General features: G+C 30.3%; 12 protein-coding genes across 28 annotated transcripts; 4 read left to right on the forward strand and 8 right to left on the reverse strand.

Moving 5' to 3' along the window:
* Positions 1–21,408: 21,408 nt before the first annotated feature.
* LOC149057995 (uncharacterized) lies at positions 21,409–23,835 on the forward strand. The gene is made up of 4 exons (XM_089219872.1): positions 21,409–23,102; positions 23,167–23,247; positions 23,313–23,405; positions 23,465–23,835. Exons 1-4 carry the CDS (start codon positions 22,407–22,409, stop codon positions 23,795–23,797), a joined length of 1,203 nt encoding a protein of 400 aa, XP_089075998.1. The 5' UTR covers positions 21,409–22,406; the 3' UTR covers positions 23,798–23,835.
* Positions 23,836–24,099: 264 nt separating this feature from the next.
* On the reverse strand, positions 24,100–25,347 carry LOC149057996 (uncharacterized). The gene has a single exon (XM_089218276.1). It carries the CDS (start codon positions 25,345–25,347, stop codon positions 24,100–24,102), a length of 1,248 nt encoding a protein of 415 aa, XP_089074402.1.
* A 5,817-nt stretch (positions 25,348–31,164) lies between these two features.
* On the reverse strand, positions 31,165–33,013 carry LOC149057997 (uncharacterized). The gene is made up of 6 exons (XM_089221089.1): positions 32,709–33,013; positions 32,514–32,646; positions 32,285–32,461; positions 32,118–32,222; positions 31,535–32,057; positions 31,165–31,473 (listed from the first exon to the last, which is right to left on the reverse strand). The coding sequence occupies exons 1-6, from the start codon at positions 32,994–32,996 to the stop codon at positions 31,377–31,379; spliced, it is 1,323 nt and encodes a 440-aa protein (XP_089077215.1). The 5' UTR covers positions 32,997–33,013; the 3' UTR covers positions 31,165–31,376.
* Positions 33,014–33,056: 43 nt separating this feature from the next.
* Positions 33,057–36,898, reverse strand: LOC149057998 (uncharacterized). Its single transcript, XM_089221090.1, has 3 exons — positions 36,278–36,898; positions 36,002–36,208; positions 33,057–35,496 (listed from the first exon to the last, which is right to left on the reverse strand). Exons 1-3 carry the CDS (start codon positions 36,432–36,434, stop codon positions 33,233–33,235), a joined length of 2,628 nt encoding a protein of 875 aa, XP_089077216.1. The 5' UTR covers positions 36,435–36,898; the 3' UTR covers positions 33,057–33,232.
* A 5,264-nt stretch (positions 36,899–42,162) lies between these two features.
* Positions 42,163–67,895, forward strand: CCAP-R (Crustacean cardioactive peptide receptor). 2 transcript variants are annotated; one of them, XM_089221556.1, is made up of 9 exons: positions 42,163–42,413; positions 50,993–51,128; positions 53,130–53,233; positions 55,740–55,833; positions 55,895–55,990; positions 60,555–60,746; positions 62,170–62,265; positions 63,720–63,900; positions 66,810–67,895. In XM_089221556.1, exons 1-9 carry the CDS (start codon positions 42,309–42,311, stop codon positions 67,021–67,023), a joined length of 1,218 nt encoding a protein of 405 aa, XP_089077682.1. In that variant the 5' UTR covers positions 42,163–42,308; the 3' UTR covers positions 67,024–67,895. The 2 variants fall into 2 exon arrangements, with proteins under 2 accessions (XP_089077682.1, XP_089077683.1); XM_089221557.1 differs by having other exon boundaries at positions 66,904–67,895.
* On the reverse strand, positions 67,524–72,112 carry l(3)87Df (cytochrome c oxidase assembly factor COX20 lethal (3) 87Df). Of its 2 annotated transcripts, none has more exons than XM_089221558.1 (4): positions 71,951–72,112; positions 71,681–71,845; positions 71,282–71,457; positions 67,524–67,894 (listed from the first exon to the last, which is right to left on the reverse strand). In XM_089221558.1, the coding sequence occupies exons 2-4, from the start codon at positions 71,711–71,713 to the stop codon at positions 67,798–67,800; spliced, it is 306 nt and encodes a 101-aa protein (XP_089077684.1). In that variant the 5' UTR covers positions 71,714–71,845; positions 71,951–72,112; the 3' UTR covers positions 67,524–67,797. The 2 variants fall into 2 exon arrangements, with proteins under 2 accessions (XP_089077684.1, XP_089077685.1); XM_089221559.1 differs by having other exon boundaries at positions 71,652–71,845.
* Positions 72,113–72,888: 776 nt separating this feature from the next.
* ATPsynbeta (ATP synthase, beta subunit) lies at positions 72,889–76,447 on the reverse strand. Its single transcript, XM_015514601.2, has 8 exons — positions 76,198–76,447; positions 74,951–75,124; positions 74,731–74,865; positions 74,493–74,654; positions 74,243–74,427; positions 73,890–74,171; positions 73,435–73,827; positions 72,889–73,362 (listed from the first exon to the last, which is right to left on the reverse strand). The coding sequence occupies exons 1-8, from the start codon at positions 76,313–76,315 to the stop codon at positions 73,246–73,248; spliced, it is 1,566 nt and encodes a 521-aa protein (XP_015370087.2). The 5' UTR covers positions 76,316–76,447; the 3' UTR covers positions 72,889–73,245.
* A 2,488-nt stretch (positions 76,448–78,935) lies between these two features.
* Positions 78,936–91,723, reverse strand: LOC107166083 (polyamine-transporting ATPase 13A3-like). 8 transcript variants are annotated; one of them, XM_015514611.2, is made up of 18 exons: positions 91,567–91,723; positions 88,745–89,025; positions 85,525–85,670; positions 85,331–85,437; positions 84,978–85,145; positions 84,830–84,900; positions 83,384–83,505; positions 83,158–83,314; positions 82,875–83,079; positions 82,525–82,741; positions 82,116–82,417; positions 81,845–82,045; positions 81,591–81,782; positions 81,256–81,520; positions 80,945–81,187; positions 80,737–80,882; positions 80,437–80,671; positions 78,936–80,353 (listed from the first exon to the last, which is right to left on the reverse strand). In XM_015514611.2, exons 3-18 carry the CDS (start codon positions 85,550–85,552, stop codon positions 79,329–79,331), a joined length of 3,684 nt encoding a protein of 1,227 aa, XP_015370097.2. In that variant the 5' UTR covers positions 85,553–85,670; positions 88,745–89,025; positions 91,567–91,723; the 3' UTR covers positions 78,936–79,328. The 8 variants fall into 8 exon arrangements, with proteins under 8 accessions (XP_015370097.2, XP_015370098.2, XP_015370100.2 ...); XM_015514612.2 differs by lacking the exon at positions 88,745–89,025 and having other exon boundaries at positions 91,571–91,723; XM_015514614.2 differs by lacking the exon at positions 88,745–89,025 and having other exon boundaries at positions 85,331–85,434.
* LOC149058000 (uncharacterized) lies at positions 90,366–104,141 on the forward strand (the record flags this gene model as incomplete). Its single annotated transcript, XM_089218277.1, has 11 exons — positions 90,366–90,525; positions 92,364–92,600; positions 95,827–96,034; positions 96,120–96,266; positions 97,677–97,758; positions 97,891–98,047; positions 99,431–99,609; positions 100,310–100,558; positions 102,638–102,844; positions 103,135–103,266; positions 103,453–104,141. Coding segments are annotated over 11 exons (1,989 nt in total), but the record flags the coding sequence as incomplete, so codon positions are not given.
* Positions 104,142–111,405: 7,264 nt separating this feature from the next.
* On the reverse strand, positions 111,406–120,976 carry LOC107166077 (uncharacterized). 6 transcript variants are annotated; one of them, XM_015514596.2, is made up of 10 exons: positions 120,332–120,976; positions 120,107–120,224; positions 118,594–118,671; positions 118,200–118,502; positions 117,974–118,030; positions 116,892–117,150; positions 116,706–116,827; positions 115,184–115,453; positions 113,434–114,141; positions 111,406–113,364 (listed from the first exon to the last, which is right to left on the reverse strand). In XM_015514596.2, the coding sequence occupies exons 3-10, from the start codon at positions 118,618–118,620 to the stop codon at positions 113,203–113,205; spliced, it is 1,908 nt and encodes a 635-aa protein (XP_015370082.2). In that variant the 5' UTR covers positions 118,621–118,671; positions 120,107–120,224; positions 120,332–120,976; the 3' UTR covers positions 111,406–113,202. The 6 variants fall into 6 exon arrangements, with proteins under 6 accessions (XP_015370082.2, XP_015370085.2, XP_089075671.1 ...); XM_015514599.2 differs by lacking the exon at positions 118,594–118,671 and having other exon boundaries at positions 120,332–120,970; XM_089219545.1 differs by lacking the exons at positions 120,107–120,224; positions 120,332–120,976 and adding an exon at positions 119,320–120,055.
* Positions 120,977–127,416: 6,440 nt separating this feature from the next.
* LOC107166070 (protein LSM12 homolog A-like) lies at positions 127,417–130,750 on the forward strand. Its single transcript, XM_015514585.2, has 5 exons — positions 127,417–128,095; positions 128,727–128,860; positions 128,937–129,046; positions 129,122–129,257; positions 130,312–130,750. Exons 1-5 carry the CDS (start codon positions 127,945–127,947, stop codon positions 130,417–130,419), a joined length of 639 nt encoding a protein of 212 aa, XP_015370071.1. The 5' UTR covers positions 127,417–127,944; the 3' UTR covers positions 130,420–130,750.
* A 2,168-nt stretch (positions 130,751–132,918) lies between these two features.
* On the reverse strand, positions 132,919–137,046 carry LOC107166072 (putative ATPase N2B). Of its 3 annotated transcripts, none has more exons than XR_016190171.1 (8): positions 136,401–137,046; positions 135,868–136,222; positions 135,383–135,544; positions 135,063–135,304; positions 134,781–134,949; positions 134,585–134,725; positions 134,402–134,499; positions 132,919–133,797 (listed from the first exon to the last, which is right to left on the reverse strand). XR_016190171.1 is itself a non-coding variant. In XM_015514586.2 (8 exons), the coding sequence occupies exons 2-8, from the start codon at positions 136,174–136,176 to the stop codon at positions 133,675–133,677; spliced, it is 1,266 nt and encodes a 421-aa protein (XP_015370072.1). In that variant the 5' UTR covers positions 136,177–136,222; positions 136,401–137,027; the 3' UTR covers positions 132,919–133,674. The 3 variants fall into 3 exon arrangements, 2 of the variants coding, with proteins under 2 accessions (XP_015370072.1, XP_089075064.1); XM_015514586.2 differs by having other exon boundaries at positions 134,402–134,521; positions 136,401–137,027; XM_089218938.1 differs by having other exon boundaries at positions 134,402–134,521; positions 135,868–136,234; positions 136,401–137,027.
* Between the last annotated feature and the right edge of the window lie 3,240 nt (positions 137,047–140,286).

Below are 140,286 nucleotides of genomic sequence, written 5' to 3' on the forward strand. Positions count from 1 at the left end.
ATCCTATACGCGAGCCTCAAAGACATTTTTTCAAAACTTTGCAATTTAAAAAAGGTCTCATCTCACAGGGATTTGTTGGCTCACGAATAACGAAGTGAATATTTTTTTGTTTATATAGAACCACGATTGGTAACAGAAAATAAAATAGTCACAATTGAATAACACCTACCTAGAATTTTGTCAAAACCGTCCAAATTAATGTGTTATTGTTATGACGGTATTGGTAGAATATTTAACAGAGTTTAATACATCGTAAAATGTAAATCTACCTACTGCTATTAATTAATTTGTCAAGGAAAATTATGTGCGGATCAGTTAAAATTAATAGATATGTCTATCTATTATGTATACAACTAAAGGCTTAAAACGACTTTTATGAAAATCCACTGTTTTCGACAACATAAACATTTCGTCAATACATTCAACAAAATTAGTAATGTCATTATGTTATTTACCTATTAATTTATTATCATTTACTCTTTACTTTTAAACATAATATAAATGTTGAAAATATAGGTCCTCGTAGTCCAAATAACTAAATAATAATTGAGATCGGATATAATAATTTTATATTTAAAAAAAAAAAACACCCCGAGTAACAATGATTTCAAGAATCTGGGCAATTTAAATTTAACGGATTTCATGAAAAAGTAAATCCACGGGCATATAATTTTTCACGGGTAACGTCATCGTATAGGATCAGCTGTAATATTGTAATATTTTTTTGTTTTTTTCCCACAAAGACATGAACGATCGATTTCACAACATCTGTGCAGTTAAAATACTACGTCCGCGTAAGTACTTTTCAAATTAAAATATTATGCAAACGAAAAATGATTTCCTAAACTTTTTCGTAATACGCAAAGTATCTTTTTTCATACAATATATTGTTATTATTATTACATGATCATATAATAGCTACCCCGCCAACCGTTCATTACTTCCCCTCTTTCTGCCACCACCTACACCACGAATATCTTCCGTCTCGGTTGGTTATGTCAAATTTCTCGGATGTTATAGGCATACAAACTGAAATCGTGTGCGGTTCGTTTGCCACGCGGCGACGACGGAGAGCTTGTCGTTTTCGCCGATCGTTATTAATAGTCAAATTTGTTTCGTACATAACATATTATAATGTTTAAATTGTTTCTCGTAACTTCACTATTATAAACGTTGTCGTAACAATATAGTTGTAAATATTAAAATAAAATAAATATTCATAGTGCGCCGCGCACCGGCGCATATCGAATTTGGGCCGGTCGTGTTTCCGTATATTGTATATATCTACACACGCGTTTGGTATATGGTATATCGATAAATCTTTGCGGTGTTTTTTTTTTTTGTGTTCTTTAATTATTTTTTAGGACTTAACATGCACTGCTGATGGTTTGTACTGGGTGTCTACGGGCGATCGTAGAACGTGATTTAGTACACGTTGCTTATCAGGAGATGGACGACGAGTCGGTTAAACTTTCACTTACATAAATATTTGAGATATTATCAAAACAATTATTTTGTTAACGCGCGAACGTTAGCAAAAACACGATTCGAAAATAATCGTTTCCACCCGAGATTTCTTTGATAAATAAACTACACATTAATAGGTAATAATACTTACGTGGTCGGTAGTGCGATAATTAATCAACGTGCTTATATTTTAATTCCAGCGATCCCCATCATATAGTAATACCTATAACAGTGCACTATAGAATATTAAATTATCTGTATAATATGACTCAAAACCGCATTCTCGGTGCAATATTTTTTAATGCACATAATAGAACTGCAAAACGGCCAAATTTGCGATTGCCATTTTATATAGACCCATGCACATTTCTATGCAACTAAATAAAATAATTACTTTAAATAATAAGGCTAAATATTGTACTGAAAGAGCTGTACTTAAAAAACTAAAATACTAAACAACTTATCTGACACTCACCTGTTTGATAACGATAAATCGTTATATTTTATAAAGTAACGAGTAACGAATACCTTGAACTGTTAAGAACATGTGTACAGTTTTAAAAAAAAATGCTAAATCGTTAAGTTCAAAACAGAAATATATAATGATGAAGAAGCTACGCTTTTTATTTCATTTTACAACATAGATATATAAGTAATAGATATTCCACAATTTTCACGTTGCTCATAGTAGAACACTAAATTTAGTTGATATCTATACAGTACTGCACATATTGATTACCTAATAGCGTGGTGATCGTTTTTATAGATCGTTTTTTTTTTTTTTTTTGAAAAATCGCACCAGTAAAATATTTCTATTTCAGCGTAGATACGAACTGTTTGCAGTTTATTTACAGTTGCATGCACCACCACTGATAATAGGACAAACATTAAATCTGTTTATGCTCGTGAATTCGTTTAAATGTAATACCGTGTTGCTATAATCTAAGTTTGAGACACGTAATACTTCATAATTTTGGCCATACTTTCAATCATTTTGGTCATAAATCTTAATGGAAATTCTCTGATTATAGCTTCGTCTTTGCGCTATAACCATTGCTGTTATATAGAGACATAACTTTTACCTTTCATCGAGATTATAGTTGTAGGTCAGAATACTTGGGTTGAGATCACTCGTTAACAGAGCCCAATCAGGATTACCCCGAGGTGAGCCTGCTGTTAAAGCATAATAACATTTTCATCTTCTATTTGCACTATCCATTAACGTTATATTGTAAAGATGTTTTAATACGTCGCCGACTTCGTGTTATCGCTAACGATCGATAATTGTTTTCGGCAATACACTCTGTGATGGCGGTCTTTCGGTGCCTGCAGAGTGAATTAGACAGGTCAGTTGTCTGGTCGGACAATTACGTTTTAGTTAAAATGTGGGAAAGTGTCCAGTATGATGTATATAGTGTACTTATAACGACGAAAACCGGTCTCGTTTACTTATTCCATCAATGGCGTTACCTCTGCAGCGTTGTTTTATTCCAAAGAATACGAATTGCAACGCGTCAAGCGTATTTTACTCCCATTTTAAACTATTATATTATCATATTTAAAACAAATTACGTTACCAGGCCAACAGGCCATTAAAATGCTTAGGTATCTGCAGTGAGTAGTTAGCGAGTTTGAACTTTCCACATCCTTAAAAGCTCTTTATTGTTTCATAATCAATTCTGTATTAAATCAGTTTTGTTGGGATCCTTATACCACTTCGTATTAAACTTAATAGGATCTCAAAGAAATTCTTAACTTTTGAAGACTTTATCTCATATATTGATCATCCCCCAACGAGACAATTTTCTAGAAAATACAGTACTTACGTGATATTTAAACAGAACTATGGCTGAAAATAGTTCCAATCTAGATGCAATTAAGATATAATTTAGATATAATTATTTATTATTAATAGAACCAATAGCTTTTTATACTTTATTATTTTATGTTGATTTAAGATTTCCAAACCGTACCTATAGTTATTTTCTTCTATATAATAGCTCATTCAATTAATTATATAATATTTATTTTATACTTGCTGTAACTGAAATTGTCATTTTTTTTAAAAAATTTGATATTTTAGTATACCTGATAAAAGACTCGGTTAGTTCCAGTGTAGATTTATAAAATATCTTACATTATTTGTATTACTTATAACTTATTAGGTATAATATAACACATTCTACGTCTTAATTTATTACGAGAACTTTTGACTATTTCAACAAATTATGCAGACAGAATAATGATATGAAAATGGTTTATTTAAAAAACCAACTATGAAATTAATTGCATAAATACAATATTATTGTGAAGATTATATATTCAATGATACACATCTTTTTATTATAGGCACATGCGTATTTTGTAATCGCATCCGATTTTTATGAGTTGTTAAACAAATGTTACTAATATACAAATGAGGATGTCAATTTCATCATGTACCCTGTTGCAGATGTTGCAGTAATTTTTATTTCTATGATACCGTTTGAAATTTATCTCGAAATGTTAACCCACTGGATGAGTAATACTGTTTATGTATAATTATTATTATTATTATATACGTACACTGTACACCATACACATACTATATACATTCGTACATTTAAACGCACATAAATTGGGTTTATAATCGGTTTGAATCTTATTGCAACACTACTACACTCAAGTGGCTATTGCCCGACTCGATTTCCGGGCGGACACGAATACACGATAATATCGTCGAATAAATCTTATACATTAATGTTGTTTAATAATAATATACATTTAGCGCATAAATGTTGTTCAGCAAATAGATAGATTATATAATCATAACACAGTAGGTAGTTAAGTCTAAAACGGCCGACTGCGGAGGAAATCGTATACCTATATGTATACATATAAAAGCAGACTAAATGCAATTTATAACGAATCTAAATAGTTATTTTTTTCAACCACCAAATCGCATATTTTCCACGTACTAGTAAACAATTTACAGATTGACAGTATCACATGATATGCGTAAATGTAAGCTGTAAAAGTTGGACGGATCTTATAATATAATACAATAATAAGATTATGAGCACAGATTATATTATATTACAGTTTTATATAATCTGTGGTATGAGAATGAGACGATGGAAAATTTTGACGTTTGACTAGCTATTAATATTATGATAATATATTATATCCGAAGTTACGACTGTATAATTTTTTTTTCTTCAACAATTGTACGCAGAACTCTTCTCTCTCTCTAACACTCACCCACCCCTCGCTCACTGTTTCTCGTCGTCGCCATGGAATTTAATAAAAAATAATGACCTAGTGTCGAAAAAAATGATTATACCAATGAATATTCCACACGCGCGACAGCCCAGGTATATAATGATATAATAGGTGTACGCGTCAGCTGCCGATTTCGCGGCTTTTTGTTTAATAGGCGTTCCTGCGTCTTGTTGTGTACGATGAGAACGGTGACGAGGAAGAGGTGGTTAGGTATTGCTTGATTTATTGCGCCGGGAAATTCGCGAAATTCCAAAGACACCACTTTAAAAGCGGGATAGCCGCTTACACACACACACACACACACACACACACATATAACTATAACCTCTAAAACAGCTTTTTTTATTATTGCCCACCGGAATCCACTCCGGGCGCACAGGTATACACTGCACCATTGCAAATCACACTTATAAATCATACTGACAATATTTTGAAATATCGCACCGACACTCTACAATTAAATAAGAGCAGACGGTAAAATAAAAAAAGCGTTTAAAAATCTATATACACGTACGTTTATTATGCACATATATATATATATATATATATATGATACGGCACATAACACGATTATCGCACATGCACGTTTAAATGGGTAGGTATACAATATATACGTATATTTTGTCACACATACACACGCACACGCAATATCATAATAACACAGTGCGTGTATATTAGCCGTAGCTGGTATACTTACGGCGGGTGCAGACTGATAGGTGTAGCGGTTTTTGAAAGGTGTAGGTATATGTATATACCTCTATATACCTGTCTGTATGTAGTTTATCGCCTCCTAATTTATATATATATATATAATACGCTTGTGGTGTTTTCGGGCATTTTCCACCTGACGTGCGTCGTATATGCGCGGGGTACGCATAATATTACCTATTACTTGTAGGTATATAATAATAATGCACACGTAATAATATTATCATAATAACGTTGCGATAATTAACGACGACGACTGGATGACGATTAAAACGCAGTATAAATCATTAGGTTTTCACCGACGGCGGTCGCAGCGCCGTTCTTTCCAACGTAGGTATACATCGTCGCAAAAATGTGTATCGTACGCCGCGCGATAATATATTCCGCTAAACAATTATTATTTTCCGTGCACGTGTTAAATGAGCGTTGGTAATTTATTGTTGCGGTTGTCGAGCTGCAAAAAATGCCAAAAGGTATATAAACGTATACGAAAGACAGACGCTTGAAATGAAAAATTCAAATTAATACAATATATATTATAATATTATGATATATTGTATGTATTATAATGTAGGTACCTATATAGCGGTGGGTACACTGATGCGCAATAGTATATCGCAGTAGATATGAATTATTTTTAATATTAAAATTACAGTATTATATACCTGCCGCCGTTGCCGAAACAAAGGTTCTTTTGTAATCGTTTATATAGCAGTTGTCGTTAAAACATTGCATAATATTCATAGTGCGATTTTATTTTTTTCACCGTATACGTCATTATTACCAGTGAAACAAAAAACAAATATTTTCGTTGGATTAAAAAAAAAAAAAAAACGATTAGACAATGTTTCCAGTAAATCATAATAATTACAGTTAAAACTCGAATTACCAGTGCGCGTAATACGTATTATGCAGTTTTCCTCTATATCATGTTCGTATGTATATATTACCTATACCTTGGCATCCTTTAAAAACCTTTGAGTAGTTATATCAAGAAGTTAGCAGATGTTACGTACGATGGTGTTATTGCGTTGTTGTCCTAGAATATCAATAAAATTGACCCCGGGAAGACTATCGGCCGGGAAAGTTGACGATTTCCCGATATGCCAATCCGTCCATGTGAATTTGCCTTTATACATATATTGTTATCTCGTCGGTCATCGTATGCACGCCGTAGTTTTCAATGCAGGCGGTTCTGCGAAATATTTGACGAGTGGTATAAAATAGAAATCGAGCCTTATACGAAAAAAAAATCCTTAAAGGCGTATAAGTGATAAGGATGAGAGCCATTCGTCGAGAAAATTCTGCACACGATACACGTTCCTAGTTTTGAATTCTATATTTCTATGCGAAACGAACGATTGCTATTGTATTATTCTCCTTTACAGACCACGTAAATCATTTGTATACTTTTCACTTCTCCGGACGTCTGTTCTGATGTATTATAATATAATATTCGATCCCACGCAACTCTCCCCACCATCGACACCAATCAATGGCCGTTGCGGATCTCGACGGGTTCGATAAATTCAAATAGAAGTCCAGCAGCAGTGAACACTAAGTGGTTCGAATTATTGGCAGTGCGTGTATTATATTATCTTCGATATGTCGATCTGATGTGTTGTGTGGCAACGTAGAAGAAGAGGGGAAGATGTAAAACACAGGTGTATGGAATGCAAAATCATTTCTGTATTCAAAAAAGAGTGTCTAACTATAAGTTTGCTAAGAAACAAAATTATGTCACTATTATAATGTACTTACTTAAGTTATAAAACCTAAACATGAATTTATCATCTTAAGATGGATAATACATAGTGTTTATTAATGTTAATATTGTTATAACTTTCCAAATATTTAAAAAAAAAATATCATTTTTGATTATGGTTTACAATATTAAATAACGAAGTAATCGATAAAAACATATTGCATTCGTTCGGATTTCAGATAATTTGTTTCCGTTTTTTATTTTTTTTTAAATTTTAATTGCTTTTAAAATATAAACGATAATAATTGGTTATTTGGATATACAATTTAATTTCTAATATTACATATAATACCCAATACTCTGAAATGATTATGAGAGTTTTTGTAGTTTGAAAACACTAAAAATATAGGGTATTATGTGGTTTGAATTGTTTTAAATAATCGACGATAAAAATAAATAAATGAATTGAAAATGGTATAAATACGATAAAATTACTGAAATAAATGAAATAGAATTTGAAATTTTTGCAAACAACCGTTTGTATACGTTACCTGCCGGCGACGACGAAAAAACAACCTACAGTGTTATATTATTCAAGTGCTTACAAATATATATATATATATTATCCTACCCATATTCTATATAATATACCTATATATATAAGCTTTCCTAATCGTATAGCCATCCTTATTGAAAGCGTTACCATTTGCAATCGCGATCGGTCGCTTGCACGTATACATACCTACCTATATATACCCATAATAATACGTGACGACGCGTGTATATTGTCACCGTGCACTGCAGCTGTGGATCGGTATATATTATGTAAATCGCACTGGAAAAGAAGGTCCGACTATCTACACACATAAAATATATTATATTACGCGTAAAGATGGTATATATATATATATATATATATATATATATATGCAGTATCCTCGTATACAGTTGTGAATTCGATTTACCAGCAAAGTGAGAAAAATCGTCTCCGTATTAAAATGTACATATAATGTACCCATATCCCATACGTAATGCACGCTGCACCTACATAACATATAATGTGTATGTGTGTATGTGTGTGTTTGTGTGTCTGTGTGTAAGTAAATAAAACAGTAGGTACACGAAGTGTTCGTATAAATATCAATCAGACGGACGGACGGACGGACTACTGACAAGACGTCTGGCGGGTTTATAATAAAATATCGTACTAGTGTGTCGTGTGAGAACGAATACAAAAATCTATTAAGTGGATTTCCACCGTCTTTTTCGAATGCGGAGCAGAAAACCTCGAACACAGAGCACACCAAGAATTGTTTCGTGTTCCAATATATTATTATGTGCGTTGTATAATGTATACAAGGTGATTGTTTCCAAGGTAACCATTCATTATTTTCTGGAAAAGTATAAACATTTTTTGGACTTTTTTTTACACGCGTGCTTAATTTTAGGCATAGATTTTACTTGACGATATTTTTTATCGCTATAACTTTTAAGTTTATATGACTTTTGTGGACGATAACTTACATTTTTTATTTTTCATTCCAAAACAGAATGTTTTACGTTCGTGAAATGAATGTTTTTTGGAAAATTTCTGTATGTAATAACAAAATTCAGATCGAACTGTCAAGTAACCGTATAGAGACTTATTTAAAGTTTAAAATAATTGAGTAAAGTGACACAGGAGCAATGTAGATTCCTAGCAATACCTATGCTTATCAGTATACTCAATTATTACTTTAAATAAAAATTTCTAATTATTAATTAATTACCTAGCTAATTGTTTGAAATACGATTTTAATGTTATATAATAATTAAAATCTCAGAAAAATATTCTACTAATATAAAATTAAAAATGTATTCAATCAGTTAAAAAGGTAAAATCTTAGTTAGCAACAAAAATAATAGGCTTATTAATTTGTTGAAAATTTCGTTTTGCATGTGATGAATTCAAATTAAGTGAAAACAATAATTTCAAAAACGTTGATGATAGTTTTCAAGAAAATTACCAATGAGTGTTAACTAATAAAAGTATTCTCTCGACCCTCATATGTATGCCTAATATGTGCATTCATTACGAGAATGTGAAGTATATAAATATATAATATATTCGGATAAGTCACAGAGTATATATGCCACACCTTGAGAAAAACATTTTTAACCGGTCGGAAGATAAAAAATGTTTAGAAATTGTGTGGAAATTGATCGTCGATAGCATTTTATTATGATAACAAAGCGACTTGATAATAATATAATACACGCAATAATATCGTACCTATACACTAGAAGTATTGACTACACGTGCAGTCACAGGTCCTTAGTCGACCCTTTTTCTCCATATATCCTCAACGTTATTATTTTAAATTAGTAATCCACTCGAGTGGGCTCATGCGTGATGTGGTGTTACCCTCGTCTGATCCAAAGTGCAGTAATATAATATATATCTACACTCTAAAGCTTGTATTTAATACCTTTTTTTTCATCACGTGAATTCAAAAATATAATTGAAATCTCATCAGTTTCTCAGCGCTTATCGCTCTCGCTGTAAACCTTACACTAGAAATTCCATAAAAGCGTATCAGCTGCATACTAAAATATGCTATATTATAATAATATTCTTCAGTACGTAACAGTCGTTGCGTGCAGTGAGTAAAAAAATAAATAAATAAAAGAAGAGGCTTAGCGAGAGCAGTGCATAGGTATATATATATGTATAATGTATATATTACACATAACAGCAGATGTATGTCATCTGTTTGTCGTTTATGCATTCCCATAATATATGAAGACCATACAACTTTGGGAAGCTGTTGAGTATACCCCTCGAAGGTTTCCGGCATTTTACATCCTGGCGTATTATAATCTGAACTGGGTTACAACAAAACCAAGGTATATCAATTTGTATTAATTTATCATTATTTTTTTCGGTCGAATGCTAAGTCAGGTTATACAGCTATATTATACATATATCAAAAATCACCGAATGGATATTGTAATCTCCTCCTCTGCAGTTTGGATTAAGTAAATCGACGAAATCGCCACTCGGTATATAACTCTTAAACTTAAGAATTACAAATTATACGCATATGTATGTGCACCTCGTGAGGTTCTATACTCACCTATCCGATAATATACTCCTGGCATAATCACAATAGCTAGTTTACTGTTTTAATGTTGCAGTGTAGCATTAGGTATAACTATTACAATATTTCTGTGTAACATAATAAACTAGGATTGAAATCGAATTAATATAAATCGATTCTGACCACGAATAACCCGTAGGGGCCCCGTTCTCGGATATCAAACAAAATAAATAAACATTGATACACAGGTACATAAGTAACCTGTACCTAATACAATAATTGATAACATCGCGATTCCTATAAAATTCGTTTTGGTCTTAAGAGTATCGTAAATTATTAGAGTGCATGTATATTCAAATCATAAAAATGTATCCTTACAGCAGAATTTTGACAAGCAGATAATTTTTTAAGGGGCGGGAGAAAACTTTAGGTTATATACAGCAACCATAAAATTGCTATATGATATTATTATGTTATACAAATACAGTGGAAAGCGATTTAAAAATAACATAAATCCGGTCGATCGTGTATGATATCAACAAATAATGTAATATTTCGATCAAAAAATCGATAGCGAACGCAACTTACGGCCCGGCCGTTCCACATATTAAAATCAAAACAATAATAACAATAATGATTGGTATATAGTGTAATATTTATGTATGCAACGTATTACTATAACGCCGCGTATAGCTGTCGGCCGGAGATTCGCAGACATAAGCGATAAGCTGTAACAGGTGGATTAGCCAATATCATATATTATTATCATACGATACATCACGGTGAACACTCTCAGTTCGATCTCTTTCGCGTAAACGTAAATAATTACATGCTCGTGAGTACCCTGGGGCCGACTTCTTCTCGTCGCCACAAGATTGGGTCTTGTTCGGCAACAATTTCCCCGGAAAATGTCATATTATATTCGAAAACGCTGGTACGCAATATTATAATATTTAGCCATTTAGGTACGTACATAATAGTAGTATTACCACTCACCCCCACTATATTATCTCTCTCTCTCTCTCGCCCTTATTTTGTTGCATAAAAAATATTATATGACATGTTATCTCTTGTATTATTTTTATAATCACGTTACTATTTCAATTCGAGCTGTGCCGTTTGTATATGTATATAATATATATATATATATATATATTATTATTATATAAGCAAGCGTGGGTGTTTAACTTGAATCAGCGTGACGTTATTATTCTCGTTTCTCCCTGCTGTCGTTTCGTGTGCTCGTAGAATACATTTATTTACGCGATACCTATAGTAATATTATGTTATATATATATATATATTATGTCGATTCGGCGGTACAAAGTATAACGACGGACCGATTAACATGTTAAATAGTTTAAAATCGCAAATACAAACGTCAAATAGTGATTGGTAGTTAATACCCACATAGCCGATAACAACAATTATATTAAGTTATTTACTCCTTAAATATTCTAATTGTTAGTGTTAAACAATAAAATATATAAGACAATCCCTTGAACACGAAACTCTAAAATATAAATGAAATTGTATAAATTCCGTAGAATTTAAAATACACATCACCTGCATATATTTTAATATTCTTTTAGTCTTTTTTATACTTTTGTAAAATATTATATTGACAATAAAGTATTATTATTATTATTTCTACCCACAGTCCACACTAATCATAATAAATCATTATCCAAATTTTCCTTGGTGAAAATTTTTTTTTAAATTTATTAAACTACAACTTCTGAATTTAAAAATCGAATAAGTGGGTAACGCTGTAATACAGTGGTAACGAGTGGGTCACTAAGATGGATAGCATTAAATTTGAATTCAATTATATAAATATCAATATATACGAAAATAGTGAACTTATAACCTATAGTTTATAAAATATTAATTACTTGCTCAGCCTTGTAAATAGGTATTAACGTACCTTTATATTCAGTACTCGTTTATACTAGGCATAAATAGTTAAGAAAAATTGTATTCAATATGTGTCCCCCCTAGAAATGGCTTTTCTTTATTCGTATGGCAACAATAACACAGTAACATTTATACTTATAATACAATAAATAAAATAACATTTATACGTGATATTATTAACAGTAACTACATAGTATTTAGTCAAATCTAGATTTCCATGTCCAAGGCACTTGTCCATTCAAATGCTTCCTTCGTAACTTCATTAATCTCATTAATGCCCGACTCGAACCTTATTTTATTCGGACATTCGTCTGTAATATCTCTCATAATCTGGTTGTCATTCCCAAAATCACATTCTGGACCGTTCTTCAATTTCCACTTGAACATCATATGCCCACGTCTTTCGTGTCCAGTTCTTAATCGGTTAAGCATTACCCATTTTCGCCGTAGAAGTTTGAACCCTTTTAACTGTTTAGTTAACTCTTTGTGTGGGGTCCTTAATCAAATTTTTATGTTATGTCGTATTGCCCATACACTCCTCCTGCCATTTATCAGCACTGCAGAATTGCGACTGGGTTAGCTCTCTGGCCTTGAGCCTTTGACCAATGGTGGTTTCCTTGACTTTAATCGTATATCAGGCACATTTTCTAAGCATTTGTAGAGGATTGAGTTTTTGTAGTCATCGGTCTTGATAAATAGTCTTACTAATGGTTCATTCCTTCAGGGTTTTTGGTAGTGCGATATTTGAAAGAACTGACAGTCATTATAGTATCGGCATTGGTTGTACTACTCCGCTTATTAACGGCATTGCACTGTTTATTATACTGTGTATAGGCTAGGTAACAGGGCCTGCCATTAGAGCAATGGCTAATGGCATAGTTCGCAGTTTCATAAATCAATCACTACTCGAGATACAATGACTTAGAAGTGTTTAAAAGTAAACGATAAAGTTATATATAAAAACAACGAACGGGTGTCGATTAAATCATCCGATTTTTTGATAACTATTGTTATTAGTGATATTTCATTAATCATTTCATTATCACACGTCGATATAATAATTGCAATTATATAATTAATATTATTATTTATTAGATAGTGTTGTAGTCGAAAACTCACCATACAAAAACGATAGGATAATAATTACAAGTTATTCGTGTGGGCGTATTCTAGTATAATACAACAGCACAAAATTTACTAAGTGCTATAATCCTACATGATCGACCGATTGTCTATATAAATAATGGTATTTGCATTAAATCCACAATCGATAAATTGCAATATTGATACTTTAATTGATAAATAATTCAATTATTTTCCATGCCTTATTTGAATTTGACTTTGGTGACGACCAAGCAGATAACCAATACTTTCGTGTTTATACAACGTTATATTATACAATGTGCCGTATGGTAAAAGAAAACACCACAGGACATATTCCTGCACAAAATATATAAGACAAGCACTGGGACTGTATCATTATTAAAATAAAATCCATAGAAAATGAATTTTCTAAAAGAAATACAACTATGCCATTTTATTTCATTTAGTCAAAATACGTAAAATTAATATTTACATTTAAATTATAACGGACATAGCCACCGATGTTTTTCTAATCGATAATAATAATTTATCGCGTAGTTATAAGTTTCCTGTACACTAATATTATGTATAGAATGATCTTGAAACATTATTATTTAAAAGCAATATTACCCCAGCTAACTACGTTTCGAAAGCTTTTTAATACAGTTTAACTACCTAGTATATTCAATTACGATTTCACCGTGACGTTATTCCATAAACTTTTGTCGAATACTTGATAATTATATTATAGGCCCCAATTGAGAGTACCTACCTATAAATTATAATACAGGCTTGATTACCGACGCAGTTGTGAATTTTTTTAATCAAACTCGACGTTATAAATTACCTTTGTATTTTATCAATACGTAATAATTATTATTAATTTCCCATATGATTTTTAGATTAATATTTTATAGTGACGATAATACCGGTAATCACTAATTAGTATACAAAGTATATGATACATTATATAATATATATTTACATGCACTTATGTCGTACCTATACATAGTATGTATTTATTTTACATTTGTACCATCTAGTACGTGTATATAATTCGAATGTGTATTAAATATATTATATCACATCACATACAGTAGTGCATTTATTTTATACCATAATACAGTAAATTTTTTACTTTTTTACTTATTTTTAAATGTACTTACGGTTGTCTTTTTAATCCCTCAACTAGGAAACTACCTTTCATGATGAAACACACACTGAACTATGGGTGTGTTTGACTATTTTAGGGCTCTCCCTAGCGACGACGTGATGGTAGAGGATTTTTATGAGAACTCGTCGAGTGTACAAAATATATATATAAATATAATGTACGTATGTAGATCGGCATAGCCACATAGGCAAGAATAAATAATTTTGACTTGATATATTGCATCTCGCCCACGCTGCGGTCAAAATGGAATAATATATTATTATTATACGTGCATGAGCGACATTAAACCTGTACTAATTTGGGAATTGAGATTATTAATTGCGTGTGCTTCTTAAAATATTTTACAAAGATATATATTACCGATGGGTGACTTCCTGTGTGTCTTCCGTGTCCCGTATAGGTATGATGCATGTATATGTAAATAACCAGTCTATAAAAAAAAATTTTTTAAAAAACTACTGTCAGCAAAAAATACAGTATTTGAATATTTTATTATTGAAACGACATAATGAAAGCTCTTTTATGAATGTAATTTTATTATATATATTTTTTTTTTTGCTAAATAATTAAATAGTTTCTAAAACTATAATATTGATGTAATGTAACTGATATCATAATAATGAAACCAATATTAATTAATTATTATTTGATTGGTAGAGAGCTTTATATTTAAGCAAGATTTAAGAGTAATTTAAGGAGGATAAAAGTATTCCAAAAGTTTTATACAATCCCTTTAAAAATTTAAGTCATTATTTGACAAATGAAACTTTAAAAGTTAAAAATTTGATTATTATTATTTATTTTCATTAAATTTGATATCTAGTTTTTTGAAATATTGACTTGGGTATAATAATATTGCTATTCAAGCCTAATCCTATTTGAACCATACATTTAACATATTTCTATGAATAATGATATATTTCAACCCGTATAGGTGTAACTAAAAAAAACACGTCAATGATGTAATACTACGTATTACTTAAAATGTCTGTGATACGTCTGTTCAATAACAGTGGGATGGTCTATGTTTTATTTTTGGTATATTCAAAGACATTTAAAAAGGGTGCCGAATTAAATGAATTAAAACTACTCGTTGTGTTTTTGTTTGGTAAAAAATAGTGTGAACTACTGCACCACTTTTTTTGAATATTTATCTCGATGAATTCGTCAAGTCAATTCCATACAATACGACTGTTTTTGATTATAAGTTATGACTTACAACCGCAAAAAGACACATATTGCATGGGTACATAATGATAGTTACGTATGTAGATACTTAATGTATTGAGCCAAGTCCCAACTGTAAGCTTGATGGGGCCATTCAACTTTATGTCCTGTGGCTTATTATTAGGTGCCAATACTACACTTGTCTGATTGTATTTCATCTGAGAAAAGCCGAAACCTTTGAGATTTTAAATTTTAAGTTAATTTACAGGATTGTGGTGTATCGTATATAATGGATTATATATGTATTTTTCATTATTTCAAAATTACTTTACACTTCTAACCTCTACATTTTCGAATAGAACATTATATATATACAGGGTGTCCCGTAAGGATTTACCCATTGCGATATCTCCCGAAATAATGGTGATATCGAAATTCTAGTTTTGTAATAAGACTCACAGGGATAAGAGCTACAATTATTTCATATTTTAATTTATTTTAATGTTTTGGTAAAAAAGTTAAAAAATATATTTTTTTATTTAATTATTTCAAAAAAAATTAAAGATAACCATTTTATTGAGTTTATTATTTTTCTGAAAATATTGACGTTTCAAAATATTATTTTCATAAATTTCCTGATTTTTGATATTTTTTTTAGTTTCGAGAAACATTGCGAATTATTTAACACCATAATGTTATCAAATATGGACATGGACCCGCCGCGTCGCGCGCATTCCCATACGGCCGGCTGAATACTTTCCGTGAACCTAATAGTTATACATTTTTAATCATATTTTATTTATTCAAAACTAGAAAAAATATTAAAAATCAGGAAGTTAATGAAAACAAAATTTTGAAACGTCAATATTTTCAGAAAAATTAACTCTACAAAATGGCTATCTTTAATTATTTTGGAAATAATTAAATACAAAAATATATTTTTTAACTTTTTTACCCAAACATTAAAATACATTAAAAAATGAAATAATTGTAGTTCTTATCCCTGTAAATCTTATTATAAAACCAGAATTTTTATATCTCCATTATTTCGTTAGATATTGCAATGGGTAAATCCTCGCGGGACACCCTGTATGATATACGTATATAAATATATATTATATGCGGTTTCAAACAATTATTTCGATATCAATGAGACAATAACTAATATACATATATATATATATTACAATTTAATATGACACATAATACATATTATATTTATAATATAATATAATGTACAATAATAAAAGACAATGTTTGTGTATATGAATGAGTTTATAAGTGCACGCGCATGCTATTCAAAGCCAATAGTCTTGGCACTAGTGATTCTGAAATTCGGTACACAGGTAACTCGGCACAAGGATGATGTGCACCACGAAATAAAATTTTATAATTTTGAACTTTAAAGAGAGACTCGCGCTGGGATTTATCGATTCACAAAAAACGAATACCTATCTTTTTGTTTGTATAGGCGGATGCCGTCGGTTAATGAAAATAAATTAATATAGTGATTTTGATTGGATATAATTATTTTTGATACACAGATTAGGTAAGATGTTTGTCTTGAATTTGGTCGAAACCATTATAATATAACGCTGTGTTAAAAACCCGAGTAGTTTAAATTTTTGACGGAATTTATGAAGCGGGTAAATTCATGATTAGCGTTTAATTTATCACGGGCAACGCATGGATCAGCTGATATACCTATTATGATGTAATTATTATTGCATTACATTATATTACAGTGTACACTGACTAGGTATATCTACCGTAACCATTGGCGCAACTAGGGGGGGGGTTGCAAAAGGGTGTTTATCACCCCTTGATATTTTAGATCTAACTATTATAATTATAATGAAATAACATCAATTTTATGTTTTTAATAGTATAGCATCCCACGTTTTAGAGGTCTAGTTGCGCCTATGACCGTAACTAGTATAATAACGTAGTATAATAAGTCTCATTAGATCACCGGAATGCTTGATGGCGGGGACGACTTAAAACTGCTCGCGTAATTATCACGCGTGACGTTAAGACCACGGATTAGCGTCTCTACTTTTTGAAGGGAAACGTGATACAATCCGCTACAGTAGCTTCACGACATTTACTGCAGCGCATGCCCACACACGCACACAATCACAATTTACGGTAAGTTTGCGTGTGACTTTCGTCGAGTTAAAGCGAAAGTTTCCCGCTAAGAAGTTATATTATCATTATTATTGTCATACAATATATAATATATATATATTATGCACGTGCGGTGAATAAAATATACAATACATATTATAATATAATATAAACAATCCGATACGCGTGTAGCTGCGAACATTACGGATGACTTGTTTCATAACCAATTATTTTCCCGGCGAATAGTTCCGAATTCGATTAAGGGCCGGAAGTAATCGCTGGTGGTCGGGGCGGTGGTATGGACTGATCGTGTGCCTCGGTGATAACACCGCGCTGCCGCCGAAGACTAGCGCAAAAGTTTTCGCAGAGGATGAGCACTCGTATATGCGCCATAAGAATATTTTAACATGGTGCATCGAATGCTTTCGTCAGACAACGGACTTGCGGCGGGTTCGTTCGTGTGATTTTTTTTCGGTTCGGGCGTGTCCGCGAAGAATCGCACTCGTGGCCAAATTATACGTAAAATGATTTACGGTATGATTTATATATTGCAGATATATGCAATACATTATAATACTGCACACGCACACAATAATAATAATAATAATAATAATATAAATAATTGTAAATGACTATACGCCAAATCGTTGTAAAATTATGTATACGGCGCGCGGCCATCGTCGGACCGAAAAAAATGACTTAGAGAAAAAAATCTGTTTAAACGGTACGATTAATTGCTCGCGTCTTTTTTTGGATTTCAACCACGGCGGCGGCAGAGAGCGTGGTAACGCGTGCTCATTAATTATTTATTATATTATCGCATTATATAGACTGTAAAAAAAATTGTACTTATAATATGCGTTATTGACGAGATCCTGACCGTCGTCGTCCGGTAGAATAATATGGATGTACACGCGACTTCCTGTTGTCGGCGTCGTCTTCCCTTACCAGTTGATGACGCCGTAACAAATATTTAATGCACAAATGCGAACGTATATACACACAAATACACAATAGGTAGGGCGGAACTGTGTGCGGCACCGTGAAGACCCTAGAGTGGGCTGCCACGCGCCGATTTCTTTTTAAGGATTTCGTCCACGGTGGTTTTCTGAAATTTTTTAGTATTGGTTTTTGGCACACGTATGAAAAATAAGAGGCCACACGCGATAAAAGAATAAAATAAAATATAGCGGCAAAAATAAAAATAAAAAATAAACGCGTATTATAGTGCGCGCGGGCTCGGGCGAGTGTGACAGAGAAGGAGACGACGAAACGAAAAGTAAAGAATGAATAAATCTCGTTAAAATTCTGCACGTATGTATCTGCTATAATAGGAAAGGTGACTGCGAATAATAATGGCAAAATTACCGACGAAACGAACGGGTCTCTCTTATATTGTATAGAGTAATGTTATATTATTAAAGTGACGCGTTTGCGGCGGCCCATGTTGTGGTGACCGTTTGAATATGATTATGAAAAACAGTGCCGACGGTTCGCATAATATGAGTGATACAGGCATTACACCTGTGTACACTCGTTTTACGATGGAATATAATCTGAGCAGTTACCGGTTTTGAAAATAATTTGGAATTGCGGTCGTATATAAACCAAAACATTTTCTTTATTATTTGTTATAATATTTAGAAGTATATGTGAGTTCCATAAAGCTATAGATTAGTCATGACATCTAACTACTTTAATCGCGACACTTTGCAGTTATCACTCCAAAATCGGAATAAAAACTAAATCATTTTTTTTTTTTTACTGTATGCATTTAATATTATTTGTTGCACTTATACTTCCTACTTACATGTGTCAGGTTTTTCTGAAGTTATATTTCTAGACAATAAATCTATATACGTATAGAGTACCTTAGCTCATTTCCCAAAATCATAAAACTAATAAATAAATACATAATATAAGGTGATGCGTACACTCTTTTATTTTAAAAATTGGATTTTTAATTTTATTATCGGTAGGCGTCGACTAAAAATATTGACATTATATTTATAGTTACTCGAATAAACTTGTCACTATAATATGTATACTCATAGTTCGTACGTCGGTCAAACTTAAATATATTTAAACACGGACGATGATAATGAATCAACGCTCCCATAGAAATTATGAAAATTCGCAAACAATTAATTATTTTTAAAAAAAATAATGCTTTAACCCCTAGACATTTTCGAGGACATACAAAAAATGATTTATAATGGTTATTATACTGTTATCAAAACTGGTTTAATTAATAATTGTTTGATCATTTTCGTACAATATTCAAGATCGTTTCTGGAGGGTACATTGTTTTTAAACATCATAATATCATTTTTTTTTTTATTATTATTATTAAATTGTATGTGTAATAATAGATTTTGATCTAGATATTATGTATTTTAATCGTATATAAGACCTCAATCAAAAACGCTTACGGTTATCCATAATATTTCTTAGCATAAATCAATGACGCAAGAACGACATGCAGGATTTTGTGTAATGACGATGATCAAACAAATCACTGTATTTGTCATACGATTCAGAGCGATTATAAATGTTCTAAAAATATTTTTCTGACATTTTGAAGTATGGCGAAATTGAAACCATGTTAGAATACAGTGTGATAAGAACGAAACATAATTGTTCGATAGATATGAATGAACATTGAACACAATCAAGTCTGCAAGTTCTGTTTTGAAACATTTCTTCCTAGAATAGTACATTAGCTCCTAGACTTACTGTCTACGTATTTACTATACGTATTATACTCAAACAATCAATTTTCTTAATTAGTAACCCATACGTTATAGTGTTATACAATGAAAATGATTTAAGGATTTCGATCTAATATAATATCATAACACTGCAGCAGTGCTCCGCCGTCGACTATTAGTTGAATTCTGAAAACGTATCACTTTGTCGTTTACGCGCCGTCCACGAATCGTTAACAAACGTACTTTCCTCAGTAGGTCGTAACTACCATTATACACCTAGCTGGTAACCCGACGTATTCTTATACATTCGTGGTATACTAACCGTCGTCGGAGACCTAAACCGCGGTATAGTGGAAACATTTTATCTGTACACACAACATCATGTTGTACACGGCATAAAGAATGAGTTCTGCTGTCTTGTAATAGAATTTCGACACTTCAATACGATTACTGCGGTAACCACTGCAGCGGTATTCGACCGGGGGCGATGACGTCTCGAAGATGACTTTCGATCACGAGCTAAACGAAAAAATCCTTCTTCGCATCCGCCGCTCGATTATCGTTTTATTTTTTCAGCTCTCGTTCCGGCGTCGGTTGGTGACCGTTTGTTCGTATTGCCGCGCCGCACATATATAATAATAATAATAATACATAGTTGTTATTATATATACACGAGGATGATGTTTTTGCGAATAACGCAAGAAGAGAAAATTACGCACAGTCTATATTTGTGGCTTGTATAAAAAAAACTTAACTATTTCAGGGTACGTATTGTCGTATTGTACATATATATATACCAAGAGAATAGTTCAATTTTTTTTTTATTCGCTCGCGTGACCTCTTTCGTCGATATTTATAAGTAGTATATAATAGAGCATTCAGAAGGCTGCCCCTTGCAACCCTTGCAACCCTTGCAACCCTCGCAACCCTTGCAACCCTTGCAACCCTCGCAACCCTTGCAACCCTTGCAACCCTTGCAACCCTTGCTGCCCTTGCTGCCTTGCTGCCCTTGCTGCCCTTGCTGCCCCGCTGCCCTTGCTGCCCCTCATCCTCGTCTTTACTCATCCTCGTCGCCGCCCGATCACGCACGTACACGACGTATATTTACCCCACCCCACCTCATACACCTCCTGAACCCGTCTACTCATCACGTGACCGATACATATTTTGTATATTTACCCCCATAACATTACATCATAACATATAATGAAATCACTAGCTTTCACGAAATTTAATTTTAGCTGTTAATGAATAACCGATCTATAATACAAAATATCTTAATCGTTTAACAACAACAAATTAAAATACCTATTAGTGAATAACATGCAATGGAATCACTAGCTTTCACGAAATTTACTCTTACATCGAATAACCGATCTATAATACAAAATATCTTATTCGTTTAACAACAAATTAAAATACCTATTAGTGAATAACATGCAATGGAATCACTAGCTTTCACGAAATTTACTTTTACATGTTTAGTATGATTTAAATAGAATTATTTATTTATATTTTAAATATCATCAACTATAATATTATTATGAAAGTATTAACCAGTATAACACATACTTATCATTTCCATGTTTAATATATCACAAATACAATTATTTAATTATATTTTAAATATCATCAACTATATTATGAAAGTATTATATAGTTAAAATGAAACAATACTATTACTGTAACCAGCTATTAAAGATATTAATACTATAAAGCTACTCTATACAGTATACATAATTATATCATTAAGTATAACACCTACTTATCTTTTACATATTTAGTATAATACGAATACAATTATTTATTAATGTACAATATAATAACCCTTCTCACTTTTTCCATAAGCATATAAGCCACTAAGTGTACCCAAATCGAATCAGTCTGTTCCAGAGAGCTATACTCGTACTTTACCTTACTTCTTTCATACAGTCATTTTTAATTTACTCAACGTTATTTAAAATCATCAGTGTTTTTAATTTTTACAAGTGTTTTTATTTTTCAATATGGCCGGTCCAATTGTTGATATCAAAAAGAAGTCGTATACATACATTCCACCGACACCACCTGCATATCTTATGGAATCTACATCATATACATTAGACTTTACAGCACGTAAGTTTGTGCATATTGGTATCGATCCAACTGATGAATTTCAAACTGTTATACATTTAATCACTTCATCGAGACATATAAAATTAACAACAGATTTCCTAAGACGTATATTTGCTCTTATCGGTAATATATTATCATTTATATTAGAAACACCACGAACAAATAAACGAATAACTTTTCTCGAAACTGATTTATTTCTAATATCGAGTATGGTGTACAAGGGTGAAAACAATCTAGTTGTTGAATGTAAAAATAAAAGCGAATGCAGAGTTTTATTGAATCGTGCAGATTTGATTGAGCTAAATAAATTAGAATGGTGTATTTCAAAAACTATGATTCAAAAATCATTCATCCAAACCATTCTTCTTAATCAAATCGATGAGTATTGCGATTATCTAGAAGAAACTAGTTTACAAGATACCAAACCACCAAATACTGAACATGAAATGGAAGTATTCATAAAGTTGGGTACACCTTTAGAAAACACAACTACATCTCCTAACCTGACCTATCAAATCCAGATGTATGCACCTATGCAGTTACTTAGAATTTGGATAGATCGTAGAAGGGCACGAAACACACCTGAGGTAATGTGAAAAAAATATTATATCACTCATAAAAATATTTATTGTATTTATTATTATTTTATAGTTATTTACCGAATCCGAAATGAGACTCATTTCACCTCCGAGATATTCGAGCTTATCTCCAATAGACCTTTCACAAGCAAGGGTAATTTATAATTTATAAATTAAAAAAAAAAAATTACACAATTAATAATTATAATAATTATTTAGGTGGTTGACGAGGAATGCGGTATCAATGAATTTTTATCACAAATCAATCCTACACAGGGGACATGGACATCAATTCAGAAAACAAAATCAATGGTAATGCTCACATTTAATTTTTATGATAAATATATATTAACAAAATATTATTTGTATAGCATACAGACGTAGACAATCGTTGTAGACGTAATTCGGACAATGATGCACAGTACCCTCCATGGTATACAACACCTCAATACATCGAATCTCGACCAACGCCCCCCGCAGTTGATGAGAACGACGGTCCGACGTCTTTCAACCAACCACCATTTATTCTCGACTTCACAAGCGGCAAAACCGCGAAAAAATTAAACAAGCGGGACGTTAAACGCAAACTGTTAACACCATCGCCATCGTTTTTTGACAAACCCTCAGATACATCAAGTAAACAGGGTGCTCAACACCTCACGCCATTAGACGGAGTAAAACGTAAAGTCTTTAAATATTTATAGAAATTAAAATTATGTGAAATAAAACATGATATATAAAATTTGTATTTTCATTTATTAATATTAAGGTTTACAATAAATATTTATAAAGTTCTTACTTCTCTATTAAGTGGATTATAAGATACAATTCGAATATATATATATATATATATATATATATATATATATATATATAATATTAATCAGTATGATATATAAAATATTTTCATTTATTAATAACTAGGTTTACAATAAATATTTAAAAGGTTAATAAAAATAAAATAAAAATATTAACATTTATAAATAATAAGGTTTACATTAAATATTTATAAGGTTCTTACTTCTCCATTAAATGGATTATAAGTTATAATTTGATCATGTAATATTAAACAATATGCTGAAGTTGAAGCTGGAAACGCTACGTCGGCTTCTATTTCAATCCTGAGATCGACAGTTGACATTTTCACATTGTCGTTTTGTCGGCTCATGTCAACGACTATGATTGGAGCCAGATTTTTGAAATCTGAACGGTTCAATAGAGGTGTCACATCATCATGCCCATAGTAAGATTTTTGGAACTCTGCAAACGCGCGATATAATGTAGCCATCTTATTTTTGGTAAAGTCGTTTTGAAAATCTTCGTAGGGAAATACTTCAGAGTTTAAATAAACCTTTAAGTTTTTAATTTTGCATTGATCGAAATATGACATTGCTTTACTCGAACTATTTTTCCTATCAGTTTGAAATCCGATTATAACATATCGAGGTTTTTCCAACTTGTTGGATGTCTTTACCTTCCATGAATGTGAAGTGTTTTGAGGTAAAAACGGGTATTCACAAAGTTCCCATGATCTGAACGCACATGTCAGAGGTTTTTGATTGTTGACTACTTTCAACAGTCGAATTTTTTCCCGATCGCTAACTCTCACTATAGGCATCCGCCACAATATTTTTGTTATGTTAATTTTAACGTCTTTTAGTTTAAGAGCGTCTGCCACAACTTCATTATTTTTATACTGTTTGATTGCATTTAAATCGATAGACACTCTATTTAATATGAGCTGCTGGTTACAATTTATTAAAATTCGCTTATAATCTTCACAAAAACCAAACAAATCTTTAAGATTAATACATCCATTGAAATTGTCACCATCGATAAAGTCTTTATTCACATTTTTAAAATCATTGTCCCAGCCAGCGTTTTGGTGTGAAGAAATATTTGTTTTATTGTACGAACAATATCCTTTTAATGTGGTCGTTATACCTGGATTGACGAGTTTTTGAATCTGAGTACCGTTTATTTCATATTTCATTTCGGCGAAAAGAAATGCCAGTCCGTTATTTATAAATCTAATCTCATCAGTTATTTCTGCAGGTTTGGTTATTGACCCCTCAATGTAAATATAACTCTCGCACGGTAATGTATAAGACTCTGTGTTATGTAAAGCAATACGCACCTCATCATTATTAGAAAGAGCCGACGTCGAATAAGGTAAAAAAGAATGATAGTCGATTTGAGTTATTTTACAATCGTCGATGTATCCAGCCGTGACATCTAAATATGTGTCGTCCATATTAAATAACGTTTATCGAGCGTAGAAAAGCCAAATTATCAGGTGTTAGACTATGTTTAGTCTGTTTTCGTCTCGAATATTTTTTCTTCTCCGGAGTTGTTACCTTGTTAGTGTTTTTAACACGACTAACGGGTTTTTCATATACAGGTCTATTTATATTATAAAATTGAAGCCCCATCACGAGTCTTGAATTAATAATCGTATTGATACTGGTTCGCCCCGTAGATCGATCAGCTCGTTGTCTTGATTTTTAAAAATTATACTTGCGTGCGTTATAGATGTAGAATTAATGGGGTAAAAAACCAAATGTGTTGGTACCTCTATTATTTTATAGCCTGGAGGTACATTCGGATAAAACTCGTGTATTGTATGGCACTGCTTACCGTTGACGAATGAACCCATAACCAGATTTGAATCGATATATATACAGTTTGTTTTGGTAATATTGACCAACGTATCTGATTCGTGATTGACATTAGCAGCATATTTACGATTTTTAAACCCCATTAACTGTCCTATACTATTAGTCATACTAAAATCTACAGTTTCACTACAAAACATTGTACATTTTAGTGTATTATTATCTGCTCTCAACTCGAATAAAGTATCAGTATTATGTAATAGACGTTTTATAGCTGCTTCAATTTCACTCAACTCATAAGAGCCTGTTGGTATTACATAGGTATCGCTATTCATTTTATTATCATTACTGTATGTGAAACATATTTTATTACACTTTTCGTTTACATTAGGAATAGAATTATTCGTTTGAAAACCTAACAGACAAATTTTTGCATTTTTACTGACTTCTATGGGTGGAAAAAAGTCACATGACAATTCGCTCGAGTTACCGGTTAACGTTATAGTACACATGATAAAAATTTTAAGCACAAGTGCCCACAGTTTGTTGTATTATATTTCTGATATCTATCGTAATTATATTCGATATTGTAGCCGTTGAAATATTTCTGTAACTCCAGCGGAGGGGGTAAGTTTCCGTAGCTGTCGAAATATTTTACTTGTTTTCCGATTTTTTTATACGCTACCCAATGAGTACCTGTTCCGTTTTCGATGTCTAAATTAACTACAGCTGACTCTTGATGTTTTGCACGTCGAGGCAACTTGTCTCTTGCAAATACACCGATGAAATGAGGTATTTTCAACAAGACAGCGTATTTTATAATCTCGTAATCGTACAACGCTCTATCGGGTAACGTGGAAATTAGTTTTTTGACCTGGATTTCTTAACTGAACCACCCTTATACGGTGCTAGGTATAAACCTTTACCTTTTACGATTTTATAAGAGCTGCCCTTGTGAGGAGTAAGATATAATCCTTTGCCTAAATGAATAGGAGTGTTTTTACCAGAATTCAATTCTTTCACGACTTTTACTATATTACCTACTCCACCGGTAAGCGCCCCTAATGCAGATAAACCAGCAAAAATAGGAATTAAAGGTAAAATACCACCCTTTTTAGGTATTAGTATAATTCTTGGTGTTTTAGTTTTCTTATTTTTAGATTTTTTATTTTTAGTTTTTTTCGCAGCTGACAGACATGTTCTTACTAATTTTATAATATTATTTTCGTTCATTTTATTTTTGATTGCTTTTTTAGCTGCCGACACCATTTGTTTAAATCCGTAACCAGCACCCAGCTTACGCTTTGCCTTCATAGCTGTAGTAACTAACCAAGACGCGGCTTTTTCCTTAATACCGGTGTTTTTAGATTTGAAAACCTCCCAAGCCTGATTTTCTAATACTTCGTCTGCTCTATGCCGATCAGTTAGTGAATTACTTTCGTCGTATGCTATATCATGAGCTCTAGCCAACTCGTCAAGTCTGTTTATTCCACGTTCTCCGCGAGCTAATCTTTCTTTTAATTTGGTTCCAGGACCGGCAAATCTAGAAACAAATATATATAATTTATTAGTAGATTTATTATTAATAATATAATGTAGTGACTTACCTATAACCAGGTAAATGTAATTCCACTGGTAAATGATTTATAACAGAGTTAATTAGATCGGAACCCTTATTGTTGTTTCGCTTACGAACAGGAGACATCGTGTGACGCTCTCGCTAACATAGCAGCTGTATTTATAGTGAACAATTTAAAAAATGCGCTTTATTGAACAAGAGAAAAAACTCCGGATTTATAATATTGATTCTCCCGAGACAATTTTGATGAGACACGGTGAACTTTTTCCAAATACGATAAGGTCGTTGATACTTGGCAGCTCGGGGTGTGGCAAAACCAATCTGATGTATTTTCTACTAGTCGATGAAAATGGGTTACGATTTGAAAACGTTTACATATACTCCAAGACGCTGGAACAACCTAAATATAAATTACTGAAACGTATTATTGACGGAATAGACGGTATGAACATTTTTACCTTTTTCGAGAATGATAAAGTAATTCCACCCGAGAAAGTTTTACCAAACTCAATTTTTATCTTGGACGATGTTATTGGTGAACACCAAAACGTTATAAGAGATTATTTTTCTCGAGGTCGTCACAATAAAATAGATATATTTTATCTAGCCCAGAGTTACTCAAAAGTCCCTAAACAGCTTATACGTGATAATGCAAATTTAATAGTATTATTCAAACAGGACGAAACAAATTTAAAACATGTGTATAACGAGCACTGTTCGGGTGATATGTCATATATACAATTTAAACAATTTTGTGCGACGTGCTGGAACCGTGAGAGGTTTACATTTGTTGTTATTTGTAAAGATAGTGAGCGTGATAACGGGCGTTATCGTTTTGGGTTTGATACTTATGTAGTTATATAAGACGCTACAAATAATAAATATTATCATTTAAAACGCAGTCATGACGGAGACAACTACTGTGTTAGATGAGTTAGTTAAAGCTAAGGAAAGTATTAAACGTAAATATATCGCATTAAAAACCGGTTCTGATAATGTTCAACAATTAATGACACAGACATTAAAACCAATTATCGATCCTTTAACTAAAATATCAAATAAACCTCGATTGAACAAAGAAAATACTGACAATAAATCGAAAAACTCGATTTTGGACTACAATCAACAAGAAATTGAAAATTGGTTTCAGTCTACAGACTTGGATAAAATCTATGGTCCGAAAAAACTTCCAAACGGATATATTATCTTGGGTAAAAAAGAAGTAAAATTCTTAGAAAACACTTTACTTATCGACAGTAATGTTTATACCTTAACCTCGGGTCTTATACAGTTATTATTTTTGAAAAATCCACTCGTTTATACCGAAAACGATTTAGATGAGTATAAATCTATATTAACTCAAACATCGGTACATTTATCTACAGTTGGAAATAAAATAAAAAAGGGTGGTACTAAATATTCAACAATTATTAGTAAATTATTCCCCTCGGGTGGCGAGCTGTCTATAAAATTACAGAAAAATAACTTAGTGTATTGGGACAATCCAAACGAGTTGGTCGGCCGATTACGTCTACTTCTCGCGTCAAAAGCAGCTGGCAATACAAGTGTTTCAAACGAAATAATATCGATTTTCGATGAATTACACGAGGCCGGACTAATAAAGCGAATTCCAGATGTCTAAACGGGAAATCGCTAACGAACTTCACAAACCAGCAAGGAAAAATTTCACTAGGCGTCGAGTTAACGTTTATGGAAAAAATGATTTATGGCAAGCTGACTTGGTTGAAATGATACCATATTCAAAGATAAATGGTGGTTACAAGTACATCCTGGTTGTGATTGACTGTTTTACTAAACGAGCCTGGGCGAAACCGTTAAAGTGTAAATCGGGTAAAGAAGTTACTAGCGCGATGGCTACAATATTACTCGATCGTTCACCGAAACTTTTACAACTCGATAACGGAAAAGAATTTTACAACACCACTTTCGACGCTTTGATGATCAAGTATGGCATACATAAATACTCGACCTTCAGTATTCTAAAGGCCAGCATAGCAGAGAGGTTCAATCGTACTTTGAAGGGAAAAATGTATAAGGAGTTCACTGCCCGTGGCTCTCACGAATGGGTTTCAATTTTACCAAAGTTACTTGACGAATACAATAATTCATACCATAGAACTATAGGAATGACACCAATACAAGCAGATTCCAACCCCGCTTCGGTGGTAATAAAACATCGTGAAATTAATACTGTAAAAAATAAGTTTAAAGTTGGCGATAACGTTCGTATCAGTACACAAAAGGGTGTGTTCACAAAAGGTTATTTACCAAACTGGTCTACAGAAATATTCGAGATTATCAAAATAAATAAAACATTACCCGTTACTTATCAACTACAAGATTATATGGGTAAACCTATTGCAGGTTGTTTTTACTCTGAAGAAATAAACAAAACTAATTTCCCAAACGAATATTTAATTGAAAAAATTATACGTAAAAAACAGAATCAAATGTATGTCAAGTGGTTAGGATTCGATAATACACACAATAGTTGGATAAATACACGTGATGTCAAAAAATAGTGTCAATCGTTTTATAACTATGAACGTGTTCGGTAGTTCTCAGGTGAGCGATGCTAAAAGAATTATATCAGATATTCAGTCAAGTAACAAAACGATACTAAATGACGTGAAACTCCAACAAAAAGAAATTGAAACTTTGAAAAGTAATATTGTTAATATACGTGATAAGATACAATTGCTTGAAAATAATATTGAATCAAGTAATAAGTCTTTATTAAATTGTGAAAATCGTATGTCGAAGCTATTTAATGACTGTGCAGAAACTAGTACAGCGATCGCTATCCAGGGACTTGACGTGGCCCAATTAAAAGCTGAAATAAATCGTATAACCGGAATATTTGATGAAAATTCATTACCGAATCATGGAGCATACATTTCAGAATTAAATTCACGTTTGATAATCCTGGAAAGCAAAAATAATACGAAAACTTGATTTTGTTCAGAATAAAATAGTTGGTTAGAGTCATGCGGTATTGAAAAATAATTTCAGTCGAGCTGTATACACCATCGTGTTTGGTAGTCCTATGTCAGTGTTATAAACCTGTAATTATGTCGTCGGCTATCGCAGACATGCAATGCGTTCTTGGAGCAGGCAATAAATATTTTATTAAAGAATTATCTATAGTCGATACAGAAACATGGGCAACTCAACACTGGATTTTTAAAAATTCAAAAACTATACAGGACAATAAGAGTCGAAAAACTAACAAGTGGTTGGAACGTAACTATCACAAACTATCTATAGAATATGGTGATGTTGAGTATGAAGAACTAAGTAGAATATTGAATTCATTAAAGTTCACATGCATTTATGTCAAAGGTGAACAGAAAAAACAACTTCTTATGGAATTTATACCTCAAGTCGCACTCATCAACATCGAAGACCTTGGATGTCCACGTTTGGACCAAATATGTGACGATGAAACTCTACCTTGTTGTATTTTTCATATGGAATTTAATCCTAAACAATGTACATTCTATAAAGTATTTGCTATAAGAAAATGGTTTATAAATAATTCTTAAAAAATTGTGTTGTATACATTTTATTTAATAAACATAATTATATTTTAACATTGTTTTTTTATTTTATATGTTAACATATTTATGTTTTAAGGTTTTTTAATTATACTAATATTGGCTTCCATCTATACCTGAAACAGAAAAACATGATTATAAACATGAAAAAACTTAAATATCTATCAATTATACATTATAAACATAAAAAAACTTAAACATCTAACAATTACACATTATATACATGAAATATACTAATCTAACTTAAAACTAATAAAACATACATATTATTTACAATAATTTCAATTTTATGTGCTGCATTTACAAAAATATATACAAGAAATATACTAATCTAACTTAAAACTAATAAAACATATATATTATTTACAATAATTTCAAGTTTATGTGCTGCATTTACAAAAATATGCACATTAATCTATCTCAAGTTTAATTATATAACATGATAATATTTACAATATATAACAAACTATATATTAATATTTACAATAAAAAAAATATACAATATATAAAATCAGGTTATGTAATGTAGAAGCTCTCTCATTAGTCCTTTCTCTTCCTCGTTCCAGTCCCCTCCATCTTCCTCAAGTTCAGACCATATATCATCTCCTCTGTAAAATTAAGAGAAAATGTTAGTAAAATAATTTAAATATATATTTTATAATAACTTACTCTATACTATAGTGTCCATGTGCTAGTGTATGTATTTTATCAACTAGCACCACCCTCTTGTCATCGTAGCTGTTATATGTTAATTTTTTAGTCTTTATCGTCATGAGTTGATGATTGAATGACCGTATTGAAACATTCTCTGTACATAATTCCACTCCTTCTTCATCAAACAGACACTTTCTATGATCCTCAAGAGTCATGTGGTTTTTAACCACATGACCTCTTATCCCCTTCGCTTTGATTTTTTCACCACCAACTTTATCCTTGTCGTTCTTATCTCTCACCGCATCCTCTTCTCCTGCATATACATTAAAAGCGTAGGACTTTGCCCTCAACGCACAAAACTCTGTAATAGCATTAGCATCCACCTCATCGGAAAAGTATCCCGGGATCTTCTTTCTTTCCGCCACATAGCATGGATGGTCACTGGGCAGGTTAGCGGTGTCCATCCGGTCCAACAAGTTATGGTTGACCGCCAAGTCTATATAAAAGTCATCAGTATAGACATGGTAAATCAGTGAATCTGAAAAAGAATGATATTAATATATTATATACATGAGTATAGTTTTAATATAATATTTACCTGTATCAGTATACATTAGTTTAATCCTGTCTCCATAATGCCTCTGCATGACATCATAATGGTACTCATACATCATTGTTTTTGAAATATCTAGTACAGCGAATCCTGTAAATAATAAATATGTTAATAAATATATGATAAAAGTGTAATTTAAAAAGTATATTTACCAATATATATAGGTTTATCAAATTTTATAATTTTATTTTCAAGCGCTACGGCGTTAAGATTCTCATTATAAGTAGTACAGTGTTTAAATGTACTCTTATTAATGAGTTTCTGTAATCTCCTCTCACACGACACCAACTCCATCTTCATCTCTTTCCTTTTAGACTGCATTGTTTTACCTGTAAAAATAAAATATTAATAAAATATAATAAATAGTATAAAGTAACATACCAAATACAGCGTTGTTCATCAGCTTAAAAAAATCTTTCTCAAACGCGTTTGTAGCTCTTTTCCTCATCTCGGTGTTCAACTCTATATATTTTGCTAACCAGTCCGACTGGTTAAACTGAATAACCCTATGTACCTATAAAAAATAAGAGAAATGTTAAAAATCTGTTTAAAACCATATAAAATACAAATATTTACTCTTTCAACTATCAAACCATTCTTAATGGCCTGCTGTAGGTTTCTATAATGTATGATGTAATTCTCCTTTTTCTCAAATGTCGCCATCAACTTCCTAACCTTCGAGCCTCGAGGCACGCTGTTTTGCGGCAGGAAAGGCAGGTCGTTATGTCCGTTATGCAAGTGTCTTGGGTACGACACATCCACCTCATACACTCGTCCTATGGGTGAAGTGTCGTCTAAATCGTTCAATCCGTTCAATGTAGGTTCAACCCAGTTGAACCCACCGTACGGCATGTACTGGGACATTGCCCACCCGTACAAGTTGTTACCTATACAATTTTAAAAATATTATTTAGTAAGAAAAAAATTAACAAGTTTTGAAAAAAATATACTCACAGTCCTGATATATTATCCACGATTTCTCCTTCGTTTCGTCATACCCCGGGGTCTTTACATTGTTCGCCGTTGCATATCGCTTGCTCGCCTGCACCAATCCTCCACGTATACCTATAACAAATATATAAGATTATTATATATTAATTTTAAAAAAAAATATACTGACCATTTTCGAACATCAACAATATATCGTAATCATGCAATAACTGGAGCTTTTGCCCCGTGAACTTAAGCATCGCATCGAAACTTAAGCCTGGGGCGGTGAAATAATGGGCGGCGTCCAGGTTATAAGCCCTCATGCATACGTCGCGGAAGTTTTCAAAGACGTCCACCAACAACAGCACATCGATCTTCAAATACAAGTCACTGTACTCACCCAACGTCGTACAGCCGAAGTGGTCCCAGACCTCATTCGCGTGTTCAAACTCCTTCTCCTTAATCCCGGTCTCTGTCAATGTACTGTAAAAATCCTTCTTCCTCGGTAGCTTCGTCTCCTCCAGCCGCTCCCAACTATCTGTGTACTCGTACGGGTACACCCCCTTACGAGTCACGAGCGGCATATCTCCGGCGACAAAATGTTTGGCTGTCTCACGGAAGTTCTCATGTTCGGGTGTAACTAAATTTTCAGCCAGGGACGATAAACTCGACGCCATAAATCGGAACGTGTCGATAAACCGAACAGTGAAGGTACTACTTATATATTTCGAGAAAGATATATATTTCTCCTCACTGTTCGGTATAACGTTGATAGTCTGTGTATCATACCCAAGTTCCGTTACTATTAAATGGGCGTCATAGTTGGAAAGGTTATGGAAAAAAACGGGGACAAATTTAGGCTGTTGTAACTCTAAGTTACATCTAGAACACAAGGTCTGCCTAAATTTACCCGTCAGATGATCGTGATCCCTAACCTTATCGTCCCCGACTAATATGCATTTGCATAAATTACACTCTATACACTCTTGGTGTGTTTTTTCTTCACCCTTAGTCATTTTTAAAGGAATATTCGTCTTCATCAGACCTTCGATTTTCAGGGCCACCTCAACTATCGACTCCATGAAATGTCTCGTCACATCCGTCCTGTCTTCGCTACCTCTATAGATTACCGGCCCCGCCGGTATCTCGTGTTGAACCAATAAATCCGCCGGCACGTCATCGCTTGCCTTCACCAAAAACCCGTAGCTCATCGCTTCGTGTTTTTGAATAATCGTGGTACTACACCCTCTTGCCTCCTCCGACTTCACCAAGATCGCCTCAAAATCTGCGTATATAACGAAAGGATGCCGCACTGTCTTTTTCCACGCCCTGAACTCAACACAATCACCCTCCTTCGGCATCTCCGGTAAAATTGGTTTGTGCGCCCCGCAAATCAATTTGTGTTGGTCCAGGGCCTCCTGTCCGCTCAACTTGTATTTTAAATTTTGGTTGTCGAATGACGTGAAGCACCTTTTACAAAAAATGACACTCCCATTGTGTCTCGTTTTCTGCTTGCGAATAAGCCGGGAAAAATTTGAAATGTACACATAGTGCGAGTTGTCACCGTCCGTTACCATCAACAAGTCGAAGTGTTCCTTTTTTTCTTCGTCGACCACACGCAGGGGATACACTTCGTACGTTGGGTACTTACGGGGCGCCTGGAACTTTTTGTCGAGGCCGTATACATTTATGGAGACGTTATTATTATTTTTCTCAAATTTTCCGATATCCGACAGAGGTGTAGGGAACGAAATACCGTCAAAATTGTACTTGCCCTCATGCTGACTATATTTATCTCCCTCCACACGAAATGCCGACGGCCCCGTAACATGTCTCGCTAAAATTGCCCACTTAAAGCACTCCTGGTCTATATTTTGTGGGTTGATGGTGGCCCGCTTCCTGTCGATATATTCAGGTAACTGAATATATGACGATCCACCCATCGGCATATATTTATACACCCCTACTAATAGTCCGTCTATCGACTCTAGGACGAAACCGCTTCCTCTCCCGATGTAATCGTCTTTCTCCTGAACCAACTTCATGTACGCCCTCTCTACAATAGTTCTAAAATCGCTGTCAGGGTAAATTTCAACTGCTACTGTCTTGAACGCCCGGTTCTCCGATGAATTGGGGACGTTGGGCCGGTTGTATATCGCCTCGAGTTTAAGGTTAAATTTTATTGCGTGTTTTTGTATGGAGGTCTTTAATAAATTTATTAGTTCAGGCATGAGGGGTCGAAGAAAGTCTGAATAAATCATTGTATTACCGATATTTTTAGCATAGTACCACACGATTTTACGGCTCGCAGACGACGAAATTTCCACGAATCCGGGGGCCTTCACCATTTCCATACGCGTCTTTTTTACCCTAGCAGCTGAGGTGGTGTTAGCAGTCGAAACACGTTTCCCGTTAACGGCAACGGTGTAAGAATCTTTAAAAATAAAAAATACCTAATATCAATATCTAATAAATAAATCTAATAAAAATCTAATCAACCTGCGAGTGAGAAATAAAATCTATACAGCTTATAAAATAATATATGTCTTTTTAAAATCATGACTGAAAAATAAAATGTATTGACTTATAATTTTTAAAATTAATTTAACTTAGAAATTAATTAAGCTGATAAAATAAATATCATAGAATAAAATCACGCGTTGAAAAAATTAAATCTATCAAACGATCTGACAACTGGTATAATAGTTGGAGTATTCCAACTATTATACCATAGGATGCGACGAGTGAATTGATCGATACAATGCCGGAATACTCCAACTATTATACCATTGATCACTTCACAAACCACTTGATAAGTTTAAAATAATATAGAATTTATATAATAAAATCACGCGTTGAAAAAATAAAAAAAATATAGAATTTATATTTAAAATTTATTTTTAAAAACTATATTCCGTATATATTTTTTTAAAACTAACCTGTATCCTCAAATTCGTCCATGGCTTCCATACACATTTCGTCTTCGGTTAACATGTTCGATCCACCGGCCAGGACATCGGGAACAGATATTTCCGGTGCAATCTGGACTTGAGCTGGAGTAAATTGAATTACGCTTGATCGTGTTGGTTGATCGATGATCGGTGCAGTTGGTAATGGTCTCAAGTGAGTCGGAACGTTGACGATACCTTAGGAAAAATATTAAATTAATATTGTATAAGGTTGAAATAATAAAACTTTATATTATTAATACATACCATGAATGTTCTTCAAATGTCTAATAAGATGTGGGTTGGATGAAAATGTTGAAGGGCATACAGTGCATGGAAAACGTACACCTGCATGTTTATTTTGATGCACGATTAAACTGGATTTACGCACGAACACCGACGGACACTGATCGCAGTTAAACATATTAAGTTAGTAAAGGAATAAACGAAAAATATAATATAATGTTTAAAATTAAACACTGTGAAAAAAACACTTAACGGTAGGTAAATGAAAAATAATAGTAGATAAATGTAAACGGTAAAATAATTGTTTGGAGACTTTAAAAACGTAGAGCGAATATCAGAACAATTTATAAGACTGATAGAAACGTAGAGCAGAATTACAATTGTGTAAGACTGAGAACAGACTGAATGAATGTCGGTTCTTACAGAGCCAATATGTGTGTTGATGAGTCTATTAATTGGTATGAGATACAATATAGAGCTAACGTGTAAGCGATTAAGACATTATTAATAGCTGGTTACAGTAATAGTATTGTTTCATTTAACTATATAATACTTTCATAATATAGTTGATGATATTTAAAATATAAATAAATAATTGTATTTGTGATATATTAAACATGGAAATGATAAGTATGTGTTATACTGGTTAATACTTTCATAATAATATTATAGTTGATGATATTTAAAATATAATTAAATAATTGTATTTAAATCATACTAAACATGTAAAAGTAAATTTCGTGAAAGCTAGTGATTCCATTGCATGTTATTCACTAATAGGTATTTTAATTTGTTGTTGTTAAACGATTAAGATATTTTGTATTATAGATCGGTTATTCATTAACAGTTAAAATTAAATTTCGTGAAAGCTAGTGATTTCATTATATGTTATGATGTAATGTTACGGGGGTAAATATACAAAATATGTATCGGTCACGTGATGAGTAGACGGGTTCAGAAGGTGTATGAGGTGGGGTGGGGTAAATATACGTCGCGTACGTGCGTGATCGGGCGGCGACGAGGACGAGTAAAGACGAGGATGAGGGGCAGCAAGGGCAGCGGGGCAGCAAGGGCAGCAAGGGCAGCGGGGCAGCAAGGTAGCAAGGGCAGCAAGGGTTGCAAGGGTTGCAAGGGTTGCAAGGGTTGCAAGGGTTGCAAGGGTTGCAAGGGGCAGCCTTCTGAATGCTCTATTATATACTACTTTTATATATTTACAGTCACGCAACTGGTTATTCTATAGCAGCCGACAAATTTTGCAAAGAAACTATATATTTTATTATACGTTGATATATAAACAGTCGAGTATATGATATTTTGTGTAAGTGTAGTACGACTAGTACGTATATATCGTTATTATATATACACACAATTTTAGAATACGCGTTTAATGTCTGCCATTCCGCGACTGCTGTGTGTTGATTGTATGTTGTGAGGAAAAAACCACGCTATTACTACTGTTTTTCAAACCAGTACCAGGACATTCATTTCGCATCACCTGCGTGTATAGATCACCTGCGAACACGGCGTAGTAAAGGGGGGGGGGGGGGGGGTCGTGGGGTTCGAACCTCCCCCATGACCTCACTAACCTATGTAGTCTTGTGCGTTCGTGCTTATATATATAATATAACTCACAGGAGCAATTTTCTAAAAAAAAAATTTTTTTTTTAAGGGAAAAAGTTAACAAAATATGTCTATTTTAAATTGTATGTCAACATGCAATATACAACGATTGCATGCATTATCTGTTAAGAACTGTAAGATTAGATAGGTAAGTAAGATAAGTAAAATTAGATCTCTATCAAACATCAATGTTGTTAATCTATCAAAATTTTTAAAAAGAAGGTGACAAAGTCCCAGTGATAAAAAACAAAATGTTCAACCCCCCCCCCCCATTGAAAACTCCTGAGCACGCCTCTGCCTGCGAAGACGCCGACGCATATACGCACTATACTGAATTAAAATATCGAAAATATCAGTTTTCCTGCTTGTCTAGTCGTCTCGAGTGCGTCACGTTGAAGTATAAATCTACAGAGTTGTCCAGTGAGGATATACCTATTAACCGTAGTGGAGGGGAACTCGCCGCCCGGATGAAAACCAGTTTTTTGCCGTTTATCTATAAACTAAAAAAAAAATATTAAAAATCGTGAGATTAATGAAAATAACATTTTAAGAGGCCAAAATTTTCAGCAAAATAAACTCTACGAAAAGGACACGTAGCTTTATTTTTTTACCGAAAAATTAAATAAAATTAAATACATGTAGTCCTTGTTTATGTGACTCTAATAAAAAAAACAAATTTATGATATATTAATGGTCTCAGGAGATATCGCAATGGCTAAATCCTCGCGGGACACCCTTTATAGCCGATCATATATATGATAATTTATATTATTATACTCAGTACTCACTAGCTGTCTTGCCGAATTATGTAATTTTCTACGTACTTTAGTCTTAAACATTTATTTATTAAATTTTTTGTAACCGTTATCTAAAAATTTCACATAAACATGGATTATGAGACTATACAGTATATGTAGAATACATTATGTTTTAAAGGCATCGAATATTTTTATGAACACGGTAATGAAATACTGTCGTTTGAACCTAACTGAAACATTTTTTTTTATTCCAGGAATATTATTCTTTATTAATATTTAAATAAAAATTTTCATATTGTTTACTATTTGTTTGACGTATAAAGATTTCTTTATGATTTCTTTAGTACGTTTTAGTTGATATAATTATCATATTTGCACGTACAACAGATAGCCACTAAAACGCGTAAGAACAATTAATAAAATTATAACATTATATTACATTGGATTATAATTCACAACATAGGAAAATCGAACCATACTTAGGTAATATATAAATTACACATTTAAAAATCCGATTGTCTTTTATTTGTCACACAAATTAATAATTATAAAGCAAAGACAAAAGCATCTATATTATATAATATGGCAGCACATTGTATTTTTCAGCGATACCATTAGTCACACCATCGTTAGTAAACCTACACATACTAATTATCACCGTGTATGTAGCCACCTAGGTCTCCTGCAAGGTGCAGTACTCACTAAACAGGACTAATGATGAGAAATAAAAAATCAATATATTATGTTATAAATTAAAATATCATTAGACATGACGTATTTATAATTTTGTATACCTTGGTAAGTGATGTAGACCATTTTTCGACCACCACAAAAATGTTTAAAATTATACTTCTTCGTATATATTACAGAACATGATATAATTCTGAAATGAAATAAAACTCGATCCATATGACGTAATATGACATTATTTTTAGTTGGCACATATTATGATAATGTATGTGTGTAGAATACAATAGGTTATATAATATAATATTAGAATCACACCCAAACCGAAAACGGAACCGGCGAGAGACTTCTTGTACACGCACACAATATTGTATGTATGAGATATTGTGAAAAAAAAAATATATATATATAGAACAGTGTATGTAGAGCGTATATTCGTCGTAATATGGTCAGTAGGTATGTATAGTGTGCGTATAATATAACGAACATCATAATAGGTATATATTATTATTTTATATACAAAACAAAAAGTCGTCCCTCAGACCGTTTGTTGTCTTTTCGCCATCGTTGTCGAACGCTATTACCTCCACTGCACCATAGTAATATGCCCGTGCAGTGGTTCGTATATTATTATTATTATACTGTAGGCATCGTGGCGCGCTGTCCTCGCTCGCATATACAATAGGCCCTAACCTAATAATCCAACGACGACGTGTCGTACATAGTATACGTGTATATATATATATGATATATATGATATATAAACGTGTACATAGATATATCATGTATTCGTATAGGTATACAAGTATTATGTACAAATATTTCAAGTATAATAACATCGTACTTATATACGCGCCACCGCCGCTATATATATTTCTGCACGCGTTATATTCCTCGACCAGTAGTGCAGAGCCATATCTTTGGCCGTCGCACCCTTTCCTGTCACAGCTGCAGAGATATCTTATATTCCTATACAGTATATACATATATGTATTATGTATGTGATAGAATATTATGTTATTTTAATAGCTTTTGCGTACTATGTACATGCTGAGACTTTTGCACGTCGTCATCGCATATGTGTATTATAATCATATACACCGCAGGTACATGATATAGCGTGTGTATAATTGTATATATTATATATAATTATTTACCTATATTATATCTGTATAATCGCGACTCGAGCCGATAGTAACGATCGTTACGCGACTAGTGCTTTATATAATAATATAATATACATGTTGTACAACTACAGTATTATTTATTATGACGTGCGCGTATAATATTATATTATGTGCAGTATACATAATATATTATTATAATATCTTATAATATGTATAATACAGAATATACGACGGTCGAGGGAAACGCTATGGTGTTATCGTAGGTCGTAACTGATATGTGGTTCCGATAGTGGAAAACGGTTTCTACGCGAGTTACAAATTTACGGTTTCATATAATATATTATATGCAGATATAATATTCAACATTTTAATTCATTCATATATATATATATATATGCATATAGTTTTGCATACGCGCGTGTGTAGTGTAGATATTAAATATAAACAGCGGGGTAATAAATATATTATAAATATTGACAAATATAATCAAATATAATTAATATAATATAGGTATATTAACTTAACACGTAACCTAATCTAACTTACACAGTTAAATTTCATCACGTTTGACAGTAATTTTTAGTTAGCCACGGCCCACGGCGCCACAAACGGTAATATCAACAACTAGCGGCTATTAATTCAATACATCAACCACTAATCAGTACCTAATGAATGACTAAAATTTTACTGTAGGTAATATGTTTATTATGACATATTTAATTTTCAGAGGAGAAAAGTTTCAAAAAGTTTATAATACTTTAGCTCTTAGCTTGAGTTTACGTAAGTAGACTCAAGTTTTTACTTTTAGGTGGGCTTATAGACCGAGCAATAATTTTTTTAACATATTGGCCTGCTGGGGATCGTTATAAGTTTATAACATATTCAGATATTCTATCGTTCATAACCATAGTTTAAGATTTGTAATTTTTGTATTGTTAAATAATCGAACAAGGCTAAATTATAATATATTTTTTTAATACCTATAAAAAATTAAAAATTAATCGTTTATCTGAAAGCTGATTTGGACGGGGTCACAGGGTACATGTACATGCTTCATATAAATTATTTAATTATATCTTATGTTCATACACATATATATACATAATATTACAAATGTAGAATTTAAAAAAAAATTGACACGGGCGAGAGTCAAACAGTGTCTAGTTAATTACATTAAAAAAATGTTTTATACCCAGACAATTGTATTATGTACAAAATGACTGACGTATCGTTCATCTGTAGTTATAGAAATAATTATATATAACTACTATATAAGTATATTATAAACGTGATTTCAAAAGATTTTTTTCGTGATTCTTTGCTTAGACTTACAACCGACAATATCGATAGTACCTACCCATATTATAATATAATATGTGTCGGATAACATGCAATTTGCGTACCACACTTTTCCATTACTATCTATTATAGTTATTTTTATGATGTATTTGCGTATTACACGGCCATATAATTAATATTATATTAAATTATCATGTTATTATTTGTATTCAAAAATGCACCCATTTATTATCTAATAGTTATACAACTATTGACCCTTTAGACGGATTTTTTAACGACTTGTAATTATTTTATTTTCAACTGTTGTCATTTTTTTTTTTTTTTTGTTTTTTTAGAAATGCATCAATCGCTGGGATGCAATGCGAAAAATGGCAGGTGGAGATCGGTCAATCCACACCGTGGACAAACCGATAACTTGTGCCAATCGTCTTAGAAAACGACAGCGACGAGTGACGACGACACAGCCGTGACGATAATATAGAGAACAGTTCTCAGATATTTAGAGAAAAAAGTATATTTACATATTAATCAAAGTCGACAAAACTTTATTGTAAACGCGACATGGAGACCGTCACCGTTACCGAAGAAGAGCTGACCACTATGAAGTACGTCAACGCGACAACCGAGTTTACGGTCGAGGAGATAAACTCATTTTTTTTTTACGAAGTGAGTTGGTGCCGATCAAAATCATCTATTTTATTTAAAATCAAATACAAATATATATTATATATATATATACACAGGGTGTAAAAGAACGACCTGACAAAAACAAAAAAAAAAATGTTAATTCATCGTATGATAAAAATTGTTGATATTATTTGATAAGTAAATAATTTTTAGAAATATACTCATGTCAGAAAATTATCAAAAATCATTATTTTTAAAAAAATTATTACGTTCCAAATAGATTTAACCAAAAAAATTCTAAGAAATAAACTTCTTGACTTACACAAATCTTTTTACCATTACGATTTTTTTAGAATCAGATTCGCAATTATTAGGCTATTTTAAATTTATGCAAACGATTTTTTACAAAATTAAATTTTTTTTTATTTTCAATACTAAAAAATATAATCATAAAAAAATGTATTGACCATGTAGCGATGGGTGACTTAATGAACAAAAAAATAAAAAATATCAATTTGAACAAAAGTTAATCCAAAAGTCAGTTCTATCTGTTACACCTAGTACCTATATTTATTTGTATTTATTTTATTTTTTTATTTATAATAATTAAACGGACAATACATATATAGATTATTACGTTAGGTATTACGCGGGTATCACATTATATTATTTTAGCATTGAGTATATATATATATATATATATATATATATTATAATATATTACTCGATGATTATATTATATACCTGTATCTATAATAATAGGTACCATTATGCGTGTGGGCAGATACGGATAAGAATATTATTATTTATTACTATTGATTCTTATAGCGGCGAGTGCCGCGGCACCGTACGATTTAAAACATTAAATCCTCGTGAGACGCCGCGGTATATTATGTGCATATCTACACAGCTATATAAAATATAAGCATATAATATACAATAAACATCAGAGTGTGTGTCGGATTATTTACAATAAGAATTTTAACAAATAAACGAATAGCGCGTACCTACGGTATTTACGTTAGATTTCTCTAGAGCGTCTTTACACGTGCGCCTTCATATGCCTAACACATTATCGTAGTCGTATTAAGTTCTAAGCGCCGCTAAAACTCCGTTCGACGTACATTACAATATAAATACTACGACGGAAACCGTATCCGTAAGATACACACACACACACATATATATAAGTATACCTCCTTGCTATAACTTGCTGCTGCTTTGGCTGACGCGCACGTCCAAGTATTATACGAGTCCTGCGAGACTGGAAACCGATAAATTTCTATTTTCGATTTCTTCGTTAACCCATCAATTTTTAATCTTTTCGATTTCGATCTCGATTTTTCAACACCGCGGTTTCTGAGAGATTGGAATTTCTATTTTGATTTTGTTTAGTTATCTATATATTACCGGAATCCATCTATACTAATTTACCATAAGCTCTTTAGTTTTTTCCCGGTGACAGTTTTGGTATTGATTACCAATTTTCGTTTTTTAAGGATCGATCTTAAGTTTTTTAATATAGATTAAGGAAATCAGTTTCAAACCATGCTGCCTAATACGACTCATTTTTAGCCTTGCCGCCACTTTCAGTATATGCAGATGCAGTGACGTAAAAATATAGCAGACAGTCGTCAGTCGTATATATTATTATCATATAATAATGCCCAATGTCTTTGGATAATAATAGGCACTTTTCGCATGGATAGTTTTTCCTTCGTGGTTTCAGGGGCGTCCTTGTGGGGCGAAAGGGGCGATCGGCCTCCTCCCCCCGTGAGTTGGATGGAGTATAGTCTTACATAGTAATTATTGGTTAATTTTATAATTTATATTAAATATTAATAAAATATTTGTTTTTTGTTCATGATGCTATCAATTATCATGTTATCTTGTTATGATGTCCGATTCGCAGCAGCTGATGCCGTATGTGCTACAACCAAGGATAAAAAAAATGGTACTACACTCAGTAGTATCTGAATCCCATGTAAATTAATAATATTTTTACTATTTCGCCTCCCCCCCCCCCCCATAGCCAAAGTCTGGAGACGCCCCTGCGTGGTTTAAAATCCGTTGAAATATAAATCGCATTTTTTAAGAAGTATTATAATTTGTCATACGAAGTATTGGCCTTCGTAGACGGACAGTACATCCCTTACAGTTCCGATATAGCCCGCGGGACAATAATATACGACACCGCTGGTACGACCTGGTTTGAATATCTCATAAGCTTTTGTAATATATGTATAGGGTGATTGAATGTTTTGAGAAAATTAATGGTGAATGGTATGAAACATATGGGAGAATCATAGAAATCTGAGTATTTGATAATATTGTCATTGCCATACATGATGTAAGATGCTCAAGTCTTTAAAAATAGGAAAATATGAATAATCGAAGTCAATAATATAAAATACGTGTTAATGTTCAGATACGTTTTAATAAAAATGTTAGTACCTATAGTCGTCAACATATATTATAGTATTTCATATAGATTGCCATTTGATATTTATAAAATAGATGATATTCTCTAACTATGCATATCAGTTATTACTTAATATTTAGTTACCAATATTTCAATAGATAAATAGATTTCAGTGTGAACAATTTTTAATTTGTGTATTATTTATGATCTATACAATAAATTTTCTCTTAACCCCTCATACAAACAAAATATATTCCCTAGCTGATTTCACTATTTTCTAAGAGACATAAACTAAAATAATTAAGTTACTGACAATTACTGAAACTATCGATCAGTAAAAATTAATCCAGTAACTTTCTCATCCTTGATTGTTTATCAAAAAATACAAATGAAAACATTTTTTATGTATCGACTTGGCAGTAAATTTCTGACTATCAGTCGTCACCTGCAAAAAGACAAATAATAGATTTTTCTAAAATAATCAAGTAAATTTCTATAAATGTATACATACAAGTTTCATACCGTACAGTGTAAAGTCCAGGGTGTTGACCATCAATTTAGATACATTTTACAATTTCAGGAAATCCTCAGAAGTTCCGTATATGTATATGCATGTTACGGGTTATTTTAAAACTGTTACATTGTGGACATTAATTCTCATCAAAAATGTCTTCAAATTAATATCGTTATATCATTATAGTCTATATACGACGATAACAAAACATATTGTGGCAATAGTATACCACTGAAATTTAATGTTATAATATTATATTAATTTTGAGAGGAATAACGAAAGTGTGCTAATTTCTTTATATAACTTTAAATTTAATGGCTACAACTTCAGATGATATTAACCGCAGACAATTAAATTTATTTTTGTTGAAAAAAAATATGTTCATCGCACTCTTGGTGGCTATAGAGTAGTACCTAAATGATAATTCGTACCTTGCAAACCCAACCGTCGAAATATATTCAGACGGAAATCACGATTCGCGAGCGCGTATGACAGTTTGACGACGTCATTGCCGTGTGATTCTCCGACTACCGCAGAGCCGACTTAGGCATACATCGCCCACACGTTCGCACGTGCGAACCACCACAGAATACAATTAACGAGTCTCGGACGATCGCCAAATATCATATTAATGATTAATAAAAAATATAAGTAAAACGATAATGATATTATATCGCCGTATACGGGATTCGCATATTATATATTATTTAGGTAGGTTTTATAACATAATAATATTATCGTATACGTGTACGATGATGAGATTTTAATATCATTTGGCACGTACAGCTGTAATTTTTTTTCATTATAAACCATAATTATAATTACGTTTTCGATATACCTATCGTCGAGATACAATATCGTATTGTATTTGCGATGAGTGACGACGATCGATTATAATACAATGGAATTATCATAATAGATCCTATATATATAATATATATATATATATATATATATATATATATATGTAATATGTATATATATATTATAGGCAATAGGCATAAGCAATTCATTCGCGACGACCAACTGTTTAGTGTTTTCTAACACAAAATATGAGCGAAAAGTTTAATCGGAACACTTAAAGTCGCGTAAGACTGGTGTGCTATACCACACATGGCTTTGTCTGACATGGTTTTAAATAAAAGAGACTTCAAACATCGTGTATCTGGACAGACGTAAAATTATTGTTGTTAATTGTTATTATAATAAGTACGACAAATAATAACTGTTATCACTCGAAGTTCTGTAGCATAGCAAACTGCGACATTAGTAGATATTTGACATTGACAAAAAATATTGATCGGACGACATTAATATTTCGATTTCACTTCAAAGTCTGCAGGTCTAATAAATTATGCGAGTAATCGAATAAAAACTGATTTTTAAAAATATATCTCGTAATATAACGTTAGATATTATATAATATTCAGAATTGGTAGAAAATAGAATATAATATTTCACGAGCATAGATTTGACATTAAATTATTATACTATTATTATTATTATTATATTACATACATATATATATATATATTATATAAATCTAGATATTGGCGGGGTAGGGTGCCTGAGAGTGCCCGCGTCCTGCCAAGTTGACATGGACCGAAACCTTGACATGGTCAGATAATGGGATTCGTGGAATTTTCGGGGGTTGGAGGAATAGAGCGCTCTAAATTGTATTATAATTTACGGCGTGTCAACGTACAAAATTCTGTCATATTATGTAATATACGTGTAACATTCATGTACGTAGGATGTAGATTATATTTTATTTGAATTTTAAACGTAAAATGCTTATAAATAAAAAAAAAAAAACTATTCCTTTTTTTATAAAAGCTACCAATATAAAATTATTATAGCTTAACTGTTAAAAGGTAAATAATATACATTAACGAAAACTATTTCTTAAATATCATTAAATAGGTTATATATAAATCAAAATTTGTAAAAAAGTATCCCACTTATTCTAGACATCACAAAATGAAATAATAAATGTACTTTCCGCGGGGGCTAAAATTGTGTGCACTGTGACTAGTACGAGTATAGTATATCACACTTTATGCAATACAAAGTTAAAAAGTGTGTAGTAACCAATGATCGTGAAATTTTATAAATTTAACTGTTATTGCCTATTTTTATTGTTTATAGAAGCCTAGGGTAAGAGCTTTCATGCATTAAAAAATCATCAAATACCTATGCACTTATATGTGTAAAAAATTAAAAAAGTGCAGTTAAATTTCCTATCAATTTTTACATGTATAATATAGCGTGAATAACACAACTCACTGAAAACATAACATAACTCGCTTAAAAATTAAACTATCGTAAAAAAAAAATCATCGTACAAACACAGATAATAGTCTTCCTATCAAGGTTAATTTATATAGATCAATTCACTCTTTATAAACAAAAGAAGCTAAACGTAATCTGCTAAGCGTAAATTTGCTAAACCGCGAACTTGTAGGACGGAGACAATGAATATCTGTGTACAGCATCCTCTCAATCAGAGAAGGTGGGTTTGCTAATGACAGACAAGGGGCACAATAAAAAGGTAAAATAAGAGGGTGAAACGAATAAGGAAATTATATATTATATTAAAAAACTTTGGAATATCTGAATGTACAGGGTGGGACATTATTTCAAAACATCGCATAGCGTTCGTCGTCAAAATAAACACCGCCGTGCACATGCATTTATTTTACTGCAGTGTTTTAATTTTTGATTGATTCGGTACCACCGCTGCATCCGCCTCCTTAATGATATACATTATGTAAACGTATACACTTGTATAGACAACAAGCTGCATGCGCTCGATCATCGTCGAGCCGACCGCGTGAGAATGTGTACCGTCGTATGCCTCCTATATCGTTCCACGAATAAGCTCATTATTATTATTATTATTATTATTATTATACGCATCGAAATAGCAAACGAGCACCGTTAAAAACTGTGTATATAATACGCGCTGAATTGCGATTGCGAGGCTGTAACGCGGTCAACGTCGCGAGCTGTACATATTGTATATATAAAATGTATAAAAAAAAAAAAAAAAAACGGTAGAAAGAAGTGCGATTTGTGTGTGTGTGTGTGTTATACGATAGTCGTTTAAAACGCGGCTGATAGGAGGAAGGAGAAGAAGAAGAAAAAAGATACGCGTATATGTGAGAAATAATAATAGTAATCATTAAAAACGGCACAAAGTCGTACGTGACGCGGAAACCAAAACCGCGGACTCGGCGGGATAACCGGCTTAAAACGGAAGACGTCTACGCGAAAAACTTACTGGGAGCAACAAAAAAAACTAAAATAATACAATATATTACGCACGCAAACTCGTGTGTGTGTGTGAGCTCACGATATAAATTTGTCCTGTCACAACGAGGCGGAGAAATATCGTCGTCGTCGTCGTCGTTAATAGTGAGTGCACGAACGAACTATTTCGGGTCGTGTGGTGGTAATAACAGAGTATAATAATAATATTATTATAATTACAAATATTAAACGTAGTCAGGTCGTCGAACGTATAAAAATCGTACGCCGTCTTCATTATGGGCGGCGAGGTGTTATTCGGAGCACAGATGATATGACATATCATTATATTATTGTGATAGAGATCGATGATAATAATATAGGTGCGTATTATGTATATAAATACTACGCGTATATGTATAGTGCAGTATATGCTGAACATCATCATTATTATGGTTTGTATATTTTATTATACGACTTGACAATATTTATATGTTTAAAATATACTACCTAGCTGTATTTGACCGCAAAAAAAAAAAAAAATAAAAAAATAAACCAACGAACATGAAAATAATACGGTGTGCTATGCATTGTATAGGTATTATATTTATATAGTTGTACATCAGGTCTAATCTCGGTATAGGCACCTCTCTCATCGGTTTGTAAACTAATTTGACGGAGATGAGCAATCCTGGCCCGTGGAGAATTGGATACTATGTAGAATACTTGGTATATTATCGAACGTGGTTAAAACTACTGTATGAACTTCCCTTATATATAAACCTCTGAGAACGAGAATTTAAAATGTTCGGTCAGTCGATCGAGTATAGATTTTGAGTAAAATACGCGAAACCTCGTACAAGCTGCATACTAATAATATGAGCTATACAATCCGTATACATTTATAAATATGAGTAGAAGTACGCATTATTAAATCATATAAAAGTCTACTATTAATATCTTTAACCAACGACAATCTTATACGATTACGTAAACAGAAAAACATTCGAACTTTGTGATCCAAAACAAAATTCGTGTAATTCTTGTGCCACTTTACATGTTATAATATATATTTGGGGGAAAAAACGAAGTTATATGAACACACTTTCTTAGTCTCCGGGAATATGCCTGTGCAACACTTGGCGACAATTGATCCATTGTTTTCCAAGTCCACATAATATGCGCCATACAAACACAATTTTTTTTTTATATACTAATTAAACAAAAAAAATTACAAAATCAACTATGCATACGTATACTACCCACGACACGTACACCATAATAACCGTTATGAGTGTATAATAGATTGGCGCAGCCCATAAATGTTTTAAAAGTGACGCGAGTCCGACTACACGCGCTAGTACGAAATGCATATAAATATAGGCAATTATCGTGTACGTATCGTTATATTTTATAATATGATTATAAAATGTTTGATAACGATTATTGATTACTATGTGGAAGCTGCAGACGCAGTACGTTCGTTTTGTGTGTTTGAGGATTGAGCACATTATTGCATAATGTACACCTACTATACATTTAAAAATATTTCACTTACATGTATTTTTTTTCAAACTTAGATTTAAATTATTCGGTATTATTTAGTAAAAATATTTACTCATTTAAATTCTTGTTTTCTGTAGCTCTTGGCGATGAATAAAAACACCGATAAAATATTTTTTTTTTTTGATCGGTATCAAATACACAGAATGATAATCTACTAAATATAGGGATATACGATGGAATAAAATTGCATAATATATAAATAAATAAGACAGGTTCTCGCGACTGGTATATTTGATACACGTGTCGATGTAATTCAAGACTTTGCATCGGAATTAACCCGAACATGTAACACCCCATGAAAACCCATAAACAAACAAACACTCGAAACCCATATAACCCAAATGATTTTTTTTTTTTCAAAACACAATAACCTACAACCCGAAAAAAATATTACGGTTGACCCGAAACCCGAATTATTGCGTGCAAATATTAGTTCAGTTTTGTAAATACGCAGTTGCTTAAAAATAAATTAAATAGGTATTACGTAATTAACATATACATAAATATGCTGTTATATATTATTTACATACAGTACCCAAAACCCGAATAAATTATACGAGAGTACAATGCTATGATGTTATTAAACATTTGTTTTTTGTTTAATTGAAATTCGCTAAAAATTGTGTTTTTACTTTTTAACAATAAACAACCTTAGTGTAGCTAAATAGCCTATTCAGAACGCCGCGCGATCAAAACATAGTTAATACAATTATTATGAGTTTACATATTGATATAATGTTATAAAAATAAGAATTGTTATTACAATCTAAATCAATTACCTCATTAGAGAGTATATTATAATATACAGTACCTATATACATATTTATAAGTTATAATTGTAGCTTTGTTTCCTATTATTTTTTTCAGACCATTCAGTTTACAGTTTTGTGGATATTGTTCCTGTCGATTGTACTTGGTAACGGAGCCGTTCTGGTGGCCTTGTCGTTCAATAAGGCCCGCAAGAACCGAATGAACTTTTTTATCATGCACCTGGCACTAGCAGGCAAGTATATTTTTTTTTTTTTTTTTTGCGACACTTGCATTATTCAGTTTATTTTTTAAATAAAATATCTGATCATCTCTATTGTACAATAACATTATTTAAAGCATTAAGCAGTGTATTTTTAAGAAAATGTTAATCAATTAATACATATGTATTATATTGTATATAGGTATATATGCATAGAGGACAGCTTTAATTTAAAGTTATTTATGAACAGCTATATTTATAGTTTTATCTGACAATAAAATGTTTATTAGTGAAAAAAAATTATTTGTATTATGAAATTATTAAATTTCAAAATATTTAGATTTATAGTCTAATGTTATTATTCTACACAATATAAAGAAATTTACTAGGTTACAAACATATTATTATTATCAAATAAGAAAAATATATAGTGGCAGTATAACATATAATCTGTGTGAGTGTGTATTTTATAGTAATGCTATAGATAAATTCGAGAAAGAAGGTTATAAATCCTAATCGTAATAATAACGACGATGAGTGTGTTTAACGTCAAATAAAAATCACTCCACGTCGTATTTTAATCTACATGACAATGTGTTTAAATTATTGCGACGATGCATTGGTTTCCGTTTCTACTGCGCAAGTGCAGCTTACAATATGTATATATACATAAATGCATAATATGTTACACATGTTTTGTACAGGTACAAAGTGTACCTACAATGTGGTACACGTAATAGGTATATGTACACTGCTAAGAGTGAGTTATAAACGAATAGGGAAATCATATATCTATATATTGCTTGTCGATTTATTATTATTACATTATGCGGCGGTGGCTGCGTAGTGTCGTTTGTGCATATTGTTACTATTATAGGAATATATAATAATATATACTTATAGCTGTATAAACCAAAGACGAAACGAGCCGTGTGCCACTATCCTAATGTATACAATATATACACTACGCGGCCGACAATCGCTCGTAATATAAACGTATATAACATAAAGGAGGTACTTGTAATGTATTACAATGTATTATATATAGGCGGTACCTACTACCGTGGCCATAATATACATAATATAAATAATTTAAGATGTATACCTATATGTACATTGTGCAATTACTCATAGACGCATGAAATACTTTATTACACGCTCGCACCGCCTGGACGTGCAATGGTTTATTACGACGATGACGATTTTAATTTTTAACGCGCGTTGCATATTATGTATATATACCTACACTCGATTGGTCGTCATTATCATTACCTAGGTATTATAATTGTTGTTACCGTATCATTATTAAATCTCAGCGTGCAGTTACTCGAAAAAATTATTTCACCGAAACCCGAAACGGTTAGCAAGCACCTACCTACCTACCTATACTGCACGCACATAACACAAATATCAATAATCGTATCGAAAAAATATAATTCGCGTGTTTAGGTATATACACGCATGCTATAAATACGTCCGAATACATACAATATAATACGCGTAAATTATACGGTAGCAGTATGCCGTAGATATTAGCAAAACCCGTCGTCGATTAGGTCCATTATTTACAATATTTAAAATTGAATGCTCTAAATAACGTATATTTAAATATTCAAATTACCGCAAACTGTTTTTTTTTTTTTATGTCAATCGTATACTTACATATTTATTCGATTTTTTATTTCAATCCACATGGTATATTATATATATTATATTCGTGTCGTATATCATTGTTCCGTGCGTTATAAACCACATGTTGTTTGCCAAATTTCGAACATTTATTAGAACCGGATCTCGTAAAAATTTAGAGCACTAAATCTTTTAAGATTATTTGTATGAACTTATTGTACACTGTTATTATAACTTCATTCAAACGTGAGTTACAGAGGTTTTGAAAATATTTGCAACACCATCAAGTGCTTAACACACGTGCCAAATATTTTAAAACTTTATTCTACGTAAAACGGCAAATACAGTGTATTATAACTTTTAATAATTATAGTAACATTAACATAGTTGTGTTCCCGAATATAGACTTGTTGGTGGGACTGGTGAGCGTTATGATCGACATGATATGGAGAACAACCGTCACCTGGTCAGCCGGCCCGATTGCTTGTAAAGTCGTCAAATACTTACAGGTAACGCATTTACGTATATTATCTAAATATAATTAAATTTATCTCCGATTGAGACATTGACAAAGAGACGTTTTTGGAAGACTGTGTATATTAAAATAATCATTGGAGACTTTAACGCTCCACAGAGTGCGCATGGCGTCCGTACACTCGTATCACGTAAATAATATTAATAATTTTTATATTATTTGCTTATGAATTTATGATATATTCTTTAGCTTTCAACAAAACTTCAATAAACAATTACACACACATGAGTGTTAATAGTGTTATAGATATACAGCTAACCAAAAATCAACAATACTATTACACTTTTAACTAATTACTTAAATTAAAATTACTTGTGCTTATAAAATCTTTGAACTTATTTATGCGTCTACGTTACAGTAAATCAAACAATTACGATAAGTGGATAATTTTTTTTTTTAATCTCAACCGAAAATATAAAAACAGCTTACTCAATTTTGCTAATATTCAACAACAGAATACTCGGTTACATATTATTATTATACCGTATGTATATACTGTAGAAACACCTTTTACTATACTATAGTGCGGAGTAGGTAACCCTGTTTATCTAAGCTCATATTAAAATATAGTTGATATAATGTACCCATAACTACATGGCTACATTCCTAGTACAACAGAGATATAATTACCTCACTTGCGATCGGTACCACTGCAGAGTATGTGTAAGTGAATTCCCACGGTATTGATCTTTCGAAAATCGCAAACAACGTGTGCGTAATGTGGATTGGGCGAGGAGAGAAAAACAAATTAAATAAACGCGAATACATAATATAAGTATACGTAAACAACCTATAGTGTGTAGAAATTTAATTGATAATAAATTAATATATTACAACAGAACTGCATAATAATATTATGGGAGTTTCGTAAATCCGTCGTGCGCGCGTGTCAATCGTTACCACAACCACCGTAGGTAGCAGATTTATTATTCGTATAAACGTATATGTTGAGATTTTTCCCATCACCAATTACAATCGTTTATATTGTATTTATATTACATAGAAATCGAGTTTTTTTCATTTTTCTGTGTTAGACTGCTATACTTTAATTTGGAAACAGGACGGAGCGTAGAAGTGAAAAAGCAGAATTACTAAAACTATTCACTAAAACGCTGCGTTAACACATAGACTTTTAATGTTTATATTCTATTCTTCAGTCTTCGGGAGAAACTATATGGTTATATTTTAGTGTTTATTGGTCATTAAATTTTACTTTATATGTTATCAAATTAGTTTTATTAGTATAAGTCTTCTATAACTTACGTTTATTAATAATTAACATCATATAGTATTTTAAGATCAGCCCAACTCTCTAGAAAACAGCAAATACTTTATTTAATTTGTTCATAAAACCCGCTACAAAATAAGGACCATTTAAATTTAAATAATTTTACAATTGTATTTTATACCAAAGATACCTAAGTTGATTTATACTATAGTATAGATAAAACAAAGATAAATAAATAAAATTACGTGTTATAGATTTTTGTTTGTTTTTTAAGATTCTACATTGTACACAGTACACACATAGATATAAATATATCATTAATTAATTAATTAATTAATTCGATTGAGGAGATTGTCTTCTGTTGATGCAGCTTGAAAAAAAATATATTAGCTAATTTTATTATTTTGATTTTGATATCATAGTTAGAAAGAGAAGGATGAACCACTTCTACTGCTTAGATTATTTTTGGTATGTTGGTTCCAACTTTATTGCAAAGATCATGAAAGTTTATAATATTTTATGAAGGATTTATGCCATTCAAGATTCACTGTAGATAATATTTAATATTTATTGAAATTATTTAAAATTATTATAGACACTAGCATAAATAATAAAAAAATAAATAAATTTACATTATAAGGTTTAAGCAATAAAATTGAACGACTGAAAGGGTTTATTTCCACAATTTTACCTAAGTGGTCGTACATAATATGTATACAATGTATCACTGGGTTATTATCTATCAGTAATAAGTTTTTATTATAATATTATAACAAGCGTGTTTATTTTAAATATAAATTATAATATTATGTATATTAAAGAATTATACAACTTACTTAACTATATCTAGGTACTCAAAATGAAAACATAAAAATGTTTGTATTCATAACCAACTTTAAGGGATAATTTATCTGAAAAGATGTTATAAAAAAATTTAGTTTAACATATAGGTGAATAATTATTTTAATTTTTAAATGCATCGATAGCAAACGTATGTAATACACGTACCAAAATTTTATACTATATTATTATATAAGCTATAATTTAATTATAATTGTGATAACTACTTATGAAAATAAAATACGGGCGTACGAAATAGTTATAATGGACGAGAATAAACAAAATCGAAAAACGTTCGACGGGACGTTCTAACGTCTAACCACCAGATAACCGCCATGACCGAGCAACCGCAACTATATCCATTTATAAAAGCGTAATCAATGGGTATTATATATTTTAATGTGCGTTTCAGGTGGTCGTCACGTACTCGTCTACGTATGTCCTGGTCGCGCTCAGCATCGACAGATACGACGCCATCACGCACCCGATGAACTTCTCGAGTAGCTGTAAGTAGAGAAAAAACAAAAAACAAAACAAAATTTTTAAATTTTTTCCACACATTTTCAGGGCGTCGGGCCAGAGCATTGATCGGATGCGCTTGGATTTTGAGTTTTGTGTTCGCCGTACCCAGCGTATTTATTAACGAAGAAACAATCATAGAAGGTATATACCGACCCTATCTGTAATTTCCTTTGTAAAAAAAAAAAAAAAACAGGAAATATTTATAATATTTTACTGTAATAATTTTTATGCGATATTAATATTTATCATGCATATATGCATATATACCTACTGTACGTAAGCTTAAGCTTAACTTTTTTGAGCCCCGAATTGTTTATAATATTGTCGGCAGAGGGTTTGTAATATTTTAGTTAGGTTGACAGTGCAGCGGGTTTCACAAATTATACAGTAATTGTTACCGAAAATGTATCAATTATTTGTAGTACTTATGCAAAAAAAATTAATGTTATGTATACGAGTTATGATTGTATATACATAAACGTTTGATACTAAAAATAAATATTATTTAATTAATATTTTATCATCAAATATTTTCATCATTTCATTCTCTGCAAACTTCTACGGTTATTCTTTTTAGCTTGACGCAAAGCTTGTACACAGTTTCCAAAGTTTTCGAGCTTTGCACCTTATAATTAAAATAAATAAAATGGCATGTATACTATATTATTAAATTTACACAGTACATGTTTAAGTATTTATTTACATATTATGTAACTGAACAAGTCAAACCACTCAACCCCTATTTTTTAAATAAAACATGGCGCAAAGTGTATAGTCTTAAATGCAAAGTGTACATTACTGATTAAATAAGTCAGTAAAAGTAAATGAATGTATAACCATAAAAATTAATTGTAATAAAGTTCATTTTTTTACCATAAAACTACAATGGTATAAAAATGTTTTCCCTAGAAGCGAGTTCAAGTAAGAAAAATATATAATGAGGAGTCAAGTATATCGGATCAAATATTTTTTTAAATTAAATATCCTATATTATGTAAAATCAACTATCAATCAATTTGTTTTGTTGGTACTTCGAAAATATATTTTCCAAACTTGTAGAATAAAAATAACGCAACTATACATATTAAACCGCAAATTGATAAAAACAAATTAAAAAGTTTATTATTAAAATAACTTCAATCAATTTTTCTCATTTTAATGATTTGGAATTGGTACAAAGGGGTGTATGAGTGGCACTTCCGCCCTCTCCATCAAACCCCACGGCCCTATGAATTATCTTAATGTACAAAAGATATTGTTTAGTACGAATTTTTATATGAAAAAATTAAAGATAAGGTCTGATGTAAGTGTGAAGTGACGTTAGGTTAGGTTAGGTAAAGACGTTGGTATTGAAATTCAACTTATAGATTTACCATTGTCCAAGTACCTATTTATAAGGTATATATCAATATATATCATAATATGTACTTACTCGGTTTTTATGACACTCCGATGTTAAATAAATAAATAATATTTTTAGACGTATACAGCTCGCATCAGGAGTACAACTATATACACATGTATATAATCGAGGACAAATAAAATTGATTCAAACCCATATAGCACCTCTTTGTAACATAATACAATATAATTATTATGTAATATGTAATATTATTATATATTACTATTTGTAGACTAATTATAATAAGTTCTGTAACGAAATTCGACACAAAGAGCGATTCCGTCGTATGTACTGAAATAGACCTGAGACCGCCATTCGATTCATCATAATATCACCTATATAGAAATTATCGAATATTTGTACAGATACCTATACAATCTTAAGTCCTTCGGATAAAAAAGTTTAACACACATTTGGAAAGTAATTATTAGTATACCTACCAGTAGAGTGCCAATTGTTATGTAAAAAATAATAAATGGTTAAATATTATATTGCTATATTACTATTCCTATTATAATTTTCCGATTTACTCAAAATTAAAAATTAAATATCACTAGGTTTTGTTTTTTTTTTTTTTTTAATGAAATATTAATGAAAATGTTTTAACAGTTGAACTCTATTGCTTTGTATCACTTATATAAGTAGGTACTCTAATAGAGACTTAGGCTTTATATAGTTTAAGCTGGAGATGGGTAAGAAGAGTAGTATTAGTAGTAATCCGGCTGTGTTCGAGGACCAAAAAAGTTAGACCTTAGACACTAATCACTATACATATTACACATATTATTTATTTAAATTAATATCAAAAAGGTCACTACTGGGCCTCAGTGAAAAAACTTATAACTAAACATATATGTAAATTATATAGCATACCATCTTATTATGCGTTATAGTGTATGTTATAAATAGTTATAATATACTTATATACAATAATATACATTATATACTGTCTTTATACAGATTATTTTATCACTGAATCCATTCCATCCGTTGAAACTTATTATTACTAGAACATACAGTCGCCACGACGCCGCCGTCTCTTCTGTAGAAATTGTCACACACCCAATTAGACATTACGAAAAACAAAAAATCACGAATCGTATATAATCGATTACGATTCTCATCTTACCGAACACAATAGTATAATAGTTCGTTTTTTCATTTGCACTTTTAATTTCAAGAACGCTTCGAATCATCAAGGGATGCAAAACGCAGACTTCGGAATCAACCCCCCTCTCTCACCCTGCTCATCGTAGTCATGTTACTTTATTAATCCCAATGTTGTCATGACGTACAATGTTGTAGCTAGTGGTTTCAATATCGTTTCGTATAATATACGCCATCGTCCATTGGCGTAGACAATTCAACTAAACTATATGATATACGTTGACGTCCTAATAGAATTATTTTAAATCGTATTACCTCCTCTCGCAGTTTCTATATTATGATTTTCGCTCACGATGCTATACATAATTGTTGTGAACACTGACGATTGTTAACTTTGAATAGTCTAGAAAATAAAACTGACAAAACAAAAAAAACCCATTTGCAAATGTATTATTTCGTTACTATTATAACGTAATGTTATCTTAGTCTCGTCGTATATTTTGTCCATCGACCAATAATCAGTACAACGATATACACTCCTCTACCCTAAACATTAAGACCATCATAAATATTATAATGCTTAATGGAATTTGATAAATTCCGTTCTTATATTATATTTACATATTATATTATCAGAAGCAAAGCTATGTATATATTATTATAGCTGCCAAAACCTAATAAAAAATAAAAAATATTGACTAGAAAATAAAAGCTCCTTGTGTTAAATAAATATATTTAGCTATAACTTGAAACTAATAGTGTAAAAAATATATAAAGCATCTAATTAATTAACATCTATATCACTTTAAAAATAATAATAAGTTGACCATAAGAAAATGTTTGATATATTATTAAATTATATTTACTATTTGATTAAACAATAGCCCAAAACTATAGTAAGGGTATATTAGGGCAAATGTAAACTGGGCCCGCGATTACCTTTTTTTATGTAAACTCGGCCAGAAAATTTCAGGTAATAAAATATGTAGATTGTAAACTCGGCCCAATATATATTCAGTCATTGCGAAATTAAAAGAAATACAAACAGAAACGTACATTAAAATCAACAGCCTAGATGCACCATTTCAATTTCAGAATACAAAAACCAAAAAAAAATAAGAGAACTCTTAGAAAGAACACTTACGAAATATAAAAATAAGGAAATATCAGTAAGTGAATACGTTAAACACATGGCTTTTAACTTTAAAAAAATAGATTTATACATTATATTTTTACACTTTTTACACCTACAAATTTACATAAATACATTTTATAGTTATATAACGATTTTCATACTATGAATAATAATATGAAAATGAAAAAATTTTTGGAGGATAATGAGAATCGCCTCCTCGTGGTGTCCTCTGGTTAATGCTAAATGGTTCTTAAAAATATTATAAGAAAATTATATAAAAACATTTTTATTCGCGCCGAGTTTACCCCTAAATAATTTTTACCTGTAAAAACCCCGGGCCAAGTTTACACCTAAATAATTTTTACCTGAAAAAAACACAGGCCGAGTTTACAATCGCCCGTATATTAAATTATTTATATTTTATATTGAATGGCAATATATTATAATGTTACTATGTTTTATGTTATTGTTTTTCATCCTTTCCCATCATCCTTTAACGTTCATTTTCAAAATAGATTAAAATTCGTTTGTCATGTCTACTAAATTTTTACGGTCTCTAGAGGAGCGATATTTCATATTGGCTTCCACCTAAAGTTAAAAATTAAAAATACACATGATTAAAATAGGCTCGTATAATAATACGAATAGCCAAAAACTCATGAGTTTCATAACTATACATTTTCAAATACAATAATGCAAAATGATGAAAAATATCGCAGACGCACTTTTCTGCATGTTATAATGTTATAAATATATTATGTGTAGGAAGGTTACATAGAGTAGGTAACTTTATTTTTTGAAAATTTGATAATAACATATAACATTTCACAATTAAGATGAAAAATAAAAAACTGATAATGAATAGAATTTCGGATGGGGATTGTGTAAAAGTAGACATTTCCTTGCTGAAAAATATCAGACCGCAGCTCGCGGCGGGGAGAATATTTTCTGCAAATTGCTGTCTCGCGAGTCATCGACCCTCGTGTTACACGGATATCCTTCTCCTCATAACTCAATATATAATTGTGACGAATTTCAAACAATTTTTCCTTGACCCACAGGTCGCACTCAGTGTTGGATAGAAATGTCGCCTTGGCAATGGAAACTATACATAAGCATAGTGGCGACGACGGTGTTCGTCGTACCGGCAATAGTCATCAGCGGATGTTATGCCATTATCGTGTACACGATTTGGTCCAAAAGCAAACTCCTGTCACCGGCAAAAAACAACACACTTCAACGTGGCACCAAAAGTGAATTATTATACATTATTGATATAGTCATATATGAATTAGCTATATAGACCAATATAGTACTAATCTAACAGATATATGCACGACGCATATATTGTAACCGCTGTTTAGGGCACAAATAGGTAGGTAGATATGTCAAAAAAGAATTTTCAAGAGGGAAAGCTTTGCGGGAAAAGATTCTGAAACAACATTAATCATTATACTTATCCTATTTCTCCCTCCCCCACAAAAAAAAATGTTTTAATACCCTATATTCTTTGATTTGTTTTTTATATACCTTTGTATTTTTATTTTTTTGTATGGACGACTGTGTTATCACACGAACATTGGATGATTCAAATACCTATACCTATATTATTCAAAATATTTATACTTCTAAAAATATAGATCTAATTGCGCCTAACGTGTATTATAGTCTCTGTAGGCTACATTCAAACTCGTAGACATTTTTCCAGAGGGGTGGGCAATGCAAGGATTTGAGTCTGATCTAAAAATAAATTGATTAATCGAATGCAAATAATTTAGGATAATGTTTTTAATATGGTGACCTTAATTCATGAACGCACTTTAAATTTTTTTAACGTTGATTTATCTTAAAACGTTCGATTTGGAAAAAAAACCGAAAAGCCAGGGTTACAAATGTCCCAGCTTTCCCCATCCCGGAGCCTATGTGTACGGTAGTGTAAATGGTTAGTATACTACTAACTATAGAGTACACAGCGTATTTAATATTATTATAAACTCACAATACATATATGATATACAGATTGTATGGATGATATGACTATATGAGGTGACTAAACTAAATTTTTTGGTCAAATTTTATGTTTAAAAAAAATAAAAAAATATTTTTACCGATAGTTGACATATTGAATGGAAAATATAATATTTATACACAACTCTATTGTTACCTATTACAATATTTTATAGTAGTACATTTTTAGATTATTAGGTACATTGTTTTCATCTTACTATCGAAAGCCGAATACTTTTATTGTACGCTGAATTTCAATAAAATACATCAGCCTGACCATTATCAATACCTAACCTTCATAAAGTTAACCGGTAATAAACAACAAAACATGACGTTTAATAATTCATTTAACTTTAATAGAAAATATAGATGTTTAATATCAAATATTGAATAAACAGTTTTTAATATATTAACGTTTAATAAAAAAAACTTTCAGAAAATAATTGTGTAAAAGCATTTTTTTAATTAAATATAGACAGGACATTATTTAAAAAAAAAAAAAAAAAATGAGTTAACAAATAGGTAAATCATAATATCAACGTTATAAGTGAAAAAAAAAACAAAACGACAACGATTGCAAAAGTTCAACACTGTTTGTATTTATAATAATATGAATAATATACCTATTATATAATAATGTCGTTTTGGGACGTTAACCACCCGTTACAGAACCTGAAGAGCACGACATCAGAAGGTCCAGTTCACGGGGCATCATTCCGAAAGCGAAAATCAAGACCGTAAAAATGACATTCGTTATTGTGTTCGGTCAGTATACACACTGCTTACAAATACACCTATTATTATTCGTCTTGCACGCGTATAAATAAATACAATAGTCATTTTATTCGATCGAATAATATTATCGCACAATAAATATAATGGGTACCTAATACCTAACCAATCGATACGATACAAATAGGGTGCCACTCGGTGTTTGTCACAGTACGTGCGTGAATTTGGCTCTCCGACGTTATGTAATTGACTTCGGACCAAAGCCAATATTCTGTACAACTCATTCGTCACTATATTTGTAACACAGCACTTTTCAGAATTTGTAACTATATACTTTAAGCTCTATCAACATTTTTATGACGACTTCACGTAGTCGCCCGACAAATTAGCTCCACACACTATAGTCCCACAGACTGGTATAATTTTATTTTGTAGAAACGGATATTGGTGGAAAAGGGAAAGGTACACTTTTGGTGGAAAAGGGCATCGCCCCCATCCAGATACCATAAGTCCTAACCTAACCTAACCATGATGATCTAAAAAGGTTAGGTAATTAAAAAATTAAAATCAATCTTATATATAGTTGGGTGCGTTACGATTGCGTATGATACGATTCCGTATGGACCTTTTTCATTATTACGATTGCGTACATTCTACCTACCAATACTTCATGCAACGTTGCCGTTGTTCAAAATCGTGAAAATTTGTAATATAACTTATTTTAGGAAACGATTGCTTATATATGATACAATCTCATAAACGTTACCGAGACTATTATTTCTAGGCTATGTATTAAATAATTATATAAATCCAAATTGTATATTTCCAACTAATAAATTGGCTGAAGAACCTTCAATAAATAAAAGCTATCATATTTTTATAAATTATAAGAAAAATTTGGAAGTATTTATATACAATATATCTTTAAAGTTTATATTCTGATACATAAAAATAAAGTCATAAAATATTTAGATTATTATTAATTCCGTAATTTTTACGTACCTATTAAATTTTATTAATTAATAGCTTATGTGTATTATTATTGTATTTTATATACCTAAATATTTTATATTGTTTTTAATTGACTATAATATTATAATAATGATTTTTTTTTAATATTAGTATTTAAGTATTTTTTAAATTTAATTTAATAGTACATGTTGGCAACGTTGCACTCATTTTCGTACGCAATCGTAATGTTTTTTAGGTCTAGGTAGAGAAATCGTACGCAATCGTGAAAACGTACGCAATCGTGTTTTACTAAAAGGGACAATCGTACGCAATCGTATATCACCGATATAGTTTGCAATCTGTTCTTGTTTATATGATGGTACGTAAATACTGTATCCTTAAAAATTGTCAACCTTGAACTCCACGTATGCCAATGGCCATAGACGCCGAGGCTTATTTATTTAAATTAAAAAAAAAAAATACCTTTATAAAACACGAATGGTTTTTCTTTTCGTTGCCTTTTTTTTTTTTTGCAGTTTTCATCCTTTGCTGGAGCCCGTACATAGTGTTCGACTTGCTGCAAGTGTACGGCTACATACCGAAAACGCAATCGTCTGTGGCCCTCGCGACGTTCATACAGAGCCTGGCACCGCTGAATTCCGCCGCTAACCCCATTATATACTGCTTGTTTTCCACTCACATTTGCAGATCTCTCAGGTACAGAGTATAACATGGAATACCACCTATACACGTCTCAACGACCAGTAATGATAACGAAAATAATATTAATATAACATCACGTCGACGGTTCGCGTCGACTCCGAAAGGGGGCGAGGGGGTGACGTCGAATTCATACTTGATATTATAATATGATTCCTACGATCCGCACCAAACCAGTAAATACCACCAAATCCCAATAAATACATGTTATAATAATAGTTTATAATAGATACGTCGTTTACTCGTATCGTATCAATTTATATCCCTAATATTCATAGGCGCATTTTCAATAAAAAAAAAAAAATTATAATACTAAGAATCCTCAAGCTATGCATTTTCTCATTTTAATTTTTTGTCAAGAGAAGTTTTAGATACATAACCATACGAACATTATTCGAGGACTAATTTTAAAATTAGGGTTGCTTTTGCTCGCTAATAATAATATTATAGGTACCTATTAACATATTATCTCGAGTTGCAATCGTGCCAAAAGAAACGTTTTTTTTTTTTTTTTTTTGAATGTAGTTAAATAATTTTGGATAGTATCTGATGGATTGGTCGCCTATTATAGCTGATACGCTGTTTATACTTTAAACTCATATTTTTAAGTTACATATTATTATAAAAAATTAAGTTGAAGAAGTTAATAAAGAAATAAAAATAGGCATGACGAACAATTTTACCTAAAATATGTAACAATATATAAACAATTCGCTGCTTTGGTATTTTATAAGTAAAGAAAATAGAAAAATATTATACAACCTGCTACCAGTAACAAAGTATGGTTTTCTGCACTACCGTCTACCCCTTCGAACCGATTTTATGAGCATAATATTATGAACACAATGGCTGAACTTTTATCACTAATGGAAACAAAATTACTCGCCGTCCCATTGAGAAAATCATAAATACACCATTGGCGCGACTAATGCGTGTCAGCACTCAGCAGTGGGTAATTTCGTCAACACGAGATCCCGAAATCCGAAAACCATATCATTACGAAATATATTATCATATTATATGGCAACAATAACTTGTAGATTAGATACGACCGAAAATCTGAATCTATTTTCTAAGTATACCTATAATATACAATAAAAAAGCGTGATAAAAACTTTTTTCGACATTATTGTCAATAATACATTTTATTATATAAGTCATATAGACATATACCTATTTAATGCATTATAAACGAATACGCTCATCATACTTTTCGTTTATTTATACATCCATATAGCACACACTCAACGACCCGATTTTCGATATTTGGAATTGGAACAATTCCTATTTTTTCCACATTATAAAATAGTGTCACGTAAAAAAAAAACTGATTCATCATCTGTTCTTGAAATTTTCGACAATCGTATCTCTACCACACTGATTATTCGAGATCCGTATAGTTACGTGTACACGATATTTTAATTTTAAAGCATTCAATAAATTAAGTGTCTAAGCATTTTATCTGCTTTTACAAGCTCACCTATTATTTTATTAAAATATCGAAAAAAATCGACAAGAGAACACGATAAAATTCATAATATGAAAACATGACTATTGAACCTTGTGTGTAGTTGTGTTATCCTTAAGTTCTACATTAGGTTAACTCACTTCTGTATTAAAAAAACACAGACCCTTATTGAAAACGAGTATCTAATATTAATATGTCGATGCGTTATGAAATAAAAGACAGAACCAATGATTAAACGATATATGCTCATAAGTTTTTTAGGACGATTGGTGAATAGCATTAGTGTTTTTTTTTTTTTAATATGATTCTAAATTTTTTCTAATAATTAATAATTTAAATGTTCAAAGATTAAAAACGTAGATTTGTCACGTCAAATAAGATAAGTATTAAAATATAAACAACAATTAGTGTGTTACACAAGTTGAAAATTAGTCAAAAATTCTCTGTCCCTCTGACGGTAATTTGAAAAAATAACCATGGAAAAAATACCCGTGAAAATAATATAATAATTTTGTTATAATAAATTATATAAAAGCATAGGTGATAATTTGTATTCAGAAAAATTACATAATATTGGTTTAAAAAAATCAGACTTATATAGAGGTATATCATTATTATATATATAATTATTTACAATTAAAGTCCCAACTCGTAAAAAAAAAAAAATTAAAGTATTATTCAAATAATACACAACCATTAAAAATAATATTATCGGGTCACTTTAAACCTAATGGCCTATGTTGCCGAGGGTATATGTATACAATTAAAAAAAAAATATATAATATATTATCGGAATTCAACTAGCGATAATTGATTACTTACGATAGCATACACGACATATTAGTACTTTTTTTTTAAAATTGATAATAATATTAAAAATTATTAACATTCGTTTATTATTTTATAAAAGTTGCCAAATTATTATTACTTTACTATGACAAATGTTATTTTATACAACGGTATTCATTTTTTTATTATGATATTAATAATTATTATTAACAGATGTATATTATTTTATAAAAGTTGCCGAATTATTATTATATGATTATGATAAATATTATTTGGTGTAACTGTATTCAATTTTTTAATTTACTCAAAACAATATCAAATATGAATATAATATACACTTTATTTAAATTTGTACCTGTTGATATGTTTACAATAATAATAATTTTTTTTTAAAGTATTTATGTCAGATACGGGCATTATTTCCTAGGGTATTTTTTCTATCGGGTATTATTTCCTAAGGTGTTTTTTCTTTCGGGTATTATTATTTCCTAGTGCATATTTTCCGTGGGTATTTCTTCCCCGCGTAATTTTTCCTAAATTCCCCTCTGCCCGGTCTATCCGCGTCATCGCGAACGTTATAGACGCCGCGGTCACGTCCACGACGGGTTAACATTGCTACAACATTTTGCGTTTTTCAAAACATTTTCAGGCAAGTCCCGCCATTCAGATGGTTGTTGTGTTGCCGGAACGGAACACAAGAGCAACTGAGCTACACGGAAACACTAACATCGTCTAATCGACAGGTGAACACGTCTCTGCTGCGGAACGCCACGGTACACGTGCACTCGGTGGTTAGGGCTCCTGTCTTAGACCGGATGGGCATATCGACGGAGAAGAACAGCTACGCCGATTCGCTGCTTTAAGAACGCCGCACGCACTCCACGATGTACTATTATTATTATTATTATTATTATTAACAATAATATAATGATATATATATATTTATATGAGTACATTATAAGAACATATTATTATTATTATTGATATTCTGTCCCCGTCCCTTTATGCGAATGCGTTATTATTACAAACTATACATTTCTATAATTATTAAATCATTATTACATTATGATTATTATTACTACAGTAATTACTATTACTACCTATTATTATTATTATTATTATTATTATTATTATTACTATTATAAGTATTAATTTTAACTATGCGACTTAAAACGTTAAGTAATATTCTGTCGACTGACTTCGTCCCTAAAAATACAATATTATTATGTGTACAAACCTTTGATATATATGATTATTATTATGTATTCCTTATTGTTGCTGGATTCCTATTTGTACTTACGTCTTTAACCAATATTATGTAAATACTTTTTGTTTTAAACCATCGTTAATAAAATACAATAGCTTAATAACCACTTAACATGTATTTGTCTATTACAATAAATTAACAAAAAACAATTTCTACATTAAAATAACTACAGTAAACTCTGTTGTTTTGATGTCCAATCTTCTTTGAATGTTATATTTAATGTAAGTACCTTGTGCAGCCGGCACACAACATCATTTTGGAAGGTGCTGCGTTCCCTGATATTTTAACGTTTACACAAAAAACACTTATATACTGATGGATTTAAGTAGGTATCGGCAAATATGGTTAATTATGATGTGTTTGGTGAAATTCAATCGACATCAGTACCACTTTTCTTAGCTTTGATAATACCCTTCAGCTCATTCAGTCTTTCTTCTGTGTTATCATATTTGTATCTGCATGCAATCCTGTCAACAATTTATAAATAAATTAAATATAATTCTGTACTAGGTTTAATTTATAGACCCTAATAAAAACAGAGGCGGTTTGAGTATACTGTTTTTGGTGCACTGCACCGCCAATGTTAGGGGAATGGGTGGTCTTGGTTGAGCATGTGCTGACCGCAATGTTTAATTTTAATGTTTAATAAATGAAAAAAGTAATAAAGTACCTAATCAATGAAATATGAATATATGATAAATGATAATCGTGGCTGAAACTGTTGAAAGCGTCAAGTTAAGAATATAAGGGCCTTATAATTATAAACTATAAACTTATTAAAAAATATTTATTTGTAATTTATATTATGATGGTGGTGGGGGGGGGGGGGGGGGGTGTGTATATATTGTCTTGCACCACTAAGTATAATACATTCAAACCGCCTCTGAATAGAAATATAGGTGATAAACTAATAAATATAAAATGTTAAACACATTACATTATACATAGTTAATTGGTAGAAATTTATTTCATCTCATTAATATTAATCAAACCATTTTTTGATGACATTTTAACCTTCATTTGTGTCAACAACACTGTTGTATTCCCATTTCTTTTGAGAAAATTATCATAAGTAAAAAGAAGATAACTACAATAATGAATAAGCTGTTTAGTATAACCATTGACATTGGCGTAATTCCATTAAATTTCAGCAGGTGCAAAATTTTATCGGTCCAATAATCGTGATTCATAAATTAAGTCATATTATTCATATTTAAAGCTAATTGCATTGTTTGCGTGTACTATAGGTATATCTTTTTATATTTGATAACAATATAACATAAACAAATATCAAAATCTGTATGTACCTATATATTTTAAATACTATATGTGCTGTGTCTGTACTCAGGGTTGGGCAAGTTACCCAATTTATTGTAACTGGTTATAAGACACAAGTTACTCTAAAACTGTGTAACTAGTTACAAGATACTATAGATACTTTTATGTTGTGTAACTGGATACAAGTTACAGTTATGTAACTAAGTTACATTTAAAGTTAAAAAGTAAAGACTGTACTATTTATGATACGTTATACGTTATACATATAAAAATATAATATTTATATGAAATTAATTAAAGTGATAACAAAATGTTTAAATAAGTTTAAAAAAAAATCAAAAAATCAATGAAATTTAGTTGGTATTGTATTTCAATAGGTATAAAGTTCAGCATCTGCAGGTGCAAAAGCATATCTTTGCACCTGCTACATAATACCAGGGGGTGCAAGTGCACCGTCGTGCATTCCCGGAATTACGCCACTGACTATTATTTAATAATACACATATTATAAGCCATTATAAGTAACGCAAATGGATATGGTGAACTTCACAATTAAATGCAATAAGTGAAAATTGTGAAAATATATATATTAAAAGAAGATTTGGGATTTGATACGAATTTCTGACTTTCTGGGTGGAATTTTCTACAGTTTCCATCACTGGAAATAGTAAATAAATCATTAGAACCTATACTTATAAGTTATTCATAACAAAGTTATACAAGTATAATATTTACTGTGTGGTTTTGAATAAACGTGGATTAAATATTTACATATTTTCTAAGACTAATAAATGATTTTTATTGGTGCAATGTTTAAATTTTGATTGAAAAATATACATAGGTAGTATATAATATACATTATACATAATATAGATAGTGATACATATGCTTACAAGCAATATGCTAATAAAGAAAATACAGATAAAAGTTCAATTTGAAATCACAATATAAAAATGTTTTTGTACTCACATTATGAAACTTGTGGCAAGGCAAAGAGGGTAATCAAAAAGCATCATGAGTTTTTTAAGGAATAATGGGTGAGAAAACTCTGATGGTTAATAATTTAGTATTATTAGTATTAATAAATATTACTATGATAGGTAGCGAAAAATATGACAGTCATATGAACATAAATGTGACTTTATTGGGTTTTGGGAGGGTGTAATATAAGCCTAACCTTTACTAAATATCGAATTAGTCACCCCACTGCCAACAATACTTTATTATTGGCAATAATATAATATGCATTTCGTGTAAATAATTATTAATTATATTTTTGAGAAAAATGTATCAAATGCATATGTATTTGAACATTTTGAACAATATGGTCCACTTAAGAATAAAAAAAAAAAAAATGAAATATTTGATTCAAACAACAAAATGTATTGTAATATTAAGACAAGTATTATTATTGAATACTTAAATAATATAAACTGATTTCTTCAAGTTGTAAATTTATTTATTTATATATTTGATAAACAATTAATAATCATATAATATACTATGTAATCGGCCATACGTGGCTTACACACAGTTTTCTTATGAGACACAAAGATCCTGTTCAATGTTTAACCTACGGCAGTGGCGTAATTATGGGAGGGGGAGTATGGGGATAGATCCCCCCCAGATCCTTTTTTTTTATGTTTAATGCATTGACTTATTATATACTGATATAAGATTATTTGGTTATACAATTAGTAAATTACCCATATTATGTCATAAATTATAATCATGAATATAATCCACTTATCCATCTTATATAGCATCGATTGAATGGATAAACCTTGTTAGCTGTCACAAAAATGTACACATTGACACAGAGGAAATAATTAACGAGTTAGCTAAAAAACCAAGAAAATTGGATCTTATTTTATAAATTATAGTGTTTTCATTTTTTATTTTGAATTACTATTTTTTTTAAATGTAGAAGTATTAAGCACAATATATGTTTTTTAAATTTCTATTGATTATTTTATTTATGGTGGAGTGATAACAAACAAGAATTGTGAGGAGATACTAAATTGTATACAGTGTAGTGTACTGGCGGTAATAAATAAGTACCAATTTAACCGTGTATAGTATTATGTTTAAAAAATGTAAAAAACTGTTAGGGGTTGTGGGGGGGTGAAGCCCCCCACTTTATGTTTAGCCAATAAATTAAATATCCCCCCCCCAGAACAAAATCATAACTACGTCACTGACCTGCGGTGAACCTCTAACCATTAAACACGTCCTTCTACACTGCTGAAATTTTGCTGATACCAGAACCTCCTTAAACTTCTTGAACACCTTTATGAAGCACTTGGACCAGATTATGAAAATTTTAACAATATTTAAAACCTTTCTAAAAATAAACCAAACTGTATAACTTTATATAATTTTATATTTTTTCTTTGTTCTTTTTCCTTTTCTACATTACACATATCAAAAATAATTATATTTTATATTGTTATGTTGTAAAATGTATTGTAAATTGTACCATAATGTAGAATTAATATTTAAATACGTAAGCTAATAACCTTAGTTGATGAGGCTTTAGAGTAAAAAAAATATATATACTATGTAGATATGCTTACCAATAAACAGAAGATATCGTAACAAAAGAACCAAAACCGAAGTGTGTAGATCTCAATGTTCTACTTGTACACAAAAAATAGCCGACTCCCATAGTAAATCCTCCGATTATGCCGTACAGGTAACTGTTACGAAAACACGGAATTTTTGAGACATCTTTACCCAAAAACATCAAAGGCTAAAAAAAAATTTCAAATATAAGATTTTTACTATTAACGAAAGACTAAGATCTACAATATGGTAAGGAATATCTTAGACTATACCACTAACCCATGACAGGCTTATAAATTTATAATACATAATAATATAGAAAATTAGAGACACAATTTTTTCAAACAATTATTATTATTTAATTATTACAAATCAACATACCTACATAAATTAAAATATTGGACTTTTACCTTGTGATCTTCATCACTCGAAATCGACGCCATCTGTGGTTTGGTTTAATATCTTATAGTATTTTCAAATTGGAATTTTTATTTCTGTTACCCAAGTACAAAAATGTAGATATGTACTTTTGCTATTGTACATTTACAGTTTGCTCCTTAAATTCTGCTGGCAATCTACAAGTATTACATGGCAAGTACGAAAACATGATTACTTAAATACTTAGTACTTATTATTTTATTAATAGAGATATTAAATTATTAAATTTAATTTAAAATTACCATGTGATAATATTATAGAATAATATAGAAACTAGAAAGATTTTTAGTACAATGCACCGTGCATAACTCCGTGAACCTGTGGTACAATATGATGGAAATGAAATTGATGAATGATCATTGATCATTGACTATAGAGATAGCACAGAAATACAGAATATTATTGTGATATTATATTATCTATAAACCTTATCTACAGCCATGATCCGTGATAATATTATCAATAATTCTGTGCTCTAACCATGAACAGATTACTCTACGGTTTTAACCACAGGTTTTATCCAGTATCCACGATACCTAGTAATGGGCACGAATTAAAATTTAAAATGTATTTTTATTTTTAATATATTTTAATTCGTGGTAATTTTAGGTTTAAGACCTGAGAGAACAGACTTAACTTAACTAAAATGTTGTCTTTTCCAGATAATGTAAGTCCTGTAACACTTAATATAAATGTATTACTATTAACTTGTAAATTGTAATTGCTAAATAGCAGATAACTTGCACTTTGGTAAGTACCATTTTTTTTTTCTGTAAAACTCTGAATAATGGTAAGATCATAATGAAGATAATATTTTGGCATTATCATATTAACCCACTTTATAATAATATACTCCATTTAAATTCTAAAATATACATTTGTTACCCACTTAAAACAAATGACTAGAATAATTGATAATTTCAGTCTAGATATCCAGTGATATTTGGAATTTGCTCACACATCATTATCGTGATCAATATTTTAGAAACATCAAACACAACTCATATATAAAACTGCATCCAATAGTTACGTTATGCTTGTGTAAAGATACAAATACAACACTACTAAAGTATTAAAATTATTTTAGACAACAAAAACCTATTAGATAATTTATTTCCATAAAACAGATTAACACAGACCTAAAGGATAATTTGAGATAAAAAGTTGAATCCTCAAAGTATAAAATTTTTTATAGTATAATTTTATTACAAATCAGGTAAATGGTTTGCAATAACAACAGTATATTATACAAATAAACTGTAAAATTTGTATTGTAATTGTTACAGAAAAATGATCTAAATGGCGAAAACTGACAGCATTAAAAAAAAAACCGTTTAGATTGTGATACAACATGCTTACATGTCATAAATGATGCGCTAAGTCATTTGATTTTTGATGTTTGCCGTTTAACAAATAGTATTTACATAACTCTACTTAATTTATTCGCTGAAACACGAACAATTATGTTAACTTTTAAAGAATACAAAATGTTTACGAGGACAACTTGTGTGAATGGATTTAGTATCATTTAAATTATTTATGTATTTTTGGCCAAAGTTTCAGCTTTAGCAACTACTTCTTCAATGGGTCCAACCATGTAGAATGCAATTTCTGGCAAATGATCATATTCACCAGCTAAGATTTTTGAGAATCCCTATAATTGAAAGGAAAATAAATGTAATTAAATAACTAATTAAAAACCTTAAACTATTATTATTTTATTTACTTTGATTGTTTCTTCAAGAGGTACCAATTTTCCAGGATGACCAGTAAAGACCTCAGCTACTTGGAAAGGTTGGGACAAGAACCTTTGGATTTTCCTAGCTCTGGCGACTGTCAATTTGTCTTCTTCTGAAAGTTCATCCATACCCAAGATAGCAATGATATCTTGCAGGGATTTGTAGTCTTGTAAAATTTTCTGTACACCACGAGCAACATTGTAATGTTCATCACCAATAACATTGGGGTCCATAATACGAGATGTAGAATCCAATGGATCCACAGCTGGGTAGATACCCAACTCAGCGATAGCACGAGACAATACAGTGGTGGCATCTAAATGGGCAAAAGTGGTAGCTGGAGCAGGATCAGTTAAATCGTCAGCAGGTACGTAGATAGCCTATAAAAAAATTTTATTTTTATTTTTAATTAACAACTTAATTAGAGTACAAAACTATTTACCTGTACTGAGGTAATGGATCCTTTGCTGGTTGTGGTAATTCTCTCTTGCATAGTACCCATGTCAGTGGCCAAAGTTGGTTGATAACCTACAGCAGATGGAATACGACCCAACAAAGCAGATACTTCAGAACCGGCTTGTGTGAAACGGAAAATATTGTCAATGAAAAGCAATACATCTTGTCCTTCTTGATCTCTGAAGTATTCAGCAACGGTAAGACCAGTAAGAGCAACACGGGCACGAGCGCCGGGAGGTTCATTCATTTGACCGTATACCAACGCTACCTGTAATAATACAACCATTTTAATATTTTGTCAAATATCTATTAAACCTTCATAATTAAAAAATAATATACCTTTGAGGTCTTGTCTTTGAGGGAAATTACTCCGGACTCAATCATTTCATGGTACAAGTCATTACCTTCACGTGTTCTTTCACCTACACCAGCAAATACTGAGTAACCACCATGAGCCTTAGCAACATTGTTAATCAGTTCCATAATCAATACAGTTTTTCCTACTCCAGCACCTCCGAACAGACCTATGTACACAGACATATTTATTAATATAATCATTATAAACTTTATAGGGCAACTCATTTATTACCAATTTTTCCTCCCTTTACGTAAGGGGCCAATAAATCTACAACTTTGATTCCAGTGACCAAAATTTCCTGTTCAACACTCATTTCAACAAAAGGAGGTGCTTCAGCATGGATGGGTGCAGTCTTATCAGTATCAATTGGACCTCTCTCATCAATTGGTTCACCTTAAAATATAAGATTAATTAAATGGAAAGAATATAATTTTATTCAATTATAATTAAAAATTAAATAAATATTTACCAATGACGTTTATAATGCGACCTAAAGTTTCAGCACCAACTGGAATTCTAATCGGAGATCCACAGTCGAGTACTTCTTGTCCTCTGACAAGTCCTTCAGTACCATCCATAGCAATAGTTCTGACAGTATTCTCACCTATAATAATAAATAGCAAAGGTTTTAAAAATGGTTTTGTAGAATAATTTTTAGTATTTAATATATAATAATAAAATATAACTACCCAAATGCTGGGCAACTTCAAGTACAAGACGAGGAGACCTGTTTTGTACTTCAAGAGCATTGAGGATGGGGGGTAGTTCTTCATCGAATTGTACATCAACAACAGCACCAATAACAGCAACAATGCGGCCTTGTGATGTACCAGCCATTGGCTTGGCAGCAGCTTTGTTGTTAGCTAAATTTAATAAAACATAATTAACCATGAGTTTCAAAACAAAATAATATGTTCAATAACTTCAAAGATACACAATGAAAATTTAAAATATATAATAGAGGTCAGTAGTATTTTGAAAATGGTAGTCAAGCAATTACATACAGATTAGTAGGTATTTAAAAAAATAAGAAATTTATACGGATCAAAATTGTATTATAAGTAATTACCTACCAAATAAGAACAAAATATTTTATACTATATAATGAAGTAAAAACAATTAAGAATTTGATAAAAGTAATACATGGCAATTTATTATCAAGAAATAATTATCTATAATAATATTTGAGTACTACCTACCAAAAATAACAAATAAGATTCAATCATTTTTTTTTTTATTAGCTCCTGCTTCCTGCATACCAAAAACTTATTAAACATTAAAATATATGGAAATATGGGTATTATATTATTTTTTTAAATAGTTATTTAACCACACAACTATGTATAAATATAAAATAAAAATACAGGTATTATACAAGCATGACTTTATCTGATAAAATTAATTATGTATAAATTGTCGTAGTCTTTGAACATCGTAGTAATCAGAGATCAGTTAAAAGTACACCCGTATTATAATACAACTATGTAATGTTTGTGCAACATAGATGAGTTAATTGGGACGAAAAAAATAAAGGGTCATAAGGCACTTGTATCCCAAAGGAAAACCCTCCAAGGTCAAAAAAAGGTCATTTGTGAAGTTTTAAAGGAAACGGGATTTTGAAATGAAAAACACGACGGGGACTTAACGAAACAGATTTCTGTTTTCAAATTGTATTTTAAGTACAGCAGAATCGCCGATAGATATAATCCCAAAACGATCAAGGCGGCGGCAGCGGCCGTTGGAGCCATTACGGAGAACTATGAACCAACGAGCACACCGAAAACCGAAACTGCCCAGATCGTGTAGACCCTTTAATGGCGAAAAAACGGCCGAAAATGTCCGATGATAAACCAGAAAAATAGACAAGTCAGCCGAGTTCCCCCCGAGAGCCGACCAGTTAGATAAGAGAAAACGCCGCGCGAGACGTCATACTCACAATTTGACGAGGTGGCGACCATGGCTTTTGGTAGCTCATTTTGCACGATTTTCGGACTGAGGTTGCTCTTGCTGGCCTTCAGGGCCCCAATGGCCGCCCTGGATAAAGCGTTCAACATGATTGGGATGCGGTGTCGGTGGAAAAAAATTATATTGCACGGAAACGAGTGGAGCGAACGGCCGAGGTGAAATGTGTCGTGAACAAGACGAGAGGCTACGGGTGAGACCGGACAAAATGGACGACCTACGCCTATGCGGCCCGTGTCCCCCGCGCAACCGTCACGATTGTGGGCGCAGTGTGTTCACCTCTGCGGGACGAGCGCCATCAGCTGTCCGTGGTAGAACATGTGTTTTCCCCTGGTCACTGGATCGCTGGCAACACTGTATTTGGATAAAAAATTGGCGGCAACGACCGGTGCGATGGAAGAATTTCTTTCCTTCTTGGATTTTGATTTATATTCTTGAAATAATTAAATAAAAACTTATTACAGTTTTGGTTTAAAAAATGCTCCCATTAAAAGCAAAAGATAAAAGAAAAAAACTATTATCATTATCACTTTTTTTTTTTTAAATTAATTTTTTTTAATAAATTAAAACATTTTATAAATTCTCTATGTATAATATAAGGTTAGTACAAATATGAAATGTGTTATAAATTTGATGATTTGGTAAAAACAAGAAATGTATTTTATAATATGATCTTATGAACCCCTGTCTGCATTAGTTAGTAAGTTAGTAGTAAGCATCATTTTGTTAATGTAAACAGGCAGACTGGACAAAGACACACGGTCACACGGTCTGAAGGAATTCGCTAAGAGGACGGTTTTGAGCTCGAGCGAGCCTCTGCCGTGTCTCACTGTCCGTGTACGAATCATTGTAGTACCTACTGCCAGAGCATCGGGAAGTGCCTCTGTTGTTTAAATCCGTCTAATTTTGTTAAACCTGAGTTTTCAATTGATTTAATTAATTTATACTAAAGTATAGTGATAACTTAAAACCACGTATTATTAATCATTATACGAGCAATTAGCTGTGGAGACGTCCATAACAATGGTTTATATCTTCTAAATTATGTTCGTAGCTAGTAGCAAATCATTATTTATCGATAAATAAACTACCTAGTCAACTTTTTCAGTTTTTCTATGCCACGTAGGTATTACCTTTGTACCAACGTATAATATTCACATTTTTTGGTAAAATTGAAATAAAATTATACTTAATATATATTTAAATTTTTAAACTATACTGAATGAAAATCTATTTCATAATATAATACAATTTGATTTGCTTTAATTACCTTTCAAATTGTTGGTACCCGTTAAAAAATGTAGGTACCTATATTTGTTAACCGTCGTTATGAATTGCAGTAAAACATATTGACGAATAGGCCTATCGGGAAGCTGTGAACATACCAGTGAAATCTCTTCGTATTTTGGTAGTATGCCCCTTTTTATATAGTTTGATACAGTGCCTCCTTGAAGACTTTTTCAACCAGAGGCCTTTTTTAAATTTCACGGTAAGTCAAAAACGACATATCCACCCTTGATAAGCATAGTTATTAACTAAGTTATCTATTGATCTATGGTTGTAAAACGTATAAGTGTAACATTTAAAGCAACTTTAATTGACATTGGTCCACTCAACCCACCCTGTTATTTCATCATTGGTCTATGTAGGTACCTACCTTATTTTATATCATTATGTTTACTGTTGGTAAATACTAAAATATATTATAAATATTCACTATCTCAATAAAAATAATGTGCGATTTATCATAAATGCCATATAGGTTTACATTTACTAGTTCAAAAGTTTTCCCCCCAATTTATTGTTTTAAAATATATGTGTATTTTAAGAACATTAAATCTATATAGACATTTGAATAATCAAGCATTCGACCAGTATTTGTTAAAAAAAAAAAATTGTTCTACTATTTGTTAAATTATTGAAGTATAATTTCAGAATCAAGAAAATGTATAAATTGATAATTTTGCTTGAGCCAACAAACTACATCACATTAAAATGTTCGATTCATTACACAAAATATTACTTAAATATACACTTAATATCAAGGCAACTTGATTAAAAATTACAAAAATATATTAAGTGAATGAATAAACTATATAAATCAATAACTGTAGAATAATATTTTATATTTATTACAAATATTATTGCATCAAATAACGAACACAAATTAATTGTACCTATTATAAGATTCTAATTGCTGATATAGGTTCGTACATTTTAAAAGTTTTGAAATATTGAACACCGATGTAGTGATATTAGTTAAAAATAAATACATCGATATATCATTATTGTACAACCAATATGTTCGTTATTCTTGTTCCACTCAGAATCTAAAAAAATATGTACCTATCTAACCATAAAATGGAGCACTTTTTTAAATATTATATAGGTACATGCCATCCAAAGTAATTTTCATAGTTTCATATTTTAACTTCCGATCCTGTGAGATCATAGCTAATAATTATCCCGAGAATTGGGACAAAAGAGGAAATATAATTTTGCTGAAGCCTGAGATGCTTATCAATTTAGTCAAATGTAAAACTGTGGTTCAAATAGTAATTTAGTCTAAAGATTTGCCTACTTATCTAATGAGTAATATCATAAGAAGCTATCATTAATGTTTGTTTTAAATACCAACTTAAATTATCATAATTTAGCCAACTACAACAGAAGTCTATAAATAAATAACAGACTAAAAAAATTTACATTAAATATAAATATAAATATAAATATTTTATAATTTAATAGTGTCGCACTTTTATACATTTATAAGACGTTTGAAGCCAACTACCATACACAACAAAATCATTAGCATCATAAATAAACCATTAATATAAAATATCATATTAATTAAGAGTATATTCGTAGTAGTAGTTCAAAAAAAAAAAAAAAAAGAATCGTAACAATTATTTTCTTAAAATTATCTATAAGAAAATTACTTAGTAGTGGTAACTGGTACATCGGACTACAAGTTAAATATAGTGCATTTGTAAACCATGAGAATTGTTATCCGTTGTATATAATACGTAAAAATGTATACTTTAAAGCATTTTATTTCCTTCATCATATCAATCCTAATCTGATGATTGATCATGCCATTACAATTCATAAATGAGTACTCATTGTTTTAACTCGTTCTTGACGTTCAAACTGTTCAGTATCAATTTCAGTCTTGCGCATACATTCTAAAGACGACGATGTAATCATTGGTTGATGTTTGCAAATAGGTGGCCAACCAGGAGAGGAATCTAGTTCAACTTGAACTGAATGATATAAGTGGTCACTACTAGAGTCAGATGATCCCAATTTTAATTTTTTTGTCAGCAAATAATCAACAATAAAATACTCTATACTCAGGCATAAAATACAATCAACTACAGCTAATGTAACCACAATTATTGGGAATTCCATGAATGGAGGGAATTGCAATTGTAATAATTCTTTAATCCAGTCAGCCGGAAACAAAGTTATATATGAACAAACAGCTGTCATCGTCAGTAAACTAGTGAAAAAGACAGTGTTTTTGTAAATTGGTCCTCTGTATGGTTTGCCGTATGAAAATATTAAAGCCAAAATTATGTATTGAAATTGAGAAATAGAATAGACCGCATAATTTTCATAACATTTATACTCTTTTGGATGAGTGTAGTCGAATGGTTTAAACCAAGAAAAATTATGTACCAAGTAAAATGATAAAACTTGTGTCGATACCATTACGAGTAGATTTGTGACCATCGAAAACAAAGGAATAAATGATAATAGTCTTGTTAATGGAGGCTTTTTAAATAGCGATCCCTGAAAGGCTTCATTTCTACCGAAAAAGAACATAAAGTTTACCACTAAACCAATATCAATAAACAAGTACTCAAAATCTGTCAAGTTACTGTCTATGTTGTATAAAATAAACGTTGAAGTAAACTCCAATAAACTATAGAGAACCATAAATTTAAAAATTCCAAATGATGTTACAAGAGCTGCTCGTCCTTCTCGAATGATACGAGGCATACAAGAAATATTTGCTACGTGTGATGTAAATGGTGATGCTACTGACGATTCTGCTTCTGATAATGAAACTCCGACATGTGCCGCTCGTAACGCTCCGCAATCGTTTGCACCATCGCCACACATGGCTAAAAATTACATTTTAAAACTTTTATGACATAAAATTAACTAGGTACTCTATGAAAATATACAATAACATTTTGTATCTCACCGACATGATAACCAACATACTGTAATTCTTGTATTAACTGTTGCTTTTGTTCGGATGTCATTCTAGCAAAAATAGCTCCCTTAACTAATATCCTAGGAAGAAGAACAGGAAATTTATCTCTAATGATAGCCCACGTTCGACCAGTCATCGCGAAGCTGTAATCTCCGTTAACGCGAGCTTCTAGTTCTAAATCGTTTTTATTAGAATAATGGTTTTCGAACATGGATGTAGCTCTCTGTACAAATAAAAATAATGTAAAATAGATATCATTAAAAGTTTTAACATTAATTTAATCTGTACCATAGGTGATGTAATACCACTAGCTGTATAGTATATTTTTGGACTACATCCTTGACTTTCATCAGCTGTTACGTCAACTACTGTCTTTGATGGCAAAACTATTCCACATTCTTTAGCTACACTAACAGCCGTTAGAATGTTATCACCTAGAATAGTTATTTTGAACAATTTATTAAAATAATTTTTTGTAATTTTTAATATACTCTACCTGTAACCATAATGATTTTCATATTCGCCCCTCGAAGTTCTTCAATAACAGGAGTAGTTTGATCTTTTAGACGGTTTTCTAAAATTACTAAGCCAGCAAAAGTTAGATCACACTCGACTTCTTCTCGTCTTAATTTTGGAATTTGTACAAAGTTACAGTTTTGAAGCACTTTATGAGCAAGAGCAATAACTCTATATCCTTCTTCGGTGTACTCCCGTAACACAGTATTAGTCATACTAGGTACTGTGGAATTAAAAAAAAATCTGTTAACGTTACTTGCTTTCTAAAAATATTAAGCTTATTTTTCTCACCAGTACTAGGGATGCATAATGACTGAATCATTTCTGGAGAACCTTTTGTGTAAACAATAAAACGTGGATCACCAATAGTTTTTGTAATCATACTCATTCTTTGCAATGATGACGAGAAATGAAATTGATGTATAAGACCGATTTCTATTTGTTTGCCATCATTTGAAGTAGTTGGATTTCGCACAATTGTGGGTATTAGTACATCGAATTTCGAAGCATCTGAAACTTCTAGTTCTTCAAGACACCAAGCCGTTGACTCAAACATCTGAATAATATTCGTTATTTATCTTATAGGTACATAATATAAATTTAAAAAAAGATTATCAACTGCTTACTTTTATGTCAAGTGGATCTCCTGAAACTGTTGAATTTAATAGTGTCAATGAATGACAAGTTACCATACCCAATTTTAATGAATGATCGTTTGACAATGTTGTTACATCTCTAATCGGTGAACCTAGTTCATGATTATTTTCGACAGGTACTACCCCCCACATGTCCAAGCCATCTTCTGTCAATGTTCCTGTCTGTATTTAAACAAATATTGTAATTTAAATTCATAAATTTGTTTTATAGTGAGAAATCGTACCTTATCAAAACATATGCAATCAATTGATCCACAAACATTTATAACTCTCGTATTCATACAAGAAAGATGATGTTTCTGAAGTCTTCGTAATGCATATAGTCTTCCAACCGTCATTGCAGCTGGAAGTGCTGGTGGAATAACTATTGTAAATAGATCTAAAGACTTAACTAATATGTCAAACACTGTCAACCCTCTAGATGCCTGCACAGTGTACATTAGTAAAAAAAACTTAAGTATAAAGATTTAAACTTAAACATATTATCTTACTTACTTTTGTCACTGCAGTATAAATTGAACCAGAAGTCGCAACAGCGGCCAAAATCCAAATAAAACGATACGTATCCTTATCAAACCTAAAGTCAGCCGGTGGAGGATATAAAATTGATCTTACCAATGATCCTTTAGCTGTCAAATATCCCGTTCTTAAGACTACACCGTGAACCTTTCTATCAGAAAAATATCGTGCTTGCAGAACTTTTGTTCCAGAAAATAAAGTATGGTTTGCGTCTTCGCGTTCATTGTACAAAAGATTTATATTAGGTAATGCAGTCTTGAGCACTGGTACACTTTCACCTAAAAATAAAAAAATTGAAAAATTGAAATTCCTATTAATTTATAAATAATCATCAGCATAATGTCTGAAAATTTTTTCAAATAATAAAATAATAGTTCATGATTACCTGTTAGCATACTTTCATTAACGACACATGTTCCACATAGTAAAGCTATATCACAAGGTACTTCAAATCCAATTCTAGGTATAACAATTATATCACCCGGTACCAAATCTGTGGTGGAAATATCCTCATAAATAGCTTCGGAATTAGGTCCACCCATATCACGGCATACTGTCACTTTATTTAGTGAATTTACTGTTTCTAATAAAGTTCTTTGATTCTAAAACAAAGAAGATACTCATCGTTTTTTCTTTGTTTCCGGCATTATGAATAAGTATTTTTATTAAAATACATTGAGACAAATATTACAATATAATATCATGAATAAATTTATGATAACATCAATTAATTACCGCACGAGTTTGTATAACTGATGATGTTATTCCAAAAACTGACATGATAACTATGGCTCCTAAATAATACACATAACCTTCTGAAAACCATACCACAAGAGAAAAGGCTTGAAAAATGTATAAGGGATTAAGGACTTCTAACCATATCAGTGAGAATATATTTTGAATAGGTACATTGATTTTATTTTCTCCATAAATGCATTTTCTGTAATTCCATAAAATCAACAACAATTTAAATATAAAATTGTTATGAGATATTAAACGCTTTTAAACAATGTAATACCTAATTAATTGCTCTTGTACAGAATAACCTTTGTATGTATGCAGTTGTGCTGTTGTTAAACCTCGATCCAAACCAACAAGTTTTTGGAATTTCCCTTGATTATCGCACCAAACGTAGCAGATCTTTTTTATTTCTACTGCTCTAATTTGACTTACATCTAATACAATAAAAATAACTATTAATATACGTCTTCATTTTTTTTTTTTAATACCAAAGTGAAACTAGCCTTGACATGATCCATCATTTAAATGTATCCTAATAGATTTTATTTCTAATTCTATGTGGTTTTCTCCAATTGCAATAGAATCCAATTTGCTATTGTTATTGGCTAACAACAGTTCTTCTTTGCTAAAATTTAAAATACACAAACGTTTAATTAATTATTTATAAAAATGTTATTCCAACTAATAGATACTAATTAGGGGATACTACCAGACTGAGTACAACATTACAACATTTTTCAAGATAGGATTTATTACTGACAAAATTTAAAGTAAATATTTTTAGTCAATAAAGTAAAATAATATGTTAGTAAAAAAAAAAATGAATTGCCCAAATTATGAATTTATCAATAAAACTTATGTCTTTTGTATGATTAAAAAACTCAATGCATGTATTAAAACTAATGAACTTTTAATGAAAAAATAAAGTGTTACAATTATGATAAGAAGAACTGAAGAAACATATTATACAATATATTACTTTATTTGATAGAGTACTCTGAATCAAACCATTTTAAACTGGATATCTTTATCACTATTTTAACATATTAGTGAATAACTTCGAATTAACAAATAATACAAAAATAACAAAAAAAATTGCATATATATTTTTTATTTTAAATGTTATAATATCAACGTATCTACTAGGAACCTTGAATTACATTAAATACTATTTTTACAAATAGTTAACACATCTTCGTGATAAAGGCTATCTAAGCTATTCTTAGATAGTTACAAAAAAAAACTATATTTTTAAAACCTTATACTAAATTTTATTTTTAAAAAAATGTTATCATATTACATAAATTAATAAAAATTAAATTAAAATACTAAATAATTCCAAATATTTATAAACAACATAGTAAGAGTCAAAATATTTTGAAAATTATATCGTATACCTACTGGCTACTATGGAACACTCTCATAGGTATTACTTAGTAATACTCATCAACATAGGTACTACATACTTCATTTGGAGAATATTTCATGTTAGTAAGGTTAAATATTTCTTTTTGAATGAAAACAAATTTTGTCGAAAACTGTTATTTCGTAAATATTTTTTTTATTATGAATATTTTATAACTAGATCCAATATTCTACAAGAAATCACCCTCAATTATGTAGGCTGAAACATTTTTACTGATCTAAGAAGTGTCCACAAACAAAAACATGCATCATTATGCATAAAACCAATATATTTATTGGTTATTTTCAAAATCATTTAATAAGGTGACATCGTAGGGCAAAGTGTATCCACGTCCTTATAAGTATATCGTACAGTGGGACAACTTATTCTGACGTACCTATCTTAATTTTGTTTTTATTGATTGTGCAATCAATTTTACTGGTATAATACAAGTGTACCCAGTCCCGTTTAATAAAATAAATACTTATAATATATTATGTAGTAAATAGTAATAACTAATAAGGAATTAAATTAACCAACTCACTTGATTTTTTTGATGGACACGTTTTTTACTGGTCTTACAAAATACGATTTGTACATCCCTTCATAACTTTCCTGGAAAATAAAATACAGTTCATTATGGTAGGTATATATTTTTTTAATAAATGGGTAACTTATAAAAAAAAACTTACTACGATGAGAACACGTTCTGCTTTATTAAGGGGACATCTTTTATACATAGCGTACAAAACCCAATGAGGCCACCAATGAAATATTAAACGTATTAATCCCAAAGTCAAAAATATAAGAATCCATATAATGACAGCCATTGGTCCACTTCGTTTGTATCCATAAATCTCCTAGAATTTATAAAAATTGCATGTACCTATAATATTAGAAATTAGTTACAATGTTATTTATATTTTAATGTCTATTTTATATTATAATAAAATAGTATAATAACTTTCATTATTTCAATTTCTTCATTTATTCAAAAATATTAAATGTAAAAACTATAATTATTAAATGTCTACTTTAGACTGACCATTTCATCATCTTCTCCAGCGTTGAGCAATGAATTATCACTAATAATTGTTTCTTTCTTCGGATTTGTATTGAAGCCATTGTGTTTATAAACTGCCCCTGTATCTACTTAGCATTAAAAAATAATTCATTAATTTTTACTTTTCTATCAAATTTTTCTACTTTACTACTTTAATGTAGCTCTCAATAATTTACCCGTAGGGCAGTTTTCATTTGATGCCATAGTCAGGAAATTTTAAAATTCCTAACGATCGTAAAAGTCTGCGATTGTTAACCGTCGAACGTACAGGCATTCACGAGCCGTTCAAAAACCGCCTGAATTTGGCCTACTTGTAAGACCGCTATAATTTAAAAATTGTATATAAATGTCAACAGTAAAGAAACCACTAATTTTGAATACCGAAACAAAAATGTACAAGAGAACTTTCATAAACTTATATTATAATATTACTTATTAAATACCTTATACCTAACCTAACCTATATAGGTAAAAATTCATAATAAATTAATAATTATAAGTGCGATTGTTTACTACATGTTAATATGTTATATATTTATTAATACTCTGAAACTATAAAATAATTTTGTAATCATGCGTTGTTACAATTGCAGGCTTGATAAAACTATACATTTTTGTGTATTTATTCACTAATGTCTCTATTTACAATTATACAATTATACAAAATACAAATATTGCATAGATGGTGTATGATAATGCTAAGTTTCTTCCTACAGATATATATCGACTATATCGTCATGACATATTTCAATAAATGTAGTCTATTGTTTTAAATATTTCATATTTATAAAACACAGATTAAAGTTTAGTATACTTGATCAACTCAAACAATGTAATAATTGTCCAGTTATTTATTTTAGTAGTTCTGAATCACAGTTTCAACCGAAGAGAAGAAATTTAGATTTTCAAACGCCAAAGCGAGTGGCTCGAAAAACACTTAAGGCAATGACAAGATTAAATTATATGTATAATATACATTGTATATATTATATATATATAATATAAAAAATTATAATCAGGCCAGGAAAATGATCTTGGTTTCAGTGGTGTTCAAAAAACTATCCCCCGTTAAATAAATAAATGTATACCTTATAATAGTTGCAGTTCATCAAACAGCTAATACTACACTTTTAACTTTTATACAAAACACTTGTCACGTTTTACATAACAATTGAGTAAAATGGTGAATTAATTAACATGTATATTGAATGCAGTTTACGTACCTACACGTTTATGGTATAAAAGAACAGCAGCTAAATCAATATTCTATCATACTCCAGGTACTCATACGAGTATACTATAGCATTGAAGAGATTTCGAAATTATTATTTTATAACACGTACCTATTTACTAACAATGATAGCTATAAGGTACTTGTCACAATACTTCGAATGAAATCGGCGTTTTTAATTATTATAATATTGGTATTATAAACGGGAGATAGCAGAATGGTTAGTGAAAACCATCCACTCGAATTATAATCCTATCCGATGTGAATACACTCGTCGGTTTATTTATACTTCTATACGTCTTTCTTTTTCATCCTTTCTCTCACACAGTAAAATTTCTTCAAGTAATTATTTGCAGGTGCAGGTAAGGAAATTATAGTTAATATTTTATTAGTTGATACATTATAATATATTACTATACTCACATGTTGGCACATAATTTGTATCAATAAATAAAAATAAAAAATAATTTTTTTTTAAATAGATATAATAGATAAACTGTGTAGTTCTTACTGTACTTTATAGTTGTAATGAGCATTATAAATTTATGCTAACTGCAATTACACTGAAACAAGAGTTTTATACAAATCAATGTTTTATGATATGTTAATAGTTTGGATTATTTTATAATTTTGTCATTAAATCAAAAATATAATAGGTATCGACTTATAGAATTAACGTTCATCGTCCATTATCTTTTACCTACTTAATCCTAATTCTGTCCACGTGTTAATTATTGCATTAAAATAAATAAATATACTTTCAACTAATCATATAGTTCAAACAATGAAAACATAATATTATTACGACGTACATTCGTACAGAGTATACCTATTACTCAAAGTGGTACGAAATATTTATTATTTGGAAATTTTCAATTTTCAAATACTTATTAAAAATTGGATACATTGTAAAATTATTGGGTACATAATTTTTATATTACCATACGTTCTACAGCTATTTTATGGCTAAGCAATTTTAAAGTTAAACAAAAGTCAATTTTTTTTTTAAATTTAGGTAGGTAAATTAAAGTAGGTAAGTATGTAAATAAATACATTAACTATTTAAATTTTTTTCAAGCAATGACATAATTACATAAAGCATCAAAATAGTTTAAAAACAATTATAACTAATATAATAAAATATTTTATACAATATCACATATTATAAATCGTCATTCACCCATGATCTAAGCAAACAAAATAAAAATAAGCTGATAAGTAATAATGACTTTAATTGTTTGAACAAATTGATTAGTTACCTCAGTAGGTACCTATTCTATTGATTATTCAATAATCGATCATTTTTTAATATAAAAAGTGTGATATTAGTGCGATATCAATTGGATGTTTATTAATTTAAATTCTCTAAAATGTATAAATTAATCATAGGTAGGTTAGGTTAGCATCATAATGATTCATATAATTTAATATTTAACGGAATATTTTGATATATATAAAAAAGTAAAAAATGATTTTTAACGAGTATTTATTAGCTATAAACTTATAAGTATTTAAAACTTATATGAGCCGAATAAAATCAAAATATTAATCATCTACTTCCTTGTGTGTTTTGGAATATATTATAATAGGTAGTTAAATATAATATTATGTTGTCATTCAAAAGAATAAAAACTTTAAAACAAAATAATTATGATACCAAATAGAAAAAAGCTTAATATTGTTTTGCAACGAGATAAAATTAAGTTAAAAAATATTTTGAAAAAAATTAAGTTTTTATAATTATGAATGATAATAGTAAACGTATCATTTTGTATGTGTACATTCAATAATATTATATATTATGTATATTCTACAATACTACATAAAAAAATAATTAAAACACTGGAGTAGTGGAGTATATAATGATTATTATTCTGTGCTATTAAAACTATATACTAATAATGCAGCATACAATATTGTGTCCGATTAATATAGTAAGGTACTAAATTATTTATTACGTATATATTGCTTAAATGTTTGCATGTATTGTATAATGAATAACGTAGGGTACAATATAATGTACTGTATATTAATATATGTGTAGATATTAAATATTTTTTTATGAATAACTAAAAAAAATAAGCAGTTTATTAAATCGAAAAAAAAATATTGCAGTTATTACAGTTAAGATTAGTATATGCCAAAGAATTAAAATATTTACTCACGCTTAAGGTAGGAATAGAAAATATCCTAACTGTATGTTCGGATACTTCACTATATATTCGACACTAGGCGGATACTGAACGCAACGTTCCGAGGGTCAGTAGTTTGATATCTTGGTTTGTGTTTCAGTTCAATAAAATTTGCATGCTATTGTACATCTATACTAGGCTTATGCGTAGATGCTCAATGAGTAGTAATTAAAGCTATTAACGATCTTCAGTGGTTGTTTTCTCATCAAGTCAGTCAAATCAAGGGCAAACTTGAAGAGTTTATTTTGACTTACCTTATAAAGAAGACTAGTTTTATATTACAATATTTTTAATTTGTAAAAATTTCATAGCCATTGTAATTTAAAATTTAAAAATGAATGTTTTCAAAACATATATTACGATTTAATGATTTAAATAAATACCCAAGTCACATATACACCAAGCGTACCATTTATTTCGTGTTTAACTCATTTTTAAGTTAATTATTGCGATTTTGAAGAAAAATTGTTTTTGGAGTTAGAAGTAATTTTAATGCAAGCAATGTTTTAAACAATTATTTCTATCATCGTAGCAATTATTTAGGACTTTCATAACAAATATAATATTATGTTACTCAATATATATTTATTATTATTAGGCTTATAATATTATGTCAATAACGCATAATCGTACATTTTTACAAACTGGGGTTTCCAGACAAAGATCCGGAGATGACTTAGGGGCTTAAGCCCCCCCCCCTATTTGAACGTCTCATAATTTATGTATTTATTTTATATATTTTTTCTTTTTAAAAAAAATGTAGCCACATTACACATTTCATCTAGGCACAATTCTATAAATATGCAATATCCACGCAAAGTTAAGTAGTTTAAAAATCGTCATAACTGTTGCTTGTCTTACTTAAGAAGCTTATAAATAAAATTATATTCATTAAATATTTGCTATTTATATACGTCAATATTTTTAGAAAAGTATTCTTTATAATATAAGCGTGAAGTAGTTGTTCACAAGTACAACCTTTAATCTTTATATAAATCATGTTAAGTATTAAATAACTCAACTATAGAATAATAAAATATAATGTCGAAGATAGGAAACTGTATCCATTAAAATTTATATTTTATAGGTAAGTAGATGTTTTTGTTATTATCTAGTGAAATGAATTTCTATAACGCGATTATTTATGTAATATTATAGTCATATATATAATATATAATATAATACTATTAATATGGTTGTAAGTTTTTTATTTGTGCAAACTGCAAAAATAACAATTGTTCACCATAATATCACATAATCATAACAACAGTGGATTTGCCATTCAGCGAATTAATACATTTAAATTATAAATCAGCTGTTGACTATGTTTTTCGTTCAGTATTTGAGTGAAAATTAAAAAAAATTACATGTCCTCAATATTTTTTACACTCACATTCGCGGTAACAAATTAATTGTTAGTAACGTTGATAATTAATACAAATTTACTTGGTGTGTATAACTTTTCATCGTGTAGTGCATTTCATTACTCATGTCATTTAGGCAAAAGTTAAACTGGCAGTTATTAATTATCATCAATTAACCATGGTCGTGACCCTTATAAAACAAGATGGTAAATACTAAATTCTGCATTTAAACTGCAATTAAACAATTGGTTAAAATATATTTAAATTATGTTTATAATCCTCTGTGTCTCACGGTTGTCAATAGTATCCTGCAAATTGAAACAAAAACAAACATTGTTTTCGTATTTTGTACCATTCGATTTTTACCAGACAGAACAGCATTACAAGTAAGTACCTAAACATTTTTATAAAACATAATAAGCACTCGTACATTCAACTGAGGAATAAATTGGGGCCTCGGGGGACACGGGGGTCTCAGCCCCTAACTTCCGACAACCCTTAAAAAAGCACACCCTTTTACATTATGGAAACGATCGAAGTGAAGGTGTATTAAATAATTTGCATCTATCACACTAGGTATATATCAAACGCAACTATTTGGTAGGTATCTCGAAAACTTTTTATATCAAATTTAATCTTTGATAAAATAATATTTATCACTTGGTATATCTATTATAACCGCAGATTTATTGAAATTTTTTTCATAATATGTGTTCACTGTTTAATACTTGATAAGTGATAGCTGATAATTTGTGAAACCATTATCATTCTTCAAATAAAATACTAAATAAGTATACAACGAAAATGTAAATTATTAAAATATTCTTATTCTGTTATATTGTAGTTATTGAGAGTTATCAAATATTATTATTATTTTGAGAAGTATATCAGTAGAAGCAATAATAGTATTAGTAGTAGACAGTAGTTATAGTGGTAGTATAGTAGTAGACGTAGTGTAGTATAGTAATAGTAGTAGTAGTAGTAGTAGTAGTAATAGCGTGAATATATAATAATTATGTTAATTGTATTATTAGTTACAGTATGTAATATTACAATTATTATTATCTTTTACCTAAATATAAAATATTTAAAAAATAAGTGATATTGAACAATTCATACTATACATAATATCATTAAACATAAAAACACGAATACAATATACCTAAGACAAGCATTAATAATCAGTGTCCAGTGATATTACTATAAAAAACTACTATGACATTAAACGCTCAAAACTTTTTAAAAGTCAAGATCCCCCTCGTGATTTTTGCCATTTTCGAGTCTTGTATCCAACAACAAATTCTGGAGGTAACGTTTTTTTTTTTTTTTTTTGGTTTTCAAAATGTCTACGTCCATATTATTATCAACTATCTATAAAGCGAACTATTTTCAAATGACTATTGTTAAAAATTAAAAATAAAAACCACATACCTACGATAATATTATGATGCCGGTACAATATTTTAGTCGTCAATGCCAGATCGATATCGTATAAATATGCGTCCATTTCACGTGTTTGCCGATTAACGATAGTGACTGTCGTCCACGTATTGATATTTAAAAAATATTATTAAAAGAGTTTCTAAAGCGAGCTGAGTATAATACTAAAAAAAAAAAAAAAACCAGTTACACAAAATCTCCTACTACTCGTACGAACCGTAATGTTAATATTATTATTATTATTATGACGCAAACGCGGGTAAGGTAGGTATTATTAATACTTGTGAGTTGAGTCAGCCGCTTGCAATAATTATTTATTGTACCGCGAATCGATAGTTAAATTCACTCACGTGGATTTGCGTTTATACCAAATTAAAGACATTTCTCACTTTAAACATATTATGTGGCTGTATATTAGTATCTAATGCATACGACGTCGCAGTACTGCTGCAGTTTTTCCATGAGCACGATCGAATAATTTTTACCGGATAATTGCTATTGGTATAAATTCCATTTGTTTGGAAATTTGTAATAAAATTGTTGTTTTTTTATCTTCAATTATGGTTAAATTCTTTTATATATTTCCGTGAAATCGTTACTGTATTGTGTTCGTTGAAAGTGTCCATATATATGTATATATATACGATATAATGACATATATTATTATAACGCATATATTTTTTTTCTCGTATACCCGTTTGATAGTGAATTTATTATTATAATCGGCGTTCTATTCAGATTTCACAACTAGTAAAAAAATAATAAAAAAATATTCTAATCATTTTCAGTGGAATCTAATCTGAGTGGCGACACTGCAATGGCAGCTAATGTAGTAATTAGCTGTATCATTTACATGTCGGCTGTTTTTATCGTATCGCTCGTGATTAAACTATCGTTAAGGACGTGCCAAGATAGATTGACGTTCGTTAACCACGCAGACGATGCAAAATATCATCTGACATCGCTGTCCATGGAAATCGTTGAAATCACCGAACAGTATTGTTACACCATGAACATTGGAATAAGTACATAAAAACAAAATAAAAAAAATACCTAAATAATAACCTTGTAAAATAAAAAAGAATAATATTTACCATTAATCGTGAATAAGTCACGCGCGCGCGCGCACCAGTGGCGGGCAAAATATTCATTTATATTTTACTTAAATTAGTTGGATAGGTTCAACAACACCACAATCGTACGTAAAACGTAAAATATTTTTTCGCAGCTCGTAAACTTCACATAAAAAGTATGTTCAAAATGTACCGGGGAAAACTTCACTATATGTAGCTAATATTAAGATATTATGACATCGCTTTAAACAAAGTACAGATATCAATGACTGATTTCAGGTATTCTTTAAAAAGCATATTAAAATACGTTTACAAGAAAAGTTCACCGGCATCGTATAGAGAAATGTCGAATAGGAACCTGATTTTTGCATCACGGCTCATGCAGCGCTGTTAATTCGAGAATAATATATTTTGAGGATAAAAAAAAAATTCTCAACTATCCTGATCTGGATAAGATTTTTTTCTGAAACTGAAACTGAATTCGTCCCTAAATGGAATGCAATTTCCAAATGTAATGGAATCAAAAACAAATACGCAACAAAACTTAAAACCGTAACTTCGGAATGGTACAAAAAATAAAAAATAAATTATTGAACTATTGCGTTTCGGCTGGAAAAGAGTATTTTGAAACAGATATCTTTAAAAATAATTTTTTATCTTCACTTGAAATAAAATCCCGGTGCTTTTTGAATTGCTTGATTTTGAACAAACTTTGTAAAGATACAGAGGCATTACCTATATATAGCGAACAACCTCATGGGCTGATAGGCCTATACCGGGCAGCATATTACAGTATGTTAATATGCTACCGGGCAACCGGGCATTTCCCGGTGCCCCCCCCCCCTCTTCGTATTTCGGTAATAGGACCCTTTAATATCATAGATTATTAAATTCTTTTACATGTGGGGCCCCTTTTTAAAATTTTCCGGTAGTCCAAAAATGGCCTATCCGCCCATGAACAACCTTAATACATTTTTAGACGGATAATACATTATTCATTTGGTAATCGAAAAATATTACATTTTGAGTAGATATATACCTACTATAAAAAATATAGAAATAGTATGTACCTATATATGGACCATATTATAGGCTATGATGTACTATATGTACTATATGCTATCGTATACTCGTTTATCGTATATATTATTTTTTGATTAAAACTAAAACTATTTATGGATAAAACATAGTATAATTACCATTTTGTCGTATCCTTATTAGTTATTATCTTCAAATTTTATCACGCATGATTTTATATTTTAAATCCCGCAAAAAAACAGAAACGATTCCGGAAATTATGTTTCTCGAGTTTTATCTAAAATACTTTCACATAACATATTATAAATATTGGCGTTGACGGTATAAAGTCTTGACACTTTATGATAATAAAACAGTAAATATGATAATTTTGGTTCGCTTAACTATACTATTTCCCGTCTACTACTCAATAATGTACACGCGCGTAACTATATACCTACTATTCACTTATCAAAATATAAACTTCCGATACGGCAACAATATACGTGTAAGTGTATTCATTACGGTATACCGTTGAAAAAAAATCAGTTGTGTACGTGTAATTTTAGGGACAGTGTTTGTACACAAATTTGGTCAATTCGCCTACCCGAATATCTCGATCAAGCATTTTCCATAAAAATATGAACATTGATTTAAACACTAGAAACACAATAGTAAAACAGTCCTACGAGTAAAAACTGTTTGTTTGCTTTAATTCTAATGTGAATTTAATTTTATATTAATAGTTTAATAGTTATAGTATTGTTTCGTTATTTAAAATGGAATTATAAAACATTTTTACACCTTTTTTCCATAACCTTAGCATCCCCTAAGTCAAAATTAGCACCCTGAGAAAGGTTTTTAGACCTTTTTTTATGTTAGGTCCCATTAAGTCAGAAAAAAAACCTGGATCTTAGGCACCCCCTTATTTGTTCAAATGTCTAGTTGCGCCGATGATATGGATAGGACATAACGGTCTTCTTCTTCTTGTGTGATGCCTTCACAACTCTGTAAGAGTTTTGGCTGCCACCGTCACTGATCTCCAAAAATCACGATCCTGAATAGTTTTCTCCTAATCCGTTACTTCTAGCCTCTCTAGATCTTGTTACACTCCATCCATCCATCGTTTCTTGGGTCTTCCTCTGGGTCTTCTGCCTGTTGGCTTGTATCCAATTGCTACTCTAACTGCATTTGTTTCCTCTCGTTTCATTGTGTGTACAAACCATTGAATTCTATGTCCAATAACACATAACAGGACATAACGGTCTTATCAGCGGGAATTATGGGGTACAATTAAGGCCAAATAACTAATAAGTATATCGACTATCAATATATAAAAGTATTGATAAAAAGGCCTCAATTGCCTTTAGGTTATGCCTAGTCGTTTCCTATCTATATATCTTTATTATCTATGGTCGATGCTTACAAATCTTTTCAATACATACTATAAAATATATAAAAATTCTAATGCTTTGATGCCGTTTGATTTACGGCATACGATATAGGTATTAATATTTACGACAAAAAATATTAGTTTTAACTTTCAGCCGACCCTATTAGATCTTAGATGTTACCAATAATTACCTCAATTTTATTACCTCCATAATATAATATAATGTTTTATCCATTAAAAATTTGAATATATACTAAGTGACGCCAAACACGAACTTCAGGTACCCAATTCAATTGAACTGTGGTTCTCATAATTTGGTGGGTGGGTAGCAGATGGGTGCCTGGTAGGTAAAATATAATATAGAGTATACTTCCTAGTCTTGCTGCTATAATTTTACTAAACACAAAATTATTTATGTATAATTTTTTAAGTCTGTTAATAAATCGTTCGAAAGGGTATATAGATGGTGGGTCAATCGAACTCTAATTAGAACCGTTAATTTTTATTACATTCGTCGCCACTGAATGTACTAACTAGTAACTACTCTCGTTGTAAGATATTATTATTAATTATACTTTATTTATTTATTTTAAATAAACAAATACTAAACAATATCTTCAATAATAAGCCTCAATAATTTAAATTGAGCTTATGCATAGAATACTATGACTTATGAAATATAAAATCAGCTCTATATAATCGGTGAAAATAAATGTAAGTCTTGGGCTTATGTAAAAGTAAAAGTAATTTTACTACTTAATTTTTCAGTGCTGAAATCGTATATTTTATCCGGAAAGCTGGCAGTGGTTATATTGTTAAAATTGATTTGTAATCATTTGATAAAACTAACGACAAATTCGTGTGCGTATTACGTTTTTCGTACAAATTTAGTGTTCGTTGTCTATCACGTCAGTCCATCGGCATTGTCTATCGTGACTAAATTGGCCAACTTTATTATTCAACTAGAACATAGTAGGTATATTGTTTAAATATATATAAATTATAAGAAAATGTCAACTCATTGAACAATGTCAATTCATTCGATAACTGATATTGTACAGACGAGGCATATGTACGACGAGTCGTCCAGATACTACCAACAACTACACTAAGTCGTTACGATACACTGTTAAACAAGATTTGTATCAAGGCGTAAACGTCTTAAGAAGTTTAATGGCATTAATCACATCAAGTTACATTAGCAACAGGTAACGTGATATGAATCATACACTTTATCTATATTTATTATTATCTCTGCCACGACCCACGGAAATAATTAAAATTTAGAATGAGTCGACTTCTCATAAAAATTAAAGGTAACATTATAATGGAGGGCTTCTCATAGGCTTTTTATTATATTTTAATTTTATTGCGAATTATGAGTATTTTAAAATTGAAAATTGTTTGTATATTTTAAAATACTCATAACTTAATGTATAAATTAAAATATAAAAAAAGCCTATGAGAAGCGCCCCATTGTGATGTTACCTTTATTTTTTATAAGAGGTCGAATCACTCTGAATTTTAAACTAACGGAACTAAACGTAATCTCCCGAGTGTAAAATTTACTGTGTTATGCACTTGTAAGACGGAGACAACACATGCGGGTGCAGCGTCTTCTTAACTATAAAAGGCTGAATGACAATAAAAAAATTTTATTTTTATTTACCTGGTATAATAATTGGGTGGAGGGGGATGAAGTACCTATATATTATAAAAAAATATAAATATGTATTACACTCTTTATACTATCATGGCGGATGGTCATATTATATGAATAATATTCATTTTCATCGTTTTATTAATTACAACTTGTGAGCAATGTTATTGCCTATCATCATATCATCATAATGCATAACGTGACACTCGCTGCAGTAGCGTCCCTATGCATATATACTAAAATATAGACTATACAAATAATTACAAGGTGTAACTACAGATAGAACTGACTTTTGAACTAACTTTTTTCACATTAATATTTTTTATTTTTTTTTCTGTGTCCATTAAGTGAACCTAGTACCATAAGTATAATACATTTTTTATGTTTTATTTTTTAGTACTGAAAGTAAAAAAAAAAATGTTGGATAAATTCAAAATATAATATTTGTGAATCTGATTATAAAAACAATTTTGATAGTAAATAGATTTATCTAAGTCAAGTAGTTTGGGGAGTAGTAATGTTCACACAGATCCTCCCCTGCTGTCGGTTCAAACGGAAAAAAAAAGTCAAGTAGTTTATTTTTTAGAATTTTTTTAAAATTCAATATTTTTTTGGTTAAATTAATTTGGAACGCAATAACTTTTTAAAAAATATGATTTTTGAGAGTTTGCTGACATAAGTATATTTCTTAAATTATTTCTTTATCATATATAGTATTAAAAATGTTTGTCATACAATGAATTAGCATTATTTTTATTTTTTTTTTGGTCAGGTCTTTCTGTTACACCCTGCAGTATACTATATAGGCCAATTTCAGGCTTATATAGGTAAATTATAACTTACCACAAATTATGACGGTAAACCGCATATTGAGGATGTATATAGCTCCTGCAGCTGTAATAAAATAAAAATACAAAAAAATCGTAAGTGAATGAACCGTTTTGGCGTCACGTTTTAGGTGCACTTTGGCGCTGTGGTCCGTGAACGTGCTGGACACGAAGACGTCGTTCCTCAAGACCAGGTGCGCTAGGAATTTGAAAGTGAATGGCGCGGACGAATTCCGCATAATATATTATTATTAAAAATGTATATTATACGTATGCGCGTGTTCCGACGATAGTAATATAATTTTATTAAACGCTTTGTTTTTCTCGTGTTTTCCGCACCATAAGCGTACAGACCCGTTATTATTGGACGCGGCCATCAGGGAAGCCGTCATCACTTTCGCGTACTTGGCCATGCAGTTGGGTTTGAGGGAGGCTTGCAAGTGCTTGCGAATGTCCAAAAATCTGTTGACGTCGTTTGCATTGATGTACATAAATATGACCGGTAAATGCACAAGTCTTATTATAATATTGTATTGTTGACAGTGCACAGTGTTGTTATCATTACATCCGCAATGTATTTCGCGGCAATGATGTGTTATCGGAGAATAACGTGGAAAACAATAATATGACTTTTGCTCGACATATATTTAACTACCGAAAACTATAAGTGTTATAGACGCCTTATAATGATGTATAGTTGTAACGTGAAAGAGTGGAAGCATTCCCACGTTTTGACGAAATCGATTTCGATTATTGATACAACATTTATCATTGTCCGTTGTAAATCGTTGAAAATAATAATATTTGAGAACAAAACATAGCTATATAATACATTATCATTTATCAAACTGAATATATTATTATTATTTGCTCCTTAACTTCTATAAATAGTTTATACATATTATAATTTTCTTCAGCGTTTTTGTTCAGATTTTGTTTGGTACAATTGTAAATTTTAGTTTCCACGAAAACAAATACATTTATATCACTTCACGAAATTCCACTATATTCAAATTACAAGAGTAGGTAAAATATACTTCTCAATTTAAAAACCTGACGATCCAACAATTTGTTCATTATTATTCAAAAAAAATATATAATACCTACACCTAAACATACCTACAAGATGTATTCATTTCAATTTTTTTCTAGAACCATTACACTATACTCCAAAATACATTTGATTTACAATGTCAAATTTCTGGTTAAAAATAAAAATTTATAAGTACGCACACAAATAGTGGTTAGTAATACACCTAGTGTCCTTTTGTACAATTTGTGTGATCTCTGATTACAGGCAGATCAATAATTATTACTTGAGCTTAGGACATTATTCTGGTACTCAAAAGCCTTAAAATATGTATGCATAGTACACATTGCACATATATACATCAAAAATAAATAATATACACTTAAAATATGCATTAAAAAAATGTTATATTATATATAAGATATGAAAACTGTAATAAATTATAATAGTGTAGGTATGAAAAAAAAATTTAAATTTCAATAAATTGATAAAAACTTGAAAAATTAATTGCATACCAATTTTATATGCTAACCTATAATAAACATTTTTCAAAATTTTACCTGTATAATATATGCTTTTAACTATAACTTATCTAATACCTAGATGTCTAATACTTAAATAACTAAAATATGCAATAACAAAAAAATATGCAAAAATACAATTTTAAATGTACCTATAGCTTTTTTGAGTTATACATCACTCGCATTGCTCTGCGACCTATCTAGAAAAAATGCTAAAATAATAGAACTCTGACCTAATTATTAAATTGCACACATTGCACATTATGCAATTATCGTATAATATATTATATACATATATAATATACTGACGTTTGATGTTTATTGAATGAAATAGTGTTCCGATACACCGGCGTGATGATGAATCCGACCTACGCGATGGCTTTGACGTATGGTTGTCCCGGACAACTCAATAGGGGCCATTTCATCGTTTTTTGGATCGGACCAATCGTTGGTGCACTAGTCTTCAAAGACGTCGTCAAAATAGCACAAATTATGTTTGATATGATGTTTTGGGTTCGCTAGTGGTGTATAATGGTGTACATGAAAATAGGTAATCTAATATATACCCAAGATTCAACTATTTATATTTATATAATATTATAAATTGGTTGGTAATAGCTTTTATCCCAACCAATTAGCAATCTCCATAAACTATACAGCATACAACTACCTATATACTTATTAGTACCTACAGTGAAATACGTGCAATAAAATATCGATTATACATACTTGCACCTCTTATATATATTGTGTGAGTACAATAAAACCATGTTTGTTGCTAAGACAAAAATTACGTTTGTTTTCTATGTAGGGATAATATAATATAATATATATATATACTACTACAATGTATATCATATCATATATTATATTAGGAATATATACTGTGGCATGCGATAAAACAAAACTTTTATTGATAACAAACGCATAATTTGTTAATGCGTTTTATTGTGTATTTTTAATATTTAAGTATAATAAACGTATAAGAAACCTATTTATCTTAATAATTATAATATCAAAAAGTATAAATGTTCGGTACATGCAAAATAAAATGGAAGTAAATGAAAATCCAGACAAGTTAAACTCCGCTTCGATAATCCAAGAAAACAAGCTGTTATCGGAAATTTTTGAAAAAGCATTACTCGAAATCTCTATATTGGATTCACTCTACGGTAGTAGTAACATAAGTGAATATGTTAAAGATGTTTTTCAGGTGTCTATTGACGACTTGCATAATTTTGGAGCGTTAAAAACCTTGCACGCTATAGTCGAGGACGATAAACGTGAACAAGATGAAAGCGAACAAAAGGATCAAAAACAACTACGATTCCGGTTACAAAAATATGAAAGAAAACCAATCAACGACGAACAATTTACACAAGAATACGTATCGTTGGAAAAAAATATACAAATGTACAAACAAAAAGAAGAAGAAATTGATTCGATGATCGAGAAATGTACGGTAAGTAGGATTGTTGTACCGAACCAAAACTATTTTGATTGATTATGCCCAAATTAAAATATAGACACATAAGACTTTTCATCAGAATATCTTTAAGACTTCCAGACAAATTAACAACTATAAGCTAAGTTCTAACTGCTAACATACTTCCGTTAGTTGCAGTGTGAGTTTTTTTTGTAACAATTTATGTCAATATCGTAAAGTTTTATAAATTAATAATAATATATCATACATGATTATATCATACATCACAAAAAAAAAACCATTTAAAAATTGAAATAAATAAATATTAACCAGCACGTAAAATTATTTTAATTTTCAAAATATGTTCCATAAGCATTTGAAAAGTTAATTTTTTTTTTTGTAAATGATAAATGGTCAAAACTTAATATAAAATTAAAATACCTATTTAAAAAAAAGCCCAAGAAGACCATAAATAACATATTTTGTACCTTTAAATTTGTTAAAATACTTAGGTTAATTAAGTTCTCTCAAATATCAAGACTTACAGTCTTTTTTTTAAATAAATATAAGATATAAATTTGATGACAGAGATATAGAAAAAGTACATAAATCACGAAGTGGATAATTTAACCCTAAGATAAACTCCAAAAAAATTATTATTCTGAACGATAATATTGCTACACCTATGTTGTGTAAGTAACATGGAGATTGGAGACATTATGTCAAGCATATAAAGTGCATATTATTTTGATTAAAAAAAAACTTTAAAACTTATAAATTATAATACTCATATTCATAATACACAATAATCTTTAATCAGCATCAAAGAATTAATCCTTACTTTATTAGATGAACCGTGTTGTAATTGTATATACGCATAATATGAAGTAGGAAAAACTAAAAAAAATTCAAAATGTCAATAAATTTTTTTCAAATATAAGCTAATACGGAAGTTTATGTAAATAATATTTGGTAATCTTGTAATAGGAACTGTATAATGAATTTAATGTTACGAAAAAACCGCAATCTAATATATATTATGAAAATACCTTGACCTAGACATTCAATTCACTTAATCATTAATTTGTATTTTGTTACTTACATATTTGTCACTTCTAACTTTCAAGAGACCATAAATAGCAATGCATTGTTTCATATTATGATTACCACGAACTATGATGAGTGATTACTAATAATGCATATAAGGACTGGTGTTTGAGATCGCTTGGTATGAGGTAATAGCCATTCAGCCGTTCACAAAGTTAAGTTTGAGTGTATGACTATAGAATTTAAAAACCATTAAAATGTTAAGAAAAAAGTAGTGATAGGTATACTTTTAAATTTGAATAATTTAATCGATTTCAGAAAATATCAGACCAGTGACAAGAATATCACATTTATACATTAAAAATCTATACATTCATTTATTATGTATTTTATTTTCATTTGTCAGTATAATAAATTATAACTTAAGTTTCAAAACATAACATTTAAAACCTAATAATATAACAATTTTTTTATTTTTTATATTTAAAAATAATAAATATAAAAAAAACTAGCTGAACCCATGCATTTTGTAGCCCGTAAAAATCATACCTTTTTTATGTCTCAAGCTGTTTTTTGAATTCGTTTCCTGTGATTTTGCTAGCAGTTTACTTTTAATAATATCTAATAGCAGATAGATAACGGTTAAAATATACTAAGTACCTAATAATCTTTCAACGAGATTCAATTTAGTTTATCATTATGTAATTTTATTCGTTTTATCGAGAACAGTTTGACAATTCAAATATTCAATTGAATAATATTTGGGCCTATCACTTTTAATTTATAGCCTATCTTCTGTCCATAGGGTTAATATAATATCTCTGTACCAAATTTCATTGCAATCGGTCCAGCCGTTTAGAAAAATGCATAAAGACAAGCACTAAGCAGACAAACAAAAATCCATTTATATATATATAGATTATTTATTATAAATTTCTTGTGTACTAGTGACCCCTTAGGTCAAATGAGCCAGAAAAGGCAAAATGCAAACCTACCAACCGGGATTGGGCAGTAATAAAAATTCAACTTAAAATGTTATTTATGTATTTAAATTATATTCATAATTAGGCCGATGGAGAACATATAGCAATGCGAAGAGAAACGGAAAAAAATTATGTAGACAAATGGGAAAAGGCTAGAATAGAAAATTTCAAATTTCAATTTCAATCTGAAGAACTAGAATTACAGAAATATATGGCAGACTTACAGGCCAGAATGAAAACAGACGAAATCGTAGCCGAAGAGAACGTAAAATTTTTAGACTATACTATAAAGGTAAGTAAACATACTCGTATAACTGTATGGTTAAAAAAAATTTTGTGGGGGGGGGGGGTGTATTCCATGTCTGGACACCCCTGACTTTAAAAAAAGGCCTAAATATTAGTATTATCGTTTATCTTAAAATTTACAATTTTTATTTTAGTATAATATGTAGGTAATATATGTGTATTTATTAAATGTTGGACACCCCCCGAGAAATCACCTTAAATACGTCAATGGTATTAAGTACAATCAATACTTTCGAAAAAAATTTAAATCAACAAACAAATATTTTGTTTTCAAAGGAATTAGAAAAACAAATCGAGTATTGGGAATGTAAATATAAGACTGATACTAAGGACATTGACGAAAAACTAGAAAACCTTATTATAACATTGGAAGAAAAAACCAAAGAAATAGAAAGTTTAAAAAAAACAGTAAGAGCAATTTTTTATACTTCGCATGTGTTCATACTTTTGTAAGCAATAGAGGCGGTAAACGTATAGTGACGTTGGCGTTCAATTAGATTTTAACAGTTATCCATTATTTAATGTCATATAATATAACACATATACCTACCAATTTCTAAATTTCTTATACAATTGAAATATGAAATATTATAGTTCGACGAGAGGCAAACTATTATCGAGGAGCACGCCAAAGATAAGCAAAGAGTGGAAGAAGAGAAAAAACTTAACGATCATATGGAAAAAATGGCCACAAAAATTCAAGCATGGTGGAGAGGTACAATGGTCAGGCGTCGCCTAGGCCCATACAAACACCTGTCGGGGCCTAGAAAGAAGAGTATCAAGAAACCGTTAGCAAATAAAGGGAAAAAAACGAAGGGCAAATAATATATTATTTAAAAATTAATACCTAATAGTTAGAGTTGTAATAATGTTATAATATAGTAGTAACTCTCCCGGATAACCCTCCCCGTCGACTAAAACGAAATTGGCCTCGTGATTTACTTCGCTAAATAAAAAAATAAAAAACAGTTTGAAGTAGTGGACGCACCCTTCACTCAAGCCTCCAAACCTTGTAAAAAAAATCTCAAATTTACTTATTGTTTTATTATGTTACAGATTGTGAATAAATTTATTTATAAAAATAAATAAATATAGTGGTCACTGATTAGTTTATCTGTATGTTACACGTCCACATCGTGGCTATAAAAATAATTATTGGATATTATCAGATATTGAAAATAGGTATTAAGACTTAAGAGTTCCTACGTAACAGTGGTCAGTGGTATTTGTTGTCTCCGTCTTACCAGTGCGTAATATAACAAATTTACGTTCAGCAGAACACTTGTAGCTCCTTAAGTTTAAAAATTACAGTGAATCGACCTATTATGCAAGTGTATGGTAAGTACATTATCTGTGTTTGTGCGTTGTTTTTTTTACAATAATTTGATTTTTAAGTGAGTTATGAGCATTTTTAATGTTCTGTATATTATATGCTCATAACTCACTTAAAAATTGAATTATCGTAAAAAACCAACGTACAAACACAGATAATTTACTTACCATACACTTTCATAATAGGTCGATTCACTGTAATTTTTAAACTAAAGGAGCTACAAGTGTTCTGCCGAGCGTAAATTTGCTATATTACGCACTGCAGGTAAGACGGAGACAACAAATTCCATTGTTACGTACTCTTAAGTTACCTTGAATTATCAATATGAGTTTTAAACAGTATCTAAACCAAAATCTGAAATTGATTTCAACAGGTATTAATATATTTTGTAAAAAGTTTATAAACGATTTTTTTACTATTGTTAAATAACACGGAGATTGATCAAGGTTTTACTGTTTTAGCAATAAAAATAAACTCGAGTATATTATGCGTGTATAATAGTTATTATATAAGAAAACTATATATTTTCAAAATCGTGTGTTCACCGCCCCCCTGCCCACACACATACACACCAAAAATATAAGTAAAAGTAAAAATGAAAAAAATATTTAAAAAACGCCGGTTTGTCGATTGCGTTGATGATTTGACTACCCTCAGGAGACTATCAAAATCATAATATACTTGACCACCGACTATACTAAGGACTAACATTTTGTGCAGTATGAAATTAAAAAGGTCTGTGCCTACCTATTGTATAGCATTAATGATATAATAATAAATAATAATAACCTAATTATTATATATTTAAATATTATTAGCTATATTGTAATACTACCGATAGATCGTAATAATTTAAAAATATTATTATAATCAATACCAGACATAATATGGTACATTCGCACCTACCTACCTAGATAATAAATTATTAATGAATTGATTTCGTTTTGAATTGGGTTGGTGGTACCAAGCCCGGATTAAGACATTTTGAGGCCCTGGGGCCAAAATTTTAAATGAGGCCCTGTATGAAAAAAAAAAATAATGTATGTTTTATGTAGGTACTTAGCTATTATAATAAATATATATAAGTTCATAGTAATAAATAATGAATAATGTATCAGTATCACTTTATTTAAAAATTAATAATTAAACAAGAGTCAAAACACTCAAAACGAATAAAGATAACAGAATACGACACATTTGTTTTTAACGTGTTGTGTTGTTGTGTACTGGTGTACAAAAATAGCTTTTGCTCGTTCGATAGATGGGTGATGGCCGACGGGTGACGGCAAGCGATTACTGAAAATGTGTGTAGCAATATGCGGGTAGGTGTTATACACATTATACACTTTGGTAGTAAACTGTATATTATTATTATTATAAATTATTATAAGAGGTTTACTTGACATAGGTAGTGGATTATACGTCAGCAGATATTATATTATCATCGATTTTTTTTTATGTGATTTATGCATTAAAAAGCCTCCTATAACGAAAAAAGTAATGGACAAATATGAGGCCCCTAAATAAACTCCAACGATTGAGGCCCGGGGGCCATGGCCCCCCCCCTGGCCCCCCCCTTAATCCGGGCTTGGGTGGTACACTATAGAGATTAAAATGTTAATCTATTTCGATGTTTGGAACCAACTGAACCATCAACCAAGTTACACAAAATAAACAATTAATCTACATAAAATTATATTGAGTATACAATAAAATTACCTTCAATTCTAAATTCTATCGTGGAATTTGGTGGTAATTTCAACGATGAATAATGATGAACATAATATGTTGTAAATAATAAAAAACATAAATCCTTTTAATTTTTTTCTTCTAAATTTAGTATGGGTAGGTTCGTTTTCACATTAAATTTTTTATTCTATAGATTGTGATCTGCAAGAAACTACAATTAATAATATAAATAAATATTAAGATGGTGGATATTGGATAAGTTTTCGATAAACAAAAAAGAAAATTTTAGTGGACAAAGTGCTGATGCAGTTATGCACAATTTTTGAATTTATTTTTATTCTTGTTTTGAGGAGTCTTTTCAGAAATGTCTAAAAATCCTCTACATGGTCCTTCTACGGCAAAAATCTTATTTCCTGATTTACGCATACAGCCCTTTTCCGACAAAACCAAAAAATATTTTTTGTTTCTGTCAAAATGTATTATTGTAAAAATATGTTTCTGTAAAAAAATATTATTTGGGGTCCGGGTGCAAGCGAAACGTTACAATCGTATTCTGTGTATCTACTATGCGTGCACTAAAGATAAGAAAATGTTATAATCATCAAAATTTAATTGCATATCACATATTAGTATATTACACTACACTTATTTATTTAAATAAGTACGCAATTAATAACATAGGTACCAACTAGGCGAAATTAAATTATAATTTAAAAAAAATCACATAATGATAATAGTTTCACCAGTTGAGTCAAAGTGTGATTATATAGTAGTTACGATTAAAGATATATATTAAATCGTAGTTTATAAGTATAGCGGCTATAGCCAGTATAGGTATATATAAATACCTCCAAAATGTATAAAATATATAGCCTGTAGGCACTAGCGTACGCAGGATTTTAGTTCGGTTAGGGTTTTACAAGAGTAAATAATTAAAATAATTTGCCGACAGTTTTTCTATAATTAGTTATAACAAATTATAATTAATAATAAAATAACAATTTAGTTTATATCCATTAAAAATTACCAACAACTTAACGACTATTATGTGCGTTGAAATGGTGGTAAATAAGATTTTTTTGTAAAATGACAAAATTTCAAGGTGTTCAGAACCCTACTCCTGCCTTCTCCGCTGCCTATAGGTACACTTAATATTTTCGTGATAAATACATCAGAGTTCAGTTTTAACGAATCGGACTAGGTATGCCCATCATCGATATAAAAAGTTAGATTTATATCCCTAACTATCTAATATGGGTATACTTACCTATCTCACTACCTGCTATGCACATAAGTTCAATAGTAGAATTTCACATAATATAATGTGGGTATGTCTTTGACGAATACCAATGCAGACGATGCAGTACGTACTACATAGTACATACTTCCGGCTTCTTCTAGTCTGTGCAGTATGCCAGTATAAATATTTAGATATTATTTTTGTTCCTAGAGTAGTAACTGAATATAAATAAATACATTTCCAATTTACGCATAATGTACAAGTCTGAAGCCACTCGAAATTAAAACACTTCTACGCCCATCTTTTGTTAACAAAAAAATCGTCAAGCTAGACCATTGTTGAACACCTGCGCCATATTATACGCCTCAAAAATTAGAATATTCCAAATAGGTACACTGAACAATATTATTATACTTCGCCACATGCAGGACTGACCTAAAATTGTTTTTAAAATATAAATAGCTTCCCCAATTGGTTTTCCAGATAGTGTTAAGTATATTATGATTATATGATTATAAAACACTGACTAGGAGATTTTTTTTTAATATAAATATATTTTAACGGATTGTCGGCCAATCATATTATAATCCTTTTGTTTTACGATTTAAAAGTATGTAGGTACATTAATATATATTAACATTATTAACATAGATGATATGAATACGCATTATTATCTAATACACATTATTATCTATTACTGTAGGGCGGCGAATTTGTAGAAAAATGAAATTATTTATAGCTTACTGAAAGTAAAACATAACTTTTATAATTTACACAAAACTTGAATTTGAAACTAACGAACTAAATTATTTTCGTCAATTAAAACCATTAACGCACATGTTATCCATTATATTTATCTATTTAATGTTAAATTTCTCTTAATAGAATTGAATTTGTTATTTATTGCGATTCATAATTAATAATTATACCTATAGGTAGGTACCTATACTTGCAATGTATTTTAACCTATTTTTGGAGTATTTTTATGCATTTTCAAGGTTCTATATATTACATTTTATAAGCAGTGCATTTTTCAAAGTCGTTTTTCATTAATTCATTACCTAGTAATTATTACTAACCATTCGTTTAAATAATGTCTGTACAAAATGTGTGCTCATATGTAACGATGTAATATACGCAGTGGCGGCGTGAACTATTTTACTTCACAGAGCAAATATAGATGTTCGACCACCAAAACTTAAATTTTATAGCACAGACCCTGGAGGGCTTTGCCACCACATCCCCAACTCACAATTCTACAACAATAATACACTTTGTCGTGTTAATATCACTAGGACCAGAAAATAATAAAATTAGGTACTTATATGCGCCTCGTATATTTTATTAATATAGCTATTGTTATTTTGCTATCCATGAATCCACATAAACAACAACAAACATTCAAATACGGAGCCAAGTGATGTGACTAATAATCAAACGAATCCAGGAGTCTAAAGAATTTTTTTAAATATAGGTTAATGTAGAAAATTAAAAACCGATCAATATTTTTTTTATCTCGATAAATCAAAAAATTGCAGGTTTGTTTAAATATTTTCTGGTTTCCTTAACTTAATCAATCCACCTTAGTATTACCACAATACCACGTTATTATACACTATAAAAAATATGTTAGTAAATAGTAACCATCATAGGTATCTAATTGTTATATCCATCCCAAGGGGATCTCATTTTTTAAATAATATAAATAAAACGATAACAAAATATTTTTTTACGTTTTTCATAGATACTATGTACTTTTTTTGACATGATCACAATACCTATTTATTTCGATCAACGAGTGACGACTGACTACGGAATAACTAATAACCAAATAATATCGAAAAACAACTGCTATTTCAGCCGGGCAGTTAATGGACTGTATATTAAAATAACAAATCGAGAAAGGGAGTGCGTTTCCTTGTTATTTATGTTCCAGAATTATTATTATATTTATATATCTATACTAATATAATATATTATAATCTACCTATAAGCGTGTTGTGTCTATCAGTCATTTTTCTAGTTATTAAATTTATTTTATTTTAAAGTGATATAATTTTACTAGAACTTTGTTTTGTCAAAAACTAAAATTTTTAATAATGGTTATCTGTTTTTTTTTTTAAATTGCCACATTTTTTTGAAGGGTCTTCCCTCCCTCTGGGCCTGTGGCACTTGACCGTCGTGCCACCCTATCAGTACGCCACTGAATATACGGACATTCAAAAAAATATATATAAATAATATCAATCATACAACTATACAAAATATTTCGTGTCTATAACTGCGACAAATGGTCAGAGACTGTATATATAACTGAAGGGATGAGAGGGATTGCTGAAAAATATGTAAGAGCCAGAAAAAACAGGTTATCGACTATCGTAAATAAGATAAAATATCAAATATAATGAAATGTTTAAAACGCGAAACAAAAAGAATATCGTAAAATAAATGTCATATTGTAGTATCGTGTACCATGAGCTATGGGATAATTCTGTCATTGTACCATATAATATCTGCCGATTGAGTTTTGGCTATTATTTTGAAAGTGAAAAGGCGCGATCCAAGGTTAGGCCACCTAAGAGTATGATATTAGAAGGTAGGTGGGTATTGCCAGTATTGTTAATACTATCCGGTATAATCGGATATAACGTCAAAAAATTATTTTTTTTTTCAAACTAAGAAATTCTGACAGTCCGAGGTGCGCTATCCCATCGGTTTTGGTTAGAAAACTTGCAGCCCCTGCCACACATAATTTAAAACTTAATTTGCTCCCACCACTATAGCTCACAAGGCTTATAATTTGACAATTTGTCATCACATTATAATACTATATCCGTTACCGATTATAACTTACTATAGAATATTAATAATATTGTAAAAATATTAAGTTTCGAAATAGTCTAATTGACCGGATAAATACTATGAAAGCCGAAAAGCGAATACTCAGACTCCACTACATATTATAGTTAGTTGACCTATTACTTACAAATATAAATAAATAAGATATACAAATTTAACAAACCATCTACTAAAGTAGGAAACAAAACTTAACTCGCGATGGGCCAGAGAACGTGCCCCAAATGTTGATAAAGTCAAATTTGATTATATTACACACGTCTCTTCGGTAGAGTAGTTTACAACGTACTACACACACGTCGTATGCGTATTAAATACAATAATGGACAGGCGTGGTATGACACGAGAATTCCTTGCCTGAATTGAGAAACAATCAGTCCGTGAAATTTAAGTTTCTATTTCTAAAATTTTGAGTCCATTTAAAAATATTAAGATAAAAATTAATTCATAAACCAAAAACATATATACTAAATAAATGCTAATAGCAAATGTGTAATATGGATAATAAAGAATACATTAAATACATTTATACTATTTGTATAACCAAGTTTTTTTCAATAAACGAGTATTTTAGGTACTCACAAAATTTGTATGTTAAAAAGAAGTTAAAATTGTATGTAAATGTTGTGTAAATTAACATGAAAGTTTTTTCCCTGGAAACAGATAAAAATACTTTAAAGTAAATTAAGTTTAACCTGGAATTATTGGACAAAAATATTCAGTTATTGTTATTTGAGTAACTTACCTGATTTTCCTAAGTTTAAACAATGATTCATTTTTTATTTTTAATAAACTCAATGTATTCTATTGGTAAATAAAAAAAATGTGCAGAGGACTAGAGGTAGGTAGGTCTCAACACTATAACTGAGAATTAAAATATTTCCCAACTCCTAAAATATTCTCAAATATTCAAAAAAACTTTTTCCTATAAACATTAAACATAACCATATTATTTACTCCTTAATAACTGCATAATATGCTCTGTTATAATATTCAATACCTGTAAAACTGGACCCTAGATAATCATAAGATAATTATTTAAAATCATCCAAAACATGATACCAGAAATGAACATTTTAGTTTGTTTACATTAAGCCCCACATTTAATATACCTACTGACTGCATACTTTGTGAGTGCCTAATGATTATTTGAATTGCTACAGCCTGTAAATTGATTAATCATTTTATTTTTGCTTATAGTCCGATTACCCCAACTTATAATACTGTATAAGAGTAGAGTAAAATAAATGACTATTTGTATATAAGGTTATTATAATTGTTTAATTTAAACAACGCAAGTGGTATTTTAATTTGTTGCATTATTCAACCTCTTCTCGACGGGGAAATTGGCAAACAAACCTTCAACCAAATATGTTGAAGTAGGTATCAATAGGTACAAAGGTCTAAAAAGGATTAAAAATACACAGTATTATATCTTCACTTTGCTATAAACGATTTATTTTAATTTACTTATTAGATAACTATAAATATAGTAAGTATAAACTATAAATATAATTGCAACTTAACAAACTTAATAACTACTGAACAATCTTAAAAACTAATTAACTCATCACTAACATAATTATTATATTTACATTAGGATACAAAAAATGAATACCAGTAATTCAGAGATCACTAATTGTCCACAAAAAATACCGCTTTAATAATATCTCCTCTTCCTCTTTTGCCTTTAATAATTATAAATTATTTTTAACAAAGTTTCACTTGGCAGTAACAAGAACCTCATAGGTACACAATTAAAACTACTGTTTTTCATCTAATATGTTAAAACAAAATAACTTTCAGTCGTTTGTGTTGCATTTCATCATTGTCTTCTTAGAATATATACAATAAGTATTATTGTATTTACAGAAGTACTAAATATTAATAAACTATAAAATTAAAGTAACGTACAGCATTAAGATTTTATTTAGTAATCCATGTTAAAATTTGTTATTGATTAATATTTGAGAAATGAAATCCAATTAATTTCGAAAAAAAATGTTAACCTTGAAGAAAATACTTTTAAGAAAAAAAAAAAAAATGTTATTAATAAGTAATTTTCACATTTGATGATTCAGACTGATTTACATTTGATTTATACACTGCATCGATAAGGGTAGATTGAAGAACTGAATAATGAAAAGACTTGTGCAATAGTACAAAGTAATTAGTAACTCTATAATAGAAATATTTTGTAATTATACATCCAAAACACATTTTTGTAACATATAATAGAAATCATATTTATATTAAACTGTATTACATTTTTGAGAAGTGTCAAAAGTTATCATTGCAAGTCTTAAAAATTTCAAAATCAAATTTTAATTTCAAATAGATTCATCAAGACAATAAAATACTGAATAATTTAAGATTATATTGTACAAAAAAAATAATAAAAAATACATTGAGTAAGTATTTCACAATTGATAAAATTCAACACCAACAAAATAAAAATCACTCATATAGAGTTACTATTACCAAGTATTTTTTAATGCTTTTCATGTTTACAGTAACTGATGACACAACACACGTTTGATGTTCCGAATCATATTTAGTATTTAAGCTGTCCTTTAAGTGTTTGTAAATAATGAATATATTAATATTGTATAGACTACATATTATTATACATCAAATTAAATTTTTTCAACTGAGTTATTTTACATTTAAGAATATCAATGTATTATGACGTGTCCATATTGAATTTATTGTTATTTATCTATAACATTTGGCATTAATAGTATATGTTAACAATGATAAAATATATAAAATACATATAATATATATAAATATATTTATATATACATATGATATATAAGACCTAAATTTCTTTCTAGCACTATTGAGCAAAAATCATTAAGACTTTTGAATTAAGTACTTAAAGTGCCTTAACAATGAATATTTATTTTTTTAAATATTTTTTTATCACAGTAAAACAGCCTTTTTTTGTCATAAAGGGTCGCCACAATTTGCATATCTACCTAGTATTAAGTGTTTATGAATTATCAATAAATAACAATTTTGAACACAGAGGGCGAAATATTTTGCAAGTATAAATATAAATATATTTTTTATCGACCAAGATCGTTACTATTTTTTAGAGTTTGAGGAAGAAGAATTAAGTTAAATAATATTATAAAAATCAAAAATATTAGGAGCTGGCCAGTCTTGTTGGAGCTATTTAACTTTGATCATGATAAAAAGCGGCAATTCTTTATTTTTATTTTTAAATGGCCATTGACCTCATGTCCGAACACATGCCTTCTACCTGAGGGGGGCCCATATCAACACTGGTGATCTGCTCTGTACGACTATCTTCACTACTTGAAACTTCAGGAGTATCACTTTGGTCAGAGGTATAACGATTGATTTTGTTCCCCTTGTAAGACTAAAATAAAATAAATGAAATTAATTAAAAATTAATTAACCAATAAATCAATGTAATGTTCACTCTTACACTATAGTTTTTTTTGTTGCTTTGATAGTTGTTGCCACCATATCTGGCTCCTCTGTTGTTGAACATCTGATGGCCATTAGAAGGGCGTATATTTCCCTGATTGTGATAAGGATAATTTGGATTTAACATCACCTGAGGAACAGCAGGATAGTGCATTTTAGGAAATCGGTGACGGAAATTTGAATTAGGAACAAAAAATGGGGTAGTAAAAGATGAATTAACCATAGGACTAGTAGCATTAGTATGCCTGGGATGAGATATAGTAGTTGGCCCAGTTTTATAAAAGGTGCGAGCCTCCAGATACTTTTTGGGTCCATTTTTCATGTAGTCATTGTTATTCTTAATAGATAAATTATTGTTGTTGCCCTGATATTGATGAGCGTCACTACGTTGCTTAGCACAGTCCTTTTGTTCTGGACGTATATTTATGGAAGGTGGAGGGTGTCTGATATTATACTGAATTTGGGTCATTAGTAATTGATTGGGTGATTGATCAGATTTTTCAGGATCCGATGTAGATGATGTGGTGGGCTTAGAAACGATTGGTTGAGAAACTGTTTGTGGTGGAGGCTCTGCTAAACTCATGACCGGAGTTAGGCATAACTGTTGAGTTTCAGGTGTATATGTCTGAGGTTTTTCCTCATCATTTCTAACTACGGACATCAGTGATACAAACTGATTTGTGGTAATTACTTGCGCTTGTCCTACCTAAAGCCAGAAATGCAAGATTTCAACATAATGCACACTTTAAAAAGGGCTGAGCGAGAAAATAAAAATCTCATTGAATTTAACTTTACTCCAAAACATAAAACATAGTAAAATGTAATAATTAATTTTGCTAACACATTTTTCCATGTAAACAGTATTTCTGTTAAAAACAATTTGAGTCATTATTAATTTTAAATAAGAATATTTTTCTGTATTCAAATTAAATATTAATTAAATGTATTATAAGATAATTGTTAGAAAAGTAAGGGATAACCTGTTCTTAATTATATTTTATTAATTTAAAAACAAAATAGCTATATCTAATTTAAAATTTTGATTCAAGGTTTGAGAATTTGTAATATAAAGTGTGTAAGCAAATAAAGAGCTTTAACCTTATCTATTAAAGTAATAGACGGAGCAAGTATGCCCAGCAGCACAGTTGAGTGGTTTGGTGACAGCAAACTGCATTCCAGTGATGGAATCACAAGTAGCATAAATAATTTTTCTCACACATTATTTTATTCTATTTAATTGTTGTACAACACTTTACCCTTAGTCTTCATTATAATTAATGCTGGTTATTTAATACTAACTCATAAGTAATTTAGAAATATTAATGAATCATAATCATAGTATGAATATAAAGTACAATAGGATAGTAATGATAATTACTAATTTACACTGTCAACTACATTCAAATATTTGGTCAATGCACATGCATAGAAGTGTATAAAAAACGATCTGCGAGTTTCACCCCAGAAACCACTGCCATACTCCTATCTACTATTAGTTTGAGATCCAAGTTTTAAACTTATGTTCTTCATAACATATTGTATGTTTTAAGTATGTTTTCATTAATCTCAGCCAAATTCGAATATACTCGAGAAACTATTTTGATTTTAATTAATAATAAAGTGAATTTAATTATTTTATAACTAAACTTTGCTCAAGAAAATAAAATTTATTTTATAAATCAAAATATATTGCCTATTAACTCGCTCAGCGCCAATGTAAAATTATTAGTATTAAATTGTTTAGTTACCGAAGCATCTGATGAAGGCGGCCTAGGATTTGTGCACTGTTCAGTAAATACTGGTTGATGCACAAGCTGAATATTTTCCATGAGTGGATCATAATATGGATAACCACCATCAGAAGATGCGACCATATAAGGCATATATGGTGACATGATCGGCATTGGATAGGCCATATCAGGAGTAGGCATCATACTAGACATTTGAGTCCCTGGATAATAAGGTGTATCACAAGGCATTGAAAAAAGAACCTTTGATCCTTGAGTACTGTTACAAACCTAAAATGATAATAGTTAAATTATACTGTTTGACAAAAAAAAAGTATGAAGAGTGATTTTTTCCAATTATTTTAGTTTTTTACTAGGTAGATACATCAATTTTTGTTAGTTGAAACATTTTTTTTTAAATATTTTGAAGTTAATACTCTAGTATTTTGCAAAAAATAAAATTAAAATAATTGCCATTTATTTTAGCAATGATATTCAAGTTTTTTCTAATGACAATCCATATTTTTAATTCAGTTTTCTGAAAACATAATATTTTTTAAATTTTCCATGTATAAACAAAAATTGATCACTATTAATTTAAGTAGTTAGTTCAGTTTTTAAGAAAAACATAGTAATTATTTTTATACTTATAAAAAAAATATATATAACTAAAATCAAAATTTTCTCATAAATTAATTTAAAAATCTCATACTATATAACTAAATAATTGTCTTATATGGGGCAATTAAGTTTGAAATTATATTATTTAAATAAAACAATAAAATACAATATTAATGGGAGGGACTATAGAAATCCTAAATAATATGTCCATTATATAAAAAATAAATAAGTACAATTATTTCAATAAGTTTTTCACCAATTATGAAAAATGTTTAATAAATAAAACATACACAAAATGCCTAACATATTATATTACAAGTCTGGATGGATGGGTTAAGCTAATCAAATCATAAATGTATCAGATCAAGCTCATTGTATTGTTCTTATGCACAAAAAAACTTAAGATAATAGATAAGAACTAAGATAATGTAAAAAATATAACTTTTAAAAGGATGTCAAAGGATGCAGCGCATTGTTTGTTTTTACTCTGACCCACACACAAAATACCAAATTTGATTTCATCAAAATCAATCTTGTTTTGTTAGTTTTAATATTAAATGAGTAGACAGCCTATTATTGAATTTAAACGGAGAATATTAATGTAGACATAAAATTAGTAAATTTAAATTGCTAATTTCACATACTAAATACTCATATATCACTTTAAAATAGAAATATTATAAAAAAATTGACAAAAAAATTCAGAGGATGTTCTAAATTTTTGGTAGAATATTAAGGTCAATTCACTCAAATATTCAAGCTTACAATACAATATTGGTTCTAAAAATGCAAATTTATTAATCAAGTATTATGTAGGGTAAAAAATAGATAACAAATATTTTGCCATTTTTCTTTGGATTTCAAAAAAAAATTTGTTAATAATTATTACGAACAGAGAATTTTTGCACTTGTTATAACTCACCGAGCTCACTGGTAAGTTAGGGTAAGCTTGTTGTACCAGAACTTGAGGTACTGGATTTGGATAGAATATAGGTTGACCACTATAACCTTGCATGCTAGTAGCACTATGTGTCCCATAAGGAGCTAAATACACAATTACAATATAATAGATAGTTTAATATGATTATAATTATCTTTAATTAGTTACCTGCATATACATTAGGGAGGGATTCTGTTGATGATGAGTTTTGTTGACCAGGGGGTTGAGGAGTTACAGAAGTATTCCCATTCATTGGCATATTAAAAAAAGCCATTCCATTCTGATAAGTATACATAACTGGTGCTAACATTGGTTGAACAGGAGTTGATAATGGAGGAACTGAATATTGCTGAACTTGACTACTGTATGACATTAAGTGTGATTGTTGTTGAGGAGAGTTGTTAGAATCGTAATTGCTTTTTGTATCCTAATAAAAATTTAAATAGCCATGTTTAGTGAAAACCAAATTAAAATAGTACACATACACAATACTTATAGACATATAAAAATGTAATTACTTGCTTGGTTAACACTTTTAACATTCATGTTTAATTGGTGCTAAACCATAAAAAATCATATCATTTGTTTGGATAAGCTATGATCTAGATATCATGTTTTATTTCTACTATTAAAATAATTGGTATCAACTTAATTAACATAGAATATTGATAAGGACCTAAATATTAAGAATATTTAAAAAATACATTTTTTTCTTATACCCTATTTTGAGTTAATATTACTCATTGTTAGAATTTAAGCAAGCACCGGGAAAAAGGCCAATTAAAGAAATCTCTTATTGTATAATAATTATTATCTGCTTTAACTTCACTTAAAATTAAAATAAAATCCTACTTAAAAGATGGGTTGTTAAATAACCAAATAATTAATTGATAATTTTTACAAATTATATGAACGAAGTTTATCTCTTACTATTTATCTTAGTTAAGCTATCAATAAAAATAATTAAAAATACATCCTAAAGCAAATATAAAATAATTATCGAATTACATCAATAAAAAAAATAATTATGTAATAATTATAAATAGAAGGTTAGCATCACAAGCTCAACTAATACCTCCAGACTAAAAAAATACAAATAGATTCAGCATAACTGCATAAGTTTGTCTTTCAAATCAATTTATGTACTCGGTTTATTATTTTTAATGTATTATACATGCTTAATAAAAATTAATAATGTACTTTCTTATCTTAAATAAAACATTGAGATATGATAACAATGAAACACATACTTTCTCATAAGCAGGAGCTATGTTGATACGCTTGTCTTTGAACATTAGAACAGGCCCCTAAAAAAAAGTAACTTACAGTTAATGCTATAAGAAAAATTGAATATAGATTAAACATAGATAAAAAACTTAGAAATAACCAAACATATAAGTAAATTAAATATTACTAGTTGAATTACAAAAAGTATATATATTTGACAAATTCATTCAAAAATTAACATTTACTTACAGCATCGATAATCTTTTTAACTTCTTCTTCAGAACCAAAAGTAATAAAACCAAATCCTTTAAGAGCACCAGCTTTATCTTTGACAATTTTGACAACTCTAACCTCTCCATAAATTGAAAAGAAATTTCGCAATTCTTGTTCTGAAGTGCCATTGGATAAACCACCGACAAATATTCGGTTTGGCACCATAGTTGATCCAACTCGTTTTTCCGCCACGTTGTGGTTGTTATATTTAAATGTAGGATGCTGTAGAGTAGACAATTCCAAGTGTTGATATCTCTCTTCAATGCTAGTATATGTTATCTATGTGACAAGTTATAAATTAGATTATGGAACTATAATTTAAATTATAAAAATATTTATACTAAATAAATGTTGCTATTTTAGTAAATACCTTGCGGCCTCGTTTCATTTGTGACATAATAGTTTGGCAGTAATGCAGGAAATAAGGATGAGAAAATACAAAGGAAACCTATTTGAAGGAAAATGACAAAATTAGCAAATAAAATTAATATCTTAAATCTAAATTTTAAAAATATGAAAAGTATCTTTTTATTCCACACCTATCATCGCAATTCGACCCAAAATAGCTAGTACATAGGAAGATAAATTAATTTAAATATTTTTTTTGTATATTGTTTTCAAAAAAATTATTGGATATAAATGCAGAGAAATAGTTAAAAGAACATAAATAATAATTAGGTATCTATATTGTTTTCTAATTTTATGTATTACTACATTTCATGATATTATTAAACAGATTTGTGGACACTTCCTCACAACCACTTTCCTTGTCTGGATAAATTGCACCTACTTAACAAAGTTAATTGAGTCCGAGTATTATCTATGTAGAATTTTCTTATTTATATTATATACCTGTATAATATGAAGCAGAAAAAATTAATGTAACCCTTAAATATAAATGTTAATGGAATGCAAAACAATAGATTTTCAATTTTTGTAATACTTTATGTAGTGTATACTATCTAGTGAACCACAGACAACATACGTATAAACTGGTCAATATTTTTTAGAAATAGTGAATAATGATGTTAACATCGATAAATAACAATTTAAAATCATGTAAAAAAGTTCGTACAACAAAACACTACGTACCTACCTATAAAATATTGATAACTAAATTTTTTCTTCCTAAATAACGAAGACGGTGGCTACTGAGCAGCTCATGCAAACGTAATACACTCTATGATACGGTTTTGCTAAACGAACGTAAATATCTAATAAACTTCATTGTCGCACACAAAGACAAAATTGTAATTTACTAGCAAATACATTAACGAAGAAAAATTAACAATACGGTGAACAACGATAATACGAATTCGTTGTCCTGGAAAACTCGTAAACACAACACACGACAATAACAATTACGAAACAAAATAAATGTGTTCCAAACGATATCTCAAACCATAAGTAGACGTACAGTTAGAAACAGTGAGAGAATCGAAAAAGAAAGAGAGATTTACATTGTTATTAAATTAGCGCGTAGACATATTTGCCGACCAAATGGGTATTCCCCGATGTATGATAAGAAACTGTGCCCGGTGGTGAGATTTGGTGAAATACGATAAAATATGATCACCGCGCCATAAAACCAGTAACGACTGCTTTTATACCAGAGAATAGATAATCACTTCGATAACGTCCCGCCATTCTAATCACAAATTCACGACTCCAAAAATAACAGACATATTGTAATAAATTACTAAATTACACTTTTTTCGTGGGTTTTCGACTTACGGCTTTACCCACTTCCGTCCGACTAAATTATCGAACCTCAATAAAATACACGACTTGATCAATTAATATTTATAAAAACAGTCCCGATCGCCAAAACGAGCTCGTAAAACAATTAATATTCAATGGGTAAGCCAACACGAAATACTCACTTTGAAAATAATATGGTGCTTGGCGTGGAAAGGTCTTTCGAACGCTGTATGTCTCTAAATCTCAAAAGGTTAGCTCCCGTACGTCCGTACTCCCGTCGTGTTTACACTAGACGGTTGGCTAAAACACACGGGAAAAATTCGAAACAAAACAGATTAACAATAAAAAATGCGTTCCGATCCGATGCGGATCCTGTTGAAACGTGCATCTCAAATGATCCGTCTTACCCGGCTGGTGTCGATCATCTCGTCGCAGCTTTAGCAATCCACGCCAATTAAAATCGAACAGCAGCGGCGGCAACCGAATAACCGATAGCGACAACGGTGAGAAGTAATAGTGGAAGAAAAAGAAACTGGCGGCAGTAAAGCGGCGAGTCGTCTTTTCAGACTTCCGTGGTAGCGACGATGTGTCCGTCAGCCGCGGCGGGCGGGAAGGAGCTGAGCGTTTTGCAGTTTTACTTCGGCGTGTAACACACGACAGTCGAATATAACAAATCGACGGTATTTTAGTACCTTATGTCCTAATAATAATAATAATAATATTATATTATGGCGAATACGGTGGCGGGCGTGCACGACGAAATAATGATGTGTGTGTTTGTGAATTAAATGTATAAATAAATATTATAATCGGACGGAAAAAAAAACAAAAAAAAAAAAAGCGTACGACTAACAAACAGATTTAATTATAATCAGTGAAAGAATGAAGGAAAATAAGAAGAAAATACGTTCGGTAGTGAAGAAGGGTATGTGAGTGTGAGAGGACGAGAGGAGTGTGCGCGCGCGCGTGATTGCGTATGAAGCCTGTGTATGTGTGCGTGCGCCGTGCGTGAAAAAACCAATATAAATAATAATAATAAGTAAATAAATATAAAATAATAAAAGCAAAGAGTACAGAAACGCGACGCGCGATTAGGAACATATGTGCGGTGCGCCGAGCGCCATGCGCGAGAGCAGCCTGCGGGCAGCAGCTGCAGCTTGGCAGCGGAATTATCGGAACACGCGCGTGGGGGGCGGGGCCCGCGGTAAAAGAGACTCGGGTACGACAAGTCGGCGCGCGCGAACGCGTGACGTCACCGTGAGTTCGCACGAATGTTTCGCGGGAGCGCCGGGAGCCGTTCAATCCATATATTAGTCCATACTCCATAGACCTAACTTATAGCTCAATCCATAGAAATATGCGATTCGAACGGTTAAGTCGGATTCCTAGTTCCTACCACAGTTTCACAACCACATAAGTACATAACCAATCTAAGTCCACCGAAACTGACTCAGCAGCGGAAACTTACACATCGGCGTAACTGGGGTTAGTAACGACTCTCCATTCAAAGAAGTTTTTAGCCTATCCTAGTTAAAATCCAAATCCTTGTATGAAAAAGAGAATTATTCAATAAGATATCGATAATGATATATTTCAAACATAATATATTATGCATCTAAATATAATAAGCGTTTACAGCTATGAAATATGTATTATACTGATTCAATTTTGATTTTTGGTCTAACAAAATTCCATCTGTAATAGGTTCATATCACAGTGGGGTTTTGGCTCCCTAACATCCATTAATCTTCCCAAGATTATACAGCTTTTAGTTATGTAAGATCGAAGCCCCCGTTCATATTAATGTTAAAAATGCTAGCCCTCCCTAAAATTTTAATGGATTCCTGGCTATGATTTGTGAATATTTAACTCTGATTATGCTTATGATAGAGTGTGTAAGAGAGGGCTTTTCATTTCCTAGATTTGTATTTCGTATACAAACCAGTTCAGCCAATCCAGGGGTCATCACTCACCACTCACCATATCGTCCATATCACCAGCCAGCACCCACAAAATACAGATATTGTTTATTCAGTTTATTGTATGCAAATCGACGAGTGATTCTCACCCTTTTTAAAGTAACGGTCCACAAATTTAATATTCAATTTTTTTGACACTTAAAATTATATTCTTTGTGTACTAAATAGTAAATATGACTAATGTGTTAGCGATCCGAGATAATTAATTATAATTAATTTGTACAGTTGTAAACGAGTAATATAAATATGCCTATAATTATTAATTATCTCACACAGAATAAAACTATTAGCCTGGAAATAATCTTATCGTACCTATAAAGTAATACACATCAAATGTTTTTTTGTATAATATAATATTAGTAATATTATAGGTAGATACCATAAAATGACAATTAAAACTTAAATGGCACAATGTACATAATATACAATTATAAGTGTACTGCATATAAGTACAAACTATATAGTAAGAATTTTAGTAAGTGATAACTATTACTGATTTCACACTTGACATTCGACCAATAATATTATTGTATCTACGCCGCTGAGGGGACAACATGTACACAATGTACACATGCGTCAACTGCAAAGTACAAATATATAAACAATATTATTAATATATTATTATAAACTATTCATTGTTCCATATTCGGCTCAACGACCGTAATTCGGTGTAAGGACTGCCATACTGGGCATACAGTGTCATTAAGATTATCTCTATATACGCGTTATTTCGTGAATTTTCCATTGTACAAGTGTACAAGTACAAAACTACGAAATACAAATATCAAAATATAATATAAACTGTGTGTAATATGTGATATGCCTGTGTGGCTGTGTTCCTGTATTCACTGTTCAATCGACTATCGTTTAATATACATTGTTTAATAATACATATTTTTTACACAGTACACCGTTAACACACATTTTATATTCTAATCATGTAATTTATTAGTAGTTTAAAGGAAGGAGGAAGTACTCATGTGATGATTTTTTTTTCATTTCAATTTAGGAATAGATTACATTAAGCAACTAAATTATCTCATAAGTCATAATACTAACGAGAACAATTTCTTTACCTACATAAATATTATATAGTACTAGCGAGAGACGTACATACGTCTTACACTATTTACTCTTTTACATACAGGGTGATTCTTTTATCAAACAACACTCATTATTTCAAAAACTATTGATTTTTTTCAAATTTTTTTTTTTTTCAAAATTTTAGAACCATCTTGTTCTAGAACTATATATTTTTTTTAATATATTCACCCTTATATTTATCAGGTTAACCATTATCAACTTTTGATTTTCAAATGACAACCTATACTTAAAATTTCATAAACTAAAAAGGCTATTTTTTCAATGAATTTTCAAGTTTAAATTTTCATTTTTCGTTAATCCGTTTACAAGATATAGCCTCCCAAAGTTGGGTGGTTTTGGGTGGTGTTTGTATGTTATAGGTGTATGTTAGGTGGTATTTACACACAAACACCATATAAGTGTTGTTTGATAAAAGAATCACCCTGTATAGAAAAACATGTAAAGGTATTAGGTATATAAAATATGACTATAAAATACTTTTGAAAAACAATTCTGAAACAATCATTTAATAAAAATCATGATATGAAAAGATGTTATCACCGTCAACATGTTTTAAATAGATTTGTTTCATTTACATTTTTTATGTACCTAGTTACAAGCTACCTTACCTATTCTATTTTGAAAAAAAAAATTGAACATGAATGCATTCGTAAATAATATTGTAGGAATTAAATGCTAACGAATAGTGAATAGAGATTAATTCTTTTTTTTTACAACAAAGAATGTATCTCTCAGCTCTGCATAGTCAGCATAGATTTTCTTTTAAAATAAAATAATATTATGTTCTAAACATTGACTAAATTTTCTCCCATGACCTCTTTTGTTTATTTTGTATAAACGTTATATAATTTTCATTTCATATTTTTATTATTTATATACATATTATTGTGTATAAACTACTTACTTATATATTTATCTTTAAAACCGATTTCAAATATAATATTAATCGAAAACTGATATTAAAAATTGAAATAAAATATAAGGAGTAAATAATATTTAATAAGTTGTGTATATTCATGACTAATGATAAATAATATTATATTAGTCTATTATAATATATACCTAGTGTAGTAATAATTCGGGTTCAATATTCAATATTATACATTAGGCATTAATTATTAATTTATAGTATTTATACATTTATCACGCTTATCAACTAATTAATAGATACTGCTATATTAGATACCATACCAATTATTGACAGTTTCGAGTTACCAGTAAATAACCATGGTTTATTGTTAATATATGAGTAATATTCTGTTTATAGATATATTAAAGATAATAGATATAAGGACATGTGGTCTGATATGGATATGTTTCTATTAGAAACTTAGAAGCAATAGAAACTTTCTAACGTTATCTGTAAGTGTATTCCTTTATCCTTAGATAGTTAGATCTAAGGTGTATCCTTTATACTAAGCCCGCAGACTAAGCCCAAACATGAATTTGAAACTATAGTTTATAACATCTAAGTTATAACTTATAAACATTGGTGACTTTGAAGCAATAATATACTCCTTCGTAAACGTTTTACAATTTACAAATATTATAGACACCTTATAGGTAGTTAAGTACTTATCTATTTCCTATTATTTTATTATCCCCTATCAAGTACCTATCTATTTTGGGGCTAAATATGTATGAATTTTAGGTTAACGTTCGGTATTTTCTTTCCATATTGTATATTAATATATTATATTATACATTTACTGAAGTGAATTTTTTTTATTAAAATCTAAAAGCAATAGAATATTTAATACACGATTAACCGTAATATGGCTATATACCTTAAACGTTATTATGTACGTAATAATTTTAGCATTTTTCCGAAAAACTGTATTAAGTCGACGGAGCACTTAACTATAAAATTGGCAAAAGATCCACCACTCTAAGACTAAAACCACTGCTACCATAAAATATTTTATTTGAAGGCTGAAGCTCAAGATCAAGGACTATCCAGATTCATAATCAAACTAAAATGTTTTTGTAAACCTTAAATTAACATTGTAAAAATACTTGGTGTATTCAAACAATTAAGTTAGTAAATAAAAAAAACGTTAAACCTATTGTCATATTTTTAAAGGAAATGTTATTTTAAACTATAATTATAACTAAAAAAATACCTGCATCAGGACTCCAGGTTAGGTCTAGTAAGGTTGGGTTTCTAATGACTTGCCTAACTCGAAAAAACAATGATACCTGCAGCCTACCAATATAATATATAGTATTCAATCATTCATTAAATTCATTCTTTAGTAGCATTATTAATATTGTATTAATAAGAAACTTAAAATGTTTGAATAGTCTTAATTCTTAGAAGTACTATAATATAGTAAATCGGGCATGACCAGTTACCTCCCAAAGTAGCTTTTTTTTATACCAACCCCCCCCCCCCTCAAAAAAAAAAAAAAATTACCAAGATCAAAATGTACCAATTACCCTCATATTTCAATATATACATGATTAAAATAAATAACCCGTAAAATAATGGAGGTAAATATAGAAATAGTAAATTATTTATAAAATAAAGTAAAATAGTGGGAAATTATAGAAACAAATATTGATATTATATTTTGTAATAAACAATAATCATAAAAATGTTATAAAAATAATATGGATAAAATGAAAATTATAGTAAGAGGACGTTATACGCCTATACCCGAATGTGTTGTCTCCGTCTTCAAATGTAGAATTCTACAAAAATGTAAAACACTGTGAAAACTGTTTTGCGCGGGAAAAAACCGCACTCAAGCTGTAATCCAAGCTAGGCAACCAAATTTTCACACTCTAAAGAGGAGAATATTTACAGTGCAACGTTGTTTTTATTTTTTCGATATTATAAGAACTAAAAAAAGTTATTCAAGTTTGAAAAACTCCAACATATTGAATTCTTAAACAATAAGAACTTTTTCGTATTTTTGACGTCAAAAAATTAAAAATAACGTTGCATAGTAAATATTCTCCTCTTTATAGTGTAAACATTTGGTTGCTTAGCTTGGATTACAGCTTGAGTGGTTCTTTGTCGTGAAAAACAATTTTCGCAATGTCTTACATTTTGTAAAACGGAAACAACACATGCAACACAGCCTACTTGGTGCAATGCGAGGATTTTACAAAACTCGTAATTTTAGACTACCCTCTAGTTAAGTAGACCAGACGAATGTTTTATTAAATATATGAAGTTAATTCAGCGTTTAACAGAAAAATTAGTTGAATTTTCTGATTATTTAGACGACACGTCATATGTTCCTCAAGTTAAACTTTTCCATCTTCACTGTGGGTTATAAATTAAATTGATTCAAAAAGGACCGCCAATGCATGTTGTCAATCATTTAATTTGTCATTTTTGAGGAACTTTAATAGTGCACATTTTTATTTTCATAAATGTTATAAATGAAGTTCAAAGTTCAAATAAATAGGATACATTGCTGTAAGCAGTATAAACGAAATCAAAAATATCACTAATCGCACATACTTGAACGGTATAAGCCAGAATAGTACATATTTAATTTTCTTTTTGTTCATTAAATGTTTATATCGTTATAATTTTTTATTTTTTATAAAATGCCATACATGTAATTAAATAAACGTATACAATTTTGATGTACAAAAAAAAAAGGTTCTTTGATCAAGTGGTTTAGTTATGAACAACCCTATGAACATTTTTCAAAGTGTGCAATGGTACACGGATATAAACATGTTTAGAATTGTGGCATTAGGACATTCGATAGTATTTAATTACATTAAAACTCATTAAAATATTTAACATAAAATAACCAAATTAAAAGGAAAATGAATTTAATATCTATTAAGGAACACGTACACCACCATCGCGTCTTATCGACTATCGTTCCGAATTATATGCAATTAATACGAGCAATGTCTAACAAAGAAATTTAACTATATCGAAGTGAACAAATGATAGTTGTTAAAAATCAATAAACATAATAACTGAAACCTAAGCTTTTCTGAGACATCCTCCTTCCCAACCAATAAACGACAGTGTCCCTGATACAGAACTAAATCCGGACCTCAACATTTTCCTCATATATATTGAAGTAAACGTCGAAACGCGTTCTTGTCGCGTGATGTCAAATAGAATTGGAATTTGCTAATTTGGAATAGTCATCACTTGTCAATCGTGTCGTACTGTCGTGGTCGTGCTGTACTCTGTACTCGTTCGTCATCGCGGACCGCGGTGACCGCCGCCAACCCGCGGTGGCGGCCCGTTATCAATATTCGCCGCTGCCGTTCGTCGTCCAACACACCCCCTCCCCGCAGTCTTACCGCACCGGTACGATAACGCTCGCGCAAGCGCACAAATGCATCGCACCGTGGTAGTATGTTGCACGCACGCGCCAACTATAACACGGACCGTGGTCCGTGGCACGCACGCACGAACATTCAGGTCTATCGAGAATCGAGATCGAGTCTCGACTCTCAGACACACGACGACGGCGTTATTGCCGTGAGTGCAATATTTTTATTTTTTTTTTTATCATTATCTCGTGTCGTTGCGCACGTAAAGTTTGCGGAGTACTTACGATATTCGTATACTATTTTTAGCCGGCGACGACAATAAATTTCCGGTAAACCACGCTAGTGTTTTATACCAGCGTTGGTCGCGCCGTCTCGTGTCTATCACACGGCAATATATACGGCTCACGCAGTACGCACACTCACGCAATACAACACAACACAACACACACACACACTCACAGAACCGTCGCTATCACTCGAACGCGAAACTGCAAAAGTTAAATAGGTAGTTAATAATTATTCACTTACGACCACGGCACGTCCGCCGGCCGTCGCATACCCGCTGTCGTCATCTCCGTCATCGTGTGCGGTAAGTCACGCGCGCCGTTGCTGCCCGTTGTCCCGGTCAGTTCCGGAATCGGTGCGTCCGGTGCCCGCGCCCGTTTGTCAAGCGTTAGATGGCGATAAACTTTTATGGAAAGCACAAAATGGCCGGTGTCAACGAGTGTTTCTCCATCGGCAGCGTAGTCATGTGCACCAATTGCTTCGACGAGGAGATCGAGGGCGAGGTTCTCGGGTTCGAGCCTACCACGAAAATGCTAATACTGAGTATCCTTTTCCGGAAACGCAACTTCCGCCGATAGAGCATAGAACGTTAGAGCACTTAGTAGGTAGGTGGGTCGACGGGGTTGAGCGATTCTCCACGGGGGGGAAGGCTCCCCGGGATTGTCTGCGTTATCAGCATAGCGGTCCCTCGCTGTGTTTGCGTTGCTTTCGGGCTGTCAACATGCTCGCTCTCTGCTTCACCGATCGTCTTGAATTTCCTTAATATGCCATCGCCGCCCCGCGGAGTTCCCTTACTCTCTAAAAGGCTGTCGTAGTGGACTTTGTGTCCCGATGTCTTTAGTTGCTTCTTACCCCTTGTACACTGATGCCAATGTCATTTTATTCCTCGTTTTATTTAAACTATAGGCATTGACCACCCCTGTACACATTTTTGGAAACCTATGATGATTTTGTTGGTACATTATGATTGCATGACAAGATAATTGTATATACTTATGCCATATACAATTCTCAAATACGTTTGGCGTATTTTTTTTTGTATTAAACTATTTGGACGCCAATACGTAGTACTAATGTCATATTTTTTGTATTTATCATGACACTTTTTGATTTTTACTTAATTACTTTATTACTCTATTATTTTATTGTTTATTTCCTTAATATAAACTACCAGAATGTCCATCAACTAATAATAACCCATTGTTAAGCAACATCAATATAGTGAACTTGGCGTTTGCTAAAGACGTTCAAGTTAAAAAGGAGTCCAGTTTCAACCCACCACCTTTGCCTTCGTTAAATTTAAATAGGGTATGTTATAAATTGCATCTATTTAATTATTAATATGTTAAATGTCTAAAAAATATTAAAATATTGTCTTTTACAGTTAAATAATAGGATAAAAACTCAAATACAAGATAAGAAACGTCAAATATCAGCTATGTCTGCTAATGTTTCCCCTGAGGCACAAAAATTGTATTTGACTATAACTAAAACGTACATTTTTAATAATATATAATTCAACTATCTGTAGAAGAATAAATAAATTATATTTGTCTATTTTATGTTTAGGATTCCAGAAGTAACTTGGCAAGGGCAAAATATTGTTGTTTATGATCAAGTGATAATTAGTCCACCATATAAGGCCGATAATGTCAAAGGCACTGGAAACCAAGAAGACAAAGCTATTTTGTACATAAAGAACATTGTAAGTAGACTTAAAGTTGTCTCTTTATCTTTAGTGTTAACATAGTTTACATAGAATAGACAGCGTATACTTAAAATATCCTATGCTAGTATTTTAGTTCTGTTATGTTACTGTTTTTGTGTTTTTATACAATTATTTTAATCATGAATCCAAAGTTAGTTTAACAATTGGATAAGTTGTATGCTTCACTACATACATGAATTGTCTCAAGATTGATAAATTATTGACTGTCATTAATTTTGGTCGTCAGATTTTGCTTATGATAAAAATTCTAAAAATTATTTTTCATTGTTAATCTTAGTAAAATACAGTAATCCTCCGTTATCAGCGAGAGTTAAGTTCCAGCAAAGTTACACGGTTAACGAGACCAAAAGTAATGTAAAAAGGTACATTGTATTAATTTAGAAAATCACAATAATAATGTTAATATTTTTTACAATTATGTATTTGATTAATTATTATTTTTATTATACATGATTTATTAAGTAATTTATTAATCATCAATTATACATACATTATGAATGGTGAAAAAACCTCTGAACAAATTAACGATATAATAAAATAAAATAAGTCATAATGTAATGTTTATCTGTGCAATCAGTACATATAAGCATAGTTGTATAATTATTTGCATTATACCTACCAATATAACAATAATTATTTACAATTTTCTAAAATAAATTATCTACAGCGTTCTTATAATAACAATAAAATGTTATTGTAGACTTAACCGGGGATAACAAGCGATTACTGTATAAACATTGTTTGAATATTAAATTTATGCTCCTTAGAGCAAGGCACTTGATTTACATTAGACACTGCCCAAAGTTACACTTAATGAAATAAAGTATAGTAACCAATTTTAAATTATTTATTTCATTAAATGGATAGATTTGCTACTGAATATTATATATTATATTATATGTTTATATCACTTATAATATGTTGAATTTAAACTATAATAAAATTGTGCTATTATTTTATCATTTTTTATTATGATTCAACTAAATAATTGTAATAATGTTTTATTTGGTGATTTTAAAAAATATTTTAGGTGGAAAAATTTGTAAAAGACACAGCTTCTCAACAAGTTTCATCCACACCAACAACCCATCGGAGCAAACCATCTGCTGCTACCGCTGCAGCGCCACAGCCACAATGAAGTTATGCTGTGATCAAGGGAGTTTAAATAAAATGATTATAATTTATTAAGTCAAGTTAAATAAAAGAGAAGAACCCAAGTAGATATATTTATTATACATTTATCAGCAATACTCATCTAATTTCTATTGTGGATTTATATAACTTTTTTTTCTGTCTAAAATATAAATCAATATTTGATTTCTAATTAACTAAGCTCTTGGATTCTGAAAACTCTTACAACTTGGAAATACAATATTCTTTTTTATTTTATATTTTTTTATTGAAAAGTTATTATTTCATGCGTAAAAATATGTTTTTGACTTTAAAAATAAAAATAATTGAGTCACTTATATTATTTAAAAAATTGATTTCATCCATTGTTGATAATTAGACAAGTCATCAGTAACTCAAAATCTACAATCTAAATGTAAGCTATATTATATTTTTATAATTCATGCTGTTTTTTACCATAGAAAGTCAACTCATTCTACAGAACAATAAAAGTTTATAAAACCTGTCATTAATATTAAAGAAAAATGATTATGTAAAAATAATTAATGCTTCTACTCAAACTTTTCAAAAACTATTTTGATGTAATATGAGATTTATGTAGGTAATAGATTTCCAAGAAGGTGTTTATAGTAAATAAATCCATTTCTTGTGACCTTATTAATTTTATTTTTACCAAAATTATCATATGTTGAAGATGTGATGGGGGTTAAAATGTATTATATTACTGGTGTATGTATTGCTAACAAATCATAATTGATCTAATTTATATATATACTTTATATAAAAATATTTTTGCAACTCAACAAATAACTTAGAAAAATTAATATGATTTTTTGTCTCCAATTTTGAGTTACAAATTATTAGTTTTATTTTATATTACATTCTATAATAAATAAAATATTAGTTAAACTTCACCAATAATAAGCATCATTGCATTAGTACATTGTTATTATAAAAGTTTCATAAAGGCATGAACAATAACGAAAATTCAATTTCTCATAGACCTTAAATTTTAGACTTTTAAACCATTAAAGTTGACGTGTACTAATTAAATCATTCCCTGTTGTATTTGGTAACTATTACATAGCTTATATTATTACATAATGGGACATATAGGATAGAAACTCAAGTTACTAGAGAGCCAATTTTACAGTTTTTAGAATTTAAAATATAGCAATCAAGAGAGCAAAAATAAAATTCAACTCCTTGAAATTGTTTTTTGAATTATACAGTTAATTTTTCTGAGTAGATAATGTCATGTTCATAAATTACCGTAATTATCCAACCTAATTCTATTTTGTATAACTTCCTTATGCAGTAAATGTTTTTATTTATTTTATGCTGCAAAAATTAGCAACTTGTGTCCTGCATATTTATTTACATTATATATTTACACCTTTAACCAGTAGTTCCTACTGTTTTTTTAAATTGTTTTATAATTAACGTCTAAATGAAGAAATTTAAAAAAAAAACCAATTGACCTACTAAATTTATTTTTAAGTAAGCTAGTTCTTTGGTAAGTTAAAGTTGTCCATTCCTGATATAATTACTGTATAAATTCCCAAAATATTGGGGTCATACATTTTGATAAAGAAATCTAAAATATACATATTGTGTATTGTAATATATTTTGCATACAAGAGGTGGTAGTGGTAACATTGTTAATAGACTTCTTGTTCTGTAATAGACAAATAGAAAATAATTTTTAACATTTTAACCTTTAATTAGGTTTAATATCAAAAAATTTGTTGGTCAAAATTCATAGGTTTTTAATAATTATAATATATCAAGTAAAAATAAAACTATTCAACTTAGAATTATCTGTTGACATAGACAGCAAATGACTTAAGATCATCTTATTAATGAAAATAAAACCAACTTTGTTTACATCTTTTCATATTTAATAATATAATTTGTTTAAAATTATTGTCAAATACATGAGTATTAATTTCAGGTATTATAAGTATATTTTTATAAGTATAGTTTTACATTAATTGTAAGTAAATCCAAATTTAGTCATACCTAATGAAAAATATTCCAATAGCACCCTTTTCCTATGTAGCGTTGAAATTTTATTGGAGCTGTTGACACTAAGAGTTTGAGGATTCAAAGTTCAAACCCCCTTAAACATTAGAAGTATATGAATGTACTTATAAACATTTAAAATTAAACTACTTAAATATTTTTTTTTTCACTAAGCCCCACTACATATTAAATCCTAGTATACACACGCTTTTTATATGCAGTGTACAAAAATTAATGAATACTGATTAATCATTTTTGTACTTATGAAGTTTTGATGAATTCCTCAAAAAATAAAGACAATATTTTTAATAAAAGTAAATTTATGTAATATATAATAATAATATGTTAGTATATCTATTTGGATGATTTAGTCTGAAATATTTGCTTAAGTTGCATTTGCGTTAATGGTAAAATTATTATATTTGCCATACTTAAAAAAGGGAAATAACATTAAAAGGATTAAAAAAAAAACAAATAAATATAATAATAAATAATTTTAAGTTATTTAATGCTGTTTTCTTTTTTGAAAACACTTATTATACATTTTTTTTTTGTTACATCACTACATTTCTAATGCATTATTTGAATAGTTTTAAAATACTTTCATAGGTAGTTAACAGTTGTATTGCATATTCTTACTATTATAAAGATATGTTTATTGACAGTCAAACAGATTGTGTCTAATAGGCATACATTGGCACTGATAACCTAATTTATCTATGTCAGATGGCATAGTAGATTTTTTAGGTGGAAGGCCTACATCACTAAAATCTTAAATTAATTAAATAATTGATCTGTGGATCATGAAATATTTGTTCAACTAATATTTATAAATAAATGATTAAACATTGCATTAGATGCTTTGATCATCACATCTAATTGTTATTTTTTTTTTTTAAAGTTAGGATAATAAAGTCCCTTGATGTATGATGTCATAATATATTTTAAGCACTTTAGTGCCACTGTAAGCCTTTTTTAAAATACTGTTAAAAACACAATAAGACACCTACAATTAAATTTGAATTATTTCTTAGTTATTAATCATATTATATTTAATCACTTTTCATATTAAACTAATAATTATTACTAAATAAATAACAACAGCATACAACAGAACTATAAAAATGGTAACTATTTGATACTATTAATTTTAACCACAGTAGAACCTCGACTTATCAAATTTTTTTTTGCCCTCAACAGATTCAAGTTATCGAGGTTCTACTGTACATTATTTGAATTATACTTTTGAGCGGTTATTTTTCCAATAGTCAATAGATTGCATTTCCATGAGCCTTGATACTGTTCGATCAAATGCAAACATTTCTTCATCCCCAGTAAAAACATTGGCTTTAGCATTGGCCTAAAAATAATTCAATACATTACTTTTTTAGAAAACATTGATACATTGTAATTATAAAATAAATGTAGGTAATATTAAGTAATTATAATTTTTTTTATACTGTTATCACTAGTTATAATAATAGAATCTAATTATATTACATTATTATTATCCACTAACATATTTCTGTTTAAGAGGTTGTGAAATGTCTATTTTCATTGCGAATTAAGTAATAACATACTTCAAAATTAAAATTAGAAAAGAAAGTCTACATAGAAAACTGGAGTCAGATAATGTTTAAAAATAATCTGTGCATAAAATTTGCCATGTTCTGCTTTAGTAAGATGAAGATAACGGATTATCAGGTATAATATACTCTTAAAGTTGACATATAAAATAAATTATGTAACATTCAAGCTCAATCAACTTATTATTAAGCTGAAATTGTATTTTATAATACTATATGTTTTTATCATATTTGTGAGAATAATAATAATAAATGACAATAAAAAGAACTCTAAATTCAGTAAGCAATTAGAATTTCTTGAGTTTTATTAAATAATAACTATATAGTGTTTAACATTTTAAAAATATTAGAAACTGAAAAAATGTTATAATACTTTACCGAATCAGTTTGTAAATCTAAATCGTCCATAAGAACTTTCTGATCATCGTCTAATCCGTCTGTTTTTTGGGCTACAAATAATTCTTTTACTGGTTTATCTGCATATATTAAAACAAATATCTAAAAAATAATATTTTATATCACCAATAATTATTACTCAAAATATTAAATCTGTAAGATTACCTTATGATCATAAAGTGTATCAATCAAAGTGATAAAACGTCTCAATGGCGATAATGAATCTAAATCAAGTTGAGGAACATCTCTTATAGCTATTGTGTGAAACATTTGAGCTAAGTATAAGTAATCTACAGCGCCTAAAGGCTGAAAAGTTTTTATTGTAAATTTATTAAGTATATTTAGTGAAATATAATATTACCCGATCACATAATTCTTCAAAAGTAGCATCTAAGATTTGTCCACATACTCTTTTGAATGTAAGATTCCTTTGCATAATAATTAATGTTCTTGGCCTGACAGTATCATTTTCACTATTTGTAAATCTTTTAATGGAGTTTTCAAAATCTTTTAAGGTATCAACATTTCGTCTATGGAAAAATGCACACAATACTTTAATAATTATGGTAATGGTACCTCAATTTATTATTTTTATAAAATAATATATTTATGATCTGTATAGTATGTCACTATGTATACTTACACAAAATATGATTTGTATCCACTTTTTGCTCTTATAACTCTATAGTCAATACCAGAATCCAAATTGACGACTATAGAATGTTGCTTTAATACAGGTATAAACGGTAAAAACAAAAACCTTTGTAGTCCATTTTTATATAGATCATCTGGCTTACGATTGCTGGTCGCTACCATAACCATACCTTTATCAAAAAGTACAGTGAAAAGCCGTTTCAATATCATTGCATTTGCTATGTCAGTCACCTAGCAAGAGTTCATGATAGTCCTATAATTAAAAGTGTGATATCTACAATAGACAAATAAAATATTTTTAAAAAATACCTGAAATTCATCAAAACAAAGTAACCATGATTGTTCTAATATTGTATCAGCAACCATAGGAATAGCATCAAAATTTTCTTTAGTGCTCAACCTTAAATTATGCACTCTATTATGAATATCCAACATAAACTCATCAAAATGAACTCGACGTTTTTTTTCTACCTATACAATTGGAAAATTTGCAAATAATTAAAATGTAAATATGTTGGGCAATCAATAATAATTGTGTTGAGTAGTAATTTTGTACTAAAGTTTGTGCGCTATTTTGCCATTAATTTCTTTACGTATAAATAATTGAAGACAATGTATATACTTAATTATTAAACTTGAAAAAAAATTTAAATTAAAAACACATATTTAAAATTGATTCTGAATAAAACTATACTTAGCAAACATATCATACATACTTTAAGCATGTTTAAATTTTTTAATCAAATGTATAAATAAACTAGTACAAATTACTAATCATAAAATATAATAATTACTTCACAACAGGAAAAAAATAAATCCATTAACATGGTTTTACCACATCCAACTGATCCATGCATGTAAATACCATTTAAGGGTACTTTTCGCCGACCAAACCATTTTGAAATTACACTTTGTGATGGTAGTGAATAACTTTTTAAAGATGTATACACTTCATCTAGCTGTTTGACAATTTGACGCTGATGATCATCATTGATCAATTGACCATCACTCACTCGTTGATCATAGAGTTCAGATGGTTTCGTTTGAAAACGGATGCTAGTGTAGATTGTACGAATTTGGATATTTAATCGTGGGATTTTCATGACGACAGATTAAAATTTACAAGTAGTTATAACGACAGGTTCTGATCTGCAAATAAAACTATTTTAACACTAGCAATATCTAAGAGTTTAATATTGACACATTTCAAAAAAAAAAATACAATACCAACAATAATGTAAGTATTACAAAATTTACTATTTCATAGAGCTATAAGTCTAAATTATTTTAAGCTATTGGCGTAAAGCCACAAATTCTAATATTTTACCTTTATAACTTAAAGATTATCGATGAAGGATGTACGTCGTTTAATGTGTATTACTGTATTTGCTGTACACTATTCTGGCCTTAAGCGTTAAGCACTTAAGCATAATAATTTTAAGATAAACGTGTTTTATAATCACTTATCACTACTAATCATTGATTAGTTTACACACGGTAGGTATATATATGTATATATTTTGTAAAGAAGTTCAGTAATCGGTTTGTTCGTACAGAAAGTAATATCACGTCACAGTTTATATAAAAAATGAAAATACATTTTTTATATAATATCTGTGATTATCAAGGTGAATTGATAATAAAATGATATCAATTCTATTATTACATATTATAAAGACTTTTTTGTTTTTACTTAATCACGGTCCATGCCTCCACAGCATAGGGAACCACAATATTCTTGAGTCCTTCCCTTACAAACCTCGATAATTTTTTCCAGTCTTTATGCTTATAAGTTTTCAAGAAGAATTCGATAAGTACGTATTGTTTCCAACGTCTAACTTCTTGAACATTCAGAATTCAAAATCGATACGTATCGATACACTCCAATTTCTTCCTTGAAAGTCTTGATACTTTATATTGTATCATTTTCATGAATTTATGCGTAATCGATGACGTACGCAAGGCAGGCACGTATCTGGTGAGAACAAATTAAAAAATGTTTGCCTAATAATACATTAATATATCATGCATATTTTATTAAACTACTGTCATTTAAATAAAAAAATATCTTTTAATAATTTAATATAATTACCTATATGGTACTTGTGCGTTATCGCGACTACCGCACGCTACATATGCGTTATCGCGACTACCTCATATTATGGTTGTAGGAAAAAAACCACGAAATTAAAAACAAAAACAAAAAAAGACTATGAAAATAAAAAAATAAATATTTTCTTGTTGTCATATTTTAGGTATTGTATAGAAAATTACAAAATAAATATTTTGTCAGTAGAATAGACTATAAATAAAATAAGAAGTTATCGATATCTTATTGTATAATGTAGAGAACAACAATTAATAAATTAGTTAATACATTTTATAGAAAATTACAAATAAATATCTTGTGAGTAGAATTAAATAAAATAAAAAAGTTATAAAAAGTTGTATAATAGTCAATAGAGACTGGCATCCTTGCTCTAGCGTTGACGTCTAATAATTGTGATACCGTTTCAGCATAGGTACATCTGCGACGGGTTAGCTCCTGAATACTTTGCAGTCTGTTTAATTCTGTTTATGGCTTTTGCGATTTCGATTTTTGTTTGTTCAGCTGCAGGGTGCTCATGTCTAACTTTGAGAATGTGGCTGGTTTTATGGATTGAGATGTGGAGAATAGCTGGACAGTTTAGAGAACTCTTTAGTCTTTTTATTACATCTTCATCATAATATGTAATAGTTTTTTCCTGCGTGCTTCATTTCGTGCATATAACCATTAAACGTTAATTTTTCTTTGCCTTTATTTGATTTTATTATTTCCATAATACCGTGTCACAACTAAATAGAGAGTCAACTAAAATAACAACTAGTCACTAGGTAATACCTATAATATATATTGTTATCGTTTTTTTTCCGCGTGCCCATATTATATAGGTTATAGGCGACGTCGTTTTATATGCGATTCTATTTTTTTCCAGTGTCGTTACAATCACACTTAATACTTATCGCAAATTTTATAGACTGGCTGGGTAACTTTTAGGACACTTGGGCATTTAGTCACAACCACGCAGTCACGATGGTAGTATAGAGGTAACTTGTTGTACAGTTACGATTATTTGGCAATGGATCTGTGGAACTTACCAACAACGGAAAAATAAAGAAATACATTTTTTTTTTAATGAGGGTAACCTTGATTAGACTGTTTTCGCTTGGATTGTACCTATTTGATTAATTTTAGTGTTTTTTCTAAGAATGTCAATAAAAATTCATTCATTCTATAGAAAAGTAAAAAAATAAAAATAAAAATTTAATACAAGGTTCCTTATAAATCATAAGTCTATAATTCTTTATCATATAATAGGAGAAATTATTGTATTTGAATCGCTAATTGCATAAAGTGATCTACTTTGGATAGGTCCACTTTCCATATTAGTCCCTACAAACAACTAATAATGGTTTTAGTTCCCGGGCTTTGGATAAATAAAAAATAATAATAATATTATTGTATACTTGTACAATTTATTATAAATATTATTATTTAAAATCAATATTGATACATTAAAAAAAAAAAATTGTTCTCTGGGAAACACTGAGTGGACATATTATATTATAACATATACATAACTACGAATTAATGGATGCTATTAAGAAATATTGTTCATTGAAAAATATATTTCTTGTTAAACACATATTGGCTGTTTAAAGTTTAACCTGGAAAATGTCAAAAGGATTATTGATTGGTCTAACGTTTGGCGTTATAGGATCCATGTGCATGGTAAGTTATTACTTGTCCAAGTTAAAGGACCGTTCAAAAACCAATCACGATGATCTTCAAATAAACGAGGATCTAGAACTAAACAAAACATTGAATTATTTTTGTCATATTTATTTTAAGTCATACAATCTGTTAATAATATTTTTACAATAAGCAAAAAAAAAAAATGGAGGGACACATACGAGGGTTTGGTTAGCTTGATTTAAGAATCTATATAATAGTATTTCATGACGTGGCTAGTGGTTAGTCGATTAGTCGACCAATAAGTCACAAGACCAGCAATACGCTTATATACAAAATATTATAATGTATAATAGGTAGCTTAGCGTATCCTACCAATTTATCGTAGCCCAGGATTGAGGCGGGAAACGGATATAACGTAAAGGGTGAATAAATCTGGTACATAAATATATAATACAGGTGACACTCGAATTGCCTCTCAAATTTAGGTACCTAGGTGACTTTTCTACTCGAATTGCCTCCTGGTGTTTTTGGAGGCAATTCGAGCATACCCAAACGGTCTACTCAAATTTCCTCCCATAACATACCTGGATTGTTAATTATATCGATAGTTGTACGTGTACTATCGATTATTATATTATTCCGTTATGTTCAAAAATACAATTTTTAAGACATACAGTATTTCCCAGACCGATTAATAAATTAATGATTAATTCTATCATCACCAGTTCAACACAGTCAGTTTCGTTTGCGCAACCACGATACATAACACGTTATTATAATATAAGTAGTATTCATAATGTACGTATTATATTTTTATAAAAATGAACGAGATCAGCGTGATCCGTGAAAAGGGTAAAACAATTATAATATGTGATGGTTTTAAGTTTGGATATCAAAAAGATTTAGTTAATGATTATTAACATTTATTTTATACAAACTTTTGACTGTATAACAGAATGATATTTCATCTAAATAATGTTTGATATATTTTTTTATAAATCGATTAATTATAGCTATCGCCAGGCGATTCCAGTACAAGAGTAGGCATATAGTGACCCTCTTAGGAGGCAATTCGAGTGAATAATATTTTTGAAATCAGGAGGCAATTCGAGTAACCTTTAAAAACAAAAAAAGGCGGGTAAGTCGTGGATGTCGCTCTGCTGTACAGTAGGTTACAAGTGGGTTACTGTGATGGATGGAATTAAATTTGAATCCAATGATATTATATCATTGTATACGAAAAACGATTCTGAGCGAAGACGGTTTATCTGTCTAGGATATATTATAGATTATTAAAAATTTTCAAATCTTAGATTTAAAAAGAAAATTTTTTATGAATTTCTAGTTTAAAATAATTTGCGAATTTTCGTGATTTTCGTGATTTTTACATATGTTGTCAAAATTCAAACTTTGAATGCTTGTAAAAAAAAATTGTGCCAATATATTTCTTTTATTTTTCATCTGCTATTGTAAAAGT

The sequence above is a fragment of the Diuraphis noxia genome, unplaced genomic scaffold (genome assembly GCF_037042655.1).
Source record: "Diuraphis noxia isolate RWA-SAM2 unplaced genomic scaffold, SU_Dnox_SAM2 contig0002, whole genome shotgun sequence".
Taxonomy (NCBI): Eukaryota; Metazoa; Arthropoda; class Insecta; order Hemiptera; family Aphididae; genus Diuraphis; species Diuraphis noxia.

What these genes read in the sequence shown, in the direction of transcription:
- LOC149057995 (XM_089219872.1), top strand. Translation starts at nt 22,407, where the DNA reads ATGGCCGGTCCAATTGTTGATATCAAAAAGAAGTCGTATACATACATT. An exon ending in GGGCACGAAACACACCTGAG is followed by an intron (nt 23,103 to 23,166) that starts GTAATGTGAAAA and finishes ATTATTTTATAG; the next exon opens with TTATTTACCGAATCCGAAAT. An exon ending in TAGACCTTTCACAAGCAAGG is followed by an intron (nt 23,248 to 23,312) that starts GTAATTTATAAT and finishes ATAATTATTTAG; the next exon opens with GTGGTTGACGAGGAATGCGG.
- LOC149057996 (XM_089218276.1), bottom strand. Translation starts at nt 25,347, where the DNA reads ATGGACGACACATATTTAGATGTCACGGCTGGATACATCGACGATTGT.
- LOC149057997 (XM_089221089.1), bottom strand. Translation starts at nt 32,996, where the DNA reads ATGTCCCAGTACATGCCGTACGGTGGGTTCAACTGGGTTGAACCTACA. An exon ending in ATGGTTTGATAGTTGAAAGA is followed by an intron (nt 32,647 to 32,708) that starts GTAAATATTTGT and finishes TATTTTTTATAG; the next exon opens with GTACATAGGGTTATTCAGTT. An exon ending in CATGGACACTATAGTATAGA is followed by an intron (nt 31,474 to 31,534) that starts GTAAGTTATTAT and finishes TTAATTTTACAG; the next exon opens with AGGAGATGATATATGGTCTG.
- LOC149057998 (XM_089221090.1), bottom strand. Translation starts at nt 36,434, where the DNA reads ATGTTTAACTGCGATCAGTGTCCGTCGGTGTTCGTGCGTAAATCCAGT. An exon ending in ACATTTGAAGAACATTCATG is followed by an intron (nt 36,209 to 36,277) that starts GTATGTATTAAT and finishes ATTTTTCCTAAG; the next exon opens with GTATCGTCAACGTTCCGACT. An exon ending in GGACGAATTTGAGGATACAG is followed by an intron (nt 35,497 to 36,001) that starts GTTAGTTTTAAA and finishes TTATTTTTAAAG; the next exon opens with ATTCTTACACCGTTGCCGTT.
- CCAP-R (XM_089221556.1), top strand. Translation starts at nt 42,309, where the DNA reads ATGGAGACCGTCACCGTTACCGAAGAAGAGCTGACCACTATGAAGTAC. An exon ending in ACTCATTTTTTTTTTACGAA is followed by an intron (nt 42,414 to 50,992) that starts GTGAGTTGGTGC and finishes TATTTTTTTCAG; the next exon opens with ACCATTCAGTTTACAGTTTT. An exon ending in GATGAACTTCTCGAGTAGCT is followed by an intron (nt 55,834 to 55,894) that starts GTAAGTAGAGAA and finishes ACACATTTTCAG; the next exon opens with GGCGTCGGGCCAGAGCATTG.
- ATPsynbeta (XM_015514601.2), bottom strand. Translation starts at nt 76,315, where the DNA reads ATGTTGAACGCTTTATCCAGGGCGGCCATTGGGGCCCTGAAGGCCAGC. An exon ending in GGTCGCCACCTCGTCAAATT is followed by an intron (nt 75,125 to 76,197) that starts GTGAGTATGACG and finishes TATTAAATTTAG; the next exon opens with CTAACAACAAAGCTGCTGCC. An exon ending in GATCCATTACCTCAGTACAG is followed by an intron (nt 73,828 to 73,889) that starts GTAAATAGTTTT and finishes ATTTTTTTATAG; the next exon opens with GCTATCTACGTACCTGCTGA.
- LOC107166083 (XM_015514612.2), bottom strand. Translation starts at nt 85,552, where the DNA reads ATGGCATCAAATGAAAACTGCCCTACGG. An exon ending in AAATGATGGATCATGTCAAG is followed by an intron (nt 83,315 to 83,383) that starts GCTAGTTTCACT and finishes TTATTGTATTAG; the next exon opens with ATGTAAGTCAAATTAGAGCA. An exon ending in ATTATGCATCCCTAGTACTG is followed by an intron (nt 81,188 to 81,255) that starts GTGAGAAAAATA and finishes TTAATTCCACAG; the next exon opens with TACCTAGTATGACTAATACT.
- LOC107166077 (XM_015514596.2), bottom strand. Translation starts at nt 118,620, where the DNA reads ATGTCACAAATGAAACGAGGCCGCAAG. An exon ending in AAATGAAACGAGGCCGCAAG is followed by an intron (nt 118,503 to 118,593) that starts GTATTTACTAAA and finishes CTTGTCACATAG; the next exon opens with ATAACATATACTAGCATTGA. An exon ending in TTAAAAAGATTATCGATGCT is followed by an intron (nt 118,031 to 118,199) that starts GTAAGTAAATGT and finishes ACTTTTTTTTAG; the next exon opens with GGGCCTGTTCTAATGTTCAA.
- LOC107166070 (XM_015514585.2), top strand. Translation starts at nt 127,945, where the DNA reads ATGGCGATAAACTTTTATGGAAAGCACAAAATGGCCGGTGTCAACGAG. An exon ending in CTTCGTTAAATTTAAATAGG is followed by an intron (nt 128,861 to 128,936) that starts GTATGTTATAAA and finishes TGTCTTTTACAG; the next exon opens with TTAAATAATAGGATAAAAAC. An exon ending in TATTTGACTATAACTAAAAC is followed by an intron (nt 129,047 to 129,121) that starts GTACATTTTTAA and finishes TTTTATGTTTAG; the next exon opens with GATTCCAGAAGTAACTTGGC.
- LOC107166072 (XM_015514586.2), bottom strand. Translation starts at nt 136,176, where the DNA reads ATGAAAATCCCACGATTAAATATCCAAATTCGTACAATCTACACTAGC. An exon ending in GGATACAAATCATATTTTGT is followed by an intron (nt 134,950 to 135,062) that starts GTAAGTATACAT and finishes ATTTTTCCATAG; the next exon opens with ACGAAATGTTGATACCTTAA. An exon ending in TTGAAGAATTATGTGATCGG is followed by an intron (nt 134,726 to 134,780) that starts GTAATATTATAT and finishes AAAACTTTTCAG; the next exon opens with CCTTTAGGCGCTGTAGATTA.